The sequence below is a fragment of the Gymnogyps californianus genome, chromosome 1, assembly GCF_018139145.2.
Source record: "Gymnogyps californianus isolate 813 chromosome 1, ASM1813914v2, whole genome shotgun sequence".
NCBI lineage: Eukaryota > Metazoa > Chordata > Aves > Accipitriformes > Cathartidae > Gymnogyps > Gymnogyps californianus.
The window spans coordinates 119,483,997-119,605,892 of record NC_059471.1 but is presented as its reverse complement, the minus strand read 5'-3'; the positions used below and the strand labels follow the sequence as shown (position 1 = coordinate 119,605,892).

At 38.8% G+C, this 121,896-nt stretch overlaps 4 protein-coding genes across 10 annotated transcripts; 2 read left to right on the top strand and 2 right to left on the bottom strand.

Annotated features, from left to right (window-relative positions):
* Nucleotides 1–591: 591 nt before the first annotated feature.
* On the bottom strand, nucleotides 592–35,564 carry PROS1 (protein S). The gene is made up of 15 exons (XM_050912320.1): nucleotides 35,486–35,564; nucleotides 30,647–30,804; nucleotides 29,566–29,590; nucleotides 29,148–29,234; nucleotides 25,426–25,548; nucleotides 25,144–25,266; nucleotides 23,125–23,250; nucleotides 16,167–16,288; nucleotides 13,528–13,646; nucleotides 11,247–11,436; nucleotides 10,093–10,260; nucleotides 8,849–9,017; nucleotides 7,072–7,220; nucleotides 6,039–6,252; nucleotides 592–3,057 (listed from the first exon to the last, which is right to left on the bottom strand). Exons 1-15 carry the CDS (start codon nucleotides 35,562–35,564, stop codon nucleotides 2,912–2,914), a joined length of 1,998 nt encoding a protein of 665 aa, XP_050768277.1. The 3' UTR covers nucleotides 592–2,911.
* A 6,118-nt stretch (nucleotides 35,565–41,682) lies between these two features.
* ARL13B (ADP ribosylation factor like GTPase 13B) lies at nucleotides 41,683–84,627 on the top strand. Of its 5 annotated transcripts, XM_050914348.1 has the most exons (11): nucleotides 41,683–41,752; nucleotides 42,476–42,546; nucleotides 45,865–46,114; nucleotides 70,053–70,158; nucleotides 73,479–73,681; nucleotides 76,096–76,192; nucleotides 77,475–77,706; nucleotides 78,182–78,298; nucleotides 78,785–78,853; nucleotides 80,540–80,583; nucleotides 81,321–81,333. In XM_050914348.1, exons 1-10 carry the CDS (start codon nucleotides 41,694–41,696, stop codon nucleotides 80,545–80,547), a joined length of 1,212 nt encoding a protein of 403 aa, XP_050770305.1. In that variant the 5' UTR covers nucleotides 41,683–41,693; the 3' UTR covers nucleotides 80,548–80,583; nucleotides 81,321–81,333. The 5 variants fall into 5 exon arrangements, with proteins under 5 accessions (XP_050770305.1, XP_050770299.1, XP_050770319.1 ...); XM_050914342.1 differs by lacking the exons at nucleotides 80,540–80,583; nucleotides 81,321–81,333 and adding an exon at nucleotides 83,848–84,627; XM_050914362.1 differs by lacking the exon at nucleotides 78,785–78,853 and having other exon boundaries at nucleotides 81,321–81,335.
* STX19 (syntaxin 19) lies at nucleotides 56,213–57,091 on the bottom strand. The gene has a single exon (XM_050914372.1). It carries the CDS (start codon nucleotides 57,089–57,091, stop codon nucleotides 56,213–56,215), a length of 879 nt encoding a protein of 292 aa, XP_050770329.1.
* Nucleotides 84,628–91,835: 7,208 nt separating the features above from the next.
* On the top strand, nucleotides 91,836–113,264 carry NSUN3 (NOP2/Sun RNA methyltransferase 3). Of its 3 annotated transcripts, none has more exons than XM_050905076.1 (6): nucleotides 91,836–91,983; nucleotides 92,204–92,313; nucleotides 93,902–94,101; nucleotides 95,889–96,043; nucleotides 96,573–96,694; nucleotides 112,609–113,264. In XM_050905076.1, the coding sequence occupies exons 1-6, from the start codon at nucleotides 91,969–91,971 to the stop codon at nucleotides 112,868–112,870; spliced, it is 864 nt and encodes a 287-aa protein (XP_050761033.1). In that variant the 5' UTR covers nucleotides 91,836–91,968; the 3' UTR covers nucleotides 112,871–113,264. The 3 variants fall into 3 exon arrangements, with proteins under 3 accessions (XP_050761033.1, XP_050761023.1, XP_050761014.1); XM_050905066.1 differs by having other exon boundaries at nucleotides 93,902–94,209; XM_050905057.1 differs by having other exon boundaries at nucleotides 93,902–94,245.
* The last annotated feature ends 8,632 nt before the right edge of the window (nucleotides 113,265–121,896 follow it).

The following is a 121,896-nucleotide window of genomic DNA, read 5'->3' as shown; positions in this document are numbered from 1 at the left end:
TCTCTTTCTTTGAAGATGACAGCTCTAGAGCTAATCTTGACTATCAATAGTGAAGGTGTTTGCACTCAGTCTACCAGGAGACATGCAGGCATTAAAGCATGTAAAGTAAACTTCGATCAGGCATGTAAGCAGGAAGCTGCTCTAGTATAAATGAGAACCAATTCCATGACTAGATTTCATTTTCAAGGAAATTAGGACATACTGATTTGTAACACTTGGTGCGCAGGAGCTGAAAAAGCACAGAGCAAGTCCAGCTGTTCTGTATAAACACTGAATGGCCCTTGCTGAAATGATTATGCCTAAAAATACAATGAAATACATCTGATGAAGGAGATAGGAATCAATAACTTTCACTGATCTCTGTTCTTCCACGTGTAGTTTTAAGCAAAGCTTAATTTCCTCATGCAGTATTAAACAATTAATAAACTTAAAAATTTATCTAGAGAATATGGATGCCTATTTGGATAGCACATTAATTTGAGCCAGTTCTTTTCATTGATGCTGAAGATTATCGCAATCTCCTAAGTAAGCCATATGACCACTAGAACAAGTCTTGCACAGTGAAAATGAACAAAGATACGCAAATGCAACTTAAAATGAAAAGAAACTTGCAAATGCTGCTTTATTTAATTCTTACAATAGGGAGGCACGTTTACATTTAAAAAAAAAAAGTGCAGAGGTTTCATTATAACTACAAAACCCTAAAATATTACTCCATTAAAAGAAATGGTATCTGCGTGAGAAAATGAAGTGATTTTTTTCTTTCATTTCATCTCTATACCATTTATTACACTTAAACAAACAAAACCTTAAAAAAACCAAACCCAAAACGAAACCCCAAACCTTTTCTTCTGTTCGCACAGGCCGACATAAGCATTTAGAGTATTGCTGACACTTTACTTTGTGTTCCTCATCTCATCATTTCTGTGTTTGTTCTACAAGGCAGAGGCTGACCCAACAACTTTCCAGAATTCAGTGGGTGCTGCTGAGATACTATAAATAGTGATCACATGTGTATTTGATGTCAGGAGTCCCAATTCAGCTCCGCCTTGCATGCAAAACCTGCTTATTTCAGTCAAGTTATTCTTCAACTTGGGCCCAAATGAAAAACGTGTGTGTTGGGATGGGAGAGGAACAGGGAGGGCTGCTTTCCTGCAGTTATCTCCCCTCCATGGAGTCTGGAGGAATCAAAGCTTTTTTTACATGCTATCCTAGAAAAGTGAACTAGTGGTTCACTGGCAATTAGCCCCCGGGTGTCAGCTGTATGGTGTTCCTGCTGATAAGCAGCTACGTATGAACCAGCGCCGGACAGATTCGGAGACTGTACTGAGGCTGGCTGGTGTGAAAGTCAGAGCAAATCCTGTATTACATTACACAAGTGGGAAGTGAAGTTAACAGTAACCTCAGACAAAGCAATAATGTTGAAAGATGGGCTCAGATTCTGCAACACTGATGTAGTAATGTTAGTACTCAACAATGAAAGAAACCTCACTAATGTCACTGGGAAAATCTCTGCAGAAAGGCAATCCTCAAAACGAATATTGTCACAATCCATCCTTCTGTACATACATTTCCACTTCAATGTCTCGAGCGAAGAAAGCAAACCTCAGGTCAAGAATCCTGGCAGATAAATGTCTCTCTGGTTGATGGATGAGAGTATATGTTCATCGCTCACAGCAATTCTCTTGCTATTTATTTGGTTTGGGGTTAACAAAACCACTAGGTGAGCTGCACAGGGAGGCTTCTGGTTGTGTGAAAATAAGGTTGGAAGTGGAAAGAACACTCAAAGGATGTTAAAGAAATATTAGAAATGCTTGAAATGAGCACACCTGAGGAAAACAATACTTTTCTAATTACCTGTTCCATTAAAGTTGGCTGAGCAGAATATGGCTTTACATTCTGATGTTACTAGCAAAATGTAGGCTTTCAAGTACATCAGAAAGACAACTGCAACAGGGTTCACACATAAATCTCTTCTGGGGCTCTGTGAATGCAAGGTTGACCTAAATAAAGGGAATATGATGGACCATTAGAGGGTGCTCACATTGAGGAGTGCTAGATTTGTCACGAATGGAAGAAATGTTTGCTGCAATTTCTCAGCATTACTTAGCAAATTCCAGTCTGGTGTCCTGTGTTGAAGACCAGAGCTCCTTCTTTCAAGCCCTCTCCTCTGTTTTCCAAAATTGCCTGGGGCGTATTTTAACCCACTTTGAAAGTAAATGACCTGACCTGATCCAGAACTCTGTTAGAAGTCTAAAACTGGGTTCCTAAGATAGAAGAATTAAAGCTGGTACAGTATAACCAGAGCTATTTTCAAAAATTGAACTACTTAAAAAAACATTTCAGTTTTGAAGTTGCTTCACCAATATTGATACAACTTGTAAACATATTCACAGAGAGCTTGGGCTCTGGATTCCGGGTATTTTTTCCTTTACCAAAAGCACATATTACAAAACCTGTAGAGATTTTTCTTTGTATGTTATGCTTGGAAAAGCTCAATGAGACTGGTTTTGTTTAGATTCAGATACGTTACCAAAATTTGCAACTTGTAACTTTACGCTGATATATGAAAAATAAGAAGTAAAATTGGTTCTAAACAGAACTTTCTGAACTTTCCCTCCAAACTAAATATATCAAGGGCATAGTAGGAACATGGAAGATAAATCTAGCTTTAAGATTTATCACTGATATGAATAGAAGAACATTTTACAGAATTTTGATCTTGATTGTCTCTTTACAGCTGAAAAGAGAGGGGATTTTTTTCCCCCATTCTATATAAAAGGGAGGAAAAACATGCTGTTGATTATTTTCCTGGCACATCTTGAATAAAATAATACAGGCTTCATTATGGCATGAGACTAATTACACAAATTATATCTGAAAGAAAAAAGTTAAATTAAGAATTGAATGGTTACTGCATAATCAGTGGGCACGAATGAGATCTAATGTCATTGTGTTTAGAAATGGCTTCATCCAGATCCAGCTGTCTGTTGTTGACCTTCACCTCCATGCAGCCATTATAAAAAGCGGTTACTAACGTAGCACCCAGAGGAACATCTGCACAGAAACACAGTCAATTTATTAGGCCAAGGCATGCAAATTCTTATGTATTTTTCAGATTAGCAAAAACATGTGGAATACTCCATTCCCCATCCATTAGTCAGCCACGGGAGAAAAGAGCAATTTGGCAGGAAACACTTAGTTCTTCTCCCTTTTCTTTAAGATTGAGATAAAGTCAGCAAAGCTGAGAAAGGTCAGTAGAATTTGAAATATGCATTAGAAGTCTATTCCCATCCAGAAACCTAACTATGTGAATGTTTTTCATAGTAGCATTTCCTGTATCAACAACAGTGAACCAATAGTTTGTTTCCTGGAGTCCTCCGTTCTTGTCCTGACCAACAAACAGATGTTTATGGTTTTAGAGGTCACAGAAAGAACCATCTTGCTTTTGCCAGAAAGCTACTCTGGATTCAAATCTGCAAGTTCTCAGATAGGGGACCCCTGGGAACTCCACACAATTTTACTGCTTCCTTACTGCTTCTTCGAAGTGAATTCTCTGTAAAAGACTCACTTTATCTGTTGCTCATTTAGGTATTGTTTGGGTTACGGCAACATCAGATCATGGATACGCTTCCAGGAAACAGTATGTTAAGCACAAAATCAAGCAGGCATTGCTCTGAGGTCTTAGGGTACAACTCGATTCTTACAAGGTAAACATAAGGTGATCCAAGTACCTTCAGCAACTAGAATGAGGATGCCTAGAAGCTGATCTCAAGAGCATCATCTTTTTTTTTTTTTTTTCCAGATGTTAATCATCCTATCCCTCCTAGAAGATAGACTTGATTGTCTGGGGAACAAGAAATGTTGCTTCCTTGTGATCTTCTTTTGCTGTAAGCTGAGGTACTGCACAAACAGTCCTGTAGAATCGTGCCCTTCTGCTCTTTTTACTCCAGTGATGGTAACACTGCTGTCATAGAACTGTGCAAGTCTCATTTAGCCTGTACTGGTTGTACTGAATTAATTAACAAAGAGGCATATTCCCAACGCCGTTACTAGTCTGAAGAAACGTGTATCAAAAATGGGGACTTCTGGTCTTCATGAAATGCATATTTTTGTTAGGTGCCTTTTAACCATACGGTTCTGTGTACTGTAACTCCGTGTGGGGATCCTTACCTACCTTTTTATACTGCTCAGTAATCCCAGAGGCCTTTCAGGGGTGAGTTAGAGCGAGTAAATGAATCGGTGTAGCCAAACTGGCTGTACACGAGGACCTAAAGTAGTTTTCCTATATTACTTTTTCTCTCTTTGGTACCAGAGGCTGTTGTGGAAGAGGCTCCTTTGGATAACGTGGGGGGGTTTGTTGCTTTTTTGAGACCTCTAAGTAGAAACTGTTTACACATACAGAGTTTTTTTTGTTAATTTGCATGTTGAAGATACTGTTTAAAACTGAGAGATTACACTTACTTTTAAGGAGCAGCAAGTAACTAATACTTGCTTCTTATCTATTTGGGATGCATGACTGAAGCCAAGGTCTTAGCTCTTAAGATGCCAATTACTCTGTGACTGGCAATGTACTAGAAAGAATCATTTAAATATCACAAAGATGAAGAAGTCTAAGAAATGACTGGAATCTTAGTTAAGTTACTATGGCTCAGTTAACCTACTGACTCACCTCTACTAAGTAAATACTGACTTCATCTCTCTTTTAAAAGTGAGCAGGTATTAAAAAACAAAACCTGACACTTAGCTATTGTGCTACATGACGGTACTGCACCGTTAGTGCATTCTTCTCATTCTACACATTCAATTTGAACTGAACTCACCTGGTTATCTGGTTTCCAAGATACTGCATATCCATTCAAAAACAAAATTGGAGGACAAATTGTCATATTTGGTGCCTAAATCTTCCTACATCCTTGATTACCAGTGTATGAAGACTTGTAGAGAACAAATAGATTCCAACATACGGGCCTGGATACTGACGCAACCACCACTTCAGAGGCTGTGGTACCTGCAGTGCTGCCCTAAAGACTTTCCTTCTATTCTGACAAGCAAGCCTAGAGGGTGGAACCATGATTCCAGGTTCCCCTGTGTATGCTACCTTGGAAGAAATGCCTAAAGAGATCATCTCCAACAAATACACAGTTCCTCCCCTCTTTCTACTCCTGTGCACCCTTGTCTCCTGCAGAAGAAATACACTGCAGATAAAGACCAGCTAGCTCTACCTGGGGCAGTGCTATGACATTGCAGCCTGCATGTAAAATGGATGTCAATTCAAGACTATGTTGGTCAAATTCTTAGAACTTTCTCAGGAATTGTGACTTATTCTCCCTAAAATAACTTTAATAGAGGATACAGAAAAGCTCTGCCAGTAGTAATGTTGTAACCATGGTGTCTTTCAAGTTTGAGGATCTTAGGCTTTGAAAATTCCTCATCTGTGGCAATGCTATTTTTCTTCATGATTCACCCTGAAGTCAAACTATTTTATAGATAAGCATGTGTACACTTCCTCTACAAAATAACGCTTGTACATGTCTTAAGACTGGGGATACACTTGCAGCTTGCTTTAAACAAAATATTTGCTGTTTCAACACATTTTCTGTCTCATAAAGATTGCTAGTCATCTATTGCCCAGATTTTAATTGCTGAAACCATATTCCTGACTTCTCTTTCTGTACTTCTGACACTTTATTTACTTACAAATGCCTGGTTTTCTTACATGCTTGATGCAGTTCCTAAATTGTGCCAGCTGGTGGCATTTCAGAAATATGCAATGCTTACTCCTCCCCAGCTCAAAAATCAAGACATTTTCCAAATTCAAACCTCTACAGAGAGACTCATGCCTTTTAATGGGCCTAATAATGCCACTGTTGAAAAGCAGGCTCCTTCAAAAGCTGAATAGACTGGATGAAACAAGAAGCACTTGGGAAAAAACCTGTTTCTTCTTGTATAGTTGTAGGCTTTTTCTAGCTTGGGTAAGGCTGAATATAATCAGGCTTGTACATATAATCAAATTAATGAAAAGAAATAGAATTCACCTGGCAGGCCGCCCAAGTAGGTAACAACATTTGCCATCATTGCTTGATGCAGGATAGACAGTTGCTCTGAATTGCTTCTGTCTGTGTGTGAATCAACAGACAGTTGAAGTTGCTGTTTGGTTACTAGAAGTCCAACCAGCACTTTTCTGGGTGTACATAACTTCTTTGATTCCAGATGTGCAACAGTGATGTTTCCAATGGTCACAATGATTTTCTAAATGGAAGAATGGTAGGTCACAAAAGATGTCACATATAACTTTAACACACAATTATACTTAGTACTGATGCATTTTATATTTGGAAGAAAAAGAAAAGGAAATGTTAGAGCCACATTTTAAAAACTGGTACATTAAGTTGGAAAAGTTACCAAAGTTGATGTATAATCATCACCTTTGGTGATGAATGCCATTCATTTATATTCTTAAATTTATAAGTGAGAATGTTCACTGTAAAAAATTTTTGGCTATGGTTCCGAGGTGAAATCCTGTTTCTCTTACAGGCAAAAGGAATACTGCTACAGTTTCAAAGGTAACCAAGCGTTCGCTATAGGTTCTTATTTTGGGTAAAAGCATGGATTAGCCATGGTGTATAATCATGCTCTATCTTGGGATGCCTGATGTAAACAGATGTAAATGGAAACTTAAGGACAAAAACATCTGTTTATAAATTGGAACTAACATGATGCCATTACTGTAATATCATCATTCTACTGCTGTTATATTCCCCTTTCTGCTTTGTGAATTTGGAAGGAAAGGTTAAAGAAGACATGATATAATGGATAGTACCTGACATAAGAGCGCTTAGTGCTTAGTCACTGCTGCAGCAATTGTTAACAGTAATATATTTTCTGCACATCACTATATGATCTATGTGCTTTTCAAAATATTAATTCAGCCTATCAGCTCCACTGCAAGTAAGTGTGAGTAGCTTTTTTTAGTTTGATTTTTCACAAATGGAGTAGTTAGTTAAGTGAGACAAAAACAAGAGGTGTGACTTATATGCATATCAGCTGCTATGATAACTGTAAGATCACCTGTAAGTCAGAGGAGTTAGAGTCCACTATGGACAAAGCAAGAGGCACTGTTTCATTAGAAACCAAGGCAAACATAACACCAGTGTCTGTGGATGGGCGAATAGTCATAGTCACATTTATTAGCCAATCTTCAGCACTGTCAAGATTATCTGTTTTAAAAAGAATAATTGAAATTAATAAATCCATCTGCTAACGAAAAATTAATATGGTGTTAAAAATTAGTATTTCATCTGCTCCCACTGTGGAAAAATTAGTACTAATCTTCAGAAAAAAACAGTGAACTTTGGAACTTTTAGAAAGAACTAGAAGTCTAAAAAAAAGAAAAGAAAAAGAAAAACTTTTAATCCTGCATCTTCCCTAATCTTCTTGGGGATAAGGAAATCCTGCTTATTGGACTTTTTTTTTTTTTTGGCTACCTTCTCCATTCTAATGTGGAACTGGTGCCACATTCATTAGAGGTCAGTTCAAAATTAAACCCAAAAAACTAATTTAGCCATAAATTGCTGCCACTGAATAGAAGATTGGCAGTTCTCATACACTTTTACATTCCAAAGCAGTTCCACTATTAAAATGGGAATATGCAGGTGTGTAAATTAAATATGCAGATGGTGCAAATTTCATATGATGCATTCATAGTGAAGCTAATATAAAAATTACTGTTTAAAGAGGTATTTGTCATCTTTTGCATCTTTTCTTCCAGTGTCTCTTACCCACCCTCCCCCCAGTCAAATCTAGTAATTTCTTGATTTCTAGTAGTTTCTTGAGGAAGCAGAAATCCTAAAATATGAGGTGAGGTTATATTCCTACAGAAAGCCAAATGGGCAGGGAGACAGTGGGCTATAACAGCTCATAGAAGGGCAGCAGTAGGTGTCGGCAGCCTCTCAGATTTGGGGTGGGTGGGGGTGAGAACAGAAAGGAGAGAGGGTGAAGTCATGGCAGCAGCCCCAAACACAAAGGTCAGGAGGAGTCACGGCAGTATGGTGTTAGTGAATGAATGGGAGGAAAGTTGAGGAAACTTGACTGGCACAGGAAACTCTGATACAAGTTGCTTGGAAGCATAGAATATAAAAAGCTGGAGACATCTTTTGAAGTGGGCTAGGGAATTTAAAGAAAAGGCCTGGGAAAGAATAGCAAGTCCTGGGATGAAAAGGATTGGGGATCAGAGCAGGGCTGAAGGATAGCATAGCATTTGGGATGGGGAAGAGTATAATAACAACAGGATTTGGGACAATGCTCAAGAGATGTTTTGGTTTGGGCTCTCAGGTGTGCACAAGGAGATTCTGGATTGGAAATTTTGAAATTAGGGCAGAAGGTCAGGCAAGAAAGTTCTGGGTTGAGGAAGGAGCAAGAGATGCACCTAGAACCTCCAGATAGGATGTTTGTTTAGAAGCAGAATTGCATACACAAAACTATCAGCGATCCTTTTCCCCATCCCCAATCTTCTTTTTCTGTCAGTAATATGATAGCTTTCCCCATTGATGAACAGGGAACAGAATTAGATCTTTGGAAAGTCAATGTGTTCAACAGTGCCCATCCTTTGCAAATAAAGAATATGCTTCCTAACCTAAAGCACTTCAGAAATTAAATGGATGACACCAATGGGATCAGAATTCTCATGCAAGCAAATGTCTAACAGAAGTTATGGGAATCATTGCTGGATGCAGTGGTGTATAGCTTAGTTTGTGTGTGTTTCTTTCTTTTTTTTTTTGTTTTAACAATTCATCAGTTCCATCACTAGTCCAGCAAAAAATACAGGAATAGACAGAAAAATACTTACTATAGTTTATCTGAAATGTTGCCATTCCAGTGCCAGGGTAGAAGGATCCTCTCCCCACTGCTACTAAACAGTGTTTGCTTTGTTTTTCTTGAATAACCTCTTTTACACCTGAATGTCCCTGATTCATCAGGTTCCAGGCACGAATGCATCCATCTAGCCGAGGGTTAATCTGTAGAAGAATTACAGCACTAGGTGTTTGCATTCAAAGTTGTTTTAAAAATGGTAATAATAAGGCATTACTTTACATATCAACTTATTTCTGGGTAGCCAATAATAGCCTTATCAATGCTATAGGTTACAGCACTGATGCTGGGAGAAAATAAATGGCATGCATTTCATACCTCAGCCTTCAAAAGGTATTTCTGATTTAGTAACATTTCCCATTTTGATGCCAGTGATCTGTACAAAATAGATTGCTTCAATTTTTAAAGCTCATGCTGTCCTTTTGTTTAGGTCACAACAGCTTTTCTGTAGCTGAAAGACAATGATCACTAGCACTATTCCTTGTTCAAGGTTTCATCTTCTTCTACCAAAGTACAAAGAAATTTCTGGAATTACTTTCTATTGGGTAAGGGGATGTTGTTGTATTGCTTCATATTTTTTCTCTCTGTTTCACTTTTGAGCAAAAATGTTTTGTTTTGTTTTAAAAAAGGTGCAGCCTCTACTGTACAGTTACTCTTTGCCTCTCTGTTTAGACTGTCAATTAGTTTGAGGGCTCCTGGACTGCGAAATGGACAGTCACAACAACTTGACTGTACCCATCCCCAGCATAAGAGAGAGCTGTTGAGGATGGAAGACTGAAATAATCATGGTCCTTGTCTAGCCTGGGCTATTATAAAACCTAGTAAAAATGAAAGCTCATTGTGCTGCCTACACAGTGAATTCCATACCTATTCAGAGCCTAGCAAAAGCCAGCACCAGAAACATGAATCACTCTGAAATGCTCTCGCAGCAGAAGTGGTGGTGATTTAGGGAATCTTAAAGCTATATTAGGAAATAGGCTACAGAATCCTGAAAGATTAGACTGTAAGTGCTGTGTTTTTACAACTGAAACCTAACTGAAGACAGACTACAAAGCTTCATGCCTGTTTATTTTCAAAAACAGTGGTTTAATAACCTGATTTTCATCTTCTAAATGGATTCCATGCCATTCTTCCTTCCTCTGTGACTACTAAGTAAACAATACAAAACCAAACAAATAACAGAACAGTATTAATCAACATTACTCTTATTATTTTAGTCACCTGTTTAACAAGAGTGTTGCCCACTTTGCGAGGTAATCCTGCAATGTACACCTTAGTTTCCAAGAAACCCTGTGATTGTTTAAAAAGAGTTCCTGGGCTGTTAATACTCATCACGGCTTCTTTAGCTATTTTTACACTGATGCTGTGTTCTAGTTCTTCAACTGATATCTAGAATTAAATATAAATAATTACATATATATACACACACAAACATTAGAATATTTTAAATACTAATTACATATACCTGTATGAAGCACTACTAATGTTTCTCTAAATATCTAACTTGTGAAATAGTTTTAAGGCAGTCAATATTTACAGCATATTTAAACTTGAATCATGACAACTGTCCATATCCATGGACATCCACAGGAGGATGATCTTCCATTCCACCCCCATCCTACCCCTGGGAAAAACCATGCAGCTGATTAGTTTGCTTTATGCGCTATAGAGTTTGCAAGAAGCTGATTTCTACCATTGCTCTATATCCAATCCACATTTGGCATATAGTTCTCCATGTCACTACAACCTGCTACAGAGGATTGAATCTTCAGATGCGACGCAGACAAAATAGGTTCAATGCTTGCTCCCACTATTATTAGGCATCAAAGTAGATTTTTAATCTCGAGGAAGCTGTACTGAACTGAAACAGGAGGTCTACGCAGAATCCTAGCTTCTCTTGCCCCCCTTTAAAAACAAACAAAACCTAACTGATGTTAATAATTTGTTGTGTTTTATAGATGGTGTAAGTGAGCAAGGCCCTTCATCCTATGTATGCAAGCTTGAAGAACAAGATGGATTTCTGGTCTAGCAAATGTAAAACTTGCTCTCTAGACAAAGTATCACATAACTATGCACTTGACCATGTGATCACTCTTTTTAATATTCTGCTGCTTCATTTTTCATGATTACAAAGAATAATTCCTATGTTGCCAGCTAGTGGTAATTACCTCTTTCTCGATCATAAACAGGTGCCACAATTTCCCAGATTTAAGGCATTCTTGTGCATTTCTTGGTTGATTTTTAAATCTGGGATTTGAGGGCATAATTTTAAGCCTTTTTAATAGTTTCTTAGTTTTTCCCTACTTTACTTATCAAGACAGAATGTTCCCATAGCGGGTTAAAGGAAGGAAAGGGGAGAAGAAAACCCGGCTTACTATATGCCACAGTCCATCATTAATGGCTTTGCCTCCACTGGTGACTTTTGTTCCAAATTCATTCTTGAATTGAATTTCAATCTTCCCATCACGAAGAGCAAGCAAGATCCATGCTGTATTGTCATGGGATTCTGCATATAGTATAACTCCCTCTGCATCATATGTCCGGAAATCAAATTCTGCTGTAAATCTGAGTTGTGAAGAAGGAATCTTAATAAGAAGACAGGAAACATGAAATACTGTATAGCCTAGGATAACTCATTAATAGGGTAAAAAAAAAAAGTTCATAGATATTAACCTTCTGGTAACTCTGTATCTGAGCAGTTGTGACATTTGCACACAATTAGTCAAAAGCAGAATCTAATGTAAGCCTTGTTCATCCGAATCCAGTGAAAAGTTTTGAGATTAACGCCCTGAGCTGGGATTTGAAAGAGCCTTGGTTCAGTTCCCAAATCTGCTATGAGCTTCACATGTGAAGGATATCACACCCCCTTGAGTAAGAAGATAGATGTAATATTCCTATTGCATTTTGTGGAGATGCAATGCAGGAAAAAATACATGATCTATGATGTGCTTCAGTACAACAGGGTTGCCAAGTGTTGTGCTACAACAATTATAACCTAGCAATTTGTTTTGGTTACTCCTGCCTTTTATATGTCATTGTCTAATTTGAGGATTTGTTGTCTCGATCTTGGCAGTTGTTGAATGTGTGTATGTAGCAAAATTACAGTTTACATGATAGTACCTGTAAGTGGAAGACAGAGAGTATAAGTATAGCAAAAATCAGTCCTTGTCTCCTAGCACTTTTGGACTAGATAAAATAGATTAAGGATGAAAGGAGAAATCAAAGCATTTGGAAGTTAGGATTTGCTGAAGACAACAAAAAAAAACAACTAAGGGAGCTGTAATTAAGAACTCAGGTCGTTTTCACACTCAGTCTTATTCTTTGTCCGCTAGATGTCATTGTCTCTCAAGCAGACCCACAGAAAAATCATTCTGTATTTACAGAGACTATTAAGATAGCTTCAAACATTTATCGTCTTAGAAAGGTCTTCCAGGAAAGCACTAATGCCTGGTCAACTTGGAATAGCAGCAGAGGAAAAAGTTCTCAATATTTATGTCCTTCTGTAAGGTTCTGAGGCTCTGGGGATCACCAGCTCAACAGCTGCTGCTGCTGTTACCCTCAAATTGTTCAGTCAGTAAGTCAGGGAACACTGCAATTTCAGCTGCCGCAGCGAAGAATTCCAAGAGTAATAAAGGGGTCACTACCATTAGCAACTGTTCTGCCAGCTGTAAAGGAAATCATACAGACGGCGCTCTAGACAAGGTGCTGTGCTCTATCTGTGTCCTTGGAACACCCTGTGAAAGGAAGCACAGGGGTGGGGAGGAAGCATTGGCCTGGTTTTGTTTCTCAGCAGTATGTGTGTAGCATGTCACAGTTTCTACCCAGAGCAGAAGTGAAGTAGCAGCAACATCCAAACAAAAGCCATTCCCATATATAACTGGACGCTGTACAGTAATTATTTTCCTGTAACATCTGAATTTTATATTGAGAATTCTAAATGCCTTCCTGTATCTGTATCACCACCTCGCACCTTCCCCAGCCCCTGCTCTTTCCTTCAGAGCAAGAGTAAGCTTCTGTCATGAGGAAGCACCAATCTTTTTGCTCTTTTGTCCACAAATCAATGGGACCTACTGCCTATTAAACTTACTGCTCTCAATCCTCTTCCTTTTTTGCCCATTCAAGTCTGGATCTCTTTGAATTCTTTCTCTGAGTCCATACACCTCTCCCTACAACAGCACTGGTAACCAGGACTGTAATGGCTGGAAGACTCCAACTCTGTTATTCATAGATATGATCACATCTGAATGCCAGTGGTGCATGTCTTGCCCTAGCTGTGCACTGTTTCCTGGCTGGGACACAGCTGCTACTGCCTCCTACCTGCTTCTGAGGTATCTGGAAGAAACTTGTTGACCTTTTAGTTTTGCTATATGAGAGCTGCTGTCTATACTGATGAGGTGGCTCAAGGACGTGGTACAACCAATAAAAGATGCTGTAAACTGACTCCAGACACATTACTCTTGCCCGTCTGCTTTCAAATGACTCCAGTTTCCTCTAAGTGCTAGTATATTAATTCATTCTCCATATAAAGGTATCTTAACCAGTGGGGAGACAGTGATATAATTTATGCATGCAATGCACTTTCCACACCCTCAGAAAATTAATGGAAACAAATGTCCATAATTTCAATGCATACTTTTATCAATAGTAAATGCTTACCTCGTGACATTTGGCAATTTAAACTTTAAGTACAGAACAGGAATTCCTATAAATTGCTCTGCCAGGTAAAGCAGTTCATAATTCTTTTCAAGGTTCAGTGGGATACACGCAGTAACAGACTGAAAATGGTAGAGAATAAAAAAAAAAAAAGCTGTAAATGCATTGTGATAGGTCATGAAGCAACCCCTATTGTTCGCTGTTAGCCTTTTTTTTTTTCTTTTTTTTTTTTTAAAGCAATGGCTTACCTTTGTTTGGGTTTTTTCTTTTTTTAAACTTGAATACCTATGTACAAATGAAGCAGTGTGGTTTTGTTTTTGCTTGAGTTGTCCATTATTTAAGCTGTTGGAGGATAATTCAAGTTGAAACATAGTTCTGGTGGATTGCAACTTTAAATATTTAGTAATTGAATCAAGAATTCAAATCTTCCATCAGGCACTTTTCTTTCACCAGGGACCTGTGACACCCACCTACTAGGGTCCTGCCAGGCTCCATTATTAAAGTTGTCTGGAATCTAAACCTGATCAGGTGCTAGAAGGGAATGGGGCCAGAGCTGTGTCTTAAGATGTAATTACAAAAAAAAAAAAAAAAAAAAAAAATCACCTTTTATTTTCTTATCAATATTGATGTACAACTACTCATAGCTGAACAATCTCTAGTACTACTAGAATCATTTGCCTAGAATAAAAAGTAACAATTTACAAGTGGATTAAGTAACAGATTAATAGAAAATGTTTCTATCTGGCTGTTCCTTGAATGTATTTGTCCTGTTTGAGGTCTGGAAAGGAATGTTGACAAAATCAACAACACAATTCCTGCTGGAATAGCAGTGAATTAATATTTCTGAGAACTGTTAGGGAGGATATGAAGGTCTTAAGACTACATTCTCAGGGAAACTGTAAAAGAAGTTCTAAGTATTTGTGGCAACTGGAAGGCCTACAACAGTATGTAAAACTGGGATTAATCCTAAAGCTCTAGCCAAAGTCAATGTGAGTAATCACAGTCAGCCAACTGCAGCTGCAATGAGAGGGGAAAAAAATGGTGCCTATTCTTTCAGGTATTCATGTACCTGAAGTTTTATACAAGACGTTTATATCCAGGAATAATGTCTATTTTATGAGTGGTGCAAGTTTAAACTAGTAAAACATTCAGTAAACAAGTGTCAGGTATCCACTCTAAGGCATTGTTGACTTTTTTGTCTTCTGAAACTGTGATGTTATAATTCAAGTAATATCTACAGTTTTGTTTTAAAAGTAAAGCACTCAGATTTCCTTTAGGTACAGGGAACTAGGCTCTGTATGTGGAGAGAGGTGGGAAGACTCTTCCAGAATGTGGTTTAGAGCACCTGTCTCATTGACTAGGAGGAGCCTAAAAGTCTCTTTGATCTGAAGTTATCCCTCAAAACACCCCTTGAATATCTTCTGTATGATGGCAGTATAGTAGTCCTACAGAAGAGAATGATCAAGAATAGGTGTGAAGGGCTTTTCTGTTCTCAAGACATGCTGTACTTCGGTAAAAGTTAACAATGCGGTTCCCAAACTGTGTCTTCTGTATTCACGGTGCAGAAGTTTCACTAAATGTATAGGTGTTCCTCCTGAATTTTATGGCTACTTCATTTTATGTCTGCTAGTGTCACTAGTCTTTGGACTGCATATATTTTCAGCTGATTAAACTGGGTTTTTTTTTCAATTAAAAGGCCTGAAACTAACTTCCAGATAGAGAGTTAATCACTTTTGAACAACAGTATTGAAAATAACATGTAATGAGGCTAGAAGATGCTCTTCCTGTTTCATGAATAAATAAAATGAAATATAATGACAAGTGTTGTTCAGATATTAAATTTCAGAAAGTACAAACAAGATCTAATATATAAATGCTAGAACTTGTGTCGGACCATGTTCCTTCAGTTTAAGCCCAATTTTGTTACACTGTTAAAGGTGTGGTTTTGTTGGCAGTTATCTGAGCTCACTTAGCATAATAAGTCTCAGCCTGCCTGAACCTTTCAAAGTACACAGAGAACCACTCACAAGAAAATCCTTGAACTGGGATTCTCCAGAGTTTCAAACTTTCTGCTACTAAGAAGTGTAAATTTTCAAACTGAGCAAGAACAGCTGATGTTGGCTGTGAGATGTTCTTCAGTTGGCAAGTATTACTAAATGCTTTTTCTTCAGCTATGACAGATGAGACCTGTGGAAAACAATCCAGTTTTTTCAACCCAAACAGGCAAAACATAGAGCAATTCTGACAGAGTGAGCGAAAACTTTTGTGTAGTCTACAGAAAACCTGGGAACATATGGACAAATGGAGTATTCTGGCTCTGAGTAAGCTGAACCGGAATTATTTGTTTGATAGGAGAAAGCTGGGGCTTATTTTGGAAGCAGCAGGGAATCAAGATGAATGGCTAAGACAAGCTTCTCTTGACAGGATTCCTGTAAATGAGCATGCATGAACTGAATGGCATCCAAATCCCTACCAGTCTGCTTTGTGAGCCAAACCACAGCTCAGAGTCCCCAGCACTTTCTCAGCAATTTTGAATCAGTTGTCAAATAGCTTCCTATTTTCCTTAATCTAACTTACCCTGTCATCAAGAAATATCCAACTTTATGATTTTCCGCATGGAATTTTACATAGTGCAGTTTTACCTCACAATTCTTCATGTCCTTAGAGAGCTTGAATCCTTTCTTGCCATCACAATAGCACCTGTAACTTCCTGGAGAGTTTACACAGAGTTGAGCACAAATATTTTCAGCACATTCATCAATATCTAGGAGAAACGAAAGCATAAAGATTTATTCAGATTATTCATGGCACAGACTGAAAACTAACACAATAAATGAATGGAATAATGGACAAGATGGGTTCTCTGGCATAAAATGAATCCAATAGGTGACTGCTGCTAAGCTAAACTAATGCTAATGGATGTCTCCTATGTAAAATTTACAATCCAGAATTACCTGCTGGGTGTATAAGACCTAGTAATCTGATAGAGACCTTGTGTGCAGAGCTGGGGAAAATTGGTCTGATTTGTGAGGAAGTAAGAAGCTGAGCTGTAAGGTGGCTGAATTAGTGAAAGAGACCTCAGTAAATCCCTACCATTTATGGTAGAAATGCCATTCTGAGTCAGATCTCTTCCTTTCCCTATAAGATGTCATGAGAACTTAGAGTATTAAGAGTATATATGGCAAGTATGTGGAGAAAGGACGTGCTTTATTCACATAAAACCAAGATAATCTCAGGGCAAAATACCTTTTAAAATAACATACAATAATCTCATGAATAACTAAGTTTCAGACAGTATCTGTTTGTGGAGACTAATGTGATCTGAGCTGTGATCTGAGCTGTGAATAAGCTAAACCAACTAAAGGAACTTCATTTTCTATTTAGTAGGCTGTACACAACAAATAATTTAGAAATGAAAGGCTGTGTAAAAGGCCAATGTAACTGTTACATTTCTAATATAGAAACAAACAAAATCTCTCCTGGATAAACGACTCTATTGAGGGTGATTTTTGGGCCTCAGATTAAAGAAACTGCAATACTTGTTTTGAAACAAATGGCCCTTCTAGTGGGAATAAACAATTTTGTACCAGTGAATGCATTTAAAAAAATCTGGTTTATACTATGCTAGGGTTTTTTTAAGATTAAAATACTTTTTTCTGTTGCTTGGGGGAGGAGAGAGGAAAAGAAAAAAAAAAAGGAAAAAAAAACCAACCAAAAACTTACTGGAGAAACTGTTACTTTGTAGTGAGCATGCATAATCTCCTTCCAAAACAGGATACTATGTTTAACAGTTTGTGGATGCTATTCTGATTTCTACCTCTCTGCAGTTAATGATCATGGGCAAGCTGCTTTACAGCCAAGTGCTAGCAGTTTCTACATTACTTAAATGGCCAACTGTTCATTAATAGGTTGAGGAAACTGGTCTCATGTTTGGCTGAAGAGTTTCCTATTATTAAAATGTCTTCTCTTCCTCACCTTTGCCATGAGCCATCACTGCAAGGGGTCTGTGCTCAGGCTTACACTCCCTCGTATGTGATCTTATCAGAAGGAAATGCTGTACTGCTCTGTATTGCAGCTAATACAGCCAGAACTAAAGTTCTGCTCAAGATCTAGTCAAATGCTGTGTCAGTTTTCCTGCTGACATCGCAATCTGACATGTGGCTGTGTAAGCTACAGGATTCAAATACGGTCTTCTGCTGGTGTTTGTGTAATTTCTACCTCCTTCTGCTCATCTCCCATTCTACCTTCTGATCTTCAGAAGCTGGATGGCCCTTTATATAGGCTGGTCTATGTGATACCAACTTTCATGTTCACTCTCTGCGTGAACTACTGAGGACTCTTCCGAGTCACTTCTATCAGCTCCAGAATGACTGCTTACTTCTGCTCTGCCAAGCTGAGAACCACCTCCTGTTGTGTAGCAGGCTGATGGAATACAACAGTGAGGTTTTCCTCCCTCTCTTTTTGGAAAGAGTTTCAATGCCATTTTGAGCTAGCTTAACAAGTTTAAGAATGATTGCACTGCATGCTAGAAGCCTATCAAGTCTCTTGGGCGTTCTGCTGAGAGGCATAGGATGCAATACAGAATCCGTAGTATATTCAAGCTGTGCAGAATTCAACATGGTGTTAGCACTCTACAGCCAGTTCCACCACGTCCTTGCTTCCATTTCACCAGAAGAGCTCTCTCCCCAGGAAGGGGGTGAGGGATGGGAAAAGAAACAAGGTTCTTAATGGGAGTTCTCTGCATTACTATCATGGTACTTCTATAAACAGTGAGCTCAAACCAACTGCTCTGTATACAATTCCACTGTCTGTCCCAGGAGGGTTCTCTGCGGGTACACTGGGTTATAAGGACACATGGAAGACCTCAAGCCTTTGACCAGCAAGTGTTGCCAGCGTGTTTTCCTGTTCTGGGGAAAAGATTTGATTCCTATTGGAAGACAGTTCCTAAAATATAAGTGGAGAGTTGATGACTGTGGCTTTTTGGATTGTTCAAGTTCTAACTGGTCTTAGGTTCATAGCTGCAGAAAAGGTTATATAGGAGATTCTTCTGCTTCTCTCTGCTCTTTCAAGTGCTTCATCCATCCAAAATGTCAGCTGAGTAAAAGGAATTTTTAATATAGAAATACAGTGCTGGATGTTTCTTCAAGTTGATCGGACAGTTTGCAGAGGTTTTCTGTGTTGCATCCTCATAACTTGAATTAGTTTTAAATAATGAGCATATAAATTAAATTGTGACTGTCTGAAATTACAGTCGCTTCAGAGGTGAATGTTTGCTAGTGTTAAGAGTTTTATCTTTGCTCAGATTTGAGAAAGCTGTCCTATTAAAAAGTGTTACTCTGCATGTATATATGTATGCACACATGTGCAGACTCCTGCAACTGTAAATCACCAACCAGCTACTCGTGGTTTAATTCCTATTTCATTCATTTTGGCCTCTGTCACCTATAGTACTTCATAGGGGAGTGAGATACAAGGCTGGGTTGCAATATCTAAGTGTTTGTTGTGGAGTCTTATTCAAACTTCTTTCCATATGCTTCGGAGATAATGCTTGCACATTAGTCACATGGCAGGATTTGGTCAGTTGTTAAGAAATATTTTGCTGATGCATATTTGTAACTGATTGACCCCTTCATTTCCTCCAGCTACAACTAGATTACCTCTTACTCTTTTGTTTGGCGTGTGTACTCCTTTCCACTTAGAAATCATTAAACTGTTTATGGTCTTGATGGGGGAGCTGCCTAACGCAGTAGATCGCAAGCTCAGCTTGGTAAAAGGTGTTCTGCTGTGAAAGTCACTTCCTAATAATTTCTGGTGACTGGCAATCTGATGTCTATTTAAAACTAAGACTACAAGATGATATGTTACAACGTAAAGCTGCTTTTGTCACTTGTTTTTGCATCCTAGCTAAGATGCAAATGAGGCAATGACAAAATCCAAAACATAGCCTAGCCATACTGTGCAATGAGCGAGAACACTTTGTGTCCTTTCCTATCCTGCCTGTTTTGGGGCGGAGGGGGGGAATCATTCTGGTTATGATAATTTTGGGATCTGAAAAGGCCAAGAAATCCACCTAGGCCTAAGCACAGAGAGAAGAAAAAAAAACCAACCCCCCCCCCCCCCCCCAACCCTATAGCCCGCTTCACTGTGGAGATGTAAAAGGAAATAAAAAAATTTAACACCTCCCAAGAGGAACTGGAGAGGAGAGACTCCGAGAAGCACCTCTTTTCCCATGCCCTTCCCAGAGGAGCATAACTCTGTGTAGACACTTTAGAGGCATTGTTCTCTGTGAAAGATCCTGTACCCCTTCCAGTACTTGAACACCTAGCAGTACAAAAGTAAAACTACAAGCACTGGTTAACCAGTAGCACTAGAGTAAATCTGAGTGCTGAATTCTCTGAAAGCAGCAGTTAATTTTGAGCATGTTCCTCAGGCCCCGGGCCCTCAGAGACTTACGCAGTTATTATGAAAGCTTATCGCACAGTTTGACAGATGAATTTCTGTCATTAAATCAATTACTCAGAGACTTGCACCAGTCTTGCAGGGGTGTAAATTTCCATTACCCAAAATCAACCTGCTGCTCAAGAGTAAGGTCCCCCTCCAGAGTGTAGTATAGCAGCAGAGGGACAGGCAAGCTTCTTGGCTAGGTATGAAGTCTCCTTCCTCAGCAGATGTTCTGGAATCCCTGATCAGTCCAAATGGCAGGATCTCCCTGTGCGGAGCTAATTGTCCTGCTACAGAAATGCTGACATGCACAGGCTGGAGGGGAACAAGGTTTTTGGAGGTTTGTTTTAATCATTTATGCTATAACTATACTGCTTATTTTTCTTCCAAGTTGTAGTCAGCATTTTTGCATGTTTGTTTGAGCTATTTCAAAGGCTTCCCACAGATCTGTCCAAATGTCAGTCCTACATCATAAAACAGTCAGCAGAAGCTAAAACTCATGAGTCTGAGCAGCATCCCGGGTTTATACAGCTGCTTTCAGTGGAAGGCTAAAATAGCTTGCTTTGGATAAGTTGCTAAGATATGATAAAATCAGCCACAAAGGAGCTGCATACCATGTCCTAGAAGGGAGCTACTCTCTATAACGCTAGGGAAATATGGTGATTTCCCCAGAGCATGGATGTGGGTAGGCAGGGTTTTGTGTGTGTTAAATAATTCATGTGGGAAGGGGAAACCCTGATTCCTTGTCTCAAATTTTCAGACTATGTGCTAGGGAGGGACTAATACCTGAAATACACACCTGACATACTCCGTGCTGTTTCACTAACTGGTTCAGTCACTTCTTAATAGAAGTTCCCCCTTCAGAGAAGGAAGAAGAATGTGGGGAAAGACATGCCAAAACTTAGGTCATTCTTTAAAATATGGGTTCAGCTTGGTTTGTCTCCTCGATACTGACTGCAAGACAGACCCCTCTGGCACAATAAGCATACTTACTCATTCCCACTACCCCTTTTTTTGGCAAGGTGTTTGAAATTGCAAAGGTGGTGAGAAGAAGATAATCAAATTCTGTATCTAAAATTGTATGGCTTCTATCAAAGACTGGACTGTACAGGATATCTTCCACTGATAGTGTCTCCCAAAAGGTGGGGATGAAGAACTGTAGCAACATTCTCCTAGGAATGGGTGAGGAAAAAAAACCAAACCCTCTTCTATTCTGCTCTAATTGTATCTGTCATCATACAGATAGTTGTGCATAAATGTACATAAATTTGATTTTTCTAATAAGCATAATTGAATTTGGCCACCTACATGCAACATGACAATGAAAAGCTAAAGTCATTTAGTATTTCTGTAAAGCTACATTCCTGTCAGTCTGCACAATCCTGTCCTTTGACAGGATTTGGTGACTCATTTAACATGGTTACAACAAGGTCTGAAAGCTTAGCAGCATAATCCTCCTTCTAGGAAGGTAAGACTTCGCTCGTTTTAATGTCCTCATCTGGCAACCTTCTGGAATCTATGTTTCAGAAGAAAAACAATACTTAAATTTAATTTGATGCAACCCATGTATCTGCAGAAAGCACTAAGAGGAGCAAGAATTAGATTAATTACTGTGAAGTTTTTCTCATTTCAGTGCACACAGGGACACAAAATTGTCAGTAACGTTTTAATCCCATAGTAACTGGACAAAGAGCAGACATCTGAACGCATAATCGTTACCACTGTGCAAAGCTTTGTCACGAGAAAGCTGCATGAAAAGACGTGAAGTTAAAGATTCATAGCCAGCAAGAAGCTACTTTTGTGTCCTTTTGAGCAATAACATAAAGGCAGCATTTGAAATAAAAATCAGTCACTGATGTATTTTTCTTAAACTGGCAATGTAGAAAATTCCTCTTCATAGTAAAACTCTAAGAGCTTATATATCTCTTCTACAACTGAAGTTTAATTTCTGATGTGTGTACTAAACAAACTTTAACAAGTAGAGAGAAATAAAATATGTTCTAGGACAATTATGCAAATACTTTCAATACTTGAAGAAGTCATTTTATGATGGCCCGTGTATGAGTGGCTTCTTGCTGCTTTACTGCTAGCTATCAGTACTTTTCAACTTTGCTATAATTGTTACAGAACTTTGTTTTGAAATTCTTTCTTCCAGATTTTCATTTCAGAATAGAATACTCCTGAGGAAAGATTCTTTTGGTGCAGCTCCTTTTTCATGGCGCCTTTTCTGGATATTTAAGAACGTCTTTATTTTAAATGTGAGATCTTTATAAAAAATCTTTTATACAACTGCCATGCTGTCATTTCCAGCCTAGAATGGAGATCAGTTCACTCTAACGCTGTTATTTTCCAGCATAACTAGATACCCCGAGGAAGGATTAGATGAATGTTATTTTAAATGGAATTCAATGACCCCAGTGAAAAGCTCTTTCCAATATCTGAGATCTAAGGACATATAAAGGACAGAGACTGAGCCCCTGGCCATGAGGGCTAACTAAGCACCTAAACAGCCTATCAGATGGATAAAGACAAGCTTTTTAGGGTTTTGAGATGACTTGATTAAGCACAGTTTTCATTTCTGGCAATTATCTCTTTATAAATCTTCCTAACTGTCTTGTCCCGTTTGGAATTGCCAAATAAGTACTTTTAATTGCTTTTGCTCTAGCTTGTCTTGAGTTAGGGATATATATTAAACTGATTGACATCAAATATTCCATCCTTATAACTGTAATGATGCTTAAAAACAAGGTACAAGACACTCTAGTAATGTCCAGATCCTCAATACATTGCTCCAAGTTATCTGAAAGAAACATGCTAGCTGGTTTGAGAGCTTGGACAGAAAGTCCTCTCTACAGTGGGACAGGAGAGCTCCCATGAACTAAGAAAGTTATCTGGCATACAGCAGGACACGGGAGTATACTGTAAAACCCTCCAACATCTGGGAGTAAGTCATTGCAACTGTATACGCTACATGTAATATAGCCTGACTGAACCTCTGAAAGAACAAACAACTGAGTTATATTGTAATAAACAATATGAAGATTAATAAATACACTACTAGATGAGATGCTGGAGTTTGGTGTAGCAGTGGATTAAAAAAAAAAAAGGGGGGGGGGGATAAAAGAAAGAGAAAGTCGGGCCAGGGGGGGAAAGACCTACCTTCACAGTTCTTGGAAGTTGAATTATATGTGTAGCCTTCCGCACATTCACATTCATATTTCCCCAGGGTATTTTTACAGATGGCTGTCCCACAGATGTTTGGATGTAACACACATTCATTTATATCTAGAAATACAAACAAGTTCTTAAAAACAAGTCACTCTCTCACATACCATTTTTCCTAACCTTATCCAAAACTGTGCAAACTGAGTGAGGCTGGCAAACTGGCTCTTTCTTGCTAGGCCTACCATGCTTTCGTAACAGGCTATAGCCATAAAGATTTCCAGAGGTCTCTAAAAGGCACTTCTGCATGCCTTCAGTGAAAAACAAATTCTCTGACTGCCTACCTTTCTCATTCTCTCATGTGTTCTGTGGATAACAGGAAAAGAGATGCATGTCCAGGAAGGCAGAGAAAGAAACAGGCTGCAGATTTCCTATAAACTAAACCAGACTGCATAATAAAATCCTATCTTAGAAAAAGACATCCAGAAAGACAAGAGATAATCCTATCAGAGTTTCTTACATGCTACAATCAATTCATGTCACAATTGTCTTTTAATTGGCTATGCTGACAGGTGTTCAAGTCCCTCACTGTCTCTCCATCCCTCAAATCATTTTAGTGTCTATCTTCTGTGTTGTTTCCAATTTTTCAATGTCATTTTCAAAATGCAGATGTGACAACTGGATACAGTGCATAGTATCAATCTTACTAAATGTCTCGTAGACAGAAAAGTACCAGATCCCTGGTAGTACTTGAATTCCCACTTGTATGTGCACAGATCATTCTAGTTTTCTCTGTGGTTTTGTAATAGTTGTGGAAATGGTGCTGCACAGGGAGAACAGATTCTGCCACCGGCTTCCACCACTCCCAAAACATTTTTTAAGTTAAAGCTGTCCTGAATTCGGCCTACTTTTCTATAGTTACTGTGTGTACTCCAAATTCCTAGGGGTATAATTTTGTAGTTGGATGTAACGGAACACTTGAATCCAGGGTATCAAATGACCAAACTAGTACTCTAGGTACTAAGGTATATTAGTGTATTTTTATCTTTGATTATTTTTTTAATCAACTTTTCCAGTATCTTTCCAAGAATTACAGAGATTCTAACCAATTTATCTGCTTGCCCTTTTTGACAAAACAGCAATCTTCTGTTCTTCTGGAATTTCTTTGGAAATTGTTCATTCACAAAAATATAGAGGCTAAAGGAAGTGACAGCAGGAGGTGGCCCTCAAGTCTGGCCTCTTAAATTATTTGACATTATCCAAAACTGTTGTCGTAGTTCAGCAATAAAATATGACATTAAAATGGAATTAGCTTGTATTTTTTTCTAACTATGCAGTAAGAATTACTAATTATGTCAATACATAGTCTTTATCCGGAATGGAATGAAGCATGTAGGTCATGGCCAATAATAACAGACACAAGCATGTACAGAAAAAAGTTATGATGGGCAAATAAAAGACAAATCTTTCTCTCCATTAAGAGCATTTTCAGATTCATTAATAGTTTCTTCTCCAATGAACTTCAAACTCCCAGAAGAGCAGCATTACTAATTAGGAGTGATTCAGCCTAAAGCAGTGTTTACCAGACAGGATTTCCATGGTAACAATATTAGTTGGTTGCACCACTCTAGATTCTTGTTTCAGCATGCTTAAAGGGTATGTGAAACTAATTAGTGACCAAAACAAGCTTTACGGAGCTCTAGTAATGAAGCAGAATCTAATCTATAGCCTTTCTCTTTTTTCTTTTTTCTTTTTTTTTTTTTTCCTGAATTGGTTTCAACCCACCTCAGTTCCTTGATCTGCTTCACTATACAGTTGCCCAAATGTTTGCAGTGGTGTAAGGCTGCAGGTGGAATGAGTAGCCAAGTTGAAGCAGGACTGCATCTTTCAGAGGCAATGCAAGCTTCTGCTGACTTAGAGCATTTATGGAACTACTGGACTAAATTCCTTCCTCTCTCTAGTCAACAGGCAATGTACTGTCATGTAATGATGTTCTCCTTAAGTCTCACTTCCTACCTCCGCAATCCCATTTATTTGAATGCATGAAGTAGCCATCTTCACATAAACAACGGTAGCTTCCAGGTAAATTAGAACAGCGTTGGCTACAACCTCCATTTAAGTCTTCACATTCATTTATATCTAGAAGGAAAACAAAAGAAAAATCTCTGCTGAGGCGAAGGCATTCATTGATCAACTGTGTGGGGGTAGGTATACTTAAAGATCTGATACTATTCAATAATAGTAGAACTATAATTGTGCTCCTGAGAACTAACTTCATAATGAAATTAGAGACTATACCTTCTTCACATTTCTCTCCTTGCCATCCCGGTTTACAGACACATGTATATTTGGCTTGTCCATCTATGCAATCCTTATATCCATCTTTATTGCACGGCAGAGGGCTACACTGGTTTGAAATTTCTGTGGGATGGAAAACATTGGAAATACTTGTTATTTGGGGTTATTCTTCCTCAAGGATCAGTTTAGTCTTTCTTCCTCTCTTCCCACGGGTACCTTTCATCATATTACCACAAATTTCACTAGAAATACCAAAGTTTCAAGAATACCAAGAATTCAACATTACAGAGATCAGTTTCTCTGTTCAAGGAGGGTCACATTTACAGAGAAACTAACACCTCAGGTTGCCTTGGCTGTCCAGGTCCTGTGGGTAGACTGGATACATCAGTGTCTAATACTGTCACCTTTTACAAATATTAACTTTGATCACAAACAAATCTGCATCATAAAGAGCGACTGAAGACACTTTATACATGCTAGCAAGATCTCAGAAAGCAAGGCTCAAAATACATGGATTGGGGCAGAGAACACAGAATTCACTGCCTTTTTTTCTCTAACCAAAATACATAAAAGTTCTTTTAACTTTTCCCACCATTTTGATAATTTTACATCAGCATACCACATAAGGCATCATTCTATTTGTGTCTCCTGAATATGCTAGTAGCTTTTTGGATTATTCTTCTGCAGGCCTCCAAACATTACAAATACATTGTTTCTACTTTAAAGTTATGTTCTTGTAAAGCTCTGGAATGTCATTCTGATGCATGCTTTTAAAAAAAGTAGTCTCCTAAAAAACAGATAGCAGAATGAAAGAAGAAAGGACTTAGTGATGCTAGGATTCAAAAAAGTGGAATGAAAGGCAAGTGTTCCCGACGACTGAAACTTGCTACAATTCTGTACATAAGCCCTCACTGGATTTCTTAAATGTTTCTTACTTCACTCAAAAAACCTAAAGAAATGAGCCCCACAGAATTGTAAGTTTAGCCTTCTGTGACTAAGAAAGCTTAACAAAATCTGTGTTAGTGTATTTGTCAATTAAATCTACTTCTAATTAAAATCTGCTGCAAGTAAATCCAAAAGCCCAGAGGCCAGCCAAGCTCCAAAACTATAGAGCACTTCTAGAATAGCTGCTGCATGTCATGTAATATTCACAGTGCAGATCAAAGGACTCCAGTTGCAGACGAAGACTGACAGAAGAAATTGCACAGAAGAAATAAAAGGAATGGGGTTTATGTATGGATCCTTCACAGCAATTTCCAAATGTAAGTTCTAGAACTCCCTACGATTTTTTCTTTTTTGATTATTTACTGCTTTTGTAGGTCCAGGAACAAGTGTGTGAACTAAGCTTGGTATGAGCAAAGCATTTCATAAGTGATAGATGTGGAAGGTACCCTCAGAGTCTGCAACTGGGGAACAAACTTGACTGTAAATGTTTCTGAGCAAAAGGCAGTGATGGCTTGTGAGAGTCTGAACTGAGAGAAGATGGATTGGGTTCGCAGTGTGAAACATGAGTAGATGGAATGAGGTGAATTAAGGGATATAAAGGGCAAGAAAACTGAGGAAACCAATGAATGAAAAAAGGAGAACTGGTGAAATACACTAGAGGAAGCAGACAAGATAGGATGGATAGGACTGGATGGACACAGAGGTTATGTCCACAGATGAATGATTAAGATGCCACTGCAGGAACAGTAATGTAGCAGCCATTTGTTCTGAAAGTGGGCCTGGTGTTCCTCTTTTCCCAATTCAGGGTGCCTTCTGACCTACTACTCAGCAACGCTTTTTGATAAACGTTTGCGACAACAACTAAATGTCAGAAGACATACTCAGCTTGCAATAGAAAGGGTAGGTGGCAAGAAACGTATTGTGGTACCTGTATCCTCTGCCACTCAGAGGCTTTGGTATCCATGAGATGTGTCATGGTGAGCTGGACAGATGTAAATGCAGGGATTTTTAAGTGTTTATTTTCAAAAGCAATTAAGTATGCAGATTTACGGGATACAGATGTTTAGGGACTTAAAGATGCAGCTTAGGTACCTGCTTGGATTAGAAAAGTATGAAAAAGGGTCTTCTATTCCTGTGAAAATTTTCCCTTTCCTTCCTAGATGGGGATTAAAAAGTCAATATATTCACAAATTTTTGTAATTGTTTATCCAGAAATGTGTGTCTTTAAAATGTGTGTTCATTTGTGTTCTGAAATAAGTCATTTGGACAAATCTGAAAACAATGAAATTATTTTTCAATTCTGTTTGCATTGTTATTTTTATTCCTTGACTTTTTTCAGCTTGAGATTCAAAGTAGTTACTGTATTATTATAAACTAATTCTTATAATTATTTATTTCTCATTAGGAAAATTGGATTTTTCATTTTGACAATATCAAACCAATTTGGATCGATAAATTCAGAAAGACAAAACTTTTAAAATTAAAAAAAAAATTGTTGATATCAGTATCACAAAATCTTTGTCTTAATGAAAACACATTTTAAAAAAATGTTACATAGTTTCAATGGGAATTTTAAATTCCACTTTCTCAGCAGTAGTTCCCTTCCAGAAATGAGCACAGATTTTGTTGAACATTTAAGCCTTAGAAACACTTGAAAACTTTATGCCTATGTACTTCACTTCTCCTTTATCCTGGTGACTGACCAATCGTAACAGTTTATTTAATTTGATTTTATAACATGAACCCAAATGGAGAAATACAATGACTATCAACTAAACTAGTTGTTTTCACTGGGTAATACAGAAACACTGCACATTCACACAACTCTGCTAAATCTTTTCCTCCCAGGACCTCTAATGAGAGTGAGAAAGAGTGATATGAATGGGACTACATTTTAGTTTGTGACAGCAGTCACGTTGGCCAAGTGATCTGGAAAATATGTTCATCCACGACCATGTGCAGTGTAATTATTAAGGGGTTTTTTGCCTTCCATTGCTTTCAATAACAAAAAGTGTCAGATGGTTAAGGATAAGTATCCCTATTCAAACTAACTGAAAGCTTCTTTGATGTAACCAAGCTGTAAAAGTTTAAGAGATTGAGACACGTTTCAGCTGTGACAAGTAGGGAATGTGGTACAGATTGCTTCCTATGAATTTACTAGAAAAAACACAATTCACACTGGACTTACAAATGTATAGGCGTAAAAAATAAAATGTTTGAGCAACATCACAAGTTTCATGCTTTGTGACCTTCTTGTGTCTGGAGTCAATGACTATGTCTTCCAGCTAGTATTTGAATTTTTCAGCTGGTAATGTTACCCACTTCATGAAGAGCTACAGTGTGGGCCAAAGAGTGGTAGAAAGGAGAATTAACCAGATGGTCTCTTCCCTTAACTGACAGAACAGGACTTGCTAGATGCAGAGTCAGGCATAACTATTAAAGATGTGGCAGAGTACAGAGGACATACTAGGGAACATCGGTGGGTTGGTGTAGGACACTTCTATGTTTCCAGAAGAACTCTGCCTTCCATTTTGCAGTTAATTATGTTTCTTTTCCAGCATGCTTTATAAAGTTAAAAACAGTCACTTACATCGCTTCCTCTGAAAATGCTCCATCTCACCTAATACTTTGTCAAATTCTGTTTTAGATTATTGAGTTTGCCTGAGTTAAATGGAGATTTCTCTCTTTTTCTGCCAATGTGAACTGCTTTCTAGCCATGTACATGTGTGTTCTTAGATCCGAGTGCATTAGATAAAGTATCTAACAGCAGCACTTACCATTGACACAAGCCCTCAGGTTAGCTGGAGAATCTGGAGTAACTGCAGTAACTCTGAAGATCCCTGCTCGATGGGAGGCAAGGCAGCCTGCAAATGCAAACCCACACAATCTGCTTATGATACAAACACTCATTTAGACTGAAATTACAACAGGTTATGCATGGCATCTTCAAAGAGTCTGTTCTCACACCTTGAATTAGAAAACTTGTCTGGGCATATTAAGGACAGCTGATCACAGACCAATCTTCTGAGTGCCTCTGCTAGGATCTAAGCACACAGAACTGCCTAGGAGCTACTATACATTATAATTAGCATGGAAATCATTCAAGAGCTATGGGCAGAATAACTAAATTAGTATTATCCAAATAAGAAGACCAGTGAATGATGTACTAGAGTTGTTCAGGTTTTTTGTACTTACTTAAATATTTGGGATAAAAATACTCCTGCAGAAAGAAAAGAAAAATAAAAAGTAAGAAAAATTTAAGGTAGATAGAATTACAGCAAAATATATCACTGAATATGTTCTAAAATATATTGGTATTATAACTACAAAATAAGAAAAAGTCACTTTGACTCAGAATATAGACCAAGTTTTCTATATCACTATTGTTTAGGCTAAGACAACAGATTATTTATTAAACACAAGACTCAGCTGAGAGATTAAGGTATTGCACTGAATTGGACACTTTCAAAGTGAAGGCAATGAAAATTAATTGGATGTCAAAATGACTTTGAAAATTTTCTCTTTAAATGGGAGGATCTTGCCTGATGTTATTGGATGCAGAGCAGCCTCCCTTATTTCCCTTTTTCACCCTAAAATAAACAAAAAACCCTGGAATAGGTTGAACATCTCACATGCAATTCATTTCAAATAAAGTGAAAAGTGTTACTGAAACAGAAATTGTTAACAACAACTGACTATTGGTTACTGAAACTAAACTTAACAATCAGTATATCCAAATACATGCAATGTTACCAAAGAAAGAACATGGAACTGACATAGTCTGCAAAACAAGAACTCATTTTAACCACATATATTTTGTAATAAACCTTTTATAGTACAAAGTTGAATAAAATATACCTAATACTAAATAATGTGCAGTGGGAATGAACTGAGGAACAGAGTTCTCCCCACTAGGAAAAAAGCTTGCAGTAATATGTCCAATCCCTTCATTAAAAGGGCTGCACTGCCATGCATCCTCTGTGTAAAATTTTAATTGAAGCCAACAGAGTTTCCCCACATGGAATGCTTGCAGACAACTATGGTCTAAAACTGGTGATCCGTACTGGAAATTAAAATAATATCTACTCAACTATTCTCTTTGCTTATACAGTCTTCATTATTAATTGCGCAGGTTTTATACACAAAAGAATTTCAAACCAGTTCTTGGTCTGCCTGGTGGGGTTCTTACAGCTTTGCAGCGTGAATTCTATGTACTTCTAGCTTTCCCTCTGCAAAGAACTACTATCTACCTCGTAGATATTCATCAGATACTCACAGTTTCAGGATTATTTTCAAAGATTTCCCTGGCTTCTTCCTTATTGCATAATTCTTCAATGCACTCTCTTTCTAGATGTCCCTTCTTACTTTCTTCCATAAAAGAATTTGCTCGACGTTTCCTCACCAGGAACTGAGAGGCATACTGCTGGGATAAAACTTTGTAGAAACAAAGGAGCTCTGTTGTTATTTATTTATTTTTTAATAGCTGAAAAACACTGTAAGCACTGAACAAATATGAGACTCTAACACAAAAATCTGAATTAAATGCTTAGTCAGGAGTTGCTGTTTCCTATCATTTTGGAAAATGTGGGCAAGAAATCCTATGATTCTGTTTTCTGTATGTGGGGTAGCTGTTTCTGACCAAAAAAATCCTGAGTCACCAAAAAAAAGTTTGTGCAATGCTATGCCTGAGGCATAATTTAAATGTCATATTCAGGACAAGATTTTTTTTTTAGCTGTGGATATTACAAAGTGAGATATGTGACCAACACATGGAAAAAAGCTGTGAAGCCTTTTATATTACCTGTTTCAGTGATCTAGGAGTAAATATTCTGATCCTATTTAACTTACGTGAGACCAAAAATGTGGCTTATAAAATCAGGCTATCTGTTATACGTAATTAACATAAATGTTATTTTATTTTTCAGAACTGTAAAGAACAGGACAAAGTAAAAGGTGAGAATGATATCCTGAGAAATATCAAGGCAGACAACATACAAATACATTCACATTTTACCAAGATAAAATACAATCCTAGCTAACTTTTACATTTCAGATCCATCATGTTATGTGTCATTACTTAATTTTCACGTGTCTTGTTATTGTCATTTTATTGACTTTTACAGAAATGGTGAACAAAGAAGTGAGTTGAGAAATTATATTAAAAATGAAAGATGTCTGTTTGCTTCGATGTTCTCTGTAGAGCACACAACACTACAGGAACAGCAACTAAATTAGACTGCCTCGTCAGTTTAATTTTTGGACATACCTTATGATTAAGAGAAAAATGGATGAGCACAATTGGAAAAAGTCCAGCTGACAGGGTTAAAGAGCATGTCTGACATGTTAACTACAGAGCACCACACTTCTACACCTGCCCTTCTTTTATCAGCCTTTGCACAACTTAAACCTCTCAGACTAGCACAACTGTGTGAGGGTCATGACACCTGCAGTGCAAACCAGATATGGTGTACACACATATTCATCACTAGTCTATAAAGAAGATCAATTCAAGCAGATATAGTCAATTCAGTACTGTTTATGAGCATGTAATACCTCAAACCCAGAACACCTTTATGAGACATGCCAGCAGCCAAGTGTCAGAGAACAGCCTCCCAATGTCTGTGCACTAACAGGAAAGAAAAAACTTAGATGGCTTATTAGAAAGAGTAGCTAATCAGGCCCAGAAGCTGAAGCGAGAATAGCTTTCAAGTGACAGATGTAACTAAAACCACACCATCCTAAACACATTACTTAAAGGTCTCTATCAGGGGACTGGGAACACAACTGAAGCACTCTGAAGTGCTGCAACATTGGATAATGACCTGAGGAAACCTTTCTGTTACAGCATCCTAAATGTATTTGATGTGGGATAAGCTTGTAACTCCAAACTCATCTATTTGCTTTCATTCTGGGAAGATTAATCTTTCTGGTAACGCAGTAGGTAAGATTTCCTGAGCTTAAGGTGGATGTACTACAGCATACCTCCAAAGTTTTGAAGCACATCTTTATCTCAGAGAGCAACCAGCAAGCTGCTTAGAAATGCAAGGAGAAGTCAGCTTGTGCCCTTCCCCACTAATAAGTATATGAGCAGGCAGCAGTCTGGTATTTGATGATTCATTTCTTATTATATATATGTTGATCTACATGGTGGTCTTACTGGAGAATGGAAAGAACTCTGTAAGGTGAAGACTGATCCTCAAGGAAACTGCCTGGAGAAAGAAAAGTCTTATCTTACTTTCTGGGCCCCCACTTCCAGAAATTCTTGGTACAAAAGAAATGATTCAAGCCTGCTTTCCTCTTCTACTGTTTTCCACTTTCACAAACCTTAAGGTATGCCATAAGTACATCTCAAGGGCTGTTAACGTATTTCAGGAGCTGGATTTGGATTCTCTGGTTGTTACGTATCCTTCATACAGCAGTTAGGAGGAGCAAGGAATTGGAAACTGCTGCAACTGTGGATCTCCTAGACCTTTTCTCTCAATCCATGAGCCCACCACTAACATATCGTCTGCTGGGAGACTGGCAAAAAGCACGGCAAGATGACAGGACAAAAAGGACCTCATGAGAGCTCTTCTGAGCCTTAACTGCTCTGGAAAGCATACCCAGAAAAGCATTTTGATAATTTATTTATCACCAACTGCTGCTAGCAGTGTCATTTTAATTAACTTGGGTAAATGGCTGTATTTGTCATTACATAAAAGCGGACTAATAAGAAGGATGCAGAAAGTCCATCTGTTCTAAGGCAAAAGGAGTGACAACAAAACAGTAAAATTGTGCATTGCACCTGCTGATTTTGTTTACATTGGAGATTTCTACCAGCGCAAGCATGCTGACATAGCTTTGGGGCAGAGGTTCTGTGGTGTAGATGAGGCCTAATTCACAGCTGACTTTAAACAATCTTGTTTTGACCTTTAGCTACATCATTCTCATTTCGACAGTTTTTCAGTAAATAAAGCACAGGAAAATTTAAAGCGTGTGCAATGTTCTTGAGGACATTATATCAGATATAACACTGCCTACCTCATGTTTTCAATACAGTGAGGTAATGGAAACAAGTCTGTTCCCTTACAACACAGCAGTTCAGCCTTCTCCTAAGCTGATTTCCTATGACTTTTGAGTTTAAATAAAACATGTAACTCAATGCAAATTCCATATTTTTAGTGCAGGTATTTCAATTCCCATGCACAGAATAAGTAGTGTATTTATTCAACTGTTTTTTCCTTACAAAGATTACGATAGGACCACTATTTAAAAAAAAAAAAAAAATCCTGACTGCTGCTGCCAGTTTGGTTACAGGAAACTCCAGCCCACTTCTGACCCTGCCAAACCAATGGTTAACCCTTAATGAACTCGGTGTGTTTCATCTGGTTATCACTGAAGCCTTATGGAATTCAATAGCCTTACGATTTCAATAGGTGTTGTACAGACACTGTGTAGTGATTACTTATCAAGCACCTGTTTAGAAGTAATGCTACTGAAAAAGAAAAAAAATGGGGGGAGAGGATAAGATTCAGTGGTTCCTTACAGCTGTTTTGTAGTGCAAGATACAACTATAAACCTGCCCTAATTGGGCTAGTTAAACACAGCTTAGAGCTGCTTGCCTAATAACCCAGTTGTGGAAAGCAGTTGTAGCCTACTAGTGCTCTTTCCCAGAAACTCAGAAGACCCGATAAACTGAATAAAAAGGACATGTGATGCCCCTGTAGAAAGTGGCATCATCTTGTTTGTACAGCTGTTATATTACAATCAGCTCCATAATTCCAGCGAATAGAGTCTCCCAAAACGCTCATCAGTGACATAAGCTTTATGCAGCCAACAAAATAAAGCCAACCAACTGCTAATGTTTGCCTGTTCCTTCTCCATCTTATCCAAAACGTGCCCCTCACTGGATGTTGGACCAAATGCAGCTGCACTAAGACTAGCAAAGAGGCGACTTTTCTTTATGATTATTGAATATTACAAGCTGCATTATTAAGATCTGTTTTCTCTTTTTTTTCCCCCATTCCAGAAATCCCTGGCATTGTTCAGAGCCAGGGATAGGAAACCAGACTACATGGACCACAGAAATTTTGCATGAGTAGGACAACTTCTAATTTCCCACTGTTCTTAAAAGAGAAAACTGACAAAAAGGTATGCAGCGGGGAAGATAAATGGAACAGAAAATGTGACGAAAACAGGAGGAAAGAACATTACGAAATATTTATTAGAAGATTTATTTTTAGGACTTGTTCAAAAATAAGTTATAAAATGAACTTTCGTCTTTCCATACCGTTCCCTTCATAGTCAGAATCCCTAGCATTCAAACAGAACTCTGAATAGTAAACATTAGGCTTTTCTTCTGCCTGTTTAATCATTAGTAAAACACGTCAGAAACAGGCTTACTTTGAGCTGCAATTCTGCTTGTTCCAGATACACATTGTCTTCTTTTATTACTAAGCTCAAAGACTTTTGTGTCAAAGACATAAGCTGTGATTATTTTTTTTTTTTTTAATCTATATGCGAGAGCAACTAGTTCTTACCTAGGCTGACAGGTCTGAACTTATCAAGAGAGTCAGGGCTGCTTGCCTGGACTCCACAATAACGCCGCTCTCCTGAGACCATGATCTACCGAGTGTTGCTCTTCGAAGCGAACCACGCGCTATTTGGAGGCACGCCGTCCCCTGAGCTGCAGCGCTGCGTTTCGGCCGCAAACAGCTTCAGAGCCGCGACCAGCCCCAAGTTACAGCTCAGCTGCCCCAACAGTAGCCGCTGGCTTCGAGAAAGCAGCCAAAGCCGACGGGATCAAGGCGCTCCACCAACGCGGTGGCTCACTGGCACCTATCCGGGAAAGGGAGGACGCGATGCACCGGACCGGTGGGGAGGGCCGCCCTCACCGCACCGTTCCGGGCCGCTCCTCGCCTCGGTGCTTGGGGCGGCCGCCTGCGGCACTCTGTCCCCACGCTCACGGGGAACGGCGCCGGCCCCCCGGTCGGCAGCTTGCCCCGGGGCCCCTCGCTCCCGGCCCCAGGCGCCCCCGACGCTGAGGGACGGGCGGTTGGGAGCGCGAGGGGCGCTAACGGACACCGCCCGCGCGTCCCGGCCCTGCTCGCCTTCCCCCCCGCCTTGCCTCACTCACAGGTCGCGGCCTCCGCGAGGGCGATGGCCACCGCCAGGCCCGCCAGCAGCGGCAGGCACCGCCTGCCCCGCGGCCTCATCGCTACCGGGGGGGCGGCCAGGACCGGGCACGGCGCCTTGACTGCGCGGCGGCTCCTCTGCACGGCGGCCGGGGCGGCGGGGCTGGGCGAGCCTCTGGGGGCGGGAGGGAGGGGAAGCGGGGGGGGGGGGAGGGGGGGCGGGGAAGGCTGGGCCGTGTCCGGGCAGCGTTGCCCTGCGGGAGCATCAGCAGGGCGCCGGGGGCAGCGCCGCGGGCGCACGGGCGGTTCGCGCCTGACCCGCGGCCGGGCCGGGCCGCCCCGGGGGGCGGCGGCCGCGGCAGCCGGGCACACGGAGGTCCGCGGGCATCCTCCCCGGCAGCGGCTCCCGGCGCGCCGCGGACAGCGGGCGGGAGGGCGCAAACCAAGGAGAGCCTCGCACCAGCGGGAGGGTGGCAAAGCGGGGCCGGCAGCGCCCGGGCGGCGGTGGGCATTACTGTAGGGTCGCGCCGTCGCCGGGCACGCGCGCCGTTGTTTACTTTCGGGCGGGGGGACCGGGGGGAGCGTTCTGTCCGAGCCCCCTTGCAGCTGATTGGCTGATCGTCTGCGGGCACCGGGGAAGCCGCCCGCTCCTATTGGTTAGTGGCGGGCCTGCCCTCTCGCGCTTCTCCGCCCGAGCGTTGGCGTTGCCTGCCTTCGCGCTCCGCTGCTGCCGACAAGTTTGTCCCTTCCCGTCTCCCGTTAGCGGTAACCAGGGGTTACCGGCCTGGTTACGCGTCCCCACCGCCTCGGAGATCTCGGCTTCGACCAATGAGCGGCTTCGCGTGAGCGGGGTGCCGGGCACGTGACCCCAGAGCTGCCGCGTCGGGTCCGGCGCGGCGAAGCCGAGCGGAGCGCCGCGGCCGCCGCCTCTCGTTCCCCGCGTTCGGCCGCGGCCTCCCGTCGCCCAGGGCAACGCCAGTCCCGCTGGCCGCCGCCGTGGCGGGGACGGGCCGCGCGGCGCGGAGCCCCCTGGGGCGCGAGCGGGCAGCGCGGAGGCGTTAGCGCTCGAACTGCGCGGCCTCATCGCCTCGCGCCTCCGCTGAACGACCGGTGAGTGCCGCCGCACGCGCCGGGCGGGGGCGGGGGACGCGCAGGCGGCGGCGGCTGCGGGGGGCTGCCGGCCGCCGCGGTCGCTGGTGTGAGGCGGCTGGTTGTGCGGCTCGCCCCCGGCCCGGCCTCGCCGGGGCCTGTTTTCCCAGAAGCGGCGTGTGCGGCGGGCTGCCGGCGGTGCCGCGGGAGAAGGGCGAGGCTGGCACCTCAGGGTCGGAGCTGAAGCTCGGTCGCCCCGCGGTACGGCGGGGTGCCTTCTTCAGGTGCTTGCGCCTCCGGGGAGGGCCCGGAGTAAGCCTGCTCTCGGCGGGGCTAGGGTATCTGCCGGGCGGGCCGGCGGGTGAGGTCGCCGCGGTGGAGGGGTCGCCCCGCCAAGCTTGGGCCGAGCGTCGTGCTCGGCTCCCGGCCGGCGGAGCTCGAGTCGAGTTTCTTCCAGCTCCGCTCCGGTCTCGCCGTATACAACAGATCGGTGTGTGTCCGCAATGGCAGCCTCGGGCTGTGGGTGTTTGGCAGCCTGCGTGTAAGTTTTTTAAGCAACAGAGAGTAGATCTTCTCTGAAATGCTGATTTTATAAAACAAAACACGTACTTCCACAGTGGAAGAGACAAGCAAATTAAACATGCTTGAACCAAAGTCTGGATTTTAGGGCTGCTTCCTTTTTGGAAGCACAAGAAGGGTAGGAACGTGGCTAGAAAGTGTGGAAACTCACTTGAACTGCTAGTCTTGTAGTAACTTTTTACAGAAGAACTGATGGTCCTAGAGCTATTTCTCACAAATACTTGTATGCTTCAGTCTTTCAAGACGTTGCTGTTCTCACTTGCACTTCATGCACCTGTTAACTACACTGCAATTTTGGCAGAGAGGATGGTGTTCAGATTTTTGCTGAATATGCCTTCTTCACTGTTCAGTCACTTGGTTTGCTGTTCAAATATAATACAATACAACTAAAATACTGTGTTCTTAAAATTCAAACAGGTCAGGCAAGGAACATCACAGTAAGAAGTTAAATAATTAAACTTTATGAGGAGGGTCAGCTCTAAATGGTTTGTTTAATTGTGTTTTAAAGAAAGTGAGAGCTTGATACAAATGAAAAAATTCTCTACCATAAAAGCCTCTACCAAACAGAGAACATTTAATGTAAACTGACAGTGAAATGTGTAAAAGGTGCTTGTTTTGTACTTTGATATGGAAGTAGATAAACTTTTTCATCAGATGACTTTGGATGTTGGACTTGCTGGTACCCAGTACTTTGGATCACATAACATATGGGCTGCTAAGTAGCTCTTGATCTTAATCTAGAGTGTTAAGAGTTAATGCAGTTATCTGTCGTGCTTTTCTTAGTCTCTGTAGTACACTTTTTCTGTTCTCTTGCCTAAAAATGGGATCCTTGACATTCTTAGTCCTTGACACTTGTGCTGACCTGCTACCTAAATGGTATTCTGGCTTCACTACGCAGTTTTACATATTTCTGAGCTTGTGGGCATGTTGGTTTTTCTTCACCTCAACAAGCATAAAGAGTTCAAGCTGACAGATATAATATCTGGAACAACTTCTGAATGTTGTTAATGCAACATATAAAATACATGTAGTATGTTCCATACGTATTTCAGAGATCAAGTCTCTCCAAAATAGCATAACACAATGTGATTTGCCTCCCTACCATAATTTTCTCAGCAGTGTTGAATGCCCTTTCCTCCTATAGTAGCATGTTTTGGAAATTTTTTATCTTATTAGTCACCTCCCGCCCACTCCCCTTTAGAGTTTTGTATTTAAACAAGATTCCTCTGCTATGACATAGTCCTCTGCTCTTCACTCTTTAACAAGTTTTCTCCATCTCGTGAATCCCATTTGAATGTTATGGGCCATATCTGTGCTTTAGAGCAATTTTGTGACGATTTGCAAAGCTAGACAATCTGTATAATATGGGATGGGAGTTGTTCTGTGGTGATACTCAGGCACTGAAAATGTTATGTTTTTGTCAGTGCGTTCATTGAGCTGTTACATTTTGCTTTTCAGCAGAACTAGCTGAAAATTTGTGTAGCTATGTTCTCAAAGTTAGCTTTGTTGGTACTTGCTTGTGGGTTGAGGCACTATACTCCACTGTATGTGGGGTTTTTTGAGTTTTTTTTGGATTTTGGATTCTTCAGAGCCCAATTTTAATGCTTGTAATAGTTGTAGTCATCTTGCTCTCCTTTTTAGGAACTTCTCAGTTTTTCATACACTAAGCTGTCCTGTGGAGAAGCTATTCTCAGCTGCTCTCGTATAACAGAATATAAATATTTGAGAGTATCTGTTGTCTCTGCTCTGGAAGAAATCTGACCTGTTTCTGATGTTGAATGATGGCAGATCCGCACAAAGGCATCCTTGAATACAGCAGCTTCATAAGGAGGAGTTCTCAGTTTCCACCTGTATAAATTATCTAAACCATCATAGTTTGTTAGGGACAAAATATGTTTGTTAGGGATAGTTCCTCAATTTTTTTTCCACTTTTATTGGTCTAGATTGGGAAGGTGACAACTTTGGAAAGTTGTTATAAGATTTAATTATTCAGTTTTCTGCATCTTTTGAAATTACCTTAGTTTGAGGTTAGTTATCATTTAAAATATGAAAGGAAATTCTTTGTTTAAAAAAAAAAAAGGAATTTTGAGAAACAAGCTTTAGGAAACTTGCTGTGGCAATTCAAAGTGTCACTACTCTCAGTTAATCTGCTCATGGAGGCAAATTAGCAGAAGGGAATATCTGTCTATGTCTCAGCTGCTCTGATAGGAATCCAGCTGGGTTTTTTAGCTTAAGCTGCTGATCAAAATGGGAGCTAAGATGATATGAGCCTTTGAGCTGAGGTGATAGTGTACATTCCTTCTGCAAGGGTTGTAATAATCTCTGGAGGAGAGATTGGTATGTCATTAACCACCATCCCCTGTCCCATGACATATGCACAGATATTATTGCCCTATTCCATAACCTCCCCACCCCACCCCTTCCCAAAATAAGAACAATTGATGACTTGGGCTTCATCTCTGGAGGTGGTCACTCAGGGCAGGGGAAGTGGCATGTTGGACTGTTGGGTGCCAAGACCCACTTGTGTTGAGTCACCGCCACGCTCGCTTGGCTCCTCATGAGGCTTATCCTCTGGTTCAAGTAGTTCCTGCTGTACTGTGCCTATAACATACAACTCAAATCATGGGTTATTTTCCCCCAAGTTTAAATCTTCTTGAGATACACACTGGATTTCCCCATCCTTCCACATGACCCGCCAAGTGCACTTGAGCAAACATAATCCCACAAATGGCTTTGCCTTTTCCCAAGGGAAGAGCAACCTAAACAGCCGTTTCCAGCCACTAACAAGCGCTGGACTCTAATATGCAGTAAGGTAAGTAAGCTCAGTGACCAGCACAGGAGCCTGCCAATTAACAACTATAATGTGCTCAGATCAAAGCTGTCACTATCTTTAGCCCCACGTTGGCACCAAGAAGGACTGTGGTGGGTCGACCCTGCCCAACAGCTAAACATGCACCCAGTGACTTGCTCACTCCCCTCTCCCACAGGATGGGGAGAAGATAGAAGGCAGATGAGAAGACTCGTGGATAGAGATAATGGCAGTTTAATGGGGAAAGCAAAAGCTGCATGCTCAAGCAGAACAAAAAGAGGAATTAATCACCACTACTCATCACTGGGCAGATGTTCAGCCACTTTCTGGAAAGCAGGGCCTCAGCACACTTAATGGCTGTTGGGGAAGACAAACGCAATAACCATGAACACTCTTCCTTCCTCCTCTTTTCCCTGAGCTATTTTTTGCTAAGCATGACATCATATGGTATGGAATATCCCTCCCATCAGTTGAGGCTGGCTGTCCTGACTGTGTCCCCTCCCAACCTCTTGCCCACCCCAGCCTACTGGCTGGGGGGAGAGGGGGACAGGGCAGAGTGGGAAAGAGAGAAAGCCTCGATGCTGTGCAAGCACTGTCCAGTAATAGCCAAAATATTCATGTGTTATCAGCAGTTGTAGCCAAAAATCCAAAGCGCAGCACCATACAGGCTGCTGTGAAGAAAATAACAGCCAGACTCAATACATCATCCGATCAGGGACATTGTGAATTTGAACTCGTGAAGTAAAATTGCCCAAAGCTTGCCAGTTAAAGGCCTTTACCTGAACAACTACCATTGTTCGCAGTAGGGTTATTGTAGCTGAATAACTAAGGGAGTTTTAAAGCTTTTGCGTGTTTGTGCACTTGACTGCATGGTTTGTGTAAGCTTTACTGTTTCATAGCTAAGTGTGCATACAAAGAAATAAACATGCACATGATCACACAGTTATTCTCCATTATTTGTTCCATAGAGCAACATCAGAAAGAGGAATATTCTCTGTTTCTTTCTCCTGCTTGAAGAGTAGAAAGTGGGATTGTAAAATGATGGAAGTACTTGATACTACTATTTAATTTAGTGACAATTACTAGATATTAAGTTGCCAGTTCCTCAAAGTGCTCACTAGAGAACCCAGTTTGCTTGTTTTGGGATCTTTTTGTATAAAAGAAATTGACAGTTAAATGAATATACTTAACAGGTAGGACATTCTTTGTTTGCTTTTAATGTCTTATCCTGCTATGTTCTTACAAGCCTTACTCATACTTGAAATTGGTCCTTATTTTCTGTCAATCAGCAGAGCTGTGGGATGTGTTAGCGAGGCAAGCACTGGAATTTCATAGCTTGATGTGTCCTTCTGCTCCAACTTGCAGGTTTCCTTATGTGCAGTGGTCTTGCATTATTATTTGGTATGAGTACTGTGTTGTTGCTGCCGAGATATGTAAAATGGGGGCAGATGAAATGTGAGGAGATGGAAAAGTGAAAGACATAATGAGACTGTCATGGGGCTGACTGAATATGACACACTCTGAATAGACAGGCTGCTGCTAGGGAAATGGCTTGCCTTGGTTATACATAGGGGCTAACTATGCATTTTTTCTTTTTTTTTTTTTTTTTCTTGCTAGCAGTGACAAGACAACATCTGGGCCTCTGCAGTCTCTATCTCAGTCTTCTTGAGTTGTTCTGGCCTGTCCACATTGTTTCTGTAGCTTTCGTGGCTCTGGATGGCTAGTGAAGAGGAATGTTCAGTCTAATGGCCAATTGCTGCAGCTGGCTAAAACGGTGGCAGGAACCTGTCAGGTAAACATGTGAAAAAAACAATTGAGGTACACACATACATATGTTTTTCCTATTGCTTTGCTTAAAATCCTATCCTAGTATAAATTCTAACCTGTATTCCAGTTTGCTAATATATTGTACATACTCAACAACACTGGTTTGCACATTTGCAGTCTAGATTACTCCTGCTTGAAACAAAGGCACGATGAGTACCACTGCCGCTTATTTACAGCATCTGATGTTGTCTACACAAGTGTTGTATACTGTATAGTGTTGTTCAGATGCGTTGGCTGAGACAGGAATAAATTTCTAGTATAGGCACAACTTTGAGGCAGAGAGACGGTAAAAATACAGGAGAACGGAAATGAAATTACAGAAATTGTTAGAGACCATGACCACACAAAAAAAAGGATAAAATTTACAGTACCATGAAATTAAATTTCAGCAGGCAAATAGAAATTGAAAGTAAAATCATTGTCTCGTGAAACTTACAGCACAATATTAGACTTCTCATTTCATACCTTGTTCTGCTGTTCTGTCTAATCAGATGGTTTGACATATTGAACACCAGATACACAATTGTCACAACGCCTGCTACTTGGTATTTTGATACCTATTCTTTGTACTACTTTGTGGTAAATTTGCTATGCATATGTTAAAAAACTTAATAAAATAAGTGATGTCTAGCTAGAGGAAAAAAAGATTTGAAATATCTTTTTTTTTTTTTTTTTTCTCCTTATGGAGGAAGGTGACACTAATAATGGTGGGTCTTGATAATGCTGGTAAAACTGCTACAGTCCGAGGAATTCAAGGAGGTAAGCAATTAATTTGTTTATCATCTAAACGGAGCATTGAAAGAGAGAGTATAATTAATAATTTTCCATCATTTTGATCTAAAAAATATTGCTTCATCTCTTCATTTATCTCTCCTTCCCATATTGTTGAAAGAAAATTTTGATGATTGTACCACCAAAAGTGGTACAAACGTGGTTGCCAAAGTGAGTATGTCACAGGCCCCATTGTATGAAGACCTGCAGCTGAGAGAAAAATTAAGGGGTCTTACCTTTGACATATAAAGATCCTGATTTTTTATATCCGGCAAGTCAGGCTAGGGTGACTTAAAAAGTAGGTGCTCCCAGTAATATGCTTTATGCTCAGGAGAAGTAGCAGAGCAAGCTCTGCGTTTGCTCATTAGCCACTGCACTTAACATCATGGTTGAGCTAACGTAGACCAAGTCAGTGGTAGTTCAATAAAGTTGCTGCCATTCTGGTACATCTTTTTCAAAGGTAGTAGTATGGTGTAGAGGCAAGGTAGATAGTATGGAGAGAGCTGCCTCTTCAGACATTGCACTGCGTAGCATTAGAGCCCTTAGTCCACTGAGACAGAAAAAATTAGTCCATTGAGGTGTTTAATTGTCTTGGAAACACTAAGACCAAATGTTCAGAGTACCTTGGTGCTTACGTGCCTTGAGTTGACCACTGTATTGTTAACTATGCAAAATGCTAAATTGCAACAAAATCTGTTCTGGGTTCTTGTTTGAATTTCATGAGCATCACGGTGTGTTTTTGGACTAGAGTAAGGTTTTTTCAGTAGTTCAGTAAATAGGTGAAGGAACTTTGTAACTGCGAGCAAGCCATCTGTCTCCATCAGTAGCTTTAAGTGAAAGAAAGTGTAGGACAAAAACTCTGAAGGCTGTAGACCACATTCTAATTAATAATTACTTTGAATTAATGCAATGATACAAAATATTCTAGTTAATGATGTGTTTCACATCTTAGTATACATTAGAGAAATCAATGGCCCTGGTTTTTTTTTTTTTTTTCTCTTGTGTGCATGTGCTAAAGTTGCTTTCAGGTGACCATCCAGTAACACGTATACATCAGTAAACTTTATATAAAAATCAGTATTTAAAAAGCAAGTATGTATATTGAGGAAAAGGTTCAAAAGAAGGAATTTGCATGTGTATGTATATAACGTAAAGAATGGTTCTAGTGATACATATTTTATATCATTATTTATCACCAGAAAAGCACTAGCAATTTTCTAGGCACTTACTTCAGTAAGAGACCACTTGATTTTGGAGCATGCTTTGCACTATCCAATGACACATGCAAACAGGATATAATTTGAGATAAAACTTGTGCTTATGGAAACAAAAATTCTCTATTTCCCCCCCCCCCCCCTCCTTGTGGGATTGTCTTTCTAAATAACTTTCATCTTGTGTAATAACAAGAGTGTACTTAGTGTTTTGGCAGACTTGGAGACTCCACCTTGACTTTCTGTTTATGCGTGTTATGTAAGTTCACGGACTTGCTAAAGTGTGAATAAAGTTATGAATATTCTCTCATTTATATTCCTCAGTCTTTGCCCTGAAAACGAGTGCTTCGTTATTTAGCCTTCCATTCTGTTTCAAAATCAACTTTAATGCCTTTATCAGCTAAATGTGACAGTTATTTCTAAAAGTCCTTTTTTTCAGGGAAAAAATGGGATAAAGATGGGTATTTTTAAAGCGAAACTCCAGGAAAAGATAGTTCTGACTTCTATCACTGTTTCCCAGGGCTTGAATAGTGCTTGCCTTAGAAAGCAATTTTTTTCTTTCCTTAACAGGGCTTGCAGAGATTAGAACTTTCCGTTGGTCTTCAGGGTTGATAAAACCAGTATTTTTGGCTGTGCACCAGTCATACAGGTGGTATGTAGACTGTATGAGGAGACAGACTCCTCATATGGGAGGAGACTGCAGCTATGGCTGCTGGGTTTTAGCAGAAACCAAATATATTTCAGTTCTTAGCACTCTTAAACCTAGGCAAATCAGCATGGTCACCAAAATCATATTTGCCAAAATGGATCTGCAGCTTATATGGCAGACCCTGTTTTTACATTGAAGACTGTTTATTATTGGAGACCTCACCATACAATAAGAGCAGATGTTTCAGCAATATCCCCTTACATTCAGCACCATCAATAACTTTCACCCTTAACCAACCCTCATGTTCACATTGTTCTCTCTTGTAAGAGCACATGCTTATGGCTCACAGTGCAAAACGTTCTTCAAAATAAAGTCTGCTCAGTTTTGAAGCTGTAGTTTTTCACAAATGGGGGTCCCAGACCCTACTCTTGCTGGAGTCTTTGCTTACACTGTTCTGGCCAAGGAGACTGTTCTGAATCCTCATCTCGGCTGTGTGTGAAGGATTCTCTCACAAAGGGAACGTGGTAGCAGAAGGCTGGTGATTTAGCTTCTGCACTGCTCTTCAGAGCTCAGTGCTTTTGACCATGCCTTTATTTCTTCCTCTCAACAAGCTGAATTTCACATCTGTTTCTCCTGCCTTGTGCTACCAAGCCACATAAAACAGTCGCAGAGATCCAATTAACTCACCCCTGCAGAGACACCTTAGTGGTGTGAGGCAAGTACAGGTTTTCTTTGCCCTCTGGAAAGGGAGACAGCAAGCAAAATTATTAAATATAAAGCTATAGTTTTTGGCATATTGCATGGCAAACTAAAAAACAGAAAATAAAAATAAACAAACAAACAAAGCCCAAAACCTGACGTTGAATAAAGGACATCAAGTTTACATCTCAGAAGAACATGGTTTCAGTCACTTCATATCAGCCCTTGGTTTGAGCTTTTGAACCTGTTTTGGTAACCATGAGGGATAAAGAATAAATTTGGCAGAGCACAAGGCTTCCTAGGTTATAATGCATTAACAGTTTTGTTTGTTGTCCTTCTCAAACTTGGATTAATACCATGCAAATGCTGTATAACTGTTCAGATGGGAACATTGGTGGTGAGGGGGAAAGTAAAAACTGCAGTACACTGAACACCACTACAATTTAACTGTGGTGTTAAATATTAAAAATTGCATTTTTGGCTTCCCTCCCCCCCCCCCCCCCCGGCTCCTATCTAAATTAATGTAAAGTAACTGGTTGAGAGACTAGTGAGTTAATTTGAAATTACCTGAGGAAAGGGAAAATCTTAATGTAAAAAATGTGATTAGCAATATGGTGTCACTTAACAGGGAGGATTTGTTCCATGTTTTTAAAATATGAATTTTGCTACACAAATCACAATGTAAAGTCCTCTTTAAATAACTAAGGACACTTTTTACTGAAGGCTTTCTTCTTTGAACTCTGACAGAGTCTCCTGAAGACGTGGCTCCAACAGTTGGATTTTCCAAGATTGACCTTAAACAAGGACGCTTTGAAGTCACCATCTTTGATTTAGGAGGTGGAAAACGAATTCGAAATATCTGGAGAAATTACTATGCTGAGTCCTACGGTGTAATATTTGTTGTAGATTCCAGTGACATTGCAAGAATGGAAGAAACAAAGCAAGCCATGACAGAAGTTTTAAACAGCCCTAAGATATCAGGAAAACCTGTGTTAGTGTAAGTAATGTTAATAAATGTTCTCCTAATAATCTGAAATTTTGTAAATTTTGACCTTCGATACAGCTTCTAAAGAAGTATTTATGTATAGTATAAACATAAGTATAAAGTACACTAATACTACTGTAATTTTAGCACTAAGCAATATTACAATTAGATTTACAGTATTTCTGAAGTATTTATTTATGCCAGTCTTAGTATCATACTAGTGAACAAAGCCTTGTCTATCTATCTTGTCTGTCTGTCTTTCTACATGGTGATATACTGAATCCATTCACTGCATCTGACATTAGATCTTATTTAGTCCTCAGGGACATTTATTTCTCTTCTCTCTCATTAGCAGTGGAAAAATAATAAAGTGGGGTTTTTTTTAACTCTTTAAAATTCTAATATTACTCAAAATGGTATGATAGGTTAAAGGCTTTGCAAGTTTGGCATGGCAACATGGTGTAAAAATATTGTTACTATTTAGGCCTACATCAATTACTTAAATTGTAAATGGTTGATTATATTGTGCAATACCAGTAATCTCTCAGCAGTAAATGTCTTGTTCACTTAACACATGGTGGTGCTGCTGATATATGATCAGCAAAATCTCATTAAGGAAGGCTTACTTTAATAGTATTTGGCCTGTGCTTTTGTTTCAGTGCATGTGTTTTAATTTAAAAAAAAAAAAAGTTAAAGTTTCAAAAGGTCTAGAGACATTCTTTCACATTTCATTTTCTGAAAAAAGATAGATTCATGAACTTCTCTGCTTAAAAACTAGATTTTGTAAAATATTGGAAATAACATATTTTATTAAATTCAGCCACACAAGGTATTTGAGGACAAATACCCTTTTGAAGTTACAAATAAACTATGAAAGTTTAAAATGGTTTATCAGGGTAATATCTTTATGTCTGGTGGGCATAAGACCTCCATAATGCAGTAATTACACAACATTTCTGTGATATCATAAAGAATCTGTAAAGCTAAGAGGAGAGGCCTCTTACTTTTAAGAAGTAGTGATGCTCTGGTGGCTTGAGGATGAAACTGGCTAATTGTTTTGATCAAGTGGAGTGTAGTTCAGCAAGCTAATAGTGTATATGTTGAAAAATAGATTAGATTTTAATTTCCATTGCTATGTGAATGTTATTACTACAGGGAAGGCAATAAAACCAACTTAATGCACCTAATTTAACTCAAATCTGTTCTGAAAATGCAACTGTGACAGTTGACAACCGTGCAGTGTTTCTGAATAAATACAACTTTAAGTTTTTTTTTCCATAGAAATCTCTGTGCCCTAATCCCATAATAGAGTTTATTTGGGTGGCTGGCTGTACCTGCAGAGAGCCCACTCACGTCTCTGGGACTTGATCCTGCTTTTCGATCCATGTCAGTAGCTAATCAGAAGGCAGAGTGTATTAACTGAGTCTTAATGGTGACTAAACTAAGTTTGTTGATGTTGCTGCCTTCTAATTGATTGAGCCTCAAACTGTTGAACAGAATTTGCTCTTGCAGTGTCCCAGTTCTGTGGAAGGATCCAGTAGTTCTTTGTTTTATGCTCCGTATACGAGACTGCATCTTGAGTTATGAATTCTTTCCGGTATTGTCTTTGTTTTCTGTTTGGTTTCTGTGTTCATGGCATAGCTATGCTACTCTTGGCATGTTCAAATCACATAAACCCTAGAATTAGTTCCAGTATTTAAAGCACGTCTTATATTGTAAAGCCTGCAAGTTGTGAAGCAGGAAGGCTTGGTCAGTAAGCACTGGTGTTTGTGGTGTGGAAATGAAGTGCTTAGCAAATGAGATTAAACTGGTCCCATGCACTTTCCCTTCCCTGAAGATGCCTTTGGTTGGAGATGCAAATCTCCATCACTTATACTTGCCGAATAAGAGTTCTGTGGCATAAACTTTTTTCCCGTATGTCCCTAAAACTGAAAAATGAAAATATGTCAAGAGCAGAATAAAGGAGACAGCAGATTTCCAAATTTGTGGTGAAAGTTAGCCTTTTTTAATATTTCCTGCTTCTAAGGATGTTCAGCTTTTGTTTTGTTTTTTAATAATGAGATACTTGGTATCCATGTAGCAATAAGTTCCCTAATATCTTACTAAGTTTCTAATTAGTGCATTTTAGTCTGTGCATGTATGTATGAAGGCCAGTATTTACTGAAAACAATACAGTGACCTCTGAGTATTAAATCCAGGAAAGCTGAAGTTTACTTTAAGTAATTCCCTTTTCTCCCATGTTCTTGCAGTGCAGAGCACAATCTATTTCTCTTTTCATAGAATACTGTTATAATTTCATGCTAGAAGACAGAGACTCCTTCTCTGTAATTTCCACACTCCACAAGTGTGTCTCTGGTCTGGACTACTGCTTTCCTCCAGCACTTGAAATAACAAGGAGAAGCAGAAAAACAGGTGTAATTTGTTTATTCTCTGCTGTCTGTAGGTGCACAGATTTCTCTACTATGTTATTTGTATGCTTAAATACAAAGCGCTTATTCATTAATGTTTTATTAATTACCAATTATCATCTTAAAAACTAATAAAAGAACCTAAACTCTAAAGGAATGAAAAGGAGTGAGCTATAACTTCAAAGTGTGTGTGTGTGTGCTGAAGAATGATGAAAGGGCTATTGGTGACTTGATCAGAATGAAACAATTAAAATGTTTATACTGGATATTCATGCTTCTTTTTAAGCATAAATTGAACCAATGTACCAAAATTTCAACAGTCGGCACTGAATTTTAGTCTAATGTTATTTACTCTAACTTGTGCTATATGCAGTATCTTGTACAATGAAGTATTTATAAGTATGCTGTAAGATTGGATGCGAGTCCATTCTGGATTTTGAAGGCAGCAGCAGAAGTTGCTGTATATGCAGTATCAGGTGTATCATTGTGTATACCTAGCATCTGCTTGTCTTTGAAATAACCTACTGGTTATGCCTTTTTTTTTTTCTTTTTTTCTGGTTTTTTTTTTTTTTTGTGTACTTCTGGTAGATAATCAAAAAGGCAGAATGACCTTTTTCTTTTTCATTTATGGGCTTTCATCTATCTGGACAAAACTAATTTTGCCATTTGGATCAGGGGAAAAAAATTTTCATGACTGGTAGCTAAGATGGACCTTTTGAAATAAACCATTACTCTTCAGACAATTGAATTCGTGTATTTGTAAAGGAACATTCCGGTTGTCAGGTTATCAATACCATATTTGTAGCTGTGCTCTGTAATATTTTCCTTATTAGTTAATAAAACGTGGAAAGGAGTGGTACTGGTATGGTAGCAATGGTAAGGAGGCAGAAATTTGCCTCTGGACAAGGGTTCTGGTCTGTCAGAGTTCTCTTCCTAATCTGCCTTTATACCATGGACTACCTCAGCATATATAAAAGAAAAACTTGGAACAGAAATTGCATTTCCTGTTAGGTAAATTAATGCTTACTAGAACTCTCATCCTGTTTTCCTTGTAGAGTTCCTGGTGTTCAGAACATTAGGATTTGGATTAAGAAGAGTGCTGTTGTAGAATGCTTTTAGAAAATTGGTTTTTCAATAATAATTCCAAGAGGAAATAAAATACAATTTGTATAACTGTACTAATGAATAAACACATTCCCTAATATACTCACCTTTTCTTACATGCTCTGACCTCTCTTACTAGTTCCTGAAGTCTTACCCTCTTTCTCCTTCTCTTCCCTTCCTCTGTTCAGCATTTCCTCTCCGGCTGAGTAAGCACATGCTATGTCTGGTTGTGGCGCAACAAGCGACGTACTTGGCTGTCTGTTGCCTTTGAGAATAGGTGAAGTGAACGAATGAAAATTAGTTTTGGTCTCTCTCTTCGACTCATATGAATTTGATATAGGTCAGCGGTACAGTTATTGTAGGAGCTAACTGTCCTTGCAAAAACAGTCTAAAAAAGTAGTGGGAAAAAAACTTTTTCTACTCAGGTAAGCAAATTTTCATGTGATGTAATGGGTAAAATATATGCTGAATCATGAAGTTCCTTTATCTAAATATATCTCCTTTTTATCTTTAAAGATTTAAAAAAGAAAATAACATATCCTAATTTAGATAACTGTATGTTTCTTCCCGTAAAAAGATAATGTTGTTTATAGCTATGGGGTCTGGTTCATTACAGTAAAACCATCTCTGATAGTAACATTTAAATAAAAGTATTGTCCAGTTGTTTGCTGGTACGTGGTAGCAGGTTTGTCCACTGCTCTATGTATTCGTTCAATGGTCTGTAGTTTCATTCAGTTTCAAGATGTTCTCATTTGCTGATGTGGATTTGGGAATTATTTAAAAAAAAACACAAAACAAACCAAAAAACATCAACAACAAAAAACCAAAAAAACCCCAAAACCCAAACCAAAACAAAAAAACCCCCAACCAAAACCAACAAAAAAACCCAACAACCAAAAAAAAACCTGAAAAAAACCACCCCCCTCAAAAAAAACCCAAACCAAAAAAGAACACATAGAAGAACCCCCAAGAATAGCAATAAACTTCAACAGCAATAAACTTAATGGTCACCAGGAAAGGCTTGGGAGTCTTTGACACACAGTCCTTAATGAAAGTAGACAAATTAAACATTTTTTTTTTCCCATTTTGAATAGCACAGTAATTGCATGGTTTGTCACACTGAGAGATTTAGTCATTCACTCCCTCCCCCTCCCCCCTTTTTTTGTTGTTCTTTGAGTACTGTCACCACAGTGAGCCATACTGTGTATATGGTAGCTGATTCACTTACTCCTTCTTGGAGGGAAACAGTTGCGTGTACTCCCTCTTCCTGAGAGGACATGTCTGTGTAACACTGTAGTTTGGTCAGATAGTAAGGGTGTAGACCATACCAACTTCAGCTCCTACTAATCAGGACAGGTCTCCAACACTGCATCAGCAGGTCTTGCGCACTACATGCCCTCATGCTATGTCCCAAAACTTTAAGCATATGATATCAGCATGAACAATTCTTTCATGAGATGCATTGCATTGATCATTATTTTGGGTGTGTTGAATTAAAAATAAGATAATTTTATATATGTAAGTCCCAAGGCCAGAGGGATGTCACGTGCAGCCCACAAGAGATTGGGGTCAAGTGCTGTAGTGTAGATGTGACCAGTCTTCTCCAGAAGGGGATCTCCAAAAGCTCTTTGCTCCAAACAGCATAAATGGGTACCAGTCCACACCACTTTATCCAGGGGCCAGAGCTTGCTCTCTGGCATTGTCGACAAAGACAGTGTAGTTATAATTTATCACCCAGGTGAGCAACTAAGTTAATGTGTGTATTTGGAAGAAGCAAGGGAAGAGAGGTGGGAGAACAATTTTGGATATGTTGTCCAGCTAGGACTGTGATGTGTGCGGTGTAAGTGTTTTAATCATAATGTATAGGGAGGTGTGCAAATGAGGCCCTCAGTTCTTTCATTAAGTATGTGGAAAATAATATCCACAACAAATATTTTAAAATCTTTCCAGTAGAAGAGTAGTTCCTTGAAAAATGTGTGTGTTTTATTCTGGAAAAAGTATCTTCTTTTCTTAAAGTTAAAAATCTCGTTTTTTTTAAATGCTAACTTTTCCCGGTAAATATACTATTTCTGTTGTTTCTTTGAATAACAGAACATTTCCCCGGAATATTTTTCCTTTTTTTTTTTTTTTACATCTGCCAAAAGAAGCAACAGTCCTTTCTGAACAGCACTGGGAATTAAGGTCAATTTACGTCACTGCATGTCTTCTTAGATGTCTTTTGTTCATAATCAACTTTATACTGTGAGTAGTGCTAGCAAGATACTGCCATGAATTATCATGGGTAGGTGGGTCTCATTTCACAATGAAGAACAGGATCCATTACTAAAGAGTTTGAGATGCAATCTTCATTGCAGAGCAAAGTAGAGTTGGAGTCACTGGCCCACTCTTCCTTTTGCCATCTTTTCTTCCATCCCGATCAATTGTATTATGGTATGCCCTAATCCTATAGTACGCCTCTGCATGTGGCAGCTCTGCTTTTTGCCAGGTGTAAGAAGACACACTGCTGACAGAAGAAAAGTAAAAGGGAAGACAACTCTTGCTCCTCATCCTCCCTGATAAAGGAATGGATAGCAAGCCTGAGCACTGTTCAGGGAGAAGTGGAGGCCCAATAGCCTGGGAAGAGAACAGACTGAATTGTGCAATGTGGGAATAAGATTCGTACAAGACACTCTATATTACAGTAATATGGGAATACAGGAGTTCTGATATTGTTCAGCGTGATACTTGCTTCAAATTGAATTGGTACGGTGGCATCTTATTTTCTATCACTGCCCATGGAGGTATTACAGTATAATTTTAAGACGGTTTTCCTAAAGTGCTGATGGTATTGGCTGTTACTGACTCTTAGTACAAATTACTTGAAGATGTTAAACTTTGTATTTGGCATTTTTTTTACTGTTCAATGTTACTAAATCTGTATTTGCTTTGCTCATGTAGGGCTTGTTTAACACTCAAGTGCTTAAGTAGTTAATCAGTCTTATGTATGGGGAAACTGAGTTGTAGAAAGCAAGAGTTCTTGCAGTTCTTAGGTTCATGGGTCAATTTGTCTGTCAGTGTCCTCAGGACTTATATAGGTATGCAAGTTCAAATTTTCTTCTCTTAGAATTTTTTTTTGTCCTTCCTTTTATCAGAAAGGAACACTTAGACTTCATATTATGTAGGCAAATACTGTTTTTGTTTGGGGTTATTTTTGTGTTTGTTGGGTTTTTTGGTTTTTTTTTTTTTTTTTTTTTTTTTTTTTTTACTTTAACATGAAACACATGCAAGAGGAAATATAAGTCCATGTGCTATGGCTGATATTTTTATACCAGAGAGGTTGCTGGGCAGGTATTTTTTTTAGTAGAAAACTACTTTCTACCTGTTATTTTGGTGATGAGGGATTATAGCTATTAATATTTCACATTTCTTATTAGAACACTAGGAGCTCTGCTTTAATTTGTTTGCTCTTCTGCATAACTATGTAACTAAAAAAAACCACTGGAAAGTTATTTTAGTGATTACTGCGAAATTTCTGCTGTTAATCATTTTGAATGCTCAATATCAAATTCTCATGATGTCAATGTAAGTTGTAGTTAATACTGTTTACTTTCAGTTAATAGCACCTCGTATTAAGAAAAAGCTTTCCACAAGTCTTTTTGGTTTTCTCTCTTCTCAGTTCTTCTGCAGCGTGTTATGTATATTTCTGTTTTGCCATTTTCTGACCAATATACAGCTGAAAACTACTTGAATGAATTACTTGTGTATAGATAGGCAGCTGTCTTCCTGAGTATTAGTGAAACTCAAGTTTTCTTCCAGGTTTTAAAGTACAGCTCTTGTTTAACAAGACCATGTTTACTTGAAAGAAACATATCTGTTGTGTGAAGAGGAAGGGCTAACCCAGGAACACATTTCTCTCTCAGATAAGGATGCTTGTGTGAACACTCCTGCATGGGGGATGCTGTGTAAGCAGGTGGTGTTTGTTGTATTTTGGTTTTCTCTTCTGTCGATGCTGGCTGCAATAATCCTTCACAGAAGTACCATAACGCCTTTCTTTTTAAGGGCCCAGGAGAGAAGGAAAGGGCTCTCTGTTATGTACCTTTGTTTTTTCTGAAAGTAAAAACAGGAGAAGATGGGGTGGTGTTTCTGTGTAGTGCATATTTCTGTGTGTATTACATGCATTTATATACATACATACATATGTATATGAAAGAGCATGTTGGCCATAACAACCTTTTTCTCTGTATTGCTTATTGGCTAAGTTTCTACTCTGCCCTTGGAATGTAAAGGTAGCTTCCATACATGTAATAGTTAAGGGAGATTATTTAATGGAATAGTATCAGTGGTGTCATTATCTAATTCTATTTTTTGTCACTACTGTATAAATAATCTTTTTTACTTTAAGGTTCAGACCTCTGAGTGTACTTTGATAACAGTTAATTTCAGTTGCAATTTTAAGCTGCAATGGAAGGAATCCAACTATTTATAGATATTGCAATGTGAAAATAATTCAGTAGTGCCTTTTGATAGTAGATTGATTCCCCCCCCCACTAGATGCAATTAAAGACATCTAGCTCACTTAGCGTCTTGCAGAATTGCAGTGCAATTTGCTCTGACTTCTCTGACTGTATCCAGATATAGTGGTATTGATTGTGTCTTTGCACAGCATAAAGGAGTTCAAAAATACATTCTTGGTTTGGTGTTTGGTTTTAGTGTGGGTTTTTTTTTTTTTCTTTTTGGAAATAACTTTTTTTGTCTCGGTTCCATTGTTATTTTCTGTTAAATTGCATTAGATCACTACTTCTCATTCAGTTCCAAAAGGGATTGGGTACAGGGCAGAAACCAACCATTGGGGCTATGGAAAGCAAAAGCACTCTGCGTCTGCTTGCTTCTCTTCACTGCAGAAGTAACCGCTGCTGCTGCGAAATAAAGCAGTAGTATACTTCCTGTCTTGCTAATTCAGCTATTTCATAAAGAACATCTAAGGTATCTTCAGGGACAGGTTGAGTCAATGGCTCTGTTTTAGGTACTCAGAGGAGGTATTCTTATTTACTGCTCTAGGCATCTGTTTTGCATACCTACATGAGATGCTAGGCTTCTACGATTACCAGAATTTCATGGAAGCGTTTAGAGTTCTGGAAACCCTCAACTGGTTCCTCTGGCCACTCCTGTAGCAGTACAAATAAATGCATGTCCTATACTGTGTCTGGTTCTGGACTTCCCATTACAAGACCACCGTGAAGACAAATGTTGATTACACTATAGTGAGTCCACGCTGCTCGGGTATTGGAGCGTGTGACATATGAGGAGAGTCAGAGAGCTGCATTTGTTTGGATTTAAGATGAAGAAATTAAGAGAGAGATCTTCCTGCTGCCTACTAGGAAGGTGTGAAGATAACAGAACAAGGCTCTTCTCAGAGGCGTGGTGGTAGGATGAGAAGCGGTGGACAAGAGTTGCAACCAGGGAAATTCCTGTCTTGATTTGAGCAAGAGTTTGAGCAAGAGGTTGGTCTGAATGTCCCCCAGGAGTTCCTTCCAACCTAAATAATTCTTTGGTTCTAGATTATGTTTATTTTTATAAGGATGGAGTTCTATTTTTTTAATTATATTTTTTCCTTCATTTTTGTACTAGCGAAAGTGAGCTTGCAGAGGCAACTGCATATTTAGATAGGCTAGGCAGCAGTAAGAACGTGTCTTATCATTGTGTAATAAAGTACCATATTCCCCTATCCTTACCTGGTAGGGGTCTGCCTATGTAGTTGAATAATGTAAATATCTCTATGTTAGTTTATTAATGCTTGGCTTCTCAGCAGGCTGCTAACAAATGTCCCTGTAGGTTTGGTGGCATGGTCTTCTGCTGCTAGTGATCTTTTAATGTGTTCACAAAATATCAGCTCAACACCTATCTGTTAGAAATACAGCATGGTGTTATTAAAATAAATAAGCCAATGTCTGTTTTGTATTCCGTAAGACAGTCCACACTGTCCTACTATAACATGAGCGTTATTTCATAGTGTTAAGTAGGTAAGTAAGCCTGTAAGTAACTTTTCCTATAGAGGTAGTATTGAAACACTCCTGATAACTGTTTTCTGACTTCTTGTTTGCTTTAGGCATCACGTTCTGGATTGTTACTAACGATGTCTGCTTTATGTGTAGATTTTTTTTGTAGAATTTCAGATTCCTGGAAAAAAAACCTTAGAATTTGAACCAAGTAAATATGAGTGCTAAAAAACCACAAGGCAATTAAAAATACTAGTTATTATTTTGTAAAAGGTAACTAAACTGTTCTTATGAATCCTGTCTTTAAGATCAACAATATTTTCAATGCTTCCCAAAAGCACAGGAAGTTTGTTGCCGCATTGTTTTAGTTTGAGTGGAAGAACAAAAAAGTGTCACTTGTATCCTTTGATCCTTTCCCCTAGTTCACGTGTGTCTGTGAAAACCATAAAATTCTTTGCATTCTTCTAACTCTGTTTGGAAAAACAGATGCAGTTTTTCCTGAGAGCTCTGTGGAAGGGGAAGTGGGAAGAAAAAATGAAGGAATCGAGGGATCCTGAGACTGCTTTACAAGATCAGTTTACTAAATAGGAACCATTGGTATTTCAAACAGTTTATTTCTTTTGTCATTTGCAGCATGGACAACACCAGCAGCATACTGCTTTGCAAGGGTTTCGTTCTCGATACTTGACTGCAAGCCCAAATTTTTCTTTAGATACTTGAGTGTACTCTTGAGTGTTGTTCATACTGATTTCAATGTTGTTGATCATGTCCCCTTGCTCCTCCACCAGAACTGATATCTGGATAAAAAGTTCCTTTAAGTCTTTGATCTGGTTCTCCAGACTGACTAGTTCTTTGTGCCTCTGTTCAATCTCTGAAAGCTGAGCTTTGGTAATTTTGACTTCAGTGAGTAGATTTTCGTTGAAAATCTCCCATTTTCCTTGTTGGAGCATGTCATTGACTTCTTCCTCAGATACCTCTTTACCGGCTACTTCAAGCTGACGGACAATAAATCTTCTGCATTTCTCTTGCTTAGCAGTTATAGCATCGTTGTATGAGAGCATAGCATTTAGGTAGCGCTGGGATAAGAAAGTGTGCTGGGAAGCTAGAATTCTTACTGTGGCACGTGATGGCCCATGTTCATTTTCAGCTTTTTTCACTGTTTTTGACAGTTCATCCAAACATTTTCGTATGTGCTCTGCTTGAATTTTTATTTCTCTTGCTATGTTAGATTCCTTTTTAAGAACACTGAATCTTCTCATGGAAGATACTAGGCTTTTTTGTTGTTGACTGAACTTATGAACTTCCTCCACCAAATTATTAATTTCATTCTGAAGCTTCTGGATTTCATGCAAGTGCCTTTCGGTTATGGGCTCTTTTTCGTAAATAATAGCCTGCGGTTCAAACTCCTCCTGCTCTTCTTCTTGTACAGTTGCACCATTGTTTTCTCCAGCTATCTGTAGTTCCTTAGCTCTCAGTTTAAGCTCTTGGAGGCGGTCTCTCATGGTTTTTGTGTTCAGGTTTTTTTTCCCCTCTTGCAACACAGGGAGTTAACTCCAATATCTTTTTTTCTTGTTTCACTGTAATCAGAGTGTAACAACAATCAATGTTAGCAGTTATATGTATACATGAAAAGTAGTTTTGGAGTTAAGAGCTACTTCCCTCTGCACAAAAGGAAAGTAAAAGTAGCAATGAATTGGAAGTGGTAGGTATTCTGAACAAATGTACAAGGTAGGTGGTGTCAGTGCACTCCACCATTTAATCCAGTTTCCGTAGGACTTAATCATAATCTAAATCATGACCTATATATATAATCATAACCTAAGCATAACCCATATCTTCAGATGGGTACAGTTAACAGTCTTCCCTCAGCTTCTTCACTGTAGTGTTTTTTCCACATACAGTGATATGTAGCCCAAGCCCATTTTTGTGGTAGATTTGTGGTGTAGGGTCCAGAACTTTGAACAATGAGGAATGTGGCATGTGGAGAGGACTTTTATTTTGGAGAGGAAAAGAGGAATAACTCAAATTCTTATTTTATTATGATTCCTTATTTGATGGAAACTAATCAACTTCTCAGTCTTGTTGGAAATAGAAGTGAATCTGCTGCTCCACTTTTGGATACTCAGTAGGAAACACACACTTCAGCTTTTGAGGTTATGAGGTAGACTATCTAATGAATGAGTTCTGGCATGAATAAGCCTCTTTAGGCCTTTAGTTTAGCCACACTGAAAAAACCTTTCTCCATTTTCCTTGCCTTCCCTTGCCTGGGGGTTAAACTGATAGTAACTGAAGCAGTTAACTGTACATCAAAACAGAACAACAGAACTCTAATAACTTAAGAACTGTAATAATTTAGCATGAAAATACGTTTTTTTTTTTTAATGTCTGAGTTTTCATAGAAGTGGATCCATATCACTAATGTTGCAGCTTGAAGATATTCTAAGTCTTTTTTGGATTACTGTCATCTATTCTTACATTGTCATTTGCAGTCTCCATAAAATTTATGCAAATGTACTTTGTGCACCATAGTGGGATACAATTCTGTTTCTTATTTAATAGAAAGTGGATTTAGTTCTGTTTTCTACCCTAGCTGTTTTGCAAGCTTTACTGGAGATATAATTAAGAGAAGGTTTCTGTTGTGTATGTTTAAGAAAATATCTAAGTTCAACTATTTTTAATTATAGGGAAGACAGTATTTTCCTCAAACTCTACATGAATGTTTTCCTTGGACTATGATCAAGAATGGAAAATTTCAGTAAAAAGTAAAATGTTCAGGATGTTATGGGACTTTTACTTGGGGTCTTCTGGTTAAATCAAATGTGTGTCTTTCAAAGGGCTGTTTAAGCGTAAATGTTAAACAATACAGTAGTATCTCTTGGCTGTTTTCAGAGGTTTCAGGGCAGTCTTCTGAAATAGTAGTGTTTTATAGGTGCATTTCTTCTTAAACCTCAATTCTAAAGATTTTTTTTTTCTTAGTAAGTACATGCAGTATTTCTCTATAGTATCCAAAAGGATGCATTTGTAATAACTGCAAAGGATCAATCCAGTAACCTGTCAATATGCAAACGATTTTGTTACATTTGAACAGCTTCAAATGATACTGCTGTGGTATCTCTGCTCCCTTATGCATATTTAAAGTCCCTAAATAGATTTTTGCATAATATAAGTCATGGAGTTGAACAGTGTGAACATGTCTTCCACAGACTTAAATCTGGCTGTCTGCAGGAGGATTAGCTGAAAAACAAAACTTGAAATGCTACAGAGATCAATCGTGAGAAAGAATGTTGATATTCTACCCTAGTGTGGATTTCTCTTACTGCCTTTTTCCCCCCCCCCCTTAATGCCTTAATATCTGAATTGATTGATTGTTGATTCACATCAAGAGAATCCAAAAAGCCTGGCAGTCATTAGAAGTTACGGTAATGTACTGAGACTTGTGATCAGGCAAGCTTGCAAGGAATTTATTGGAAAACAGTACTTTGGGATGGGGAAAATGGAACATGTATTAATCTTGTTACGGTAATTCCTCTTCATTGCCTAGCTTGCTGTGTATCTCCCCACAGCAGATGTCAGGCAATTTCTTCAAGATAACGTTCTTTAGGAATGTTTCAGAGCTGCTTGGCACCACTGAGACTGCTGCAGGGAAAGTTCAGTCTGGGGCATGTGAAAGGAACCAGGAGTGCTAAACAAGGCTTCAGAGAAGTGACCTGAAAATCTGTTTTAGTATAGCCTAACACATCTGTTGACCCATGTTAATTTAGCATGGCTTGACAAGCCTGTGATTAAAAGCAAGTTCTAAGGGCACCGTTAACGCTTATGATGTGAGGTGGCAAGACTTTCTTGTATCTAAGAGAGTGCAAGTAATTACTGAAAAGCTCTAAAACATGCATGCAGTCATTCAGTTACTCCTTCAGAACACAGTACAATTTCTCAAAAGGGCAGTTACCAATTTTTCATATGATTAATCTCCTATGGTTAGAAAGTAAGTTAAACACAGGAGCATAAGAATTATACTGGGCTTCATCTTCAATTTGTGTATCCATTAACAATTGACGTCTACTTTTCAATGTTTTGGGTGCATAGGTCTTGAAATAGCTGTATTCCTGGGGGGGAAAAAAAGGCAACAGAATTGCAAATCTGCAAATAGCCTCAAATATCAGACTTGCAAAGAAGTAAGCAGAAAATACGTAAGATTGCCGTTAATGGAATATTTTTTTTCCTTGTGTAAACATCAGTCTCACTAAAGAGAGGAATGTAAGCAATTGAACACTAGTTTCGTATCTTATATCCTATCGGACTTGCCTTCAAAACCTGCCACTGAACATGCTTGCCAATAAATGTGGTTGATTATACTGGCAACTGAAATGCATGCTGGTTTCAAGTAAATAAGGATATCTTCATGACAAAGATAACCTTGGAAATTGTTGGCTTGACTTCTTGAGTGTTCCACAACAAGCTTTGTGCATATTCTGAGTCCTTGTTGTTGTCCTACATGTTTGTGTATATGTATAGGGGCATGTCCTGTTCTTTTGATTGAGACGAAAGATCTATTTCCTTGAAGTTTTTGTCAATAGAGGGAGAATATGCCTATTCTTTTAGAGATGAGTAAAGGGAATATGTGGACTGAAAGCACTCCAGTGACTTAGTGTGTCCCATACATGCAAAAAAAGATTTTAAAAGATAATCCTTCTGAAGTGATAAAGTAGCACAGCCTCGCACATCCTCATCAGACTTTTTCTTCGTTGAAGGTTGGAAAATCTGGGTTAAAACAGCTAAGAGACTGACTGCAGTAAAGGCAAAGCAAATCAGTAGATGGGAAAGCATGAGCTTGTTAAACTGTAGCTTCAAATTATTGACTGTGTTTAGAAATGGCCCTAAATGCTCTTAGACATGTAAATCTGAAGAGCATCAGTGAGGTTTGCCCATGTTTCTGGCCATTCCTCAGTCATAAATGGTGCTGTGTCGTCTTTTATCTGAACTGTTACTGGTGCTGAAACCATATGTTTGGAGCCAGAATCACAAGCTGCTAGCTGGTCTTTGATTAAAGATAATCTGTAGAAATGGAATTGCTCTAATAATATGTCTGCAATAACTCAGTCAAACTGATATGGCACTGTGCCTTCTCTGTTCACGCTTAGAGGCAATGTAAGATTGAAAACGTAGCCAAAGAACAGACAGGGCTACAGGATGGATTTGGGGAGGAGGTGGCAGGGGTAAAGAAGGGAAAGGAGGAAGAAAGAGGCACAGTTTTGCCCAGTACCTAAGTTGTAATCAGAGTTCAAGGATTACTGATGTGCTTTCATACAGGTATTTGGGGAGAAAAAATAGGAATGCACATGTGGCATTTCAGTTTGGTCACTCTGGCATACCTTATCTTCTAGAAAGGCTTCCCTACCTGCCCCTTGCAGTGTTTTTATCATGCAGATCCACTGGTGATTAAGTTTGTATTTATTATTCTGGTAGGCATCTTTATATGTAGTTGTATATAGTTCACAGGTTCAGAAATGCAATTTTCACATCCTTGTCAAATACATTTTAAGGGTATTGCAAGATTCTTTGCCTTCTGATAACTTTACTGTGTTGCTCATCAGGGTTATGAATCTCTCCAGTCAGACTGATGACATGGGGCTGGGAAAGTCTTTATAGTGACAATTACCTCAGCACACTGACTAGGGGAATAATAGATCCTGATGACTGGACCACCATTATTAATCTGTCATGATGATAGAGTATGTCCTAAATTCAAAGATAATGAATTTGATGGAAATGAAAATTTTTATATTATCTTCTCCATTTTTTAAGGAGGAAAAAAAAAAGAAAGTTGAAAGGTCCTTTTGCTTAATTGCAAAGCAGCCATATAGAATATTCTTCCACCTATCTAATTTATCAGTAGACCCAGTAAACAGGGAGCGTACATCCAAAAATGAGATATGGGCTGCATTAAGTTAAAAGGCATAAATGGATATGTGAAATAAGTAAGTTGATCATATGGAACTCTTGTTACTAGTTGTAATTAGATTTAATGGCTTCTTTTTTGGCTTACCAAAACTCCTGTTTATTTTAATTTCCATAGTTTTGTTCACTATTTCTTGGTTATTCAGCACCTTCGTTAAAATGCCTGACACAAAAGGCTCTGTTTGTATTTGATCTTTGATGCAATTTGATGCAATGCATGCCTTCTTACGTTCATTTTAACATACTGCAGTCCACCAGAAGAAGAGGACTTGCAGATGATCACTGGACAGAATTCTGTCTTTAAGAGCTCTTTGACATGTATGATCTGTGTTCTGCATCATACTCCTTTCTTTACCTCTGCTTAAATAGCTGCTACTTTTTTTTTCTTTTTTATGATTGCAACAAAAATAAGGGTCAGTTTGTTTTCCTGTTCCTTAGTTTTGAGTCCATTAAAGGCACTGCGTAGATGACACTTTCAGGCAACATGTCCCAAAGGAATTTCAGGATACAAGTAATCTTACATATATATTGTTTTTTTTTTTTTTTAAATCCATTTCCAAGCTGCAGTAAAGTTACATTATAGCTCTGTCATATGGTGCCAACAAACCCATATAACTTATTTTTGAGCACAATGGCTCTGAGTAATGTTTGGAGTCATACTCTGGTCTGGAACTTGATTACTGCTTTAAGTGTCTTAAGTTTAGCAACAAAAAATTAGTGAGATGCATACACCATTTAAATGCCTGCAGTTTAAGATACTTACAGTGGTTTGTGGGGAAAACTAGGGGCTTGAGTTGAAATTTCAGTTTGCTCCAAAGGCTGTGCTCTCTCATGTATTCTCACAAGAAAAGAAGGAACTTGTTTGATGGTGTTTTGGAATCTTGCCCTATTACCCGAAGATATATCTTAAGTAACTAAAGCAGGCAATCTTGCTACAGGTTATGTTTAATTTCTCCTTTGTTTAAAAAGTTTCCTTAAATACCTTGTAAAAAAACATGCTTAAACCAAGGATTATCACACAGCAAGGTGGTTGGATGAAAATATCCTCTTAAAGCATCTCTGTCTTAAGATGATAAGTCCTTGGAAAAACATATTTAAAAATAGTTCTAAGTTCAAGTTTCTGTTTGTGGGAAGTGTGGGAGTGGTTCAACAGGAAAATACCAAAGGCAGAGAGCTTGCCCTGGTTATGAGCCTAAAAAAAGATGCCATTATATGTGGAAGGTAGCTAAATTGTATCAGAGTATATACGATATGATAGCGCAAAATCAGTAACATTTTCAGTACAGGGGACTTAAGTGCTAATGAGTATCTCATTCTTAATATTAAAAAATACTAACATGCAAAGGTCATTTGTATTTGTCAGCCTTTGTCTCTGGAAAATAACCTGTAGCACATTGCTGCTGGCATTGCCTACTACGTAACATTGAGAAAATACAATCTGGTTGCTTGTCCCCTTGTGACAATGTTACCCACCATAACTGCCATAAGGCTACCCAGTAAAACCAAAACAACCAGTGTGCAGGAGCATAGAAATGCTGCATTTGAAGCAAGGTAGCTTGGGAGTTCTCTAATTAGTGTGAAATAGATCATGGGAGGTGGAGAAATGTTGATACTGAGTAAAAACATGAGATTCAGATGGAATGAAAACAGGTCTGAATATTCAAGGAGTTCTTAAGATGGGTAAGAATGAGTCCAAAGTTGCTGGAAAAGTGTAACCAAGTCACGCTGCTGGAGTAAGCACTCCAAGGGAGATGTAGAGGGGGAAAATAGACCTTAGTTACTTAAAATAATTCAGATGTTCTTGAGTGCTTGGCCAGAAATCTGTAACACAATCATGTTGTAGGAGATGTAGCTGTCTTGTGTTGATTGTGTGGTGTTGCATGATATGGGAAAGAATCCTGAGAGAGAAGAGAAGGGAATAATACAACATATAGACTAGCATTAGTGGAGTGGGAGAATACAGCAGTTTGTGAATCATCTGTATTACAAGCTTTTATACTTTCGAAGTCTCTACAACTGTCAGTACTTCTCTTACGTTCCAATTAGAAAAATGTGGGGGTTTTTTGCTATTTTATGAAGTATTTGGTTCAAAGATGCACAGTGAATCGGTGGCAAATCTGAGATTGTTCCTTGGAATTTTGGAACCTTTGTTATGAATGTGTGGCTGCAGATGTGGAAGACTTGAGGAAAAGCATCTACCACCATTTCCATGTCTACAGACAGCAATTCTCATGTTCCCTCCTGATACTTTGGGTAATGGAAGGTGGTGAGTTCATGCTCTTGCACTGACATAAGTCACAGTTACGGTGACACATACTGCACCTACAAGTCCTGACTGACAAAACAATGATCTCACTCTGCAAATCAATTAGTGTGTAGATTATTCTCTGTAACTGGTAAGGGAATGGAGTATCCCTTGATTAAAAGCAAAACTGAAGAACTTAGTTAATGTTTTGATGGTGGTTTTTTTTACCTATTAAACCAGAGATTTACTGTCAGTAGTGCTCTTTAAAAGACCTCAGAAATGAACGGTAGAGAGAAGTAAATGTATACATTGTAGATACCTGGGATTATTTGTTTATTTCCAGCAAGAATAATACTAGAAATCAGCACCTTCACTTAATTAGCTGGTGCAAATATGATGGCCACCTGTAGATCACAGAAATCCAGAAAGAAAAGCATAATCTCCTTTGCCAAAAGAACACATAATTAAGGTCCAGATATTTTAAAGCAGTATTTGAAAATAAATTAGGAGCAAGAGAAAGGGCTGCAACAGGATAGAGGGCAGGTGAAATTCTTTCCATTTAATAGGATATACAGTTTGAACTCCTAGTTAACGACTTTGTATTGCTATAATCAGTTTCAAGGTTTTTGTCTTCCTGACAGTAGAATTGCAGGCTCAAAAGTTGTACTGTGCAACATCCCACCTACTTTACATTCCCATTTCATCTCTGTCAGACCATATAGCTACGTATCACAGTCTTGGAACTCACCTGTGGTAAGTGTAAGGATTTCCAGGCAGCTTCTTTAGAAAACATATAGGCAACTTTGACTAAATAACTTTAATGTTTGCCTAGGTATTGCTATATCAAGGTGAAATAGAGTATAAGAAAATAATTCATATTTACAATTTTTTTAAATCCCGTACAAAAATATATGGCAATATCATTTATTGTCATTTCTTTTGGAATTACACATCTGGAAGCTGAACATAATATTCTTGATGTGAGCTCAGACATCTCTTTGGATGCAGCCTATTTGATCAATAGGTATGATTAAACTGATATCAGAGCAGAGTGTGTCAGAGAAGTATGTTTTCGGTAAATAGGAATATGATTCAGACCTGAGGTGAGAATGAGGCCACTTAACCAAAATGAAACAAATTATAATTGTTGACATTCTTGTGACCACTTCAAAAGGTAATATGAGAATGAAGTTGCTGTACAGTTGCCTAGAGATATTATGAACGGGATGAGTTTAGAATCTTATTTCTAACTGTTCTTTTATTTAAATGTGACCTGGAGGAACTGTTTAGGGAAAAGGTTGAGTTAGAAAAAAGTCTCTTCTATCTCCCTGCAACTGCATGAAAGCAAACTCTTAATTGATGTTTGCAGACAGATAATCTTGTAGCACTTTATTCACCGGTTTTTCATTATAGCTTACCTTAATATACAAAGGATTGTTATGCATAAGAGTTGAAGGCATGAAAAGCAAACTAAAGAAACGAAATAAGCCAGTTTATTTGAGAAAGAGCCTAGTGTCAATCCGTAAAAAGTTACTGATGGGTTTGTAATTGTTGTCAACAATCCAGAAGGTGCAGGGGCTTAGAGTGCTAAAGAAGAATGTTGTTTAAGATATGTTAACACCCACCATTTGGATTATTTCAGTATAGTTAAAAGCTTTTAAAGGCAATCTGCAAAAAATCTGCAGAAAGAGGGGGCTCAGAGCTTAATCTTAGAGTGCCTTATGGTCTCCATGGGAGACCTGAAACTGTTGGCTGGTTCTCCTATCTGCTGGTTTGTTAAAAAGACCAATAATTTTGTTTTCTGTGACTTCGTCGAAAAGCTAATGAACTGCCAATAACTGAAGAGGAAAGAACAAACAAAACAGTCTGACAAACTGACATCTTTCTGCCTTTTGTGGATCAGGAATTTGACTTTCATGGATGTTAACATAAGCAAAACATAGAGAGACTAACAAAGCTTTTCTTGCTATATTTGCTGAGGCCTCACTTCTCTAGGTTAAAACATCCTACTGATTGCTGTCCACAGGATTGCCCAAGAAAAAAGTTAATAGATGAGAGATTAAATTTCTGAAGGAAAAAAAGGTAGAACAGCATTTTTAAATAGGAGATCGACAATAGACTGAAGAATGCAGCATTGTTCTTTTCCTTGTGTAGACTGCTGTTAAATTCAAAGGTTCTCTCTCTTTATTTTCCCAGGAATGCTAATTCAGTCACTCAAAGCTATGGCTTCTTGAAGTAGCCTTAAAGACTAATGTTCTTGATCTTAGATAAATCATTCTTATAAAGATACATTTTCCTAAAGTTGCTTTTAATCATGTTCATAGTTCTGATACTGTAGTATTTTGACCTCAGGGATGCTTTGCACTTCGTTAGTTTTGATGGCCACCATGCAGGTTTGACCCAAAATTTTGGGTTTGTGATAACTGACTCTGATTAAACTTAACCCCAAAAGGAGCATTTCTGAGACACTTTTACAGATTACCCCCCTCCCAGTGTGTACCCTCTACAGTATTTAGTTTTGTGTTATGTTACTGTGTGAGAATCCCACACAAGTGGAGAGAAATATGTAAGTTGGAAAGTAACAGTGTTTAAAAAACCCCTCCAAGTCTGCAAAACAAGAAAACAAACACATGTGCGCGCACATACCCTCACACAAAATACCCTCTTCCCAAATAAATCCTTTTTGTAACGCTTCTTGGATTTTTGATGAAAAATGAGATACAAATTTATCCATTTCATACTGGATTTTTTTTTTCACGAAATCTTTTGGATTGTAAAGTAAACTTTAATACTGATTATTTTTTTTGTTTTTCCTCTTTGCTCAGTAATTTACATTTTAGAAACAGGTCAAGGAACACACATAGTTTGCATTCAGACTTTGTTTTTCTCTGGCATGTCTTCTGGCTTCTAAGAGAAATATTGTTACTGAACTGTAGATGTCAGTTGTGCCAATGCATACATACACTCCCTTTCCACATTGTTTCCCATGACTTTTAAAATAAAGTTCAAAAGCTCTCTAGTTGCTTAAAAAAAATCCTGCTTGATATAAAAGCAGTTGGTGCCTATCTTTTCTTTATTTCTTCTGTAAAGTGTTTGTTACACTAAAAAGGTTTCAAATATACTTTATGTGAAATTGAAATAAGCCAAGCGTGATTTTATATATGAAAGCTTCTTACTCAGCAAACTTAATGTGATAAACCAACAGACACTCTCCTGTGCTTTCAAGTATGTTTTGATATATACCTCCTACAGTTTTTTAAACATGAAAAATTGCTATATATGAAGTTCTACTGACTTGGAAAATTAAAATCAAGGTCTATCCTTTAAGATAACTCTGACGTATTCCCTAAAGAAGGAAGTTTTATGCATAAAACTTGCCTCAAAACCTGGCATTCCTGTGCCTGAGCAGCAGAGCTCTGAGACTACATTCACCCAGAGAAATATTCAGTTCTTTGCTGGGTAGACATCCATTATTTGTATGTCTTGATACTTAGCCACATTTCCATTCTAAACCACACTACACAGTCTTTTTCTGATACTTGCAACTTTATAAACATTAAGTAAAAGAAAAGTCTTTACCTTTTAATCCTGTGCTGGTGGCTTTCTGTTTTGTCCTTTACAGAGGAACTGCTAAGGTTAAGCTTCAGTATAATCTGAAAAACATTGTTTCGAATATTTGCCTAAGTAATGTGTCTTGAGTGGCATTCCATTAAGTATTTTCTGCATGCCTTCCGCTTCTAGTTCTTATATGGTTGTCCAAGGGTTCATCTTCAGGAGCGGTGGTGTGAGAGAGAAGCTGACTTCTGCAACTGCAGTAGACAGGCAAATTGATTACTTCTACTCGGGGAATCTGGTTCTGCCTGTTTGAAACCCAGCCTTGCTGAGAGGCGGATCACTGCTGGAGCTGCCCAGTAGCAGGAAGTGTCTCGGAGCAGCTCCCTAGATAGAGGCCTTGTAAGCTGGAAGAGGAGCGCTGCCTACCTATGAAGCACAAGTGTAAGTGCAGGGATTGCTTTCTTCTACAATAAAGCACAAAGGGAAAAGGAAGCAAGGGTAGGTCATGGATCTATTAATGCATTTACCTGAAAAGGAAAAAAGAAAACAGCAAAATAATGCCCTTTGTCACAGTATCTTAAAAATATTTTAACTCCATTTAGAAGTTTGACCTAAAGGCTGAAGCGGGCAAGGGTGTACAGCAGGAAATGTATGACCTGTGCAAAACCACTTCAGTTCTTCGGGAGCGTAAGGTGGAGACAGCTATTTGGATATGCTACTTTTCCAGATACAGCACTTCAGCTGTATTTTTTTGAATACAGTCAGTATTGCAACAGGAGTGCTGTGGAGAAAATGGAAGCTAATTGACCAAAAAGACAAATCTTACACGTTTCAAGGTATTAGAGGTTAAAAAATCAGCAGCTACTGCAAGTTATAGGAAATTAGTGTCACATTCGCACTGAGCTATGCAGCTTACCATCATTTCATTCTGCTTCAGCTGTGCTTTGTAGAATGTGCAGTCCAATAACGTAGTAAATAGTGTGGTTATTTGATCTTCAGGTGAGAAAGGAGTAGGCTGTGGCAACAAACACTCTGTTCAGAAATATTTTCTTCAATTAGGTCTGGATGAATTGACAACACTGCTGAGGAATGCTTTTTGAGACTAAGGGGCAGTGCAGTAGGATTTTCAGACTGTGCCAAAGATAGCTTATGTGAAAAAAAAATTGAGATAATTGTTTCCAATCTTTTAATTACTTTCCATAGCTTTATTGGATTTCTATCTAAATTTCTCCATTTGATATTAAAATTCGCTTGTAAGTGAAATCAGAAAATCAGTGACCAACATGACTGCAAGTTTACTTTTTTAAGTTTCTTCTTAGGGAATACGTCTGCTTGGCTAACACATTCCTAAATACTTAGGTAAACTTACCTTGTTAATCCATCCTACCTTCTTGGTTGTTGACCAATTTAAATCCATTTTAATCAAGAAATTGAGGTCTTGAGGATAGTCAAGTCCTGTGAGTTTCATGAAAATTATTACTTGGATAGCTGAGAGAAATCCCCATAAGGGAAAAGATTTTCCCTTTCTGTGAGAGGTGGTTCCATACAGGTTTCGGCAGTCACCCTTACTTTTTCTTACGTGTAGTTGTGATGTACCTTTTAGGGCTTTAGATTGGAAGCTTTTCCAGTTTAATTTCATATATAGAGGAGTTTTCAGTGAAACATTAAAAAATTAGTCTTGATAAGAGGAAGTAACTTTAATTTCTGTGGTTAGAACATGGTATCACCAGGAGTTTGCTGAGGTGAAGAACTTAAGCGTTTGGGATGTTTGTAATTCTGGACAGCCCTCTTATCTTTGTAGTAGTTATTGATAACAGTGTTGAAATGAACATAACAGCTTCTGCTTCAGGGTGTATGTCCATATTAAAGTGTAAAATAATGAATAACATTCTTTGGGTGGTAAAACAGATCTGTTTTGTGCCTTTTAAAAAACACATGTTATTGGCTGTAGTGTTGGATGCAGCTACAGAGTGTATGGAAGACAAATCTGATCAAGAACAAGTCCCCCAAAAACTTAAGATGTTTATCTTCTGGAATCCTCCTTGCTACCATATGTCTAAGAAATAAGATAATGATGGTGCTTCGTCTTACAGAATACTTATTTTTTAAGCTATGTATTTTATACACTTTTTTTTTCCTTCCCTCTATTTAATAATAAAGCATGTTTTTTAGAGCCATTCATGCAAGTTCCTCCCTCCAAGCTTTAAGTTTTACTTACGAAGAGCAGGTTCAAAATATTACATATCAAATTGTTTGGCATCAGAGAGAAATTCTGGATAGTAGGCAGACCCGAGATGATCATGAAGCAGTGTTATGCTGGGAAGTGTACCTGGTTTGGGAAGTTGCAAAGTTCTGAACTTTGATCCATAGACTCCAACAGATTGTACTGTGTAGGTTTAGATGTAGAATGGTACAGTCTTCTACATCCATCTTCTTAGCTGTAAAATATAATTGCTTTGTCTATTAATAATTATTAAATAATTACTAAGCACCTTAGTAATAATGATAGTATCAACTGAAAATAGTGCATGGACTAACATGCTTATTAAGTAGAAAGAACAATTAAGAATTAAAGCTGAAACAAGGCATTTTCTCTTTACTTTCTCCTTCTTCCCCTTCTTCTTCCTACTTTTGTCAAAAACTTAGCTTTTGGAGATTTGAGAATCTCTCTCATGTCAGGGTGCTAAGTGTTTCTTTTGATCTTTTAGGCTGGCAAATAAGCAGGACAGAGAAGGAGCTCTGTCAGAAGCAGATGTAATCGAGTCCTTATCTCTGGAAAAGCTTGTCAATGAACACAAGTGTCTATGTCAAATTGTAAGTATATTTTAAGATGCTTCATTTTCTAATATATATGCAAAGCTTGCAATAAAGTGGAAGATTGTGCTGCATAGCATAAAACTGAAACTAAAACCCTGCAATCCCAGCAGAGATACAGTACATATATCTGTTCTGCAAGCAATTCTGCTGTTCACCTTGACATTCTGCTTCTGGATCTGTTGAAGAAATCTTTATAACAAGGATCCTCAAAGTGTACCTGTTGGAACATTCTGAAACCGTGTGAGAATAATTAGTTACTGATGTGGTTTAAAACTTGTTTAATTGGACAGCAAGTTTAGTATTCCACCTTTTTAAAAAGAAGCAGGAAATGGAATTTGCCTACATTGACATTCAGGAAGGATCACTGTTTGGATATGATGTTTGTCTTATTTCTGTTCATAGCTAAAACCATCATTTAGTCTGAGTCACCATCTGGCAAACAGTAAGAACTTAATCTAGTTCCTAGGGCATCTAATTCCCAGCACAGTAGTCACCAAAGAACATTGTTAGAGCTAGTTGCTAGTTAATATTTGTCCTAAAATAACTACATTTCAGATGTAGTATTCACAGTCATGTTAAAAAAAAAAAAAAAAACCACAAAAAAATCATTAAAAAGAGGGGGGAGCCAAAATCAGAAATCTGTATGAAAGCTACTTAATATTGGTCAATATTTCAGATAATTTATTCAAATCAGTAGTCCCTGAAGTTTTCTTTAAGCCTTTGTTTTAATCAACCAGTTTGTTAGTTAACTATTTGTGGGCTTTACTTTTATAATCTTTTTCTAATTGTAATAAGAAACATTTTAAAAGATAATGAGAGTTATGCTGTTATTAACCAAAATTAGAAGGCAATTTTGCAAAAACATTCCAGCTGGTATTTGGGTTTTAAAACTTAAAAAAGACTTTTAATTCCCTAGGGAGAGTTGCAAAATTCATAGGGTAGTATCTATTGCTATTATTTTCTCGAGAAAGTTGAGTTATAGCAGGGCATAGCTATGTTCATTATGTCACGACTCTTTGAGTGCTTTTCTTCAGTCAGTGGACTTTGCACTATGCATATGTAGCAATCATAAAAATAAAAATTGCAAGTTCGCCGGTTTTTTTTTCCAAGGGAATTCTGTGGCAAAAATATTTTCTTGCAACATGTTATCAATATAAAAGACCTGAAAGATTCTAGTGTATTTTTCCAATACTTTAGAATTACTTAATTTATGACATGTTCCAGTAAAATGCTGTTCTTGTTCTCCATTTGTATCTTGGGTGTAATCAACAAAGAAACTAGATCACGTACTCTCAAGTTATTTTAGCTGAAAACAGCTGAGAGTCTTACATACTCAAATGGGCAGCTGCTTTACTAGGCTCATTAAAGGTAAACATGGTCCCAAGTTATTTCAATATGATGACTCATGGGGTGAATTTAAACAGGGGCATTGTGAAACAATATTTAAATGAAATTAGGAAAGGACCAAAAAACCTTTTGTTTGTTCTTTTTCTTATGATTAGTTTTCTTCTGGATCTTTAAATTTCCCCACAAAATATTAAAGCAAAGGGAAGGAGTAATTTGTCTTGCTGTCACACAGTGTCAGTGAGAATGACCTTCCTCTTTTTCTTTTTTAATATGTCTGTATATTCTATATTTCTAATTTTCTACATTTTATAACTGAACTACAGCAACAATAATCTTGGTGCAAACCGAGAAGAAAATTGCCACAGTGCTGTCTATTGTTTTATCTTAGTTTTCTTGGAGCAGCAAGGTATTATTACCTATACATCTTCTCCCTGATTAGGTTCTGCTAGAGAGTATTGTAGTGTTCCATAGTGAACAACACTCATATTTGAACCTTAGTTTAGACTAAGTAGGAATGTATTAAAATGCAAACTAGGTTTGGCACTCTTGGGGGACATAACAGGTCAGAATTATTTTTTTCTATTGTAAATCATACATACCATATCTGACTATGGTGCCATTTAAATGCTTGTCAAATGAAGAGACACAGAGAATTTTTTAGGTGTTGACATTGGAGAGTTAGTCTTTTTTAATCTTCCTTCATTCATGAACACAAATCCTGAACATAATCAGTGTGAAATATAATTTCTTCATGCCAAATACATAGCTGGATCTATTCAATGATTATTCAGAAAACAGTTTAAAAGACCCATACAGTGCTCCAAAACATTCTGGAAAATAGTTCTGAAGAGATCTTGAGAGGTCATCTAGTCCTTTTCCATGTTCTAAGCTAGAATCAAGCCATATCTCTCTTGTTCCAATTAAAGCCCATTATACTTGTCCTCCTGACAATGAACATGAAGAACAAGTTATTCTTTTCCTATTTGCAGTTATGCCTTATGTTTTTGAAGGCTATTGTCATATCTCCTTGAAGCTTTTTCATCTCAAGAGAACCACCCCTGTTCCTTCAATGTTTTCTTACTAGATGTGTTTTCATAATCAATTTTGTCTGAGTTTTCTCACTGTGCTCCTCTTGATTCCTTCCAGTCAATCCACTTCCTTGAATTGTTGCATCCAAGCTAGATAAAGTATTCCAATCTAATTTAGCAATGGGTTTTGCACCCATCTTCCAATAAATTTGCCTAGATCATGTTTCTTTTGCTTGCTGATGAGAATATCATGACAAAAGTTTTACTCCAATCAAGACGCATAATATTTTGCTTCACCCCTATCCACAATACCTGTTCTGATCTAAAAAATTGAGTTGGTTTGACAGTTTTTCTGACAAATTCACACTGGATTTTATTTAACCCCTAGGTGCTTATGAACAAGTCAAACATTCCTTTCATGAACTGAAGCTAAGCTGATTCTCTTTCATCTCATTTTTTCCATTTTACTAGATAAATATAACATGGACTATTTATAAACCAGCAGCAAAACAGACCATAAGTTTTTTGGATTGATAAATTGTATTTCTATATAGATGCATAGATGTGGATGTGTATAGAAACAAGTGTGTAAATATACATATATACACATAGCAGGTGTATATGTAACAGCTGTGTGTATACATAACAGGTGTATATATATGTCTAGAGACAGACATGCAAACGTTTTTCTGTGCAGTGTTCTAGTATTTTTGAAATGGGACTGGAAATAATGGAATTTGATAGAACTAATGTGATTTGTATCTTGGCAAAAAAAGCACCTAAATTTATAGAATTCCTAAATGCAAATTTATTTCCCGTACTTCTCAGTGTTTTGCAAGCTTCACAGTAAACAGTAATTGTTTGGCTGATTTTCTTGTTTTCAGTCAAGGAATGCGATCTGAACTGCAAATACTTTTCCCCTCCTTCTCCTTATATTTACAGGAACCTTGCTCAGCTGTCATGGGCTGTGGGAAAAAAATTGATAAGTCAATAAAAAAGGGATTATACTGGCTTCTACATATCATAGCAAAAGATTTTGATGCCTTAAATGAGCGCATCCAAAGAGACACTACAGAACAAAAAGCATATGAAGAACAAAAGAAACTAGAACGAGCTGAGCGAGTGAGGAGGATACGAGAAGAAAGGTATTGTCTCTGTAATTTCTCCTACCTCCCCTTCCTCCCTTTCTCTAAGATACTTGATTCATTCCTGTACATAGACCTTATGGGAACCAAGCTATCAAGGATTTAAAGCTTACAAGCCAAGAGTCTTCATATTAAAAGTATGGACCTGAATGCTAGAGCCTTTCTTTAAGACCTACAAGTTTTTGGCTCGTTCATCCCCTTTATTTTATTCGCTCTATGCTGGAAATGTACCATGAATGAGAATTACAAGGTAGTTGTGGAATAAATTTGGCCTTGCTAATATAACTTCACAGGAGGCTAACCTAAAAAATAAATCCTGTCATTTAATCTTGTTACCTTCAAGTATGTTCTAAAATAAACTTTTATTAACTTAAGTTAGACTTTGTAACCCATATGTGAATATCAAAGACTAGATGTGAAACTTTATTCAACACTACGCTTAATAAACTTCAGGATATCCAGCAGGTGAGGCATGGAGAGACTTAAGATGATGCAGGGAGGGGAAGCAGGACAAGTGATTTATTACTTCCCTTTAAAGCCCTTTGTGGTCATCAGTAGCCCACCATGGTTCCTATCAGAGACTGATGTGAATCATTTTACTGGGACATTCTTAAAAAATTCGCTGAGCACCCCTGTCCCCCTGTCTGCCTTATATATGCAGAGATTTGTGAGTCTCAGTTAGTGTGAGAAGTAACTGTGAAGCTACTGTGAAGTGTCTTGGCTTGTACTCTTGCTGATTTGGTTTACTTCAGCAAGTAAATTACTTAAGCACATTTTAAACACCTGGAATTTGACACGGTCTTCAAACATATTTCACAAACTTATAAAAAAATCCATATGCTGTTAGTCTGCCAGATGTCTCTGCATAGACAAAACCTTCTGACCATGTTGGATTGTGTTGGATTTATGCCACGTTGAGAGGTGTAGCGAGGAGGACCGACTTTGAAATATGTCTCAAAGAGATTGTCCGATGACATGGGCAGTTTCCATATATTCTGTTCCCTCTCAGTGATCTTGATTGTATTTGTTCACTGGAAGAATTGGATGGGTCTGAATTGGATTAAAGGCTTAAAAGTTTTGCTAAACTTCTTGTGTCTTAGAGGAAAGCTAACTAGTAACTTCTGCTCGTTTTACCTGTAGCTGAGGGCTTGTTTCAGATACGAGAGATGGCATTAACTCTCATTTTCCTGTTTTGCATCAAATCGATTTCATACTCTAAGAAACAGGTTAATCTTGATTCTAGTGTAATTCTGTTTCATTCTGTGTTTTAATAATTCCCCAGACTGCTTTTTGTTCAGATTTCCTTCCCTCAATGTTTTCTCAAAGTGCATTTCCTCCACAATATGTTAGTAGCAATCGTCTTGTTGCAAATGGAAAACCGGAAAGAGAGGTAGTGCCAATAAGTTTTGACATAGCACTGGCTGTTCCTTCCAAGTAGTATGGTTTCATAGGTAGATCGGTGACCTTTTCATTCCCATCTGTGCCTCTGAACAACAGGGTTACTTCCTCTCTCAGTACTTGCAGCTGTAAGGTAGGTGTAACAGTGACTTCCTATGCGCAAGTACTATCAGATCGATTGATGAAAAGTATTTGATGAACATATACTTTATTAATGATATATTATTTAATACATAGTAATTTAATATTTCTTACATAGAGATCTGGTACATAAAAAAATAACTAGTGCTGGTGCAACAACAGTATACTGAGCATTACGTGTCTTTCTGAACTTTTCTGAGTGTAGTTGGAGCAAATATGATTCCCTAACTGTTACTACATAAACTGAACAGTCTGGTAACAGTTCTCCCTTATGTATATTAAGAAGAATCTAGAATTATGAGAAATGGAGGTGTATTAAAAATAGAGGAATAGGTTTTAGATAGTCTGGTTTCCCACCACATAAGTATTTTTCTTTTTTTAAATGCTTGAATACCTTGAAACAATTGTTAGAAAAGATTACCAGTGTGAAAATTTCAGCATGAAAATTCCAGCATACTGTTGAACAATCAAAACCTTCCAGTTACAGATGTATTCTGTCACATATCCTGTCCCCAGAAACTGCTTCTACTTCCTGAAGTGCTGATTGAACATTCTGGCACATAGCAGCATGTGTTTCTACCTCAGCCATAACATATATTTGTGCTTTATTGATGTTAGCCTGTCATTGTGATTTCTGTAGAATAGTTTTCAAAATACAGAAGCATATTGTAAAAATCAGCTGGCATAAATTGGAGGATGAGTTGGATGACCTAATAAGTGTTCTCTATTATGTAAAATTTATGGCTTGGCTTCTTCATAATTCTTTGTTCATCCCCCCTTCTTTCCCCTTCTCCTCCCCCTGTCCCCCACCAAAAAAACCCCACAACCCCCCAAAACACTAAAACAACAACAACAACATAAATCCGACAACAAAGGGAAAGAGAAGAAGGAAGAAGTGTACATGATGAGGAAGACCCTGAGCCTGGGAACTCTGAAAACCCCTTCCAGCCTATATCTGCTGTAATCTCTGAGGTATGAGAATATGTGGAAATCTGGATCGTTTTAGACCTACCACTAACAAATGTCTGAGAGGTAATGAGAAAAATGGTTCATTTAAAAGAACTGTTCTAAGTCTGTATGCACAGCATTTTTTATTTTTTTTATTTTTTTTTTTAAATCTTGACAGTCTTGTTCTGTGTGCATTAAGTCAATGCTTTCACGTTAAGAAAATCCCCTATTATTGATTTGGGGGCAAAAAGTTTTGTAGACACAGTAAAATAAAGATATTGTAAACAGATGACTGAACACATTTCCTAATTAAACTATTGGATATTCAGGAGTGGAAAATATTCAAGGTCTATTAGTTTTTTGTAAAGTGTTTTAGTGATGTAGTGAATCATATAAAATCTCCCTGACTACTTCAACTGTTTAGATTTCTGAGCATAATCTGTTTTCTGTTGAAAACTGAGACAATTGAGAAGTTTTCTTAGCTTTGAAATATGAGAAGCATAATAATATATAAAGTTTCATTAACCTGTGTTTCTGACTTCAGGTAGTTCTTATTTATTGTACCATATTTTTTTTATTCAGTTGACTTGAGATAACATAATCTTAAGAAACACGTAAACTCTCAGAGACTTTTCCAGTAAGTAATTCAAACATTTGCTTCTCTCCAGGACAGAAGCGCCCATATCCATATATCTTGTAAAGTCAGCTACATGCACAATAATACTCTTTATAATAACATACAGAGTAAGAAGAGAAGGGTATAGCTACGAGTATTTCAGAGATGGTGATTTAGTGATATAGAACCTGTGAAAGAGCCTATCATTGAGTCTGTATGACATAACTGGTATTTGTCCAAATCATGGTAGCACTTTCTGGATACTTAAGATCTGTGCATGTGTATTTTGTTTTAACTAAAACATTTAAAAAAAAAAAAAAAAAGATAATTGAAGAGGAAGAAATTAGGAGTTTTCTAACCTTTTGCTCAGGACTGTTGATGTTGTTTATATAGCTAGCATTTTTTTTTTTTGTCATATGACCAAAAAGAAAGCAAGAAAACAGGCTATAAACCTAAAGATCATTTCTTTTGCTGTTAATCCTTTTTTTTTTTTTTTTTTTTTTTTTAAAACTTCCTCTGCACAGGGTATTGGAAATTTAATTTCTTCACCTGTTTGAAAATATTTTCTATGCTAGATGTGGGACAGAAAAATATTTTAGGAATATTTTGATTTTTAAAATAACCTTCCTGTCTTATTAGTCAGTTTACAGCATTAGAAGTTGTTAAAAAAAAAAAAAATCTTTTTGTTAGAATGAAAAACAAATTGAAAAGGAAAAGAAGCGGCAAAGGTTGGAGACTGAAAAGGCTACGATTGTCTTGAAATCGCAAACAGAGCAGGAACAAATGGATGCCCAGCACTTATCAAGTAGCAGTAGCCAAAACACAAATGATAGTAGACTAGAAACGTGCAATTCTACAACTACACAGCTTTTGCAGCATGAAGAAGAGAATGAGCAGCAAGTCTCAGAATGCCTTGACTCAGGTAAAACTACTTCCTTTTAATGTGTCATTTAATGTTATTTTTCACATAGTTCTTCCCTCTGTCTGTATTATTTTTTATGATACCACACGTCAGTTTAATCTATTGAAAACATAAAAATGCACCATTAGGTTATTGTACTGGAAAATCTGCTTTGAAAAAGTGCATGTTTGTTGGTGTGACTGATACTGTAGCTGAAACTAGGTTCATTTTTATCATAATCAAATATGTGGTCTACTTTCCATCAGTACCAAGCTAAGTTGAATTTCTTTATTAAAACATAGAGTTTGCATATATTTTATGCTTACAGTTTATTTTCTGTAGCAAAATGTTGTGTAAATTTTACATTTCACATAATTCTAAGTTTGGACTGAAAACGGTGATGTATCTCACCCCAACATTTGTATTAGAAGATGATCTAAGATATTCTCTGAATATAACTGTATGATATGTAATGCTTTATTTCTGTTTGGTATAGATAACAGTAAGAAAAAAAGTAAAAAACCAAAATTAAAAAGGGGCCACAGAGTAGAACCTGTTAATGCAGAGGACACTGTTCCCAAAAATCCTACACCACCACCAGCTCTTCCACCAGGTAAGTGTACTAACAAACAATAACAGATGTCTCAATTTGTGGTTATTAATCCTTTAAAACATTCATTTGTGAGTGATGAAACTGGAATGGTCTTCATACAGAGATACACTACTAAACCTTACTCTCTAAGAAATCTTTGATGCAGTTTCCCACTTCATGGTACAAACTTTCAGCAGTATTGATTGAGTATTGAAATTTTTAATCACTTTTTCATCAGCGAGTAGTCAAGTTTCTGATTCTTTTTTTGTGAAAATAACAACATCTTCCCACACAGAATAGATCAAGTGATTAAAAATTTCAATATTTTTAAGGATAAATCAGTTTATTTTTAAAGCATTTCATCATTATTCACCATGTATACAATATATTACATACTTTCGGCATTTCTAAATGCTTTGATTTCTCCCAAAGAGAACTGGCTTCCGTACATTTTATCAGAATCAAGTGCAGTCGTGGTGTGCTTTGACTGTCTTTGTTTTTCTTTAGTTGGCTGGGGAACTCCCAAACTTAATAGACTTCGAAAACTTGAGCCTCTTGGTGAAACACATCATGCTGGTAACTGAAAATATTTTGGGTTTTGTACTTTTTTAAAGCATTCTCCATTGTTCATTCACTTCCACATTCATTTCATTCTTCATCTTTTTTAATTTCTTAATGCCTATTTTCATTGACGAAAAGCTAACCCTTTTGCTTATTAGAAAGCATCTTTTTGATTTTTCAAGTCTTATTTCTTTTTTTACCAAAAAGAATAAGTTCTCTCAGATTCCCTTATAAAGTTTAAAGTGGCGTGGGGTATCAGAAGCTATTAATGGTCTGAAGTTATTTGCACAGCAGCATGCACCTGAATATTATAATGTGCCATATAACAAAGAGTAACAGGACCAGTTACTTTAGAGTCCAAACACATAGTGCATTCAAAATGGAAGTTTCAGAGTATATTTCCATTGTCCATATGTAGACAGTTCATCATTATCTGATGCAATGGGGACAGGAGTTGGGTTACCTGGATACTGGAAGAAGTCTGAGGTACTCAGCAGAGAGGATGCTGCAGAAAGATCTAAGCAGGACTGCAGAGATCTGGCAGGGCTTATTAATTTGGCATCCATAGTGGCTCTTCCACATCCAGGCTGGTTCTGCACTAAGCTGCCTGTTTGTTTCCACACTGATCTTATCATCTGATCTGGAAGTGCTAATCGCTTCACAATACAGAACCCAAATGGGCCCCATGTATTTCTGTAGTTCTGTGAACCATAACCCGTGTCCAGATGAATTTGCCGTGTGTAAGCTGACTCTTTGTGTTGCCTCTTGAGATAGTCTGAAATTTCTTCTATCCACTGCTACTGTTTCCACATGGTATTAAAAGCATAGTCTGTAAGATTTTTGTCATTGATTTGTGGGTGTTTTCTTGTGAGAAGGAAAGCTAAAGACATGTGGGCACCTCTGAATTAAGTGCATTATGTTAGCAACTCCAAACGAGGGACTGCGATCCCTGCTATGATGAAAAGCCCAACATAAATTTGATTGCAGAATTAGTGAGATTTCCAACTGAAAACTAAGTTATTGGTCTGCAAGAAGAGGTGTCAGTGATAAAGCTTGGGATCTGCTGCTTTACCTGAAGAGCCAGTGTCTGTCCCTGAAAGTTCACAAACTGATAGGAGAAATAAGTTTAATAACTGGAAATGTCAAGGTGTAGTAGGCAGATTCTTGATTTCTCTCTTCAATAATGACTATTTTCTATTTTTGGAAGACCATGGAAGATTGTTTTTCATATGCTCATATTGCATCTTTTTCTCAGTTTTAGATGATAATTTCTTCATTTTTCTTACATTTTTATTTTTCAAATTTTGAAAAGCCAAGTGAATATGGAGGCATCTGGAGTAATATGAGAGGAGCATAACAAAACTAAAGCAATGGGAACACCTACGCAACTTGAACAGAGAGAACATTAATTGAGGAATTTACAGTGAAAGGAGCTCAGTGTGGCTGTAGTGATCCTTGAGCTTAACCCTGACTTGAATTGATTGTACTACTGTCATGTAGTACAGCACCATGTGGACATACCTGCTGAAGTTTTGAAGCAAAAGAACGTAGAGCTTCTCTGCCAAAGAATCAAAAGATGCCTGATGGGGAATTAAGATCTCTAAAACCTAGATATTTATTTTTCACAGGAGCGTAATTCATGTACATAAAATGTAATTTGTAGTCTTAATCATAAAACCATCTTGCTCTTTTTTTTTAAAGGCATATAGAGAGAAGGCGGCAAGAAAGAAAAGCCAGATGAAGAGGTAGGGAGGGGAAGAAAGGGAAGTGGTACTCAATTTTTATCTGTGCCTAAGGGAGGTGTTACATTTTGTAGCAAGAGCATGGGTGGGACAAAGAAAAAAAACACTTAAGCTAGGTTCCCTACTCACAGGTGTGTAAGTTGGTAACCTGAGATCTGTGTTAATTTAGTCCACTTGTAAAATAAGGATAATAATTAAAGTATTTTGGCATCTAACGATGAAAAAGATGTTGGTAGGGGAACGACTTCTTGACCAGAGATGCAACCATTGAGATCAGAGGAAACTTGGAGTGCTCAGAACTTTGCAGCTGAAATCAAGACATTGCCTGCTCTTTGCTGAGATTTGTTTTTTTCAGGAATTTTGAGACACTCACAAGATTCACACAGATACAGAAAATCCTGAGAAAGCAAGAAAACATCTATTAGGAAAGCACTACTTATAAATGAAAAAAGCTCTTCAAAGGCGTGGTCCAGCATTGTCAAACCTTTAGTTAGGTCCTGATATCAAAGAGCATCAATTACTTATTTTGCTTAAAGCAGTTGTTTTTTTTACTCAGACCATTTGAGAACCATAGAATCATAGAATCATTTAGGTTGGAAAGGACCCTTTAAGATCATTGAGTTCAACTGTTAACCTAACACTACCAAGTCCATCTTGCACTGATTTTAGCTTGCCATCTGTCCTTGCCCGTTTTCTGTCACACAACAGTGTTTTTCAATGAGTTTTTACATATTTTGCAGATGGAGAACCTGCTCCTGCTTGGAAACTCATTTGAGTTTTCCTAAGACAGTGGAGCCTACCTTTGATCCATTTTTTAGAATATTCCCTGAATTGCATCTTTCTGAAAACCAACTTCTTTTTGGCTGTCCCTTCAGCAGAGAAATAAATCAGGTTTGATTTTTTTAATTATTTTTTTTCCCCAGCTTTACCAAAAATCCACTGTAAAGGTGGTTTTAAAAGTTTTTCAGACATTCAACTTTTGTGAAATAAAAAGGCCTGGTTTCCCTATTGATTTCATGATTAATTGATATAAATGGCTTGAAGGCACAATTTGCAGTGAAAGCTTAAAGTTGTTTTGTTTTTTTTTTTAATTTCCTTTAGCTGGGACTTTAGTAAGGTTTTCTTTTCTGTGGGTTTTTTGGATTCTCTGAGGTGCACTGTTTTCTATAGCAATACTGCATTCTGTTGAGAAATTTGCTTTGACAAACTGTTATTGCCCAAGTGGCTGAAAAGTCTTTGTATAATGGGGCAAATGAGCACCTAGCTTTATGTAGACCAGGCTGAAAAACCTCAATTCCAGTAGGATGCCCAGTAGATGCTTTTGTCAGGATTCCAGGTAAAATTGTTAGTGTCCATAAGAGCAAGGAAAGAAAAAAGTATTTAACAGTCTGCTTTTAAAAGTTTAAGGAGCCTTGGTTATGCATAGAGGTTATTTTCAGGAGTCTTATGTCCAAGAGTGTATCAGTGAAACGTTTGATAGCTCCTCAATGTAAGCGAACCCCCTTAAGCTTCAAAACGGATGTGACTTTTTGTGGTGCTGATTTCTGCTAGTCCATGGAAAAACACAGGAACAGGTGTTTCTCAGTATTCTCATGCATTCTAGTACAGGTCTTTGTCAGTTAGGATAGCAGTTATTCCTTTGTTTTTGTCTTAAAAATGATTTTTTTGGAAGTGTCGCAGATATGTGGTAGACCTTGCTGCTGAAATATATCACATTAGTGTAGTGTGAGGTTGAAACAACGTCCAAATGTCTGGTTTTTAATGCTGGTGTCCTCGGAGACATAAATCTGTCTTAATGATTTAATGTACAAACTGAAAAATTTAAGTGTTGGTGAGCAGGCTATTTAGTATATATATTGAGTCATTTTTGTGTCATTCTTAGCAGAGAACATTGGATGTTTAGGCAGAGTTAACAGGCAGTAGAGTCAATTATATAAATCTTTAATTATACACTTATTTTCACTTAAGACTGCAATTTTTCCAGTCATGCTAATGATTCTAGCACAATACTAGGTAATGAGTGTCTGTTTATTGTCACTGGAGGATAAATTTGCAAGAATGATAAACCTCTCTCATTATAGGAGGTAAAATTGTTTGCCAGTCCTAAAGTCATCTGCCAGACCTCAAGAAACTGACTAATAAAAACATCCATTGTACAGGGTTTCATTTACCCTATAATCATTTGTTGCAGTTTTGTTGCTTTTCACATGCTACTGTAACACTGAATTAGCTCTGTTAAAAATCAAAAGATTTACAAGAATAATATAAAAGTGTTATTATTTTACTGATTAAATGTGTAAGAATAACTAAAACCTTGATCCTACAGACATGTACACATATTCTTAGAGTAATGTAATCCAACTTGCTTGCTTTTGTTAATTTTAGCTCAGGAATGCAATTTTAACACAAGTTGTTGCATATGTAGAACCAGTGGAATATTTTTTTTTTTTGAAAATTATGATTTGTTAAAGCTGAATTTTGTGTTGGCAGGCCATCAAGGCTTTGTTGGGGAAGAGGTGGTCTGTATAAACAAAATTGAGATTTGAATGCTTCAAAAAGCTGCTTTTATTTTTTCTTGATTTCTACCTGTTTCCTCTTACCATCTTTCATGATATTATTTTGCTTGTGAGATGCTTTGCATGTACCAGTCTGCATGTTTTTTTTTCTTTTATATCAATTACAAATGTTTGAGAATACTTGTTATTCTCTTCTTAATAACTTTGTCTTGAACAATTCTACTACTTTAAACTCCTTTATTGACAAAAGGAAATGTTGCACTTTAGTCTAAAAATTCTTAATATAATTCTTTTAGGAAGTTAGTATGGCTTTCAAGATAGATGCCACGCATAAATGGTCCCAAAATTTTGGATGCTGCGTAGCGTTAACTGTCACTTAAAACTTTATTGCAATGCAGACTTGACTACAGCAACATTCAAATTTTGAACTTCATTTTTTCAGTTGTTATTTGTACACTTTGGGTGTCTCATTTCCTATTTCTAGGGATATTTACAGATCACCTTTGGGCTTGATCTTGCAAATGCTGATGCACGTATAACAAAATGGAAATAAACCCTGTTTTGGCCAATATACCTCCAGACATTAATAAGTACTATGTCTGAAAGTTGCTTGTAGGAATTAGCTCTAAACTTGTAGGCTACCTAGCTTTCATTAAGGAAGCAAGAATTTACTTATTTAAACAACCTTTAAGCAAGGGAGATGGTAAATGACAGATTAACGTGCTTTTCTTCTCTGGCATTTCTCATACAGATTTCTATGGAAAGCCTCTGCCCCCGCTGACTATACGCCAAAGACCCAACAGTGATACCCATGATGTCATTGCTTAACTGGATCACAAATAGCATTTAAAAAACAAAATCAAAAAATTATATCAGAAACATTTTTTGCCCTTGAAGGAAAATTTTGAAAATGACACACTTATCAGCTTGTTTCAAAATAACTTGATGACAATTAAACATGGAGTTCATTCTATCGTACTTAGTTGATCAGACTTTGTCATTTACTTTTCACATCACCAGCTCTTCTTCAGGATTTAGCATGAAACCAAGAAAGGTCTATGTGTCTGTGGATGTTCATATGAACATGGTATTGAATATTTATTGGGTTTACTGGTGAAAATACATAGCTGTAAACCTGAAGAAAAATACCTTCAAGATCACATAATACTGGACTGTACGTTCTCACCAAGACCTTTCTCCAGGTGCTGCGCAGTGGTTGGTATTTTTGCAGCTAATAAATGATTCTAAAGCATTTTGTAAGATTCATGTATGATAGGGTGAATATAGGAAGGTTATGCAACAAATATTGAGTATATTTTTCTAACTTTTTATAAAATTATTTGAAAGTGTGAGCAGACACACATACCTACTACAAATAAAATGATACCTAGAAAGCATTAGAAAGCTGATAGTCAAATGCATACAAATAGAGTATGTTTGACTCTTACATTTCTCTTACATTTCTCTTACAGTAGCAATACCTCTTATTAGGCATTACATTACCAGATGCATATTTCATACTTCTGGCAATCTGAAGGGGGGGGGGGGGGAGGGGCGGGGAAGGTAGAAAGGAAAGTTTAAGATAAATACATTTTATACAAAATTAATGCTATTTGAATTGTCTGAAAGTTTTCTTATGTGTTGTTTTCTTTGTTTTGTTAACTGAGTTCGGCATAGGTAATAAATTCAGTTGAAAAAATAGAGCTGAATATTCTATTGTCTACTACAACATACAAGAAAATTGCACATAGTGAAAGTTTTGCACTATTCAGTCATCAATTTTGATGGAAAACTGAATCAACCAGTATGCAGATAAGCTCCAGCAGTTTTTAATCTCGATAATACTAAAATACTGTCTTGAAAACTAAAGAAACCCCAGATTTTTAAGGTCTTATATAATACTTCCATGTAATGTATGTGATTTTTTTAATGTAAAATTAACACAAGTGATACAAAACCAACAAGGGTTGCCATTGGATATATTCCTATTTAAATGTTTTTCCTTTTACATTGGAGACAACCGTTGGTATATTGTGTAAAGGTATACCGTTATGCCCCATAGTTACAGCAAGGACGAAACTCCCATTCAAAGTTTTTTTTTGAAGCAGCTTGATGATTTTCTATTACGCTCTCAGTCTTCCATAACATGGTATTACCACATGATCTTAGCAGATGTTAAAACAATGCAATGTATATATTCAGCACTTTGACATTAGAAATCTTTGCCATATACCCCTTATGGCAATGAGTTGCACCAATAAACATCTACCATATTAATCAAAATGAAATTATTAATTAAGATTTTTAAAGAGTATGTTTGAGTGGGGGGGAAAAAAGTCAGTGTTAAGAATATTAAGTTTGGAATGAGTGGAGAGGAATATTCCAAGTTTGCTCGTTTAGTGTAAGGATGAAACAATTTGTATGTGACTGTCAGCATGAGAATATTTTTGTTGTGTTCTAATAGTGTAACATGGTTCAGTTTGATTATTCTCAGGATTTAGTCATTTTCACTTCAAACAAACACAATATTAAGTGGAGGGGGGGTTGTATAAAAGTTATGTGTGCAATTTCAATCTTACTGTCTTTAGCTATGTTACCACTTAAATTTTTTGGCTTAAAGGCTCTACTTTCGCAGCCTTATTTTTTTTACAGCTTCAGTTTCTAGAAATGTATTACCCTTTTATTTTAACACATCTAAAATAAATTCATGGAAGTCTTTATTAAGAATAAAGCTAAATACTGCTGTGGTAACAATTTGAGAAACTGAAATGTAAGATGTTGATACTTACATGTGAAATATGTGTTCTGAGTGTTGTGTGTGTGGACACATGTATCAGTTTTGTTTCTGCTTTTAAAATAAATTTTACCAATATGTGACCAAAGTACTCAAAAATGTTTCATACAGTTTTGTTTATTAATATGCTCTGTAATTATTTACTACAGTAGTTTTTTTCAGTAATTTATACTACCTTGACTTTTTGTTTGCTTAATATGACATTTATGTATAGAATAAAACCAATGCACAGCATCAACATGTTTCCCATATAATCATAAATTTACAGGTTTTTGGAAGCAAGTATAGTCATAAATGTTTAATGGCTGCAAGTCTCATTTACATTGCTAAAATGTACAAAACAGAGACCTTATAGACAGAATCTTTGCATATTTTTACAACTGCAATGTGGTCAAATTTAGAATATGATGATAGATTCACACTGTTATGTATATATGTATACATATAAAGTGCTTTGATAGTGCACTTAATATTTGAGAGGTAATAAGTTGCACAGTTGTAAATTGAGAGGTAATAATTATTGCACAAATTAGAAGATTTCGCCAGGTTCTGATGCTTTTCGTTGTCATTAACATCACTTTCAAAATGTATCAGTGTATTCAGCTGAGAGTATTTGTACTTAAATGCATGAGTGGTAAGAACACAGAAATGTGCTACGTAAGCAGAACATTTTGCATTATCTATGCACAACATTTTAAATACCTTTTAGACAAAATATTTTAAAGGTAAGTTAAATGTATCTTTTAAGATAAGGAATAGTAATTTTCATGAGCTGAATTAATGTAAAAGGTAATTGGTGCTTCAAAATAAGTCATTCTCATTGTCTTCCTTTTTAGTCCAAAACCTAGAATCCACAGAAGGACCTTACTCAGAGTTTTAAAGGTTTTAAATAGAAAATAATAACTATAATTGTATTATTAAAAGTAGGTATATTTGATATCCCTTAGGTTTAGTTTCACATCTGTGATGTGGTCTGTCCATGTAAATAATGCACAGTGAGGGGCACTCACACTGAGGTGAGACAAAAGCACTGTGATTTTAGAGGAAGCTATTTGATAATCTTGTGAGATTTCTATTTCAATTCCACAGTCCTGATGGAGAATTAGAAAGCTTTAAAAGAATTACCTGCAATAGACAGCTGATGCCAGCTTTCTAATGACCCTCTTGTGAGCCCTGGTTACGAGGATCAAGATGGAAGCAGCAAGGCACGTGCGGAGAGGCCTGCAAGGCAAGTGTAACTGGCAGTCCTCGAGGACATCAGTCACCCCGCTGGCTATCAGTGGGGCCGCGGAAGCCCCTGTGCAACAAGCTTTGAGCCCGTGTTGTCTCTCGCTTTCTGGGCTGTGAATTCTGTATGAGCTTTATAAAGGCTGTGGTGATTATCCTTTCCTTGAAAGCAAAAGAACCGTAAATCTATCCTCTGGAGGCCCATCTGTCACTTAAAAATGGATTTCTCAGTTTTGCTATTTTAGATGACTTTCAAAATAAGGTTGCCAGGAGTGGTCTCATGACAGTTTTCTTCTCCAGTAGAAACCAGTATATTTCCTGAGAACAGTTATTTTTGGATATAATGATGTCACATTAGAAAAGATTGATGGGCAGTAACAAAGCAAGAAGCATAGGGTTTTTTTATTTCTTTAAATAACATTAAAAAGGTATTTTTTCCACTAAGATATTCTAGTATTTTAGTTGAAAGCTTAGTACTGTAACTTCAGGATGCTACCCGCTAACTTTGCCATACTGTCTGTTAGCTTCCTAGCTTCTAGAATTCATTCAACTTAAAGTACTTTACTATTTTCAACAGAACATACCCCACAGTATTTCAATAGATGCATCTGTAAATGGAGTGAGGAACTATACTTTAAAAGTAAGTGTAATTTGAGACAATTTTATCTTGGGATAGAAGAATCTTTTTCTTGTTTGGTTGGTTTTGTGAGGGGTTTTGGGTGTGGTTTTTTTTCTATTTTCTCCCCCTACTGTTCACATAAGCTGTATTTTCTTACTTAGGATTACTCTGGCAACTGCTCTGTGGTAACAAAGTCTGTGCTTTCCAGAAGATTTTAGGAAAGTGGACCATGGAATGGTTAGCAATCTATATATACTCCCCAATGAATATGAATTTAAGATCACTTCAAATTCTCTTCCTGCTGGGCTAGTGGAAAGATTGAGAGGGAAAAGTTGAGTGAGGATGAGTAACAAGAAATGAAGTCCTTGCATCAAGCGAAGTATGTGGGTTAAACTTGTGAAGACCAACAAAGCCAGGTGAGCCTGAATAAGGTAGCCATGCTACTGAAATGATGATTCACTGATAAGCAACTAGATAATAGACTGAAGATGAATAGGAGACTCGGGATTTTGAAGTGTGTACATACACGTAAAAATTTTCTTCAGAAGGTAGTAGATTTTGCAGACCTCAAACTGATGCCTGGTCAGTCTTCCCACCGTGTTCGCATTTGCTGCTGCAAAAAGCAGTGTCCTAAAATTTATCATGCGAAAAAATAGTCTTAAAAAAGTTTCCCAAAGAGTACTACATCCCAATAGCTTTAATTTACATGATCTTCTACTTACATATTTTTTATCCTAAAAGTCATGCCGTCCATGACTTCGATCTCCATAAAACCTAGCAAGCTTTTGCTAAGTCTGTCCTAATATAACAAACAAGGAGAATATTGTTTGCTTGTATGTTTCTAAATTACTATATAATAATGGTGAAGACTCAATTTGTGCTTGCTCCAGGAAACTGTGGACACCTGAAACTGAACAGTGAAAGTCACAGTAATGGCCTGTCTTGGAGGACGCTGGTGTGCTGGTGGTGGTATTTCTGAATATTGACTCGCTAATTTCAAGACATCTCAGCCATCCTCCACTCTCTGACAGTATCAGGGGCAATAGGGCATACACTGTGCCCTCTTTGCTTTCCTGAATGCAAGGACATGCTTAGAAAACACAAGTTTGAAATAAGGTAACTTAGGTTTAAAGGAAGTGTGTTAGCTTAAGAGAATTGTGGACTGAGGTTATACTGGAGTTGTGGAGATACAATGGATTTTGCAGAAAGGAGATAACAGCTTGTGGTTTGTGGTTTAACAGGGCATCCAGGCATGCACATGGTCACTTACCATGGCAAGCGTAGTTGCGTAGGTGACAGAAATCGCATAGTTTTGGATTGCTTTTTATTAAGAGGAACAGTAGCCTGCTTTTCAAAATGTACTGAAGTTAATCCCCCCCAGAGTCAATCCATCTCTTCAGTAGCACATGAGAGAGTTACAGGTTGCAGTTGCATTTTTACTGTTTTGTTGCAGTTTGTCTGGGTGTGATGGTGGTGTTGCTAGTGAACAAACTGTTTAACTGAAGTCCTTTCTTTGCTTCTGATGCGTTGCAAGTCTTGCTGGTTTCAGACACAGTAAGCAACACTGACGGCACCATCTACAAGTGAAATATAGCCCTAGATTTAGGGGAAGGTGACTCATACAGTGTACTTTTTTGTTTTATTAGTACAGTAAAATTCAATTATTTTATGTATTTTCTTGTATGTTACTGGTCTTGGCAGAATTACAACCACAGAGAACTGTACTTTTGATACCAGTTTTGTTCTGTATCTGTTGGTACGACTCATTTATCAAAAAGCCTTTCTGGTTTCCTTTCACATTTGATACGTAGGAGGTCTCCACTTTACCTACTGGCTCTTTGTCAGGATCCTGATTGAAACATTTTAAATAGGCTTTCAAGTTTGATGGAATTTGCATGAGGTTTGCATAAATATTCTTAGTCTTCATTAGTCGGTGCCTGAAACTCAAATATTTATCTATATGATAGCACTCCTGCCTTTACCTTTGCACCCCTTTCCAGTCTGGATTTCAGAGGCAGGTCTTGGTGCGCAGAAGCTGCGTGGGCAGCCGTTAATCGAACCTCCCATTAAACAAACTTGCTTTTTCCACAGGGGTTGCTCTTACTGAAGGAGTCGGCAAATGCTGATGGATAAGCGAGCTTTGGAGAGAGGGAGGGTATGTGGTGACTTTGTTTTGCTTAGGCCACGACGATTGCAGCAAGAGATGGCCAACAGGGCAAGATGCCCTTCCTCATAGGGGGAGTTTGCAGGTCTCCGGTTCTGTTCAGACGAAGTGGCCAGAAGAGGAACCGCCCGAGCACGTTGGCGGCCTCAGATTTTAGTGCTGCTAAACCAGTTACAGTTGGCTAACTGGGGTCTGGTGGTTCTCCTGGTTACTGTTCCCAGAGAATGGGTTATCTGAAAATGTGCGCAAGACATTTGTGTGAGTAATTCTCAAGCTTCTATCAATTTTTCTTTGCAGTAGCAGCAGGTTAAGCTAGAGCTGATCTCCAGTGTGGTTTAGAGGAGGCTGTTGAGCAGCTGAATAGCAGTTGCAAAGTCTGCATAAGCCTGGACCAGCCAGGAGTTAAGGAGTGGTGAAATGCCATTAGCAGAGGTCTGGCGGTGGTGGCATGGATGGCAGCAGCACCTCGAGCAGGCTCTGGGATGAGGATCTGTTTTATAAGGTGATTAACCGATTAGGTTGCTGCCTAATCCTGGTTTATCTCCTGGAGAGGCAGAGGAGACGGGAGGACAGCACAGCCTCCCACGGTAAAAAAGAAAACCACAAAGAAACCAAACTCAAAGAAACAAACAAAAAAAACCCTCAAGCCCCAACCCCTGCAATCTCCTGGGAGCGACGGGACACGAGGAGGGGGGCGGCGGCGGGGCCGGACGAGCGGAGCTGTGCCCCTCAGCCGCCAGGGGGCGCCCCGCTCCCGCCGCCCCTCTCCGCCCGGCTCCGGCCATGCGGCTGCCGCGCGCGGCGGCCCGGCTGCTGCCTCACCCGCCGCCGCCGCCCCCCCGCGCTGGGGCCGCCCTCCTGCTGCGGCGAGCGGCCGCCTGGGCCTCGGAGCAGGTGAGGGGCGCGGGGGGAGCGGCGAGGCTGGGGCTCGGCAGCCGGAAGCGGGGCGCTCGGCCCCTTCCTGTGCGTCCCGGAGCGGGTGCCTTTCCGCGGGCTTGGGCCCGTACAGAGGCCCGGGAGTAGTACCCTCCCCCGCCGGGCCCTGCCTCTGCCCGAGGGGGGCCGCGGCGGCTGCCTGCCTGCGGGCAGGGCAGAGCGGAGGGCCCGTGTGTGGGTTGAGAGCGAAGGTTCTCGGTTCGAAGCGGTGGCGTTGGCGGTTTGGGGTGTTTTAGCGCTCCTGGGGGCGTTTGCAGCTGCAGAAAGAGCTCGACAGAGGGTCTGGTGGCCAGTGCCAGCGTCCCGCTCCGCAACGGTTAGACCCCGTTTGTAACCCACTTGTCCCTTCCGTAGGCAAGTGCGTATATCTGTGATTTTCGTACTTTGTACTGAAGTCTCCTCATACCCAGTTTTGCGTTCAGGGCCATGCCCGTCCACATTTGGCTGCGGTACAGGGGTAGCTCCCTCGGTGAGGCAGTGCAGCCCTCTTACGCAGGAATCGCTTCATGTTAGAGAGAGAAAAATCGGACCCACAAATGCACTGTGATGTTTAATTAAGAAATTAAGAGACCACAGAAGTAACTCGGAGCTTAGTAGTTGCTTCAGGTTCTACCTTCTGTCAGGTGTTTCTGTTCAGAGGGGACCGGTGTTTGGCAGGAAAGGGAAGCAGGAGGAAGGATAGTGGGGTGGTTGGAGGGGAGGGCCGCTGCATGTCCTTAGGGAGGGAAATCCAGAAAAATTTAGTGTTTCCCTTTGGGATTTTCCTTCTGAGCAGCACAAGTTTGCTTAGAAACCAAAAGTTCTTCCCCTCCCCCCCAAATAAAATATAAAATTTTTCATAGGTTAAAAAAAAGAGCCAAAAAGTAGAGCCGATTTTTTTTTTTTTTTTCCCCCCTTATTCCTGGAACAACTTAGTTATTGCAGTGCTTTGTGGCTCAACTCCAGCTGACTTCCACAATGATTTGAATTAATTTCTTTCTTTTAGTTAAGCACATGGGTCCATCTTGGCAGAGGTGATCACAGTGCAGGATCATTATGCCTTGCTTATTTTGCTCCTGGTATATACAGAGTCCCAGGAACCACTGTATTATTAGCATAGTGGATATGGAGGAGTCTTATCAGCAAGCTTTGAATGACCTCTTCACAGGTAGGAAAGAAGAGAGCACGCTAGCTTAACTTGTTTGTTCTCTAAAATTTCTGTTATGTCTTGATGACATGTGTAATGTGACCTTGATGTTTGAGCATCCTAATATCACTGATACTAAGTTGATTTAAATTTATAAAATGTTCTTTTAATAATTCTAGTGAGAACTAGAGAGGGCTTCATTTGTTTTTATTGCTTTTCTTTTTTCCTCATTTCTCTGAAGCTGGAAAATAAAACAAAAGGGAAGCTTCAAAAGCAGATTTGTCAAGTTGTTCTGGATCATTTTGAGAAGCAGTACGCAACGGAACTGGGAGATACATGGACCAGTGTGAGGTCTGTTGTTTTGGGGAGATGGGGGAGGGAGAGGAGAGGTTCTGTTATTTTTTAAGTGCTTCGTAAAATATCTTTGAAAAGAGTCATGGACTGTAACAACTGCTTCAGTTTATTTTCAGTTTAGAACTAGTGTAAAAGTGTTAAATAACAGAAGATTAAAACTTGGGATTTTTTAGTTTTTTCCTTGACTTGATTATTTTGGACATGAAGTTCCTGTTCTCCTGTATGCATATGCACTGCAAGGAGACTGCCATCTTATGTGTTTGTTGACTGTTTTGTAAAAACATGGTCCAAAAAGCATCCCTTCATACTTAATAGCTGCTGTTAGGGGTTTTTTTTTCTACAGCTTTATAGTATCTTGAGAGACTGGGACAAAGATGTTAGGAGAGAAGTACATCCCCTGATTTCTTTCGTTAGAAGAAATAGAATATTAACAACATGTACAGAAAAGGCTATCACTTAATTTGGGCCTTGGTCATACAGCTGCTAAAGAACTGGCTGTGGTATTGAGAGAAGACATCTTCCCATCCCTGCTAGCGGGTGGTTGTTGCTTATAGGAAAGCCAGCAGAATAGCCCTTCTGGAGAAGTTCAGTGCTTAGCTTATATACTTTTCAACAGGAATTTGAACAAAAGCAGTTGACTTTGACTTAAAATGCATGAGGAGTTCTCCCATGATCAGTGCCACGTTACTTTGAAGGGAAAAGCATCTTATGTGATCAGAGTCTTAGAAACCATGTTGATTGCTCTGAGTGACCTCTTTGGGTTAGCCTGTTTGGATTAAAAAGTAGTTTAAAATAAGTGTTTCCATTGTTTAAAAAAAAAAAAAAAGCATAGATGTATAGCATTAGTTTCAGTGAATCTACTTAAAAACTCTTTTAGGTTGGATCAATGTGTATTTCTCTTTTAGGCAGTGAATATTCCTGAGGAGTATTTTTTGAGGCTAAATGAAAAAAATACTGAGAGAAATTTCAGTAGAAAATGGGGGAAAAAACATGTAAGAAAGGCCTGAAAAAGTGAACTGAAATACAAGCGAGCATGTTCCTACCATATAAGCACTGCTTTTTTACTGTCTTCCGGGAATATCTTATTGGTTTAAGTTTTTCTGGCCCAATGTTTGCAGAACATAAAAGGAAATTTAGAAGAGAACACTGCATTTTATGGTGTTGGCTGGAATAACTATTGCCAAGCCAATGTGATTGTCTTTGTTGTGATATTTACAACTAATGTTACAGTTGTTCTTTGTCCCTAGGGAAGTACTTTATAGTCAGAAAGAGCATTATACTTCATAATTTATAACTTCTACAGTCATCTATTAAAGAATTAGGGGAAAATAGAGAACATCTTGTTTCAGAAGAAGTTAGTGGTTTAAATGCAGTAATTAGAGAAAACGGTGGCTTGATTTCCTATTAAAATTGTTTTCCTGCATACTTTTCTTAATCGTATCTAATAAAAATGATTCCTTTTTGATTGTACCAGAATCATCGAGTGGTGAGATTGTTACCCTTATGTAAGAAAAGGCTTCCGACACTATGGAAAGCTCATTTTATTTGCCACGTTATTAAATAGCTTTTCCTTTCTTCAATCTAGGGATGTACTCACATACCCATTGTGCTGGCAGTACGCCGTCCTGCTTAACAAGTTCAGCCAGTCCGCTGAACTGGAGAACACCTTGCATGTGAAGGGATATCGTCCTGCCTTTCAAGGACCCTTGCCCTATCTTCCGGCATCGTTGAAGTGTTACATCAGGAGAACTCCTGGGAGATTCCCTGCACAAAAGCACCAGGCTGGTAAACTGAAAGAGTATTATCTGCTGAATGCTGCTTCGCTGTTGCCAGTGCTGGCGTTAGAAGCAAAAGATGGGGAAGACGTTTTGGATCTCTGTGCTGCACCAGGGGGTAAATCAGTAGCTATACTGCAGTGTGCCTATCCAGGTAGTGTATTGATGTGCTGTTAGAAGCTGATCCCTGGCTCTGTGCCTGGGCTATTTCAGTTGTGCCTGTGTTCTGTACAAGATTTGGATTAGGAGCAAAAAACCAACAATTTATATTCCAAGTAGTTCCATGCTGTTTAGTAAGATTTTTATGAAGTCTGTTTACCTAAAAGAGGATGAAAAATGCAGTAGTTATTTAAATATAGGTTACTGCAAACTGACAGACAAAAGTGGAGTAGCTCTATATTTTTCTTCCTGCACTGGTTCCCTTATTGTTACTTCTCAAGAATTTACTTAAAATCATGTAGATTTGTTGGCACAGGGAGGTAACTAATCTGTAATCTTAGCATACTTGTACTTTTTTTTCTTTTTTTTTCTTTTCCTCTGCTACCTCTCTGGCCAGTGCTATGCAAATAGTATAAGTAAATTTAAGTGTACTGATGTAAAACGGAGCATAACAAATTAAATGTGCAAGATCTAGGCAGAGGGAGAAAGCTTATGATGAGGAATTGGTCTATATTAGTGTTGAATAAGCTCTGTGTCTCAATCCACCTAGATGTTGCAGAAGGGCACTAAGATAATCACAGTGTTTAGAAGGCAACAGCAAGCAGTAGCTCAGTTCTTCCAGGCCAGGGAGTTAAAGCAAGCTGTGATCGCTGTTTTCAAGTTTATATGTTAGCTTGGGTAGTATTTGTCTCAAAATGTTCACAGCACCTTATGTTCTTAGTGATGAGACCATTACTGTAACCACCTGCACCTGTTGATTACAGCTGGTTCTCCCTCCCTCTTCTAGAGGAATGAGATGATGCCAGTGAGGTAAATTAAATATGGATTGCCCTTTCAAAAGGTTTGAAAAAACCCCACTTTTATCCCATGGCTGCTTCTGAAGATGCCAAATTGTTGCTGAGAACATAAGATGTAAAGAAGTTGATTCTTAATATACCCCAGTGAATGCTAAGATGTACCATATTGTGTGTGGCAAACATGGTGTAGGACAACCTGTGGAGACATGAAAATAGAAATTTTATAGAAAACAGGACTAAGGAAAAAATACCATGCTGTGTTTCTGGTCCGGGTAGGAGCAACAGAAGTGTTTCTTCTGAAGGGGTAACGACTCTGGCTACATTGTTAACAGTAAGTGCAACCAAAAGGCTTTTGTTAAAACACTTGCAGCTTGCATTTCAAGTAAGTAAGGGGTTGGACTGCTCTGCTTAGGATACGCAAAACTGATATTTTATTTATTTCAAAGGTAATTAATTAATTAATAAGGAGCATGTACTTCATTTAGACAATGGCTCAAGGAGCCCAGAAAGGCACTCATTTAGCACTGGTCTTTGGATATGGATCATGTTTAAAGTTTGTTTTACTGTGGAAGTCTATTGCTACAGTAAATATTTGCTAGTAAATATTTATGGATTGCTGTGTAGGAGCATGTTGAAATTTACTCAAGTTTATAAAAATTCAGCAGTGTTATAAAATGTGCAATAACATAAGCACATAAGGTGTAAACTCTGTGGCAGTCATGGTAAAACAGCAGAACTTCTGTAATCAGTGTCACTCCTTATATTTGTAAAAAAAACCAAACCAGAAAAAACATAATGACTTATTTTAGGGTGTTTACTTCATTTTTTTTAATTTTCTAAGGTCAGTTTCACTGTAACGAATATGATGATTTGAGGTCAAGATGGTTGAAACGGACAATAGAATCCTTCATCCCTGATCCTTTGATTAACTTAATAACGGTCTCTAAACTGGATGGTCGACAGATTGGAGATCTTAAGCCTGAATTATATGACAAGGTAATGTTATTACTTATTAGCAAATTATATTTCTGTATTCTCCTTCTTTTTCTTCCTATGCTGCTGTCTTTTTAATTTTCTTTTTTTTCTGGACCTCACAAAAATACCTGACCTATCAAGGGGAACTAAGGACATGTACAGGATTTGCAGAGCCTCAGGAATCACTTTATGAAGCCTGTTGTGCATTTATTCATGTGTTAGATGATGTTACCCATTTAGCCTTGATAGTGAATTCTGAAGACCTTGCAGCAGTGTTCTTTACATAATGTGTAGTTAGGAAGGGGGGGAACAAGTGAGAGCTATTCAGGTAGAGGGTACTTTTGGAGCAATAATCTCTTATCCCCTGCCCCGATAACTCCATAAAAACATCTCAAAATAGTAATTAGATCATTTCTGCTCCTAAAATGGAAAATAAAAACAGTGTTCTAAGTGTTTGCAAGAGTAAGTTGAGTAGATTTTTTGCACACAGCATTCAGAAAGTGAGTATCTTTATTGTGAATTGTCTTACTAGCTCTTATTTATTGTATAGGTACTGGTTGATGCGCCTTGTTCAAATGACAGAAGTTGGCTATTCTCTTCTGATATTCAGCAAGCTACGCTTAGGCTAATACAAAGGAAGGAGTTATCGTCTCTACAATTCCAGCTGCTAAGGTGAGAAGTGCAAAGGAAAGCTATTAAAGGAGCTTTTCATAATTAATGAAAATGACATGGGGGCAAGATTTGTCATGTTTAATAACCAAAACCAGGTTTCACCATGTGAAAAGAATGTGAAGAATATGTTGTTGCAATGCTGTTTAGAATAAACAGTTGATCTAGGTTAACGTGAATATGGAAATTTGTATGGGGTAATATAAGCAGTGAGGCCTAGGTCCTCTACTACCATACTGCTGTACAGTCCTCTTAACTCGCTTATTCACATGTATGTCCATTTTCAGATGACTCAGAACAGTCTGGTATCATATCAAAATATTTTTGGTGGACACAGCTAAAATGGTTTCAGGTATATTCCTCAGCTGAAGCTAAAACACACATAACATTTTTAATAGCCTTTTTTTTAAACTATCTTTGAGAGTAGTCTATAAACCTGCCAAGCTGGGCATTCTTCCCCAAACTCCTTTTGTTGTTGTTGTTGTTCTTTCACAGAATTATCCCTTATGGTTCTTTATTACAGTCTTTTTGATAACTGGGCTGTAAGTCACGACTGGTTACCAACCGTCACTTATGTCATTAGTTAATGCTGCTTCAGAATTTGCTTTCTGGGCTGTTTATATGAAGAGATTGAGTCCACTATTGCACATTCTTACATGCTGCTTGAATTTAATACCCATTTGACTATTTGTAGCACAGAAAGATACTGATCATAATTGACAGTGTAAAAAAGTAAAAGAATGTGGGGTTTGGTGGGGGAGAGAGGATTGGTTTGTTTATTTTTCAAGAACTGCCACCCAATAATCCAAATCAAGGTTGTCATGTATTACACTTTTTAATGATACCAGCCATAGGCTAGCATTTGTGAAGCATTTCAAACTCTACAGTTTTTCTCATTGGGGGGGGGGGCGGAAAAAAAAGTATTTTCCCAATAATACATTCTAGACTTGAGTGTGTTTTGCAAAGTAACAGTCACACCTGAAGTCCATCTGTCAAAGCAAATTGAGGGAAAAATAACATATTATAAAAAAGAAAAAGAAAGTTTTTATGGAAAGTTCCCATTGCAGCAGTTCAAGATAGTTTTGCATGACTTCCAGTTGAAAAAGGCCTAGCAGAAGCCTATGATTTATAACAGAAATATGAGTATCTTATTGCAGTAATGCATCATGTCACCCATTTCCTTTGAAGAAATCAATCACATTTAAAACACTGACCTGTTTCAGTTTTCCCTTTTCAATATTTGACATATAAAATCCAATTTGTGAACCCCTACCAAAAGAAAGCGTATATCATGCAGAGAAATTTTGAGAATTTGCATAAATCACTCCAGATTGTAATTCTGAAGTGGAGAACTCGTGACAGCAGGAACCTTGTTTTTAAAAAAAGGAGACATTCCTGTCAGCCCAAATCAGATTTAATTGAATTATTCCTAAATCAAGAAGAGAACTTTGCTTCTGTTAAAAGTATGCTTTACTATAGCAACAGCAATAAGAATTAGATTTGTAAGGACAAAATACTTTTGATGTGTAAATTGAAGTAAAAGGATGGTAATTTCAATTTCATTGCTCAACATAGGACTGAGTAGTTCTGTAGATTGACCAATCTATTGTTATGTGCAGTGGAATTTTTTTTGTCATTTAAAAGATTTTGGAGCATGTGAAATAAACGGTTAAGTTTAAGAGTTAAGAGATTACAAGTGTTACTGGGTAAAATATTTGACATATACTTAGTAAATGGTATAGCTGTCCACTGTATTTTTATTGTTCCTTTTATCTGATCACTTTAGAATGAATTTCCAATACTAAAGACATCTCAGATCCCGTGTGAAAGGGAAAAAGGAAATGATAAAACGAGACCAGGAAAGGCTAAATGATTCATGCAAGTGCATTAGAAGTTTGGTGAAACTAAAATTGTGGAATGCTACCCTATTCAAGCCTTTGTTTTATGGCTAGAGTGCATAATTATAAATAAAAAATGGAGTCTGAATCCCGTCTCTGATACTTCCAGTAATATTCAGGAAGGCTGAACCTACATTAATCCAGCTGTACTGCATCTTATGTGAGTCAGCTCATGCAGAGCTACCTCTGGCTTATCTATTCAGATTACCTGGTGCTTTATGCTCATTGGCGCTTCTCGCCTTGGTTCCTGGATCTGTAAAACAAAAACAAGTATAAAGCTGGACTCCAGCAATTTTTTTGAGAGTAGTGTAAGAAATATTGTGTGATTTGAAGACGAAGCTTAAAGTATAAGGACCAAGCATTATTTCAATTTAGCAGTAGTATTAAGTATAGGGATAACACACAAATGAGAAGAGTGAAATGCAAAGGGGAGTTCTATTTTCATTTCGATCAAGTGACACTGAGCCCAAAATTTGAGATTCCCTCTTTCTTAATTAAGGAAATGCTTCATTTGTAATCTTGTAATCTGTTTTTCTGGGTTTGGTCATCTTGCGCTTTTTTTTTTTTTCTTTTTTTGGGTTTGATTGGTTTTTTGGGTTTTTTTTAGCAGATCTGCTTGGGGGGAAGCTGGGGACATTAGAGAGGAAGTGAAGGAAGGAAAAGTATTTTTTGCAATACAGTGTAATTTATTAAGTACATAGAGGCTTCAGAGAATGACGATCTGGAAGAAATGTTGAAACTGATGCAATGATCTTCCTACTCCAGTCTGAATAAAATCTGAAATGTAAATAAGTGGCATAAATGCTGAACAGCAAATTTTATAAGCAGTGAGGGCACCACTGATTTGAAGGAAATTGAGATTGTAATGATTGTTAATACCAAAACCAAAGTGTCCCTGCTGAGTGCTATAATCCAAGAACACACTGCAAATCTTGTTATTATTTGGAGTGTTCATGCAGAAAACAAATTGCAAAGTAAGGAAGGAGTGTTCATTTCCTGATACTGAATGCTGGCACAAAATGTAGTGGTTCCCGTAAGTGAATTTACCAATGTTATCAGTTCTCAGATAGAAATTAAATTTTGGGTTAAGCTCGAGTGCATAACAACTTAGTGGTGAAAATGTTACAGATGTGGTAATTATTCCTAGACCAGTTACTGTAGCTGAAAGAAACTGTGTTAGGGTTCAGCTGAAAATAAATCCAACACGATACAATTTAGAAAACGCAGCAAAGGCATTCAGACTACTCTAACTCTTCTATACACAATATCTCTCAGTAATTAAACAGCTCTAATTGGTGTTTAATAGAGTTCTGGTCCACAGGAGCTCAGACTAACTTTAACAGATACATATTGGCTGACTTTCTTTTTTCACCTCTTTTTCTCCCTAGTAGTTAGCTACAAGGGAGATTGTTTTGAATACCTAAGACATGCACACACAAAGTTAAAGAGATTTGGTGGAATTCGGGGTGCATGAGAAGTTTGAAGTGTGCTTTGGATTACTGGTGGCAAAATAAGCCATACAAAATGCTCATTTTCCTAGTTGATCTCTTTCGAGTTGTATGTATTCTCGTTTTTCAGAACTCAGGATGAAGCATTAAACTTGGCTTGAGAAATCCAGAAAACCCTTTATTCTTCCTAGTTAATGAAGTGTTTCGATATCTGGTTTGCTTATACATATGATTTTTAAGGAACTGTGTCTGGTTCTGTATAACATACGTATCTCCTCTTACAAACCATATGCAAGTGGACTGCAATAGTGAGATAAAATGAATGTTTCCCTCTGTACAAAGAACTTTTTTGCTTTGGATATCATTCATAACATGGTATTTGAAATTGCTGATCTTTTTCAAGAAAAGGTTACCAGAAGTTTTGAAGTTGTTTTGTTTTTTTTTTTTTCTTTCTCATGGAATAGTTTGGGAGGTAGGAGGGTTGTGCTCATGCTTTTACTTGGAAGGAAAAATAAAAACTCAACCCAAATATTCTGAACCTATTTTTCTGAATTAAAGGGTACTTAAACCATTAGTTAATGTCCAGGTGTTGTGCAGGCGGCTTCATAAAGCTTTTGATCTGTGTTTGTCTTGCTGCTTCAGTCCCGGAGCAGAGACTGCTGATCATGCAGCCACTTTGGTGGTTTACCAGTCTGCACACACGGGAAGTAAAATGAGATTGACTGTTTCCCTTAAGTCATCGGGTATAATTGGCAACCTAAGTCTCTGAAGGCTAATCTACATGCCACAGGACCCACTTTATTTTCTCCAGTCCAGACCTTTGAAAATATATCTTACTTAGAAAAAATGTTAAAACTTTTGGTGAAAATGTAGGACACAAATATAACAAACCTAAAGTTACAAGCTGCTCTGTTTTCTCTGGTATGTGAAAATTAGTGATGTGGTTTCACAGAATACATATAGTCATAGATTTATTTGTTGAAAAAGAGTCTTTTTCACACAGTGTGTAGTAAATACTGTGATTTACTGGAAAAATCCTGATACTCCTCCTCCTGCATTCGGTGTCACCTCTATGTTTTCACTGAATGTTGTTTTTTATAAATATACTATCATATATTTAGTATATGGTACCACTGTACCGTTTCTGCTTTGATTAAGACAAAAGCCTTTATAGCATGTGGGCATATAATGATGAAGTAAAAAGATACTCGCAATTAGCTAGTTGTCCTGTCAGGCAAAGTGATTTGGTTTTGTTTGTGATTCGCTACTGATGAAAAAAATCTCAGCCTTTAATGTTCATTGCAAAGGCAAGGAGAGCCAGTGTCTTGAACCTCTAAAAAAATTTACCATTGTAGAAGTTGCTTGAGTTTTAGTGTCAGGCATTAAAAGGATGGCAGGGCTGCATGTAATGGGGGAAGGAGAAGCACAAGAGAGTCCCTCCAGAAATATGGCAGCTATCTTGTGCCATAGATCTCTGTTTCAGCGTGTGCGGGACTCCTGCACAGGAGCTCCCTGGGTGAAGTTCAGGGGTGTTTCGGAGTGACCTGAGAGAATTCTGAACTGCAGTACCAGAGGGGGAGAGGTGAGCTGAGGAAAGAAGTGGAGTGGATGCCATCTTCTGTGGAGAAGGGAAAGAAGGCACACAGGAAAGTGGAGAAAATAGTGTTGAGGATTGTTTCATCACACTGTTCTTCAGCTCTTTCCCTGGAATTTTTCCCTTTGCTCCTCTGTAGCTACCCATTTAATCCACTTGTTATCCGTAACCATTTAGTCAACTAGCTCTACTGGCAATTTTTTTAGAATTGCAACTGTTGGACCAACAAATCTGTGGGTTGTGTGGATGATTCCTTCTTTAACCACTTTCTGTCTTGGAAAGCTGAATAGTTTATATAGACTGCTGGCCCCAGGCTCCAAATTGGGCATGCTGTCCAGGGTGTCTTGCTGTGCAAACCGTGTTTGCTCTCTGTGCATCCTTGCCCCTCCGGATGAAAACGGTTAGATAGCTGCTGACTGGACAAGGAGACTTTGGTTTTTTGTTCTAATTTCATATGCTTAAATGTAGCATGTTTGTGCTGTGCCATTCCCCAAAACACTGTTGGTTATGTTGCTGGAGGTATGAGTCATTTTACTGAGTTTTTTAGACTCGCGGTTGGTTTGAATTTCTTCACAGTGAGTGCGTGCTGTGGCCATTGTTGTGGCTCCGTGTTGTCTTCTATCAGAGATGTTAAAATAAGTAGTTTCTGATTTTAAGTACTGCCTGGTTCCTTAAGCCTTTGGCAGTGCCCTGTAAGTAACTTACGGATCAAGTCCCTTATGATATGTTGCAAAACAAAGTTTATTGAATTAATAAATAACTGGACAAATAAACAAATAAGCTACGCAGGAGCTAGGCAGTTGTTTTGGGATCACAGATTTAAAGTCAGGCACAAATTTTGCTTTAATTCCATCTTCAGTCCTTTCTATGTATATGTGTGTTTCATAAGCTGTAAGGAAAAACACTAACTCTAAAGCTGTGTGGCAAAGTCTGTAGTGGGCTTCAAAGGTCTTTCATTCTCCCTTCTGTAGCTGAGAAGGTTCTGCTTGGGCTATATATGTTTTTCTTCTTGTAAATAAGAAGTTTAAGTTCGGAAGAGGGATGGACCTCTGAGAGTGTGTAAGGTAAGAAGGTAATTCTGGGATGACTAAAACAAGGGAAGGATTGAAGGTTTGTCACAGTAGACTACCTCTGGCTGCTGGAGGCTAGCCAGCTAGAAACAGCCTTGATGTTAGTGAATGCTGAGCATGTGGAAACTCAACAGTTAGTGTGCAAGGCAGCTGCAACATTGAGAGTAGAAGCAAAATTCTTGAGCATTGCATTGGCACTTGTGGCTCTTAAATCTAAGAACGGGAAATAAACCAATCTGTTACCATTACAAAGGCACTGCAGTTCTGGTATTGCAAAGGATATCTCATAGCCCTGTGTTACCAGGATGAATATTTCAGAAGTCAACCATGCATTAGAGAAGAAAGCTCAATAATGTTAAACTGAGGGTTCGGTCTTTGCTTTAGAAGAATTTAAAATTGTTTGCTATAGAAATGTTATTTGTCAGAATTTTCAGGACAAATTTTGGCTAGAGCAGAACAGGGTGGGTTTTTTGGGTTTGTGGTGTTTGGTTGTTCGGTTTTGGGGTTTTTTTTGGTGGCTGTGTCTACTTTTATTTATAGTTCAATCTAATGCTGAAAAACAGCAGCTCATTGCATGTTTCTCCTGTTGCTACCATGTTATTCTGAACTGCAATGTCTCTCCACAGTAGCAAAGCTTAGAGAGGAGCAGAGGGATGCATGTTTGGGGTATGGAGAGAATACTTGAACTAGTGTCTCTGTCTTCTGTGCAAACTCTGTCACCGCCCATCACAAAGTATTAAAAAAATAGGTATTTTGACATAGGAGGAATTTCCTTATCATTTTGACTTGGTTTGTAGAAATAAAACCTTTAACATGCAGGCCATATTACCACGATGTATCTGGACTCTTGTAAGAGGAAGAAGGAAATGTGTGATATCTTTAGTCAATAAAAAGAATAGGATTGAGGATAAAAGCAAATGCATCTTGAGATGCTTTGTTTCTTGAATAGCTTATAAAAGGGTTGGCAGTTTTTATTCTGATCAGACATTATCTTGCATATTGAGCAGAAATACATCCCAGTTGCCAAAAGATGGCAGTGTTGAAGTGTTGTATTATTTTAAAATTGCCCTAAAATATATGTAATCTTTTTACTTTAATACGGAAAATGGTTGAATGATTAACATAATTAATGCTGACCCTCCCAATGGCATGCAGCATTGGAGTAGGCTGGACATACAGGTGCTAGCTATAGTGCTAGCTATAGTATGGAATATATATTTATTGTCTGCCTATTTTTAGAAGGATGTTTGAGACACCAAGACTTTTAGAATGAACAAAATGTCAGCCTATCATGTTTAATTTTCTCTAAGTGTGAAAAATGCTTTTTTTGTGTGTTCTGGCTAACTACATTTTAGTTGCATATAAGAGTTTTTTAGTTTTAGAGTTGTCATGTGGCTCTAGAGTGGTCTTTTTTCCCTGAGATATTAAATAATAATACTGCTCTGTTTTCCCTAATTTATTGTTAGCATCTTCTCCATTGTTAGATTTAAAGTAACTCTTGAGAAATAAACTAAATAAAACTGCTTTAAAATAATATATTTCTTTAAAAAAATCTTATCCAGTATTCCTGTAATATGAGGGGTTAGGATAGATTACTCTAATGCATCTTTTGTACCTCTGACTTCCATAGTGTGCCATTGAACCTGTATCCAAAGACATACCCTGCAAAAATATAAAGTATTGGTAATACTTTTTTTTTGGTAAAACCTCATTTAGAATGAAGAGGGGAGCAGTCTGCATGTGTTAAATTGTTTTAGAGTACTTCCTGAATGGGATGGACATCAACCACCCTTTTGTTTGGATTACAGATGTGTCTTGCACTAATGTGCTGGAAAGATTTAAGTGTGGATTTGGTGGCTATAAAGTGATAATGTCAGTGGTTCAAAGCAAGCGTGGAGAAGCATCAGGCAAGTTTCTATAGAATGATGTGCCAGTGAATCTCACTCTGTCCTGCAGTTTTCCAGCTGTTGTAATTCCAAGCTATTGATGATTTGAAAATGTCATTAAAATTTTGGACTATTTGATACCACTAAAGTCTCCTAAATTGTGATATGATGATATGTACTAAAGTTGTGTTCAGAACCCGAGAAAAGAGCTGACTTTTTTCTTTAGTTTAGCACGTGTGTCGTCTTGTAACAAACATGCAATAGTACTTGCAGTTCTATAATGTAATTACTTCTTTTGCATACTTTTTTTATGTCGTCTCCTGGAACAGACAATATAACCTTGGAGATTTTGTATACAGTCCTTACCTGGTAAATAGGGCATGTTAATGGATTGTCGTGCATTTCACCAATTTTAGTCTTTTCTGCTATGCCTTGACTATCTTATGGCACTAAAACAATAACCTCACACTTCTGCAGTGGTGTAGTATGATAGCATGCAACATAAAAGCTTGATTTACACACATCAGCTGCCGGCAGTGGTGCTTCTTCTTTAGGGTCTTGATTGCAAATAGAATCATAGAATCTTTTAGGTTGGAAAAGACCTTTAAGACCATCAAGTCCAACCATTAACCTAGCACTGCTGAGTCCACCACTAAACCATGTCCCTAAGCGCCATGTCTACACGTCTTTTAAATACCTCCAGGGATGGTGACTCCACCACTTCCCTGGGCAGCCTGTTCCAGTGCTTGACAACCCTTTTGGTGAAGAAATTTTTCCTAATATCCAATCTAAACCTCCCCTGGTGCAACTTGAGGCCATTTCCTCTTGTCCTATCGCTTGTTACTGGGAAGAGACCGACACCCACCTCACTACAACCTCCTTTCAGGTGGTTGTAGAGAGTGATAAGGTCTCCCCTGAGCCTGCTTTTCTCCAGGCTAAACAACCCCAGTTCCCTTACCCGCTCCTCATAAGACTTGTGCTCTAGATCCTTCACCAGCTTTGTTGCCCTTCTTTGGACATGCTCCAGCACCTCAATGTCTGTCTTGTAGTGAGGGGCCCAAAACTGAACACTGTCTTCAAGGTGCGGCCTCACCAGTGCCAAGTACAGGGGGATGATCACCTCCCTAGTCCTGCTGGCCTTACTATTTCTCATACAAGCCAGGATGCTGTTGGCCTTCTTGGCCACCTGGGCACACTGCTGGCTCATATTCAGCTGGCTATCCATCAACACCCCCAGGTCCTTTTCCGCTGGGCAACTTTCCAGCCACTCTTCCCCAAGCCTGTAGTGTTGCATGGGGTTGTTGTGACCCAAGTGCAGGACCCAGCACTTAGCCTTGTTGAACCTGATACAGTTGGCCTTGGCCCATCGATCCAGCCTGTCCAGATCCCTCTGTAGACCTTTCCTTCCCTCAAGCAGATCAACACTCCCACCCAACTTGGTGTTGTCTGCAAACTTACTGAGGGTGCACTTGATCCCCTTGTCCAGATCATTGATAAAGATATTAAACAGAACTGAACCCAATACTGAGACCTGGGGAGCACCACTTATGACCGGCTGCCAACTGGATTTAACTCCTTTCACCACCACTCTTTGGGCCCGGCCATCGAGCCAGTTTTTTACCGAGTGAAGAGTATGCCTGTCCAAGTCATGAGCAGCCAGTCTCTGTGGGAGAAACTGTGGGAAATGGTGTCAAAGGCTTTACTAAAGTCTAGGTAGACAACATCCACAGCCTTTCCCTCATTCACTAAGCGGGTGACCTTCTCATAGAAGGAGATCAGGTTAGTCAAGCAGGACCTGCCTTTCATAAACCCATGCTGGCTGGGCCTGATTGCCTGGTTGTCCTCTATGTGCCACATGATGGTACTCAAGATGATCTGTTCCATAACCTTCCCTGGCACCAAGGTCAAACTGACAGGTCTGTAGTTACCCAGATCATCCTTCCGGCCCTTCTTGTAAATGGGCGTCACATTTGCTAACTTCCAGTCAACTAGGACCTCCCCGGTTAGCCAGGACTGCTGATAAATGATTGAAAGTGGCTTGGTGAGCACTTCTGCCAGCTCCCTCAGTGCGCTTGGGTGGATCCCATCCGGCCCCATCAACTTGTGTGTGTCTAAGTGGTGTAGCAGGTCGGTAATCATTTCCGCTTGGATTATGGGGGCTTCATTCTGCTCCCCGTCCCTGTCTTCCAGCTCAGGGGGCTGGTTTCCCAGAGAACAACTGGTCTTACTATTAAAGACTGAGGCAAAGAACGCATTAAGTACCTCATCCTTTTCCTCATCCTTTGTCACTACATTTCCCCCTGCATCCAATAAAGGATGGAGATTCTCCTTAGCCCTCCTTTTGTTGCTAATGTATTTATAGAAACATTTTTAATTGTCTTTTACAGCAGTAGCCAGATTAAGTTCTAGTTGGGCTTTGGCCCTTCTAATTTTCTCCCTGCATAACCACACAACATCCTTGTAGTCCTCCTGACTTGCCTGCCCCTTCTTCCAAAGGTCATAAAATCTCCTTTTTTTCCTGAGTTCCAGCCAAAGCTCTCTGTTCAGCCAGGCCGGTCTTCTTCCCCACCGGCTTGTCTTTTGGCACATAGGGGTGGCCTGCTCCTGCTCCTTTAAGATTTCCTTCTTGAAGAATGTCCAGCCTTCCTGGACTCCTTTGCCCTTCAGGACTGCCTCCCAAGGTACTCTGTCAACCAGTCTCCTAAACAGGCCAAAGTCTGCCCTCCAGAAGTCCAAGGTAGCAGTTCTGCTGACCCCCCTACTTCTCCAAGAATCGAAAACTATCATTTCATGATTGCCATGCCCAAGACTGCCTCCAACCATCACATCACCCACAAGTCCTTCTTTGTTCATGAACAGGTCCAGCAGGGCGCCTTCCCTAGTTGGCTCACTCACCAGCTGTGTCAAGAAGTTATCTGCCACACTCCAGGAACCTCCTAGACTGTTTTCTCTCTGCTGTATTGTATTTCCAGCAGACATCTGGTAAGTTGAAGTCATCCCCCATGAGAACAAGAGCTAGTGATTGTGAGACTTCTCCCAGCTGCTTACAGAATATTTCATCTGCCTCTTCATCCTGGTTGGGTGGTCTAGAACAGACTCCCACCATATCTGCCTTGTTGGCCTTCCCCTGATTCTTACCCATAAACACTCAACCCTATCGTCACCATCATTAAGCTCTTGACAATCAAAACACTCCCTAACATACAGGGCTACCCCACCACCTCTCCTTCCTTACCTGTTCCTTCTGAAGAGTTTATAGCCATCCATTGCAGCACTCCAGTTGTGCGAGTCATCCCACCGTGTTTCTGTGATGGCAACTATATCATAGTTTCCATGCTGCACAGTGGCTTCCAGCTCCTCCTGTTTGTTGCCCATGCTGCATGCATTGGTGTAGATGCACTTCAGTTAGGCTATTGATCCCGCCACCTTTTTGGGGGGAGAAGCCCCAATTCCTACATGATCATTCTCAGGCACTTCCGTGGTTTCTAACACATCAATAACCCTCGCGTCTTTGCTGCCGCATGGATCTTCATCCCCTGCCTTCACTGAGACAGCAGACCGAAGGACCTCGCTAGCACTAAGGGGTTGTCATGTTACTGAAGCAAAAACGGTTGTAGGGAAAGGTGAACGAGTCATGAGGCTCCAGGAAAAGTTTCCTGTGCTTTTAATGTGTGTTCTTATGTTTCTCCATATTAAGCTTGAAACTTTGCAGTATTAGTGCCTGTAACATGTAAAATTCATTATGGCAAATGTATACACCTGAATTTAAAATTATGAAATTAAGTATTAACTAGATCTGTATTTAAACTGAAAGTTTTAGTTCTTTAATAAACATGAAGATCATCTGTACTACTAAGAGAAAAATAACTACAGATTAATTACCTTTAAGTAATGTATTTTATTTTTAAACAATGTATTGTAATAAGAGGAAGGTAAAAAAATATTTTTTAGTCTTTTGCCCTAGCATCCTTTTTAATCATTCTAGATTTGGAGCCCATTTTTGAAAGTTACAGAGTACCTTGTAACAGGCACCAAATTCCTTCAGCTAAGAGTCGAGCTTTAAGTAAGGATTTGGGGGATAATCAAGATGCCTAAAGTGAGAGGAATCTTACATGCTTAGATGGTGGAGTCGTAGTAGCAGTGGTGGGTTCTGCTAGATGTCTATAAGTTATGCTCCAGCTCTGACCTATCCTTGGATAAGCTTGTTTCCCTCCATTGATTATAGAGGAATCCTACTTTCTTAAATTTATTTGAACAAATTCTCTTATGAATGAATTCTCTGTCATGCTGATGATGAGGGGTCCAAACTCCCTGAATCTGCTTAGCCCAGCGCAGTATCACCCTGTGACTTTGAGCCCAGCACTTCTTCACTTTGAATTTTGCAGCTCAGTGCAGGTTTATCAAAAGCCAAGCACGGCTTAATCAGGGATGGCGGTCGGTTGACTTTGAACACAGCCACTGAAACAACTGTTGCTGAACTTGACAAGATGGATAGATACATTGATTAACCTTGCAGCGTAAAGTAATCCTCCTTAGATATTTTAATTCATGACTTAGGTTCAGAATAAAGATAACTGCACTGAGCAGCCTCACCTTTTTGGGTCATGGGCCAGTGAAGATTCCCAAGCTAAGGAGGCTTGGAGTTAGGGGGTTTTTGATGTGAGATTTTCAGGATTTCGTTCAGAAGCCCGTGCTGCTTTTTCCTCTGAATCACTGCCCCAGTGACTCAGTTGTAGGAGCATGGTGCCTTTGAAAGTGTTGTCTTGAATGGTTGTTACTTTATATATGGTAAGAAAAGGACACTTAGCAAGTGTCCAGGCTTTTACTTTTTCCACTTTTACATGGTAAAAATATTTTCTCACTTGTTTAAATGTTCATGTAGTATCCATCTTATAGGTAGGAAAGCAGTTGCCGTTATCTGCTTCTATGAGTAAAGTTATCAGGTATGCTAAAAGTACATCTTGATTGTCATGCAAAAACATTTTCACATTTTCAAGCCAACTAGCTGCCCTCTCATGGCTCAGCATTCCTGTATGCATGAAAAAGGTGTAGCTGGAGGGGGAAATTCTATGAAAATGAGTAAAGTAGGTGGTTTCTAATAATACTGTGAAGATCAGCTCAACTTGATGAGAGCCCATTTAGACTTCAGTCCTGTTGTCTTTGAGTTCTAATGTGAAAGCTAGAAAGCAAGCAACTTTTACATGGGGAAAAAAAAAATGCTTTTATGTTTTCCAGATCTGGTATGAGGCCAAGGAGGCAGGACATCAGTGTGCGGTTCTCTTGCTGGCTTCTTGTTCATGAGAAGGGAAGGTTGTACATTCCTGCTCTGCTTTACGATAGTTACCTTCCATACATCTGGGCACACTGTGGTTGCTCAGACAGGCCAGAGAGAAGCAGCATAAGCTCTGCCCTTTTAAATGGACAGCTGCAGCCACAGCAGGATATCTGCAAATAAGGAAGGTAGCTGGAGAGACAGTGGAGCCAGCTTAGGGCCTCAGGTCCAGTGCTGGTGCTTTTGTAGCCTGCTAAGGAGTATATGTGTGTTGGGATGCAGAGGGGAAGAAGGATGAGTATCTGGAGCTGGGCAATTCAAATGCATGCTGGTAACTGCAGAATTTTAGAAAGTAAGATCTGGAAGGGACGTTAGGATGACACCTGCTCTGTTCTACTGTCTCAAGGTGGCATTGTAAATGTCGTCTTATATCAACCTGCATCTAAAACATTCTTAAACGTTTTTGCAGACTCTCAAAAGCTACTCAGAGGTCTGAGATAAGCTTGCAGTTTTGTGATAGGTTTAGCTAATTTTGGAAGTATCCTAGAATGAGTCCGTTAGGCCCAGTTAAATTGAAAGTATTCAGACTACCTAAGTACTCTGTAACCTGTTCTTTACCTGTAACAGGCTGAAGTTGAACTGCTCACTCAGGCTAAATGTGCTAGCCATCTGCTCACTCTCCATCTTTTTACTGAAGACTGATACAACAAAGACATTTTAAACACTGATTTTTCTTTGAGCATCATCAGTTGAGAGAGCTCTATTCTTTTATGCTAACTAAAATTGGAGTAGTATAGACTCCAGTAAAATATGTACTTGGCTTGCTGATTAACGTAACCAAGAGTCATAGAAGAAATCAGCAAGATAATGTGTACACTCCGCAGAGAAACAGATTGGGTATAATACACAGGAGTTTTCACCTGGGAAGGTGAACAGAGTTGTATTATCTCTGTCTGAAACAGTCATTTGTCCTGGTGTTTCCTTATTATTTCAGACAGGACTTTCAGAGTAGCTTTGATCTGTGATCTGCTTTGATCCTGCTTGTGATGAGGCTTTTCTTTATTGATTCTTTTCCTGAAAAGGCCCAATCCTGTTAAAAGGACTTATCTTTTTCCCCCTTGTATTTTCTTCTTTCCTTTCTCAACTGTTTTTGTTCAGCTATCACCCTTAGCAAGTCCTCAGCTTGTCTCTGGAGGAATTGCTGTTTCAATGGCATTGTGTTTGATTATCTGGGCTCGGAATCAGGCTCACTGCATTTGGGGGCTGCTCACCTCATCTGGTTTGAGGATGTAGGGGTTTTTTTCTTTTTTTTTTTTCTTCTTTTATTTTTCCCTGTAGATTTTTTTTTTTGAGGGGGGTGAGAGGAGGGTCAGTGCAGTATTGTCAGTAATATCTACCAATCTAAGATTATTCAGTGTCTTTCCATACAGCATGACTGTGTGTATCATTGTGCTCCACGACTCCACGCTTCCAGTGTCTGCCCTGCCCTCGTGCACCTGCTAAATTCCCAGTGACACACTCGCAGTCCCCTGAGCGCCTACCTTGTTGTCTCTCTGATCTTCACAATTGAGTAACAGCATTCACCTGTTCAGATTCTCTTGTTTTTAAACAAAAGAAGTTTTATTTAGGGAACAATTGTATTTTAACGTGATATTTGGTTCAGCCCAGTAGTATCTGTTTTCCAGAAGCAGTGAGGTGATCTGTATGAATACTAGCTTACAACTCAGTCTTTGAGCCATTATGTCCTTGAAGGCTCCAAAGTGTATGATTAAAAGGGATTATCTTAAGAGAGCATTTTAATCGCATATGAACCTTTAGTGTAGCTTGCTCTTTCAGTTACATGGTGGTACCAGATTTGGAGAATGCTCTTCTGTGGTGCAAGATTTGGGATTTTTCTCCTTACTCTTTTAATTTGCAGTAGGTGAATATGGATTGCACATCTCATTTCTATACTCTCATAGGTTATATTTTATCTGTCTGAAAAAGGACCTTGTAGATCTGCTTTAATGGAAAGTAAACAGTCTGTTTAAACTCAGTTTCAGTGGGGAAGTGAAAAAGAACCTCTGTTCTGTCCATCCACCAGTAGTCATGAAGCTTTCAGGATACTTGAAATCTTAAGTCGCTATTTTGCCTTTGTTTAGTCAAAATTTGTCAACAGGTTAATAGGTGAAGGGCACATAAAGAAACAATATGATCCAGTAAGTCGTATTTCCTTAGGAAATCAGGTTGGCTCAGTGAAACCCGCGAGTCCTCCGACCTGCTGAATAAGTTGCAGAATTTGCAGAAATGTTTGTAAAATTACAGCCCAGTAATTAGTTCAGGCTATTACTGCAACTGTACATTCTGATATTTGTTCACGCAAGCAGCTGGGTAAGTATCTAACTAGCACTTGTGATGTGGTGTAACTCATTTTGTATGCACAGTCGCAGCATTTTCACAGTTGTGCAGCACATATAAATGTTTGAAGTATATTCTGCAACTCTGAATGGATGCTGCTTTCTACTTGTCACTGTTGTATAAAAAATACCTTCAGTTAACTGAGAATACATTAATAAATAAGGAAGCAAAAATGTGTTGCAGGTAGTTTCCTGAACTGTCAATTAAATACTGTTAAGACGTTTTCATGATGTTATTTTTCTCATATTTATTTATACCTATTTATAATTCTAGATTTATAAGTCTTTACATGTTCCCCCACCCCCAGTATGTCACTTCTTACGTTGAATTTTTTTTTGTGTGTTATTTGCAGGTCTGCTATTAAAGCATTGCGTCCTGGTGGATCATTGGTCTATTCTACGTGCACTCTCTCAAAGGCAGAAAACAGCGATGTAATAAATCTCATTCTAAACTCCTGCAGTAATGTTATGCCTGTAGACATAAGTGAAATGGCCAAAGCTGTTTCTCAGGAATTCACTTTTCTCAGTGGTACGCAACAGCATGAACTTCTGGTTCTCCCAGAGAAAGGGAGAGCATGGGGTCCAATGTATGTAGCTAAATTAAAGAAAATGTAGTCCATCAATGCCTGTTAGATTTTTATAAGGGATATGTGATAAATTAATATTTATTTCTAATTTAGTATGTGTATATGAACACGTCCATGGCAACTGAATTTAGAGCATTGCAGTTTTGTATCAGCTGCTGCTTAATAAAAAGGAAGCTAGACACTTAGTTTAGCTTGAAATACTGAATGTGTCTTCTAATGGGGACTTGTGGGCCTCTGTGAAGTCCTCATGAAGTCAAGGGAGCTTTGTGTTATTTTCAAGGTGATGCTCTTAAACGGATTTGTATCCTAGAATAGCAGCCTAATGTGGTGGGGTTTTGCACTGTTTTTTGTTTTTGTTTTTTTAATTACTAATTTGGTTTTAATACAGTATATTTTAAAATAAATGGTTTCAATGGTCTGAAGTCATGGAAATCCTTCATTCTCTCTCAAACACATCTAGAAATCTGTTTTCCTGTAACAACTGATTTGTATGCAGAGTCTGTCATCTTAAGCGCTGACTATTCCAAGCACTGGCAAAACGGGTTTCATATTTCCTAAGTTGTTTACTGGTTCAAAACTGTCTTTTGTTTACAGTCACAAAGGTCAGCAGCTATATTGACACCAGCTTTTTCTTTTTTAATATATTTTTGAGCTTACAAAAATATAAATTGAAAGAGTAAATTACATTGAAATGTCCTTAAAACAGTAGATTTCAATGTGTTTAGCTTTGGTACTCAGTTTATGGCATAATGCAGTATATCCAGCAGTCTCTAGAGCACGTATTTGGAACAGAAGCAAAATGATTAATAATCACAATAATAGCACAGTATTCAGAGAGTTTTGTTACATAATTACAGTCATGACGAGCAAAACAGACAATCTGGAGAAGTGGCTTATCCACCAAGTTACAAAATGTTACGTGAATTCGTGATGTCATATCTGTGGTGTGTAGGGCAAGAGAGTCCCAGAGAGAACATGTACTGATCTTATTTATAGGTTCCCTCAATTCTGCCACACAATGCTATGAATAAATATGTAGACATATGTGCACATGTTCATGCGTACGCACATACAAACTGTGTCTTCCTGTGTACTGCCTGTGGATTAGGTGTAAAAACTTCTGATCCAGCAGTGCTTGAATTATGCCTATGAGTGGATCATGTAATGGACTATATATCAGGTCGAATGTTTGTCTTGAAGTAGAATGGAGCCCTTTCATCCCTCTCCAAGCAAAGAGGGGTTCTTTCCCTGATTGAAGCTTACAATAATTGTTTTTAAGGAATGGTGTTTTAAAGAACAGAGATTTTTTTCTGGTAGATGAGTTGCTTGTGTGGAAATGTGTGTGCGTGAGACTGTGTACATTTACATATTTCATATGTTTTGTGTGTACATCTGTGTATATATGTAATTATAAGCTTTTTGCAATCACAAACATGACTTGTTAATGCAGATTTTATCCCCCCCGAATACAAAAGAATATCAACTTGTAAATACTGGAAAAACTACCAAATTGGTGATTCTGCACCTCGTTAACAAAGGCAGGAGTAGTTGATTGCCTGAGGTCTTCTGTAAGGAGCTGCATGTAACCACGCTGGAAATGCAGTAGTTCTACATGAAATTCTCGAGTTGCTGTGAGCTCAGAAATACTTGTTACAACTGTGGCTGCACTGCCTTTTGTCTCTGAAAAATTCAGTTGACTTTTCACAGCCTTTATTCTCTGCTCACCTTGTTAGACTGATGAGCCTCGACTCTGCATTCACACCAGTTCTCTGTCAGTAGACCCGTGGCCATGGAGCACTCAGCATTTGTCCCCGCTCTGAGCGTTGTGGCTGCTGGGAAGGTCCTGGCCATAGTGCCTAGGGCAGTAAGAAGGCAGAGTTCAGAAGCACAGCACCCGCAGTGAAGATCTTAGTTGCCTAAAAGCAGATGCTGATTGTGAGCAGTAGCTTTGGTTCTTGAGGCTTCTGTCACTAGGAGGAGGATGGGTTGGGCAGTTTTTCTCACTGCTGCACCTTTTGCTGAAGGAAATAAACGGGTAAGGTACTCTGCCCCTTTGGTGCCTGAGCTTCCACGGTTATCCTTTCCCCTAGTTTGTGATGAAAAATGTTTGAGGTGCCCCTGTAGTATTATATTGTCAGCAGTGTCTCTGAAAACTTAAGAGGATATAAAGCGTATGCAACTTGAGGCACGGAAGTTACTAATGTATGCAGATGATACTGTGTTCCTATGAAAAGACCTAACAGCATCTGTCCCAGAAACATTAAATGTAATATCCAGATTTGGAGTCATCTCAGGCTACTGGATGCAATAACAATACCCTTGTCAAAACGCTTTCCATCAGTTTTATTTGCCCTGTGGAAATTGAAATGGAAAGCCAAGAATGTAACTTACCCAGGGATGGAATTAAAATATGTGGTTAAACTGAATGGTTGAGGAGAACGTAGGCTGGGTAATCACAGAAAGAACAAAGGGATCCTTGAAAACTGAACTTCGCTCAGTCTCAGCATATGGGTGAGTCCCTGTGAACTGCATTGCATTAGACCTAAATTATGCAGCAAGGCCTCCTGATGTACGTAAAAGCTGCACTGAGTTCTGCATAACCCTTTGCTGATCTCCTGGAGTTTCTTTTCAACTAGTCTAAAAATGCACCAAAAAGGCAGGAAAAACGAGGCTAATTAATACGTGATATTTATTTTGCTTTGTAGCAGGTGAATGCTAGTCCAGAGTGCTGCTGAGTTTGTTTTTTTGTTCTGTTCTAATCAGTTCTGGCTGGTGACAGGGATTTGGTAAGCACATGCGGAGGAAGAGGGGGTGAGAAGGGAAAAGCACAAAGGATGGGAGGGCGTGCCTGTGGAGGTAATGGGCAAGGTTTGCACATGTGGGGAAGCAGCGTCCACTCCAGGGGACTTGAAAAGCTTTTGTGTCCATTCAGGTGCCTCTTAGGTACTTCTGATGTCCTAGGACAACTTCTGCTCACCTTCAGGACAAGGCTGCAACGTTATCCCTTTTTACACCTTTTTCCTAGGGCATTGTAATTTAATTCCTCTGCTACATCCTGCGTCCTCTTTCACAAGCAGCTCTGATGGAAGTGGGGTAGCAAACAAGTCAGGCTCTCTAACTTAGAGGAAATTGCAGCCCCAGGGAAAAGGCAGGTGAGCAAGCTGAGGGCAAGAAAATGACCATTTTTTGTTGGGTTGTGGAGTAGCCAGAGAAATTTGCATGATCTCTAATGAAGGCAATTAAGAGAGCGTTTGTCCGACTACTCACCATCATATTATGCATAGCAAACATCAGTGCCAGTATACCTCAGAGGCAGCAGAGAGAACTGGAGCTCAAATACTAGTGTGCTTTTCTGCCATTCCCTTTTCAGACATACAAAAAGTAATTTCCCTGTTAGTTTCAGGGGGGTTGGCACAATAAGAGATGAAGGCCTTATATAAAAGGCAACTTCAGTATTTGCCAAATTTTATCCTTTATTCAGTGACATCTGACACAATTCAATTATGGCTTGTCAAAAGCATTCTCCACTGTGGAATAGAGTGGAAAAACAGATTACACACAAATGGCTGTGGACTGTTACAGTCAACTAGGGGACTAACGAACTCTTGGCTTTCTTACTGAGATGTACAAAGAGAAGGTGAAGCACACTGGAAGAGGGGTAAAATGAAAAGATCAAGAATACAGCAGTGGAAGAAAAATATGAAATACTGGAGAAGAGATGCCATGGCTTTTAGCGTGGAAGAGCAGCAATGCTGCACCTTGCGCAGGAAAAGGTCTGTGAGTGTCTGGGTGGTGGGGAGAGGAGAGTTCCTTTGGGGGAGAGCGGGAGCCACAGTTACCTGTGCTGGGCTACGAGGATCCCCTTAGTTCATCTGGCTATCTTAGGAGAAAAATGTCTTTTGAGGACATCAATCATGAAAACGGCAGGGGGCTTGCTTTAAATTTGCAGGGTATTTAAATTGGCTATGAGCACTTAAATAGAGCATGGCTACCTGTTTCTTGCAAAATGAATGGCTGTATCAGTGCAGTGTTCCTATCAGAAAGAATTGATTTGGTGGGAGGAAATTTTGAGAATCTGATCTGGCTTAAATAGTCTGTTCTGTCATAGAATATGGCCTGCTGGTAAGCTGGTTTAACTTTATGCAATATTGGCTATAAATGAGACTCTTTCTTCCAGGGCAAACTTGAAGAGCATATACTGGGGTAGTCTCTTAACTTCCAGGTAAAAACTCAGGTAAAAGTGAAACTTTAAGTTCTCAGTTATCAGTTTGTCAAACTTGGATCGGAGAGCACAGGGTATACGCAGTCACTAGTCTTAGCTTTTAGGTGGTGCTGCTGTGTCCCTACCACAGGATTTTTTTCCTGAAGATAGGTTTTTATAAGACAGATCATAGCAATGATGAAACGTGTCAGAAAATGCCTTCATTGGCTGATCTTTCTGGCTGCCTCCTAAGATTTGAGGTCAAGGCCTAATGGCCTTGGAAGGTTTTATTTTCTTAGTAGTTGTACATAGTTTTCAACAGGGGCAAGCATCATAGAGCTCCCATGGCTCTATTTAAAAAATGTGTTTCAGGTGGTACCAAAATAAAATGCCTCAATCAAACAGTCACAACTACTCTTGAGAGAAAGGGATGGTACATAAACCCGGGTTTCGTGCCAGTCTTTGTATTTCACTGAAGAACTTCCACTCCCTACAGCTGTGTTTAAGGTGGTCACTTACATAAATGCTTCCTCGCTGTTTCACTTTGTGATAGCATGGCAGTATGGACATGGCAGTACCGTGGTCACTTACCAGTGTGTCATGGTGATGTAACCCTTCACGGTCACAGAGGAAAAGGAAACGGATCTGCTACCCTAAAACCACAGGTAATAATCCATTCTATAGCAAGAAGTGCTCCAAAAGTTGTTGCAGAACTAAGTCTTTTGTTAAAGAAGATAGAAGCACTAGAAGGCAGCACAGCTACCCAAAGTTGAATGAGGCTAGCACTTCACCTGATTAGTGCCATTCTTACCTTGTTCTTTACAAAATGATGCTTCCCTGACGTATGGCTTTCATCTGTAATGACCGTAACAGTTTGGCCTGACCTTACTTCTGACAAGGCTAATCAAATAAAGCAGTCAAAATAGGCAAGAGGCTTGTTTACATGCAGCATCAGAGTAGCTCTCACTGCGATCCAAAAGAGATTTGGATTAACTGTTGCTGTGTCTTGGTCACCCATGCTATTCTGGTGTAATACTTGTATAGCAGCACCTGCGTCAGGTATGGGCCCTGACATGACTCCTCCTGATTCTCCCTTTGTATCAAGTAACTTTGTTTGCTGTGAGTGAGCGGCTTTCAAACCATCTTTTGATGTACTTTAGTATGGCACAGACTAACAAGGTGTCGTGGTTTAACCCCAGCCAGCAGCTAAGCACCACGCAGCTGCTCCCTCACTCTGTCCCGCTCCCAGTGGGATGGGGAGGAGAATCGGGAAAAAAGGTAAAACTCATATGTTGAGATAGGAACGGTTTAATAACTAAAGTAAAATATAATACTAACACTAATAATAATGAAATATTATAATAATAATAATAGTAATGAAAAGGAATGTAACAAAAAAAAAAGGGGGGGGGAGGGGGAACAGTGATGCACAATGCAATTGCTCACCACCCGCTGACCGATGCCCCAGCAGCGATCTGCCCCTCCCGGCCAACTCCTCCCCGTTTAAATACTGGGCATGATGCTCTATGGTATGGAATATCCCTTTGGCTAGTTGGGGTCAGCTGCCCCGGCTCTGCTCCCTCCCAGCTTCTTGCACACCTGCTTGCTGGCAGAGCACGGGAAACTGAAAAAATCCTTGGCTTAAGATAAGCGCTACTTAGCAACAACTAAAACATCAGAGTGTTATCAACATTATTCTCACACTAAATCCAAAACCCAGCACTGTACCAGCTACTAAGAGGAAAACTAACTCTATCCCAGCCAAAACCAGGACACAAGGCAAAACTTCCTCCTCTGAACAGGTGTTCTTGTAGCATCTTAACCTGCTCGATTTTGAAGGCACATAAAAACATAGCATATATTTTAGATGCACTTTTCCCCTTTTTTTAACGTACTCAGTGCTTACTAAACATCCTACCCTAAAAGAGGAAGGAGACTGGTGCTCTCTGCCCTAACTAAAACAGGGTAAAGCCCAGAAGTGTGATAAGGCAGTAGGGAGTGGATGGGGAAGGAGCAACATGAAAGTAACAACAGAATGATAGCTTCATTTTTTAATGATTTCAGCCTTATTAGACAAGCATGTGTGTATTACTGAGAATTAAATGGTGGTTTCTAGACAACATTTCATTAGATTTTGCCCAGAAGTAACTGTGGGCCCAAACTCCTCATTCAATCTGGCTGACAAAATAAGGACTACCTGTATCAAGGGATTTGGCGTTGTGTGTACCTTATGAACATATTATTGAAAAGTCTCCCTTATCGCCAGTTCCAGTTCCCTGCTTTGGTAAATCACCAATATGCCTGCCATAAACTGCTAAAACTTTACCTCAAAGATTTCAGGTTTCTTGTCTCCACTGGAACGCATTTCTGGAACTATGTTACTCAAAATTCAGAGAACTAAATGATCAGTTCACCTCCCCGCCTGCTTCTGGTGTTCACCATCACACCAGTAACAAATGAGCAGCTACTACTGCCTGCATTTGGATGTGGTGGGCTATGAAAAGCAGGGAAATATGTAACTGATAGAGTTCTCAAAAAGTATTTTTCTAATTGTCCCAAAGTGAAATAAGATGATAAGAGGAAATTCAGAGTGATATATCATGGGGTTTTGGTAGGGGTTTTTTGCTTTGTTGATTTATTTTCTAGGAAAAATCTAGCTTGGCTGAGTGTGTGATTAAGTAGCTGATGGAATAATTCTTTACAGGGAGGAGAGGATGCCAGAACATTTGAGTGGTGTAAAACTAGGCTGCACAGAGGATTCGAAAAAGTACAGGGAGGAATAATTTTGTGTTGGCAGGAAGTAGACTTAATAGTACTTTTTTATCTGTAATTTTTATGATTCTATGGCTAACCAGGGAAATGTTTAATGTTCCTGATACAGCAACTGAAGGTAGAAGAAGGAAGATTGACATACCCAGCACTGTTATAATTCATTTCATTACTTCACACAGGGCTTTTATATTGTCACGCCCATAAAGCACCAGTGTGTGTGCGCTTATAGCCAATTCATCTTTATATACTGCTGCTGATCCCATTGAAGTGAATGGCAAAACTCCCATCAATTTTAATAGCAGTGGGATATGGCCCATTTTGTAGATATACAATGTATATTTCCTGCACACACTATTTTTTGTGTATAACGTGCCTCTCATCTGAGGTTTGGAGAATGTTTTATAAAGCGGCTAAGTCACAGCCATTGATGTAGTCTCCAGCTGATGAGATAACGTGATCTGTCTTCAAAACGAGATTTAAAGGTTGACGTTTATTTATCTATCTATCTAGTTATTTATTTATCTATTTTAGGCACGGTATGCGCAGAGAAGGTCTCCATGTGTAAAGTACTGTCTTTGGAAAATTTGCCCAAATAAATTGCAGGAGGTAACTATGTTAGAAATAGATGTTACACTTGCAAGGTTAACATTATGCTTCAGCGTTTGAAAAATAGGAAGCATCAAAGAAAATTGAAGGCAGCATGGATCAGTGGGTTAGTACATTACACAGCAGTCTGCAGCACCAGAGGCTAAGAAAGGTCCCTTTTGGAAAGCATCTGTTTGGATAGTGACTCACTCAATTAGCAAGGTACAAACCAAAAACAAAAAATTAATCATTGATTCTTTGGATATTTTAGCTAGTGTTCTTATTGAGAAACATTTTAACCAGTGGTGAGGTGTCTGTTCCCTCCAGAACTCATCATCCTTGACCCTATTTAAAGAAAATGTACAATGTATGAGCCATATTTTAGTAGCTGTAAACCCTGTTGGTTATGCATTGAAAGAACTGGATTCATAGCAGCATTCAACTTGTGCGTACTGGAAATGGAATTGCTTGACAGGCTGATGGCTTCACTCGAGAAGCTTCCTTTCTTCACATCAGTGTATGCTGGAGAGCAGTCACGTTCCCAGCTTAATGAGAGAACAGGGTTTGTAGAGGACTCAGATGGGAAGTTTGCAGTTTAACTAAAACTCTTAGAATGTAGTTGTGAGTTACGTACCAGTAGAGACTAAATCATTCAGCAGACTGCACTGCAGGTGACAGATCACCGAGCCCTACTGTACAATGCACTCTTCCACTTAGTGGTTGCTGCAGTCACAGGTCCTGGAACTGGATTATGCAAAGACTTATGAACTCTTTCCTTGACTGGATGTACACAAGAGTATATCCAGCTTGTTGAAGTACACTTGCCTTTAGTTAGCGCCACGACATTGAAGAGTATCTCTTTATGAACGTGTTGATTTAAGTAGCTGCGCTGTGTTGGGGTGACAGAGTAATTGAACAGACAAACACCACCATTCTGATGGACATTAGCATCATCTAAATGTACAAGCAGTCCGCTTGCATCCAGTCCCTTATGGCCACTCTTGGAAAACAGTAGTTATCTAAGACACATATCAATTAACTGGTTTTGGTTGGCTAGTTTTCACCATCTTGGTATTTTCAGAGGTTTGTTTGGGTTTTTTTAAATATGTAAGTAGTCTTTTTTTTTTTTAAATTATAGATACAAAGTTGACTTGAACTGTTAGGCTGGGATTTATATTCCTGTGTGGTTCTCAAGAGAATGCAGACCTTGAATGCAAGTGCTGAAAACAGTTTCACATAGAGCTATGTCTTAAGTGCTGAACTGTGCACCATAACACCGTTCATTGTCAAGCACCTATAAACCACCACTATGGCTTTGTGGAGAGGATGACGTTGTGGCTATAGCACTAGCCTGAAGTTCAGGAGGTCAGAGTTCAGTTCCCAGTTTTTCTATTGATTTCCTTTGGGCAATTTGCTTCTGATGTGATTTTTAGACGCACTTAGTGTAGGCCTAACTCTGCTACCAAAATCAAAAATTCCTGTTGACTTACCTGAAA

Coding starts and splice junctions, on each gene's coding strand:
- PROS1 (XM_050912320.1), bottom strand. CDS start 35,564: ATGAGGCCGCGGGGCAGGCGGTGCCTGCCGCTGCTGGCGGGCCTGGCG. Junction 23,251..25,143: donor AAATAAATGGGATTGCGGAG/GTAGGAAGTGAG, acceptor TTGTATTTCTAG/ATATAAATGAATGTGTGTTA. Junction 13,647..16,166: donor AGGACATGAAGAATTGTGAG/GTAAAACTGCAC, acceptor TACCATTTTCAG/TCTGTTACTGCGTGTATCCC.
- ARL13B (XM_050914342.1), top strand. CDS start 41,694: ATGTTCAGTCTAATGGCCAATTGCTGCAGCTGGCTAAAACGGTGGCAG. Junction 41,753..42,475: donor CGGTGGCAGGAACCTGTCAG/GTAAACATGTGA, acceptor CTCCTTATGGAG/GAAGGTGACACTAATAATGG. Junction 76,193..77,474: donor TATCTGCTGTAATCTCTGAG/GTATGAGAATAT, acceptor TCTTTTTGTTAG/AATGAAAAACAAATTGAAAA.
- STX19 (XM_050914372.1), bottom strand. CDS start 57,091: ATGAGAGACCGCCTCCAAGAGCTTAAACTGAGAGCTAAGGAACTACAG.
- NSUN3 (XM_050905057.1), top strand. Junction 92,314..93,901: donor GATACATGGACCAGTGTGAG/GTCTGTTGTTTT, acceptor TCTTCAATCTAG/GGATGTACTCACATACCCAT. Junction 94,246..95,888: donor ACTGCAGTGTGCCTATCCAG/GTAGTGTATTGA, acceptor TAATTTTCTAAG/GTCAGTTTCACTGTAACGAA.